The sequence below is a fragment of the Nicotiana sylvestris genome, chromosome 7, assembly GCF_000393655.2.
Source record: "Nicotiana sylvestris chromosome 7, ASM39365v2, whole genome shotgun sequence".
NCBI classification, from domain to species: domain Eukaryota; kingdom Viridiplantae; phylum Streptophyta; class Magnoliopsida; order Solanales; family Solanaceae; genus Nicotiana; species Nicotiana sylvestris.
In genome coordinates, this window is record NC_091063.1 from 161588497 (window position 1) to 161732675 (window position 144179).

Sequence of the window (144179 nt, forward strand, 5' to 3'; positions counted from 1 at the left end):
ACTGTGCCAGTGATATCTCGGTAAAGCACATGACTAAGCATCTCTGAGTTTTCAATGCCAAACATATTTGCCAATTTCCTGCATAACTCCTCATAAGATCCTATCGATGAAAGATCCAGAGTGCGACCTACATCTTCTGATTCCATAAAAACCTTGCAGTGTCCAATCTCAGTATTTGGTTCGGACTGAAATGTGTCACGTGGTGAGCTTTCCGTTAGACCACGTTGATTAAGTGCAGAGCCTGAGCCATCAGAAACATTACCTATTTTATCTGCATTCCCGTCCGAGGAACTATTCCCTGTACGAACAGTAGAAACAGTATCTCCCGAGCAGCTAAGTGAGATCTGCTGCTCAGTAAGTATAGGTTGACCGAAAAGCACGAGTTGTGGTGCTTTCCCAATATCAGATTTCTTCGTAGTGTCCTGAGTAGAATTTCCCATGGTTAGCAAGCAAGAAATATTCTCACTGTTGCATGGCTTGCGTATCATTGGACTATTCGGGGGTCTAGGGTGTGCTGCAGCCTGATCAAGTGGCGGAAAACCAACATGAAACAAACTAGAATGCAACTTATTGAGGTGGATATCTGATAATGATAAACCATATTGAGCATGCCTGGCTCCCTGCATGCCAGCAGGGGTGTTGTCAGGAAGACAACCAAAGGGGCTATTAGGCCCTAGGAGGTGGTTGCCGGAGAAAGCCGGCATAGGAAGGTGGTGGCCATCAAGAGGAAAATCTGGATGTTGAGGTAATCTTAGTTTCTTTCGTGGGGGTGAGAAGGGAGAAAGATGAATGGTAGGCATGTTTGAGACTAACTCCACAAGCCATGGGCTGACACGTTTCACATTTTGAAGCAGATCAGGTTCGTCCCACGTCACCTGCAGCAATTTATCTCAACTTAAGAGAAGAACATATTAAATTATAAGTAACAGTAGATTAATTGTTGGCTTCCATCCCCTTCTTTGGCAAGTAATAACTCAACCCCCTGTTTGGGAAATATAAGCTACCATTTTTTAAGTAAAAAAGCTACCATTTTTACCCCGCCGAAAAAGAGGTAGCAGAAAAATTGTGCATTACAAAGTTTATACAGATAGATCACGGCAAATATTGTTCGTCAAAATGCGGGACATATCTCCAACTTCACAAGATCACGGGATTCATCAGAAATCTTGTTCTAGAACATAAAAATTCCCTGATAACCAACACAAGGAGCATATTTCTCTTTTTCTATAAAAGAAATTTGAAGTAAAAGACAAAATCAAATATGATATACTCTAGAAAGAATGTTTGCAGCACCATTTAAGTGTATCTTTTCTTTGAACAGATTCGAGTCCTATTACTATATTGAAATACCCATGCGAATCACATCCTATGAGAATCTGTCAATCGAACAATGGGCAGAAAATGCTGGGAGACAAGACTAAATATACGTGCTTACAGCAGTACACAAAGATCATATACCTGAAGAAGCCTCCACGGTGAATCTGGCCATCGCATAGGATCGGCAACCTGGACTGAAGATATAGTTCCCATGAACCAGCTTATCCTTGAAGAATCTTCAGTTTCGAAAGGCATCTTGAACCTCATCCCCGAGCACCAACGGATCTGCAACGCAGACTTCACAAGCGAGGCCTTAATGCAGAATTCTGGAGTGTTCGCACGAGGATAGTAGATCACCTCAAATGGCTGTCCACTGGCTGCAAAACTTGCAGCTTCAATGACTGATTCTGCCTTCACCTTTCCCCTGTTCATCAAATTCCCACTACTGTTTCCATTCCCCCCATTTCTCATTAATTTATTCTCGTCTTCCCTGAGAAAACTGGAAAACCCTCCATATGGTACCATACAATTCCCACCAGCCGGATTCCAGCCAGAAGAAGTCTCAGGTCCACCTCCAATTCCCCTCTTTGCCCGCCTAATGCCTACACAAAGGTCCCCGTTTTCGGCTCTCAAGAACACAATGGAATCGCCAGCAACAAGCTTTTTATGGTTCACAAAAGTACTCCATCCTGTTGTTAAAAGATGGCGCCTTGGCGTACCCCTGTAAATATGTCTGAATTTCCACGTCTCCCCGTGAACATCCTTAGCAAGGATGGTCTGAACAGGAGGATCCGCAGAGTAGTCCAAACGAGGAAAGATCGTCTCTGCACAATACCTCGGAACAGAAAAACCACCACCATTATTTGCATCAGATTGTGTCAATGTCTTTGCAAATGAAGCAGGTTTATCTTGGTTATCCGAACCGTTCATCCCAACAACCCCATCATCATCAAGTTCAACTTCATTCCTACCAACAGGAATCAACCTAATCTTGGCGAAAACCTCATCAGTCTCAGGATCTGCCATATATTTAATAGCCGAGACTTTACACGGAATATAAGATGGAATCCTAATGTTGGAGCTCCTAAAATCGACATTTCCACAGGCGTGCTCCGAGTGTCCTTGAGGAAAGTAAAACACTTTTGAACTAATTGGGGGCATTTGTACCATACTACCAGCACAAGCATGCCATAGTTGAGAATCTAAGCACTTATCTATTTCCTTCACTTTGTCCTTTGGATCCATAAAAGTAATCATCTTGATTTCAACAGAATTTTACAGATATGACAATCAATTCAAAACCAACTCTTTAGCTCATAAATACTACTTATTTCCCCATTAGGATGACTTGTTTTCACACTTGCAATGAAAAATATGCTGCCATCAAATAAAAGATACAAATATTCTTTAGGCATATTAATTGCACTATACCAATTAGCAAAACAACAATAGAAATGAAACAAAGTAAAATCACAATATAAATTCAACTCAAATAGTATCAAAGTCCATACCTTTCTATATCTGTTCAACAAAGAAATCTATCTCAAGAGATACCAATTATAAGTACATAGTACTCTCTCAGCAAAAGCATCTCAAAATTCAAGTCCCAAAAAAGTCAAATTTTCTTGAAAGTTTCAGGCCTCTAAAACTCAAGAAAGGGTATTGAATTACCACATAATTTAAAACAACTTGACTAAATTGAACCCAAAACTCCTCATTTTCTTCAATTTGACCACTTCAAAACAGGAAATTCCCTCCTAATCATCCATTAAACACAAAAAAATACCCCGCTTCACCAAAATTATTAAGGTTACCAGTAATCTTGACTCACTTTGAGTTCAAAATCAACCCAAAAATCCAAACTTTTCTTCCCAAAATCAAGAAACTCGGTAATTTTGCTCCAAAAAATCAAAAGATTCCACCTTTACACTGTTTCTCCAACACCAAGAACAAAATAACAGCACCCCACTTCACAATTCACCAGACAGAAACACAACAAGGAAAAAAAAGAAAGAAAAAGAAAAACAAGAAAACCCTAACAATCAATCAAAAGTGATGGAAAGTGAAAAACTGGTTTACAGTGTGGCTTTCACTACAAAACTCTTTGTCATCTTTTTGTCTCAAAAAGCAAACAAATATATTCACACAAAGAGAGAGAGCTCTCTGTTTTTTGTATAGATGTATGCATGTATGTGCTACTATGTATACTAATGTCCACACATGTATGTGTTTGTGTGTGTCATGTAAAACTTGTCTCTTTCTCTCTCTTGGACTGCTTTTAACTTTCACCGTTTACCTTTTCTTTCTTTTTCTGTTGAAATTATTTAGGGAAACCCACATTATCTAGCGCGAAGTTAAGAATTTTTATTAAAGGTGTTTAAAATTTAATATATATATATATATAATTTTTCGATGAATGTATTCATTGACCATTTTTTAGTATGTGGCCATGCCATTGTCGCTACCCTTAGGATGCACATGGAGTAATTTGCTCACTTTGCAATATTCACAAATAACACATGACATGTAAACTGCACTAGGCAAACTCGACGCGACGAGTTTTGATTTAGGAGGTTGTTGGTGATAAATCTATTTTTATGGTTTTTTTTAAGCATATTTTTACGGGGTTTGGTTGGTTGAATAAAATTTTATTTTTCTGACCTTTTTCTTCGGATCTGAAGAAACTCTGCTGTATCTTCAGAAGCCAGCAAAACAACAAAGATCTTTAAAAGCCAGCTATTCATTTCCTTTATGTTATCTTGAATTGTAGTATTAGTAAAAAATAGTATGTTAGGAAGTGTCATTTTCATATTTGTTTAATTGATTAAAAAATTAATTTATTTATTCTCTTGGATTTACTTGATCGTTTTGATAAGAGAAGTTGGATTAATTAATGTAATAATAGTTTGATAATATAGATGCTGGTAGTGAGTCCGTGGAAGATGGGAAGTCAATACTACTCTAAAAGCAAGGCAAACGCTGTGATTTATTAATTAGCCAAAGAATATTAAAATATAGGGTTAGTTTGACTAACCATGGTAGGACACAGATTTAATTTTGACTGAGGTTAACTAACTGTAATTTGACATAACCACCTATTGTTTGGTTTATTATTAAATTAGTTGCACCTACTATATAATAATACTGCTAATTGTTTGTGTTCCTCCATTTATGTGAGATCCTAAAGGGCTCGTGTGGTCTCCTCCATAAAAAGGTATTTACCGCGGCTGATAGCACAGAGTTAGTCGGTATTTATTTCCCAGATATCATCATTGCTTATTCTTTGGAAAAACAAAGTTCACGACCCGATGGTCTTCCACCTCCACACAACATTGCTCCATCAAATTGTCGCCCATTGCGAAAAATTCTCCAATGCTGCCTCCCGTAGGAGTCTTGTATTTAAATTGACAAAAGTGCCTTAATAATACACATCCTTTTTAGAACTAAATAAAATTTTATTTAACAAAATTAAAAGGGAGAAAATCATTTCTCCCTCTAACTTTATGTTAAAAACACAAACATCCCATCTAACTTTGAATTTAGAAGTCCTTTCCCTTGTATAATAATTCACTGGTGATTTTATAAATACAATGTATATTTCACCATTTAAATTATAACCCTCTGCCTTTTGTAAGTATTACGATCCAAAAACCACTAGTCGTAATGGCACCCAACTTGATCCGCTAGGTAAGCCACCTATCAGAAAATACAATCCAAAAGAGATTATAGGAAAATAGTAAAGAATTAGCTGAACATTTACAAATTGACCCAAAAACTTGTAGTACGACTCATGAGCTTCTAAAACTTGAAATTTATGAAGCTGGTACAAATAACTACACGATCAATTTGAAATTTACATAAACAGATTACCAAAATCTAAGCTACCAAGGACAAGTGACAGCTATATCTGTAATATACGAGCATCTTCAGAGTCAGCACCCGACATCACCAGCAGCTCCACTCCAAAAATATGTATGCAATGTACAGAAGTGTAGTATCAATACAACCGACCACATGTACTGGTAAGTATTTTGTCTAACCTCGTCGAAGTAGTGACGAGCCTTTTTTTTTTGTTAAAAGATACTTTCTGATAAAACATGCACTGTAAATCAGCAATATAACTATACTACGATATAATAGAGATGAATACATGAAACGGATACGCAAAACAATAATCGAATGTTAACAGAGATCACAATCTGATATCTTCAAATACCTCGACCAATCCTTTCCTTAGAATGAAGCCAATAAACCACAACTGTCAATTCTTAACTTTCCTAGCACGAGGCATGTACTCAGATATCAAGTCAATTGCACAGCAACACCCTTCGTTCTTTTATCTCATCCTCACCCAATTTACGTATAACAGAACCAACCAGATGACAGAAATACCGATAATAGGAATTAAAAAGTAGGAAAATACATAAATAGCTATAATAAATGAGAATATATATATGGGCAACAGTAAAAGAATAGGCGGAAAGTATGTGAGTGATGACAGCAATTAGAAACAAGGAATATCAACTACAACTAATTAGCATGATGGATGCCTAAGTACATATATAACAAATAAGAAGGAAGCACATAATCTTTATAAGTTAACAAGTAAAGGCATGAATGACTAGCATGGTGGAAGGCTTGTACCAAGTGCAACAGAAATAGATATGACATGAGTGTAATTTTAAACGCAGAAAAATAGGCATAATATTTGCAAGTTAAACAAGCAGAAGATATGAGCGACACAACAATAATTGATATAAAGATAAATGACAGAACAATAGCAACAAGTCACATCAGATCTGAGATTGCGACAATAACAGCTCAAGGTAAAGACATAAACATATACACGGGAAAACAGATATCACAACATAATGCATGTCCCTCATCCTCGCCTGCATGGAAACACCAATCGTGTCATGACCTCACGATGATATAAAAGCATAACAATATAGATAAAATGGCACACCATCACCCTTCGTGCTTTACACTCTCATAATATGGCACGACATCACCCTTCGTGCTTTACACTCACATAACATGGCACAGCATCACCCTTCGTGTTTTACACTCTCTCTTTCACATGATAATGTACAAATAATGGCACGGCATCACCTTCGTAGTTTACACTCTTCCTTACCAAGCATATGTCAATGACAAACAAGGCAGGAAGCATAAATAACATCAAGGGGAGTGTTTTAACGGATATTCCAAACAAATCTCAATCACAACTTTCCAAGCCAACAATGGTTAAATAAACCCTCAAGAACTATATTATTCAAATACTTCCACAAATCTCACAAATGATCCACAACACAAGTATAGAATCTAGTATCTCAAGAAGATCGGCTGTAGCAATGTATTAATGATTAAGCATAGGGATGACCGAATTAGACACATCAATGTATTCTCAGAATCCCATCAAATTTGATCAAGTTATAATAGGCTAAGTCTTGATTTCTAACATTTAATACTATGTTCTTAATATCTAGAAGTCAAGTGAGGCATGAATCAAGAAGGTCACTTGGTTCTACAAGACATAATTATATCATAATCTACCTCCGAGCATGATTAACCCTGGCACATACATATACGCTCGTCACCTCATATATGTATCACCCCCGCATGTAGCAAACAATGTCAAATAAGAGGAAAAATTCCCTCAACAAAGTTAGGCAAGACACTTACCTCGAACAAGCCAATTACAATACCAAGCAAGCCACGTGATGCTCCAAAAATGCCTTCACGAGCGTAGTGACCTTCGAACGACTCAAAACTAGCCAAAAGCAACTCAAATATATCAAATAGAGCCCAAGGAAATAATTTCAAATAATAAAGATCGAATCCTAAATCAAATCCCAAATCCGGCCAAAAATAACACTGGGGCCCATGCCGCAGAACTCAACAAAACTCACAAAATCCGATAACCCATTCAATTACGAGTCCAACCATACTAGTTTCACTCAATTCCGACTCCAAACCGATGTTCAAAACTCAAAAATTCATATTAGGAAACTTTAGGCAAAACCCCCCGATTTCCTCTTTAAAATTCATCAACCAAAAGCTAAAATCGAAGATAGATTCATGGAATATAACCAAAATCGAGTACAGAATACTTATCCCAATTCATATGGTGAAAATCGCCTAAAGAATTGTCCAATTCCGAGCTCTCCAACTCAAAATATATTAAATGAACAAAACCCTCATTTTAACATTGTTCTGCCTTGTTTCTTGTATCAAATGATCTCGAACTCGCTTTTGATGCCTCAAATAGATTTTTTGTGAAATTCTAGTCAAGTTAGGCTCTTGAATCACTCCATTTGACCTTATATTGAAGGAGATATGTTGGTTTCAATATTTAGAAATAGTGCAGATTTTTAAATACGAATTCAGTGGCAATTTCATAATTAATCTGAAAAATCTAGCAATCCAATTCTTAGTAAAATGGCCATAAACTCTCATATGATGTCCAAATTTGACGATTCTTTTTGCTATGGCTCCGTAATTACGACACGGATCTAATGCTTCAATAAAAACAGAAATTGGAGCTCATTTGCTTAATGTAGTACCATTTATGCTTGAAGAAACAACGTTGAAACATAAAAAACGAGCACAACACAACCCAAACCTATCCGAAACTCACCCGAGCCCCTGGGGACCACGTCCAAACATACCAACAAGTTCCATAACATAACACGGACTTACTCCAGGCCTCAAAACACACATAATAACATCGAAATGGCGAATCATACCTCAATCCAAAAATCAATGAACTTGAAACTTCAAACTTGCACCCGATGCCGAAACCCAACAAATCACGTCCGATTGACCTCAAATTTTGCACACAAGTCACATTTGACGTTACAGGCCTACTCCAACTTCCGAAATTAAAATTCGACCCTGATATCAAAAAGTCCACTCTCGGTCAAACTTTCCAAAAAAATCGAGCTTTCGCCATTTCGAGCCAAATTCAACTACGAACCTCCAAATTACAATCCGGACACGCTCCTAAGTCCAAAATCACCAAACGGAGCTAACAGAACCATCAAAATTCCAATCCGAGGTCAAATACTAAAAAGTCAAACTCGGTCAACTCTTTCAAATTTAAAGCTCCCTAGTTGAGAATCATTCTTCCAAATTAGTTTCGAGTAACCTGAAAACCAAAACCCACGATTCATATAAGTCAAAATACATTATACGGAGCTACTCACGCCCGTAAACTACCGAGCGAAGTGCAAATGCTCAAAATGACCAATCGGGTCGTTACAGTACGGTTTTAAAATCTTTTTAGTATATGTTATTTTACTTGTCTACTAATTAACAAATCAAATTAAACCTATAGAGTAAAAATGAACTGGTGACTAAATATGATAATAATCGCTTTAAAAAGGAAAGATTTTCTAATAACAAAAGAAAATTGTACATATGGTATTATTATGGTTCATATCAGTAATTTTCAAAATTCAACGGATAACTTTTTATTTTATTATGTGAAGGAAATAGTAATGAAGGGGATCGTAACTGGTAAAATTGTTGCTACATGATCAGGAGGTTATGGGTTCAAACAGTGAAAACAACCTCTCGTAGAAATGCAGGATAATGTTGCGTACTATAGACTCTTGTAGTCCGGCTCCACTTCAAAGAAAAAGGGAGGAAGCTCACCAAATAAGTCAATCGTCAACCTCTGACAATCTTATTTTATAATCCTAACAAATATTCATCCGTCTATAATATAATTGATTCAAGGAATCAGAAGTTAAAAGAACATCAGATTAAAGTCAATTATATAAGAAACGTACTGGTTAGCTAATATTACTGCCAGTTCAAGGAAAATAATCACACTCACAATGTATACTTCAAACCGTATTAACTTATTATGCTTAAATAATAAGCTGAGATAAGAATAGATATTTATTAACCAACTGAAATGATAAATTGTACCTAAAAGACAAATATCTTGTACTTATAGTAACTACTTGCATGCACGGGCTGCAAACACGTATTTTCTGTTACATCTATGTTTGAGTTTCTGTCCACACATATTTGATGTTTCTGTTGGTAATGTTGCGGAAGCTAAATGTATATATTGTGAATAAGTCACAATTATTATACCAAAAATTATGACAGCCACCAAATAATAAATAAGACAATAAAGCAACAATAAAGGGAACACCAGAATTTACGAGGTTCGGCTAATTTTGCCTACTCCTCGGACACAACCAATATTTTATTCCACTCCAAAAATACAAGTGAAATAATACTAAAGAGAGAAGATACAAATGCCTTAAACAGATGAGAAGGCAAATGAGAGGTGTGTTTCAATCCTAAACATTAGGCCTTCTTTTATAGGGGAAAAATCCCCCCCAAACTTAACTCCCAACCAATGTGGGACTTTGGCATTTTGCCAAACTTCAACAAATCTCCACCTTGGCAAAATTCCACATTTTCAATTCTCTCTCAATAACAAATTTTGGTTGTGTCTTCATCTTCAATCTTCAGTGTTCAACAATGTTGATCAAATCCAAACAATGTTGAAACTTGATCGCAGTCACCACCTTTGTCAGCATATCAGCAGGATTCTCCGTAGTATGAATTTTCTTCACCGTGACTCCTCCTTCTTCTATGATTTCTCGTACGAAATGATACCGAACATCAATATGCTTCGTCCTTGCATGATAAACTTGGTTCTTCGCTAATTGAATAGCACTTTGACTATCACAAAAAATTGTGATACCTTTTTGTTCAACACCAAGCTCCTTTAGCAATCCTTGAAGCCAAATTGCCTCATTCACAGCCTCTGTAATAGCCATGTACTCTGCCTCTGTTGTAGACAAAGCAACTGTTGACTGCAAAGTAGACTTCCAACTAACTGGTGCCTTTGCAAAAGTAAACACATAACCAGTAGTTGATCTTCGTTTGTCCAGATCACCCGCAAAATCTGAGTCACAATATCCAACTACAGACTGATTGTCTTCCTGCTCAAAAACTAACCCGACATCTACAGTATTATGAATATACCGTAGAATCCACTTCACAGCTTGCCAATGCTCCTTCCCTGGATTGTGCATATATCTGCTAATAACTCCAACAGCTTGTGAAATGTCAGGCCTTGTGCAAACCATTGCATACATCAAGCTACCAACAACATTTGCGTATGGTACCTTTGACATATACTCTCGTTCAGCTTCATCCATTGGCGACATAGTAGTACTTAGCTTAAAATGGGGAGCAAGTGGAGTACTAACTGGCTTAGTCTTGTCATCTATGCCAAAACGTTGTAGTACTCTCTTCAAATATTCTTTCTGAGATAAACAGAGTTTCTTTGAACGTCTATCTCTAATTATCTCCATGCCAAGAATTTTCTTTGCCTCACCCAGATCCTTCATCTCGAACTCCTTCTTCAGTTGAATCTTCAACTTATCAATTTCTTCCGAATTCTTGGAAGCTATCAACATATCATCAACATATAGGAGAAGATATACAAAGGAACCATCTTTAAGCTTGTGCAAATACACACAATGATCGTATTTGCTTCTCTTGTACCCTTGCCGCAACATAAACTCGTCAAATCGCTTGTACCATTGTCTAGAAGATTGTTTCAATCCGTACAACGATTTTTCAAGTTTGCACACCATATTTTCTTTTCCAGCAACTTTGAATCCTTCTGGCTGAGTCATGTAGATTTCCTCCTCCAAGTTTCCATGTAAAAATGCAGTTTTTACATCCATCTGAACTAGTTCCAAATCCAATTGTGCTACCAAAGCCAACATAATTCTAATGGAGGAATGTTTTACAACTGGAGAAAACACTTCATTGTAATCAATTCCCTCCTTTTGAGCATATCCTTTGGCCACCAATCTTGCTTTGTAGCGAACATCTACTTGGTTAGGAAATCCTTCTTTCTTTGCAAATACCCATTTGCACCCAATTGCTTTCTTTCCCTTCGGGAGATTGGCCAATCTCCATGTATGATTCTGATGAAGGGACTGTATTTCATCATTCATGGCAATCCTCCACTTATCTTCTTCTGAACTTTGGACAGCGTCTTTATAAGTGGTAGGAACATCATCAGCTACAATTGAGGTTGCACAAGCAACCGTCTCTATGAGACGAACAGGTTTCGTTATTGTTCTTTTTGGCCTGCTGGTTGCTATTGATTCAAGTTGTTGTTGAGGTTCCTGAGTTGGAATCTCCTCTACTGGCTCTCCTTCCAGAGGGTAATCTTCATTTGTTTCCTCCTCTGCTTCTTGTGTAGGAAAAATAAATTTTCCCTCAAACTCCACCTGCTTAGAAGCACCTTCATTTTGTTTGGTATCTTCTGTTACCTTATTTACCATAGCAGATTCATCAAAGGTAACATCCCTGCTGAATATTACTTTCTTTGTCATAGGACACCATAAGCGATATCCTTTGACTCCAGAAGTAATTCCCATAAAAATAGCCTTCTTTGCCCTTGGATCCAATTTTGACTCTGTCACATGATAATATGCAGTTGAGCCAAACACGTGCAAAGAGTCATAATCTACAACATGCTTTCCATACCATTTTTCAAACGGTGTCTTGCCATCAATAGCAGCAGATGGTAAGCGATTAATGAGGTGGCATGCATATGTAACTGCCTCAGCCCAAAATTCTTTGCCCAAGCCAGCATTGGACAACATACACCGTACCTTCTCCAGCAAGGTCCGGTTCATACGTTCTGCCACTCCATTCTGTTGTGGTGTATGTCTGACAGTGAAGTATCAGACGATGCCATCATTTTCACAGACCTTATTGAAATGATCATTTTTGTATTCACCTCCATTGTCTGTGCGAATACACTTGATCCTCTTGCCTGTTTGATTCTCCACCATCGTCTTCCATTTGAGAAAAATTCCCAACACTTCATCTTTGCTCTTCATTGTATACACCCATACTCTTCGGGAAAAATCATCAACAAAGGTTACAAAATAGTGCTTCCCACCCAATGAAGGTGTTTTGGAAGGACCCCAAACATCAGAGTGTACATAATCCAAAATGCCTTTAGTATTATGGATCGCTGTACCAAATTTAACCCTTGTCTGTTTCCCTTTAACACAATGCTCACAAAACTCCAAGTTGCAAGCCTTGACTCCTTTTAACAATCCTTGATCTGATAGAGTTTTCAAGGATTTTCCTCCAGCATGTCCCAAGCGCATGTGCCATAGCTTGGTTGCTTCTGCCTCTTTGTCGTCACTGGATGTCACTGTCGCTGTCCCAATAACTGTACTGCCACGATAGCGGTACATATTATTATTCTTCCGATTAGCCTTCATTACCACTAGTGCACCGGAGCATACTCTCATCACTCCATTTTCTGCAATGATTTTGAACCCTTTTGATTCTAGGGCTCCTACAGAGATGAGATTCTTCTTCAAATCCGGTACAAATCGAACATCTGTTAATGTTCTGATCATTCCATCATGGTTCCTTAATCGTATTGAACCAATGCCATATGAGGTAAGAGGGCTGTTATCCGCTGTGTGGATGACTCCATATTCTCCTTCTTGAAATTCCACAAACCAGTCCCTGTTGGGACACATATGATAGCTACAAGCCGAGTCCATCAACCATATGTCTGATGATGTTGATGACTCTGTTGTAACTAATGAGAAGTCTGAATCATCACAATCAGCTACATTTGAATCCATAATGGCCTTTCCATTGTTATGTTTGGCCTTATTCTTCAACTTCGGACAGTCTTTCTTCCAGTGCCCTTTTTCTCGACAAAAGGCACATTCATCTTTGCTGGGTCTGGATCTTGACTTGGATCTTCCCTTCTTTGTCCTCGTTTGATTTTGAGGACGACCCCTCACAAATAGTGCTTCTCCTTCTCCGCCCTTCTGTTTTTCTCGCTTTCTTTGTTCATAGCTGTACAAAGCCGAACAAACTTCTCTGAGAGAAACTTCGTCATTTCCATGGAGTAGAGTAGTTTCAAGGTGCTCGTACTCATCAGGAAGTGACGCCAACAACATCAAGGCCAAGTCACCATCATCATAAGTTGTATCCATATTTTGCAAATCTGTGACCAACTTATTGAAACTGGTGATATGTTCATTCATCGTGGTACCAGGAACATAGGTGAAGTGAAACAGTCTCTTCTTCATGTACAATTTATTTTGACTATTTTTCTTCAAAAATTTATCCTCCAGTGCTTTCCATAATTTACTTGCAGAAGTTTCCTTTGTGTATGGATATTTCTGCTCTCTAGCAAGGTAGGATCGAATGGTACCGCAAGCAACACGGTTGATAATTCTCCAATCTTCTTCTCCAATAACATCTGGTTTCTTTTCTTCAATGGCCAGATCTAGCCCTTGTTGAAAAAGGACATCTAGAACCTCGCCTTGCCACATCCCAAAATGTCCGGACCCGTCAAATATTTCTACCGCAAATTTCGCATTTGACACAATTCTTGTCATAAGCGAAGATGCCAATGATGACGTATTGTTGACACTTGATGTAGATTCTTCTTGTTTATTGTCTCCCATATTTGACACAAATATTATTTAATAGCTGACGACACAAATCAAGATTATTTCCTTTCTGATGTAGAAGATCAGACTAAGCTGCAACCACAGAGCATACTCAGACAGAACCTTGACTCAGTTACCAAGATAAATCTTTTCTGATGTGGAAGATCAGACTATGCTGCAACCACAGAGCATACTTAGACAGTACCTTGGCTCTGATACCAATTGTTGCGGAAGCCAAATGTATATAGTGTGAATAAGTCACAACTACTATACCAAAAATTATGACAGCCACCAAATAATAAATAAGACAATAAAGCAACAATAAAGGGAACACCAGAATTTACGAGGTTCGGCTAATTTTGCCTACTCCTCGGACACAACCAATATTTTATTCCACTCCAAAAATACAAGTGAAATAATACTAAAGAGAGAAGATACAAATGCCTTAAACAGATGAGAAGGCAAATGAGAGGTGTGTTTCAATCCTAAACATTAGGCCTTCTTTTATAGGGGAAAAATCCCCCCCAAACTTAACTCCCAACCAATGTGGGACTTTGGCATTTTGCCAAACTTCAACAAATCTCCACCTTGGCAAAATTCCACATTTTCAATTCTCTCTCAATAACAAATTTTGGTTGTGTCTTCATCTTCAATCTTCAGTGTTCAACAATGTTGATCAAATCCAAACAATGTTGAAACTTGACCGCAGTCACCACCTTTGTCAGCATATCAGCAGGATTCTCTGTAGTATGAATTTTCTTCACCGTGACTCCACCTTCTTCTATGATTTCTCGTACGAAATGATACCGAACATCAATGTGCTTCGTCCTTGCATGATAAACTTGGTTCTTCGCTAATTGAATAGCACTTTGACTATCACAAAAAATTGTGATACCTTTTTGTTCAACACCAAGCTCCTTTAGCAATCCTTGAAGCCAAATTGCCTCTTTCACAGCATCTGTAATAGCCATGTACTCTGCCTCTGTTGTAGACAAAGCAACTGTTGACTGCAAAGTAGACTTCCAACTAACTGGTGCCTTTGCAAAAGTAAACACATAACCAGTAGTTGATCTTCGTTTGTCCATATCACCCGCAAAATCTGAGTCACAATATCCAACTACAGACTGATTGTCTTCCTGCTCAAAAACTAACCCGACATCTACAGTATTATGAATATACCGTAGAATCCACTTCACAGCTTGCCAATGCTCCTTCCCTGGATTGTGCATATATCTGCTAATAACTCCAACAGCTTGTGAAATGTCAGGCCTTGTGCAAACCATTGCATACATCAAGCTACCAACAACATTTGCGTATGGTACCTTTGACATATACTCTCGTTCAGCTTCATCCATTGGCGACATAGTAGTACTTAGCTTAAAATGGGAAGCAAGTGGAGTACTAACTGGCTTAGTCTTGTCATCTATGCCAAAACGTTGAAGTACTCTCTTCAAATATTCCTTTTGAGATAAACAGAGTTTCTTTGAACGTCTATCTCTAATTATCTCCATGCCAAGAATTTTCTTTGCCTCACCCAAATCCTTCATCTCGAACTCCTTCTTCAGTTGAATCTTCAACTTATCAATTTCTTCCAAATTCTTGGAAGCTATCAACATATCATCAACATATAGGAGAAGATATACAACTTCTTACGAGTTATGACCACATAATTCGACAAAGATAGTAAAGAGAGCTTCCATAAGTACTTTGAAAAACTTTTCAATGTGTCCTCGTGATAATGTCCACGTCAAGGAATTAAATAAACGCTAACATTTTAATCCTTTTAAATTATTGAGTTCTAAATTAATAAGTTACACAAAATCAATGAAATTCTTAAGAGAAATAATGGCAGAGGGGAAGTCAGGATCTGAAACTTATGGGTTAGAGATTCTAAATCTTTTAAGTTACTAGATACTAAATAATTTATACATGTTTAATGAATTTTTTATGACAAATATATGGTTTGGACAAAGCTTGGTTCGGCTGAACCTGTAGGTTCTACTTTCCCTCTGCCTCTGAATACAAGGTTTGATCAAAGCTGCTGAGTTTGAACGAACTAGTAAACGATACGCTAGCTCGGCTCCTTCTTATGCTGTTGTAGTTTTCCTTTTAAAATTTCTTTATCTGTTCACAAAAACCATTTGACAGCAGGAAGAGTCAATTAGTTTTTTTTTCTTTCAGAAAGTATCCTTAAATATAAAAATTGCAATGTATATAGTAATCTTTATGTAATATTTAAATATTATTTTTAAAAAAAAAATAATAAGAATTCGTGTCCATATTCACTTCAAAATTTAAATGTATTGACCTTCCTTCCTACTCTGGCTGTCGCGGTTTCTTTCTAGAGACACGGAGAGAGTAATTCTTTTAAAGGGGTGGAGGAGGCCATTATTATTTTCACAAATTTCTTGAAATCCAAAAATGATTTAAAGTGACGGAATATATGAAGAGAAAATACCAAAAAGTTACATCTAATAAATAACGACAAATAATTGAACGAATTCTAACAAAAATCTGTGCAAATATATTACCTTTCCATGTCACGTTTGTGCTACTTTACATAGAGTGGACTAACCTTTTTTTAAGTACGTGTTTAGAGAAGCTAATGAAGTTGTCGAGCTTATGCGAAGAATGGGAGTGGCCTAAATACTTTTGGGAGCCTACTGACATTTCTTGCTTCACCTTCTTTTATTATTTCTGCTTTAATTTGGAAAAAGACCACATAACAACTAGGTCTTGGCTTGTAATGACGCTTAGTACTTTTTAATAAATATCCGTATTACCAAAGAAAAAAAGTAGAAGAATTAATCCAAAATAGCCGTTTACCTAATCGCTTAAATTAAAAATAGCCGATGAAGGTATAATATATGCATAATTTATGTATTATATATGTATAATTGTGTATAATTCATATATAAACTATGTATATGACTAGAATAAGTAAACAATGAATATGACTGACTATTTGTGTAAAGATCCCACAAAAGAAGTCGCAGAATGGTAAAAATAGCACGGTATGGCCAATTTTCGGACTGGTCATTCAAAAATAGCTAGCGTTTACCAAGTCAATGAAAAATAGCCACTATTTTGCTGCAACAGAGACTGGTCCAACATAATATACTGGAGTTCGGTGCACCTGTGTATGTACTCCAGCATATTATGCTGGACCGGTATACTTTGCTGGCTCCAGTATAATATACTGGAGACTGGAGCATCGTGTCACGACCCAAACTGAAGGGCCATGACTAGCACCCGACCACACTTGCCGAGCACCAACGTACATTTCATCTAACCTTCATTATTATCTTTTAAGGCTAAAGAGATCAATATAAATGGTAGACCTAGATCATGGACAACCAGCAATAAAATATGATGGCATGAATATACATAGCAGGGGATGACCAGACAATCAAGAAACTACATATAAGGTATGAGCTACCACGCTACTATGAAAGACTATACAACAAAAACTAGCCTACAAGGCATACCAAACTATACATGAGCCGACACCTGTCTATGAGCCTCTAAAAGAACATAAGTGTTGCAACATAGCCGGAACAGGGCCCCGACATACCCATAATGTCTATAACAAAAATTGCATACCAAGACCAAGGCAAGTCCGGAGAAGGGATCTCGCCAATCACCGCTGAACTGGACAGTCTACTGTGGTGGGGGAGCTGCACCTGCCTGTCTATCAGGACCTGCAGCACGACATGCAGCGTCCACAAATAAAAGGACGTCAGTACGAATAAAGTACTGAGTATGTAAGGCAAGGAACCATAAATACGATCAGTAATGTAAGCAAGGATAAAGAATATACCACCTGTAACATCTTAGTACCTCTGAGGGCTACTTACATGAAATGCATGATACATATGTATAAATACATAAACCTTTAAAGCATTCGCCTCTGTGGGCATCATCATCATCATATCGTACCCGGCCATAATAGGCTCGGTAGAATCGTACCCGGCCACGTGGAGCTCGGTAAAACCCAACTGATCAGTGGTTGCACAATAGGTGCCGTACCCGGCCAACTATAGCGTGGCTCGGTAGAGTAAAATAGATACATATATATAATGCATGCTCGACTCATGGAATCACATTCTAAACCTTTCGGAGTGACGTAAGGTCGGTATCCTCTGTACACGTTATTAGGACTAAGTCTTCACTATGAACCTTATAAGATTCAGGAAGTATGAACAACATTGATAACATAAGAATAAGAGAAGCAACATTAACATCAATCGTTCCATAAGAGGGAAAACAATGTAAGTACTGCTAGCTTCTAAGAGTAGAGTATCTTTGGAAGCTCGTTCATTACATTATGTACAATCGGAGTCGTGCAAAAGAAGGAAAGGGATAGCCTCACATACCTTGTATATACTTCCCCAATCTCAAGCTATGCAATTGTCAAAACTCCTTAGTCTACAATAAGAGAAACGATACTATCGTTATCATTTAAGCGTCATAACTATTATGTATCGACCACAACCTATTTTACGATGAAACGGACAGCACCTCCCCTATATATATGACCTCACACCATTCAAAATAGTCACCAAACAGCCCAAACAACATCAATAATAAACATATTGAGCCTCCCAATATAGTCCACACACAGCCTAATCACTCCATACATACGACGACCACCGTAGTCGTGTCAAACAATCTGGAAATGTTACGAATAACTATCAGCCCATAACCCTACATATATATGGTGTTTCCCCACACCCTTCCTCCTCCAAAACTCCACAAGATAGTAGTAAAATACGCAGCCCAACAACAACGCAAAACAGTCCACAAAACAATAACATTACTACCAAACCTTTCGATATATATCTCACAAGTTCTAGCTTCAATGGCTTAGCCGCAACTTGGATAATCTTAAATACATATAGAGTAAGAGGTTCCTTACCTTTATACAGAAATAACAACTCCAATTTGACCTTAAATTTCCAAGAAATATCCCTCCAATGCTGCCACAACAACAAAAAAATGAAACTAGCGATCAATTAGTGTTTTTCGGCACTAGAATCACTTTAGAAGGCTTGAAATCACCTAGGATTAATATTAAGAACATTAGGGAGTATTTACAGAACATATACCCTTTAAAACAACCTCCCACACGAGTTGGAACGACACAAAAATGAGCAACAACAAGAAGAACAAGAGACTTACTAGCGCCACGGAATTCCCGACACTTGATTTGTGTTGTTTGCCCTTTTTTTGGGTCTTGAATCTTGAGAGAACCTTGAGAGGATGTTCCTAGGGTTCTAAGTTCTGAAAATAGTGAAAAGAAATGACTAAAAACGGGTTGTGGTCATCCTATATAAGTCCAAATATCTTAAACCGACTTAGTGGGCCCCATAGAGAGGTGCTTGGCGCAGTCTCGCGAAAACGCGAATATCTCTCTACTCCGAGATCGTATCGATGAACGGTTTAATGCGTTGGAAACTAGACTCATAGATCTTTAATTTGGTGGGTATATCACCCCGTAATTCCTTGTAAATTATGAGAAAAGATTAGAAACATTTGACCTAATGTTTAAGTAAAATTATGAACCTAAGTTGCGACAACTTTTGTCGACTTTTGTTTCATAACTCGTTTGACTTCAAGACTTATGATACGGATATTATATGATTAAAATACCTTCATAAATGACCTCTTGAGTGTATTAAGCACCGCTAGATTACCTGAAAATTCGAGTTACAACATCCTTGATTCGTTTAACTTCTAATACTGGTTAATCACCCTTATACACTCTTGTATCACTTAAGACCAATAGGATTGACTTCTTATCATCTCAAAGATAATTCCTTCTTGGATTTATGTTAACTAATATATGGCATGAACTAACACATGTGGATATGGGTTGTAACACATCGGTGCTCCAAACTCCAGTATATTATGTTAGGACCGATGTATACTTGCTGGAACTCCAGTATATTATGCTGGAGTTCCAGCATACTTATCCTGGAATTTCAGTATAATATGTTGGAGTTCAAGTATACTTATGTTGGAACTCCAGCATAATATACTAGCGTATTTTCCGTGTTTTGAACAGTGTTTTCGCTCAGATTTATCTTTACATAAAAAGTGGCTAAATTTCGATTACTTTTGAAACTGGGCTATTTTTGAACGACCAGTTATAAATCTGTCTATTTTTGAATTTCTCCGACAGTCAAATATGTATATGGGTCGGGTTTTGTGGTTTAATTTAAATGTCTTATATCCGGCTCGAATTATATATACTTAAGTAAAAAAATAAAAAATAAACTTTCAAGCCATCAATTTAGATCCTAAATTCTTCTAATGATAGTATTAGCAGAGGCGGACCTATGTATAATAGTGATGCTCCATTGCGTTAACCAGGGTCACACTAGAAAATGGTCCATACTAAAGACAAGAGGTTACGACAAAAAGACACACAATAATGCAAAGGTACAGAGCAAAGATAATTGAAAGACTTGTATCTAAACTATAAGATGTGGCTAAAGTTTCGTTACGCAAGAGCTCGTGTGCTATGTCCCAACATATACTGTTTATTTTTGACAACTTTGTCCAATTAATGAGGAAAGAAAAATAGAGAAAATGAATAAAAGATCTGATTGAAAAATCAATAGTTAAAAAAATATTCACTGACTAACTCATAGCACCAAAAATTTTAAAAAGAAAAGAATAAATAGAAAAGACGGAAGGTAGTTTTGGGACCAAAGTATTTAATCATAGTAATTAAAGCTGTCTTAGCTAACAACTATAATTAAAAGCTTAATTATTAGTTGGTCTAAACTTTAACACATTATCACAAACCATAATTAACTCTCAAAACATACATATAACTACCCTACGTTACAATGTTTACTACCCAAACACTAACCCTTTTTCCAACTTGATTAACTTTCAAAATACCCATTTTGCACAGTTCACTCGTATCAAAAACATAATGCACAACTAAACATGTACTAGTTTTAGTAGGGGATAATCAAGATTAAGAAATCTCCCTACTTGTCTGAGTCAAAACCTTACAAATAACCAAAGTGTTCTAGGGTAGGCTTAACATTAAACCTTGATTTGATAAAATAGAAAATCAACTAAATGACCTACTAAAACTAGTTGAAATACATTGATAGTAAAAAATTATTTAGATCAGTAAATATAAGTTAAGTCTAGTGATTAGTGCCACCTTCCCTATCTATTGTCCGAGCTGAGTGATTGTGCAGCCAAAAATAAAATTTGGTGTACAAAGTATCCCGTGTTCACGTAGGGTCCAGGGAAAGGCTGCACTTTAAGGGACGTGATGTAGGCAGTCTATCGTGATACAAGTATTAGTAGCTAATTCTACGGTTCGAACCGGTCATGACTTATAGGCCACTTCCTTATTGCAACTTGCATGTTGCACATAATAAAAGAAGGGCTCTATATTGGGACCAAAATTTTTGTAATTGGTTAACTTACAATTAATACAAGTTTTTATAGAACATAATGTTGTGTGACTAGTTACTTTCAAACCAAAAGCAAGATATTCATGTGATTACATATGGACCATGTCCAAAAATATACACTCTATCACTATGCATACAAGTCGGCAACACACACATACACACACACACAATATATATATATATATATATATATATATATATATATATATATATATATATATATATATATATATATATATATATATATATATTATACACACACTCTAAGTCATATTATATAGGACGAGAAACAAAGAAGCAGACTATAATATTCTAAGTCATGATTAAGACCAGACTAGAGGAGAGCCAAAAGACCATGCACGCCCATGGTCTGATTTCAAGATATTATATTATGCCAAGAAACTATGCATGTCCACCTTCTTTCTGAGTATTATTAGTATTGCAGCTAAGGAGCACCCAGAATGAGACACTTGAACCATATCCATATATTTCTCTGGCCGTAGGACCCATGATTTTAACGCAATAAGGACAGTAATAACCGGTGTCACCTAAAGGCTTTAAGTGTTTAAGGTGCATGTCAAATAATTTAAATTAATCATTTTTATGGTATACATATGTATATATATATATATCAAGATTTATGCCAAAATTTATGGGTCCAATGACCCCCAAGGTTACACATAAGTTCGCGTCTGCCTACAACCATCTGGTGGAAAAAAATTCTCACAAAAGAATTCCAAAAAAGAAAAAGTAAGAATGTCACAACAATTTTTAATCTAAAGCAAATTTTTGAGCAACCTTTAGCACTGTACTCCACAAACTTTCGGTATATCAAGGAAATTTCGACAATTTTATATATATATATATATATATATATATATATATATATATATATATATATATCCTATTTTCATATTATAATTTTACTATATCGAGGATTCACCAAGGGAAAGAGTTAATTTTGAGTTAATCAGAATCTAATAGCTTTGGTTGGACGATGTAAACGTGTTAAAAATTCATTAAATAAATATGAATTAAATTAATTTCTAACCAAGCAAAACAAAAATAAGTTTTGATTGAAGTACGAACTCAAACCCATAAAGTTTAAATCCTAAAATCAAACTCTGAAATTCCAGTGAAAGTACTCCTATATACAAGTAGCTAGCGCTGCCCCTGCCTACAACCCATACCATATATCATCCAATGAAAAATGCATGTAGTTAATTAAAGTTAGAAAACCAAAAAGATGAATGAGACATGCTCTTCCCCAACCTCTTTACAACTCAAGGCCTACTTCCCATTGTATTGTGTTGTAAGTAATTAATTATGTTTCTGAGTTAATGCAAAATATAAAATAAAAAAAAATGGTCCATTTCAAAATGTTGGTGGGTTTTGTCCTTCAAATGCTTGATACAACCCACGACTAAGTTGCCTACAGACAGCTAACCAACTCCACATGTACCCAAAAGACAATTCAAGTGTTAGATGCCCACAAAGTTTTAAGACACAACATGATGGTTTCTATTGCTAGCCTTTACTAACTTTTAATTGCTTGCCACTTAAAAAAAAACAGTCAGGTGCATATAGGGCTCGGAAAAGGGCCGTACCTCAAGGGGTGTGATGGAGATAGCCTACCCTAATGCAAGCAGTAATGGTTACTTCCATGGCTCGAACTCGTGACATTATCATTGCATACATCTTGATAGTTCAGATATTGTTATTCATGATATTGATCCGATTCAAGATCATCGAGAAGTAATAATTATCATCGAATTTACCAGCTAAAGATTTATCATCTCTATGGGGATTAAATCCCGGGTTATTGTGAAGTAAAAAAAACGATGAGATTATGAAAGTAAATATTCTTGCATTTATTAGTACTGCATGCACTATTTATTCTAGTTCCTGTCTCTTTTCTACTTACCATTTACATAAAAATTATCGTCAAAACGATTCATTATTAACTAATTTGAATGAACGTGACTTCTGCTTTCTTAGCTAAAATTGACGAAATAAAATGATTTTCTTTTTGATGTCTCAAAATGATCAAATGAGTGAACTACAATCGGCAGAATTCTGATAGATACATGGTATGATAGAAAGAAATGAATTCATTGTGTTTCCATTTGTTTTAAAATTAAGTGCAGTCCCTCGGGAAAATATTTCTTGTATGGAGAACAGAAACCTCAATTAGGGTTTCTGATCCAAACTATAGGATTTTTTCCGGCAAGGCCGTTAAATTGTGACCTAAAATCGTAGTGATATCATTATCAACATAGTTGAACTCAAGATCTAGAATTATTGGGTTTCAGAAAGAAATTGATCTTATTTATATGTATGCATTTAAACATTAATCATACATGTATGTATAGTTCGAGCGAAAAAATAATGGATCTAGTCACGAAGTACAACCTGTCACACCTCCTTTTTCCGCCCCGCGAGGGGTGAAGGAGTTTTTTCCAATTAAAGGACAATCAAAATGGGATTTGTTTATTTATTTCAGAGTCGCCACTTGGGAGATTTAGGGTGTCCCAAGTCACCAATTTAATCCCGAATCGAGGAAAAGAATGACTCTGTATTACGGTCCGCGAACCAGAAATCCGGATAAGGAATTCTGTTAACTCGGGAGAAGGTGTTAGGCATTCCCGAGTTCCGTGGTTCTAGCACGGTCGCTCAACTGTCATATTCGGTTTGTTTATCTGATTTTATACAATTATGCGCTCATGTGCAAGTTTTAACTCTTAACCGTTTTTATCATTATATTTTTAAAAGAATGTGAACATCGTTTAAAAACATGTCTTTGGATTGCGTCACATGAAATGCACCCGCAATCCGGAACACATTTTTATTCAATGTTTTGGGATTTGAATTTGGGTCGCATGAAATGCACACCCGAGTTTAAGAAGGTAAGATTATTAAAATGCGCGCCTAAAGCGATTAGCGTATTTATTATTTTGGGTAAGACCGTGGAGTTCGCTAAGCGGCCGATCCCGAGTTCTAAATAATTAAAGCATACATTTTGTGAGGGCCCCGCAATCTGTGCGTTTTATTTGGCGAGGCTCGTCTCATTTTATTTAAAAGGATAAACTTATAGTGACTACATTTTTTTCTATTAAGTTCGTTTTCTAAAATAAATGAAGAAAAAGTCCTATTTTATTTACATACTTTCGAGTTATTATAGTTAAGTTTCGAAAGTGAGTTGTTTAAAGAGTTTACATAGCAACGCATAGAACATTCTACATACAGACAGTAAAAGAAAGAAAAGACTACATTAAATTACAACTTCAAATCTTTCTCATTTTTGCATTCATGCTTCGAGTGGCTTACAAGATGAACTAGTGTATCAGTTTGTGTACCTGGTATTTGAAAAGCAAGGAAAGAAGATGAAGATCAGTAGAAGCAGCAGTAGTGTAAATACACAGCAACAGCAGCAACCCAACGGCAACCAATTCGAACCAGATTCAAGGCCCAAAAAGCTTTGAAGAAAAATCGAACAACTCAATAGAACAAACCCAAAAGTTTGTAAACAAACTAAACAACAACAACTCACGCGTGTATTAAACTTGAAAACTAAACACGTTTCTCACTTTGTTTTTGTTTTCTCTTTTTAAACTCTCCAACACTCTCTTAGGATTTTCAGAATGTCTTCCTCTCTTTCTAAGTAAGTCTTTTTAGTTCAAGTCTTTTCTCTCAAGTCTTCAAGCCCTTCCTTAAATGTGTCAAAATGACTCTATTTATAACCAGACTCTTGTCTTGAATCCCCAACCCGAAATATTCCCCCAATTGCATGCTTTGTCCCCACTACTTAATATTTTCTTTATTTTTAATCCTTGTCCCTCATGCTTAACATAAATAATTACATTATTCCTCCCCCCCACTACATTATGTCTTGTCCCCCATTATATTAAACAATTATATCAACTCCACCCCATTACATCTTGTCCCCCATGCTTAACATAAAGAATTACATTATTCCCCCACTAATTTATGTCTTGTCCCCCATTATATTAAATAATTGTTCAAATGTTCAATTCCAAAAATACCTCTCTGACCTTATTGCAATTACCATTTTACCCCTGAACGTACTGCATATTACCAAACTACCCCCATCAGCTATAACCAATCACCTAATCAATCTCAACCAAAATACAGCAAATATGACCAATTTCTAAACAAATTTTAACAACAAATCTCATGAACACATTGAATCATACAGCTTCAAATTAATGGGAATAAGTTAACCATATTGGGAACCAATCCTGGTTAACTTAGACCAAAAATGAACGAGCAAAGAGACAACAATATCAATAACAAAATACATGATTCAAACTAAATCAACAAGTCAAAAACCAAAACCCAAACTCACATTAAATCACTGGGGTTACAAACGAACTTCAAACAAAGATGAACAACAACAACAACAACAACAACACCAACAACAACCCAGTGTAATCCCACAAGTGGGGTCTGGGGAGGGTAATATGTACGGAGACCTTACCTCTACCCCGAGGGGCAGAGAGGCTGTTTCCAGGAGACCCTCGGCTCAAAGAGGCAACAAGAGACACTATATTAGTACTATCAATAGACTCATAATAAAACAACATAAAGTACCATAAAATCCATAACATAACATAAATACCATAAAAAACAAAGTAACAGCAATATAAGAGATATAGGAAATACGAGAAAGATGTAAGGTATTAATACACAGGAGATAAAGCCCATCATCAGTAGTTGATCAATAGCATCCTAAGACTACTTCCTAACTGGCTAGTCTCACTCTAGTGCGCTGTAACAAAGACATCACAATTTCCCTAACCTACCACCTTAATGCTCGATCTCCACAATTCCCTGTTTAGGGCCATGTCCTCAGTAACCCTAAGTCGCGTCATATCCTGCCTGATCACCTCTCCCCAATACTTCTTAGGTCTCCCCCTACCTCTCCTCGTACCCACCACCGCCAGTCGTTCACACCTTCTCACCGGTGCATCAGTGTTCCTCCTCTGAATGTGCCCGAACCATCTGAGTCTTGCTTCCCGCATCTTGTCCTCCATGGGGGCCACACCCACCTTCTCTCGAATATCTTCATTTCTAATCTTATCCTTCCTTGTATGCCCGCACATCCACCTCAACATCCTCATCTCTGCAACTTTCATCCTCTGGATGTGTGAGATCTTCACCGGCCAACACTCGGTCCCATACAACATAGCAGGCCTAACCACTGCCCTATAAAATTTACCTTTCAGTAACAGTGGCACTTTCTTGTCACACAGGACTCCCGTCGCTAACCTCCATTTCATCCACCCCACCCCTATACGGTGTGTGACATCCTCGTCGATCTCCCCGGACCCCTGAATAAACGACCCCAGGTACTTGAAACTACCCCTCTTAGGGATGACTTGAGAATCAAGCCTCACTTCCACTCCCGCTTCCCTCGGCTCTGCCCCAAATTTGCACTCAAGGTATTCCGTCTTCGTCCTGCTCAACCTGAAACCTTTGGACTCAAGGGTGTGTCTTCAAACCTCTAACCTCTCGCTGACGTCGCGTCGTGTCTCGTCGATTAGGACTATGTCATCAGCAAATAGCATGCACCATGGCACCTCCCCCTGAATATGATACGTTATAGCATCCATCACCAGGGCAAATAGGAAAGGGCTGAACGCAGACCCTTGATGCAATCCCGTAATAACCGGAAAATAATTTGAATCGCCTCCTGCTGTCCTAACCCGAGTCTTAGCTCCATCATACATGTCCTTAATCGCCCTAATGTAGGCAACCGGGACCCCTTTAGCCTCTAAGCATCTCCATAAGACCTCCCTAGGAACCCTGTCGTACGCTTTCTCTAGATCGATAAACACCATGTGGAGATCCTTCTTCTTATCCCTGTATTGTTCCACCGTCCTCCTAATAAGGTGGATAGCTTCTGTGGTAGATCGCCCCGGCATGAACCCGAACTGGTTGTCTGAAATAGACACCGTCCTTCGCACTCTCATTTCTACCACTCTCTCCCAGACTTTCATGGTATGACTTAGTAATTTAATACCCCTATAGTTGTTACAGATCTGGATATCGCCTTTGTTCTTATACAACGGGACCATTGTACTCCACCTCCACTCTTCGGGCATCCTATTAGTCTTGGATATAACATTAAGCAACTTAGTAAGTCATTCCACGCCTGCTCTACCCACACACCTCCAAAGCTCAACCGGAATTTCATCTGGTCCGGTAGCTCTGCCCTTCTCATCTTACGCATTGCCTCCATGACCTCATCGACCTCAATGTCCCGACAATCACTTAGTTCATGGGGGCTGTCGGCGTTCCTCAATCCACCTAGTACAATATCCTGATCCCCTTCCTCATTTAGAAGTTTATGAAAGTAGGTCTGTCATCTCCTCTTTATCTGGTCATCCCTCAAAGATGAACATGAATTAAAACTATTTTAAATAACAAACATGACGGATTCAAATGATTTAACCAAGATTAACAATTTCTGGAAAAAAAATACATAACAACACATGAAACAAACTGAAGAAATAATTAATTAAACTTCAATTTGAATCTAACGACATTAAACTAACAATTTCGCATGAATAAACTAAAAAATTAACAAAACAATGAACACGAACAAAACAAAAATCAAACATTTACCGATTTTAGATTCAAGAATATCAAAAACAAAATACGGACAAAAGTGAAACTCAAAACCCACTAACCGGATCGAAACAACGAAGAACTTGAATGAGAACAAATCTGTCCGGAAACGATTATCGCACCAAGACTGTCAACGACCTAATGGATCTTGAATTCAACGACAAACTCACCTTCCTTTTAACCTTGACGACCTCAAAACAACAAACGACGACCTCGATGGAAGCTCGAATAAATGAAATGGTGGCAGCAAAACAGCTGCTCATCGTGGCAGTAACACCGCAGCAGAAGGGAGGCGCTAGGGGCATCGACCAACAACCATGGGATTTGTTTGGACGTGATGGAGCTGCTGGGAAACGACTGAAGAATATGAAGCACAGTAATGCCATTTTTCTATTGAACAACGAAGATGCAGATCTTCGTGAAAACCCTGACGGGTAAGACCATCACCCTTGAGGTCAAATCCTCCGACACAATCGACAACGTGAAGGTAAGGAAGCTACAGGAGGGAGCTAACGTGACGACGATGAAGCAGCAGTCTTGAAGCAGCCATAGATGTCGAGCTCAAGCTCGACGACGAAGAAGACGAAGTAGTGGCAGTGTGTGTTTGGACGTAGTAGGAGATGCAGCAAGCAGAAGCAAAAGCCGATGTTTGGATGACACACAATCGAGCTTGGAGCTTACGTCGTTCATGGCGGACGAAGCAGTGGCAGTGGTCATTTGTGGCTGGTCGTTGTTCGTCGAAAAAGTAGCAGAATGGGTTCCTTTTGGACGTAGCAGAAGACACAGCAACACAGCAGCCATGGGAGCTTGACGAAGACGAAGAAGACGAAGCAGCAGTGACAGGGTCTGTTTGGACTCAAGAGGAAATGGGGTCGCTGGTTAGTATGGATCTGGAGGGAGGTCGACGGGGAGCTGCTGGTGTTTCAGTAGAAGAAGTAGGAGTGAAGCAGGTGGTCATGGGTTGTTGTGAAGGGGCAGCCATGGATGGGTTTTTGGGAGTTTTTTGGAGAAGAAGAAAAGAAGAGAGAGGGGGGCGAATCATTTAGTTTTAGGTTTAGGAAATGAAGATTAGGAGGAGTGTTGGGTATTTGGGTTATGGACTGGGTCGACCCGGTTTGAAATGGACCGGGTCGTAGGGAAGGTTGGGTATTTTTGGGCTTGTGGCTTGAATTTGAAGAAGAGCCCAATTCCGATTTTCTTTATATTTTTGCTCTCTTTTCTTCTTTTATTTTTCTAAAACTAAATTCTAAAAATCCTTAAATTATTATTAAGTTATAAAAGCGCAAATTAACTCCCAATAACAATTAACGCACAATTAAGTAATAATTAAGCATAAAATTGTACATTTGGACATTAAATGCTAAAAATGCAAAAGATGCCTATTTTTGTAATTTTCAATTTTTGTAAAACAAACTTAATTACTAACAATTGTAGAATTAAATCCTACATGCAAAATGCGACATATTTTTGTATTTTTTATTAATTTAACAAATAAACATGCACAGACAAATACAAATAATTATCCAAAAATGTCACAAAAATTTTCAAAATTGCACACCAAGGAAAATCATTTTATTTTGAATTTTTTGGGAGTAATTCTTTCATAGGGCAAAATCACGTGCTTACAGCTGCCCCTCTTTGCCCGAAGACACGAAGGGTTTTCGTGCAAAGATAAAGTGAGCAATTTTTACCCATCCGAGTACTCCGTGTGAAGCATATTTTTGAAAAATATTTAACCGAACCTTTGCTTCAAAGATTTCCTACATATCCCTGGCTAAAGGGGAATCAGGTTAATGTAGTTCGGGAAGTTTTGGTAGCTGGGACTACCATGTGACTGCAATGTTACTGCTGTTGCATACTATTACCACTGCTTACCGATCTCCTTGTTACATCGTGCTTAAAAGAAAACAAGAAGCTAGGCTAGACTACGGATCATAAGATCTCATCTATCTTCAACTTGTTCTTGTTGCCTTGCTTTCTTGTCGGCTTGTGTTTCTTCCGGTGCTTTTCTTCCGAGACTTTGGGGATGACACTGGCCTTTTGCTTTTTTGAATACCAGTTTTCATCATTTTGTTCGGTCCGCTGGGGACATGGCTTTCTTCATTAAGCTTTTCGGCGGTTTCTCTAGGGATACGGCTCTCTTCATCAGATTTGTTATGCTGGGAATAATTTAATGTTCACAAGCCGCTTCTTTCAAGACGAGTCTTTTCTTCCTTTTGACTCATGCGCTTGAATTTGTGCTGGGACCTCTTGTTGCAACCCTCCGCTTTCCGGTGTTGGGGATTTTTATTGTTTCCTGCTGGGGATTCCTATTGTAACCTTCTGCCTTCCGGTGGGTTACTGATTTCAAGATCTGAAGTATAAGACTGAAAAGTATTCCTCTCGTTATACAGGTGGGCGCCTGAGACATGAAATGTAAAGACTGAAAAGTATTCCTCTCATTATGTAGGTGGGCGCCTGACATGAAATGTAAAGACTGAAAAGTATTCCTCTCGTTATGTAGGTGGGCGCCTGAGACATGAAATCTAAAGACTGAAAAGTATTCCTCTCGTTATACAGGTGGGCGCCTGACACATGAAATGTAAAGACTGAAAAGTATTCCTCTCGTTATACAGGTGGGCGTCTGACTTCAACAACAACTTTGAAAAATAAAACGCCATTCCTTTCTTTAGGCTGGCGAGATTTCAACAACTTTTAAAAATAAAACGTCTTTCCTCTCTTCAGGCGGGCTCCTGACTTCAACAACTTTGAAAATAAAATGTCATTCCTTTCTTTAGGCTGGCGAGATTTCAACAACTTTTAAAAATAAAACGCTGTTCATCTCTTCAGGCGGGCTCCTGACTTCAACAACTTTGAAAATAAAATGCCATTCCTTTCTTTAGGCTGGCGAGATTTCAACAACTTTTAAAAATGAAACCCTTTTCCTCTCTTCAGGCGGGCTCCTGACTTCAACAGTTTTGAAAAATAAAACGCCTTTCCTCTCTTCAGGTGGGCTCCTGACTTCAATAACTTTGAAAATAAAATGCCATTCCTTTCTTTAGGCTGGCGAGATTTCAACAACTTTAAAAAATAAAACACCTTTCCTCTCTTCAGGCGGGCTCCTGACTTCAACAACTTTGAAAATAAAATGTCATTCCTTTCTTTAGGCTGGCGAGATTTCAACAACTTTTAAAAATAAAACGTCTTTCATCTTTTCAGGCGGGCTCCTGACTTCAACAACTTTGAAAAATAAAACACCTTTCCTCTCTTCAGGCGGGCTCCTGATTTCAACAACCCAAAATATCCTATTTTGAGGGTGGATGAACCCAAAATATCCTATTCGAGGGCGGATGAACCCAAAATATCCTATTCGAGGGCGGATGAACCCAAAATATCTTATTCGAGGGCGAATGAACCTAAAATATCCTATTCGAGGGCGGATGAACCCAAAATATCCTATTCGAGGGTGGATGAACCCAAAATATCCTATTTTGAGGACGGATGAACCCAACATATCCTATTTTGAGAAATATCCTATTCGAGGGCGGATGAACCCAAAATATCCTATTCTAGGGCGGATGAACCCAAAATATCCTGTTCGAGGGAGGATGAACCCAAAATATCCTATTCGAGGGCAGATGAACCCAAATAGGAAGTGCGTCTCCTACGAGTAAAACTTGTGTGAACCAAAATCAGGAAGTGTGTCTCCTAGTGGTAAACTCTCATTTTTAGGAAGTGCGTCTCCTAAAGCAAAATATAACCTGAAAGACCCAGCCTAGGAAGTGTGTGTCCTAGGGGTGAAACTTAAATGATTCAAACTAGGAAGTGTGTCTCTTATGAATGAACTTAAATGAACCAAACTAGGAAGTGTGTCTCCTAGGGGTGAAACTTAAATGATTCAAACTAGGAAGTGTGTCTCCTACAACTGAACTTAAATGAACTAGACTAGGAAGTGCGTCTCCTATGAATGAACTTAAATGAACCAAACTAGGAAGTGCGTCTCCTAGGGGTGAAACTTAAATGATTCAAACTAGGAAGTGCGTCTCCTATGCATGAACTTAAATGAACCAGACTAGGAAGTGCGTCTCCTAGGGGTGAAACTTAAATGATTCAAACTAGGAAGTGCATCTCCTATGCATGAAATCTTAATTTAGGAAGTGCGTCTCCTATGGGGTAAAAATAAACTTAGGAAGTGCGTCTCCTATGGAGTAAAAATAAACTTAGGAAGTGCGTCTCCTATGGGTGAAACTAAACTTAGGAAGTGCATCTCCTATGAATGAAATCTTAATTTAGGAAGTGCGTCTCCTATGCGTGAACCTTAATTTAGGAAGTGCGTCTCCTATGAAATTAAACTTAGGAAGTGCGTCTCCTAGGGGTGAAAAATAACTTAGGAAGTGCGTCTCCTATGGGGTAGGATTAAACTTAGGATGTGCGTCTCCTATGGGTGAAACTAAACTTAGGAAGTGCGTCTCCTATGAATGAAATCTTAATACTTGTGTTGTCTTCCCTCGAAACTACTGGGGATAACACTGCTGGGGAATTATTTACTTACTTGTTGGGGGATAAAATGTTATCAGCTGGGGATAACGCTGTCGAGGATAACACTGCTGGGGGATTTTGATTCCTTCAAAACTAGTGCTTCACTCTTCGGAAAGCTGCTGGGAATGACACTACCCTTTTGCTTTTTCCGAGCACAAGTTTCATCCTTTTGTTCTGTCCGCTGTGGAACAACTTCCTCCATTTAAACTTATTATGTTGGGGGAAACACTGGTTCAAAGACCACTTCCCTTGAGACTGGTGTTATCTTTATTCTTCCCCGAATGGGTACCTGGCTTCCAGAAAATTTTCTAAATTGAAGGAAAATTTTCTGCCCCAGTTTGATAATCTTTCTTGTGGCATGAATTTCCGTCATCAATGCCATTTCCTTTACCTGTTTCAAATCAAACAAAATTTGGTAGTTTAAAACGCGGTGGTTAGTTGTGATACTCCTACTGGGATGGCTTTTCCCTTTCTCCTTCCCTGCTCTTCGTTCCAAAACTTGTTGGGGGTGATATTATTTGCTGGGGATAATCCCTTTCTGCTGGGGATATCCCTCTTCTTTTGTGGCATAGCTCGGAAACTTGCATTTCCCCGACCTTTTAGTCTCGTATGAATTTCTCAAATCATGCTCATTGCTCTCCTTGCTTTGTCCACTGGCCTTGGCCTTGAGTTTTAAGAACCTTTGATTTCGGCTGGGATATCCTTCTTGGCACTCGCCCATCCTTTTGTCCATTTCCTTTTGCGGGGGATATTTTTCTTGACACTGGCCTCGCGCTTGTTCGCCCATCCTTTTGTCCATCTCCTTTTGCAGGGGATATATTTCTTGACACTGGCCTCGCGCTTGTTCCTTCCTGACTTAGACCATTTGGATGTTCTAATCGGATCTGGTCTTGCATAATTGGAAAGCTGATGACAGATTTTGAAGTCATTTCTCACTTGTTCTGACCAAACAGACTCTACTGGGGAATGTTTCTATGAAAGGAAAAATATAAAAGGGAACCGAATAAAAGGACAAAGGAAAAATATGACTCTTTAACAAAAAAAATTATAAATAAAAGCCTATCAAACGCAGATACCGACTCTAATAATCATGACATGCACATGTGGCCTATCCTCTGCCGTCAATCGTCTTTCAAGATCTTCACTTGGCGATTCCCCATCTGATTCTCAATCTTATTCGACTTGTAGTTCCCGAAGGGTTTTCACTATCAAGCCTCTCTCATTTTGGTTTTTCTCTCAGCTTTCATCGCCTTATGGTGCCCGCGAAGGTTTTCACTGATAAGACTCTCTCATTTGTATTACTTTCCAGCTGAGGATTTGGAGTGTTGCCGATATGACTCTTTCTGCTAGGGATTAGAGTCCTTTCTGTTGTGGAACAGAGTATTATGTTCACCGGTAAGACTCTCATTTGTTTGACTTGGCATCTTTTGAAGACTGATCAGAAGGTCTTTCTTTGGACCGTAATGTGGGTTTTGGATAGGCTAGAAAGAAAGGGTATTAAAGGCTCAAAACAAAATAAACTTGGAGTTCAAAATTACAACCTTCGGAACCATATTTGCTTATAACAAGCGCAACTCTTGCCCCAGTTTCTTGCTTGGGGATTTTTATTTTCGTTATACTATGTTACACTATGCACACTATGCACATTATGCACCCTATGACTGAGCCGTGAGGCGCCTACGTATCCTCTTTGAGGAATCAGGTCAAACGTAGTTCCCAATTCCTCTGTTTTCTTCTGACTTTCTTTTGTTTTCGTTATCATTTTTCTTTTTCTCTTTTTTTTCTCATTTCTCCTTTCTCTTTTGTCGTTTTGTTGTTTTATTTTCTTTTTTTTTCTTCTTTTTTTTCTTTTGTTTACCTGCCATGCTTGTGTTTTCTAGTCGTTGCTACTGATTCCGAACGAGGGGTACGAAAGAAAAATAAATAAGGCTCAAAAGGGGTAACGAAAGATAAAGTGTTTAGGTAGCAGAACAAAATGCCTTCGTCATTCCAGTCTTCAAAACATGCCAAGCGCAAACAACACAATTAAACAAAGATTTGTAGCCTCTTCTGATGGTGCTGGACTTGACAATTATACATATTTGCTTTTTCATTTGTCATCTCTAAAGCACCGTTGGGCAACACTCTCACTCTTGACCCTTATGTCAATTTGGCGAATCCTGCTTTTAACGATTTTCTTTGTGTTTTACTTGCCCTAGTTCCACATGACTTGAGCTTCGAATAATCTCAAACCGTCCTTATTTCCTTTAAATGTTCTGATCACCTTTCCGGGGTTTTATGATTAACTTTTAAGATTAGGCCCAAACTGTGTGCGCATGTCATGTCACTAGAATCGGCGCTGAACAAAAATGATAAAAGGACTAAACAAAGAGATGACTGGAAATAATAAAAGGCCGGATTTTGCATTAGACTACCGGTGAAATGGTTTGAATAACAAAACAAACAAAAACAAACCAAAATAAAATCCTAAAACAACCTGGACAAACTTAAACAAACCGCTATGACAAAATGAAAAGATAAGAAAGTTTGACTCAAGACAATATCCGAATTACAACCCTAATAATCCGGAGAACAGAAATGACAACAAAATAAGCCACCAAAAGCTTCTCTCTTGCTAACCAAGGAACGAAGCATCCTTCCACTTTGTCAAAACTGACATCTTAGCCACTGAGCCTCGCATCAGTATTGCCCAAACCATTGCCAACTTCAATGTCATCAATCTTAGTCAACTTCAATGTCATCAACCAGTGCTTCTGTCATCAGGCCTGATCCCCGCAAAGTGTGCTTCTGGATTTTGTATTTCCGGTTTACCACAAACCAACCACCTTAACTTTCTTTGTGATTCAAAACAAAACAGGTTAGAATGGACTCAGTCAGTCCTCATTATTAACAACATCTTTTTTTTCATTTTTTTTTCATTTTTTTTTCTTTTTCTTTTTTTTTCCATTCTTTTTTTTCTTTTTTGTTGTGGTCGAATCTTATGGAGATTGCCTACGTATCATGACCCCGCATGAATCAGACCTTACGTAGTTCGGACAAAATGAAAGGTAACAACAATGAAACATTTTTTTCTTTATCAATTTTCATAATAAAACAAACTGGGTTTCAAGGGTTTAAAGATGACCTACAAACTCGAAAGTCAAACAAACCACAGATTCTAATCAAAAGATTTACAAACTCAAAAACAAAAGGCCAGCTCCCTTTCTCCGTTTAACAAATGCAACCAAAGGGTTATTTTTGCAAATGTGGCCCCTTTCACATGAATTTTGAGGCCGGGAAGGATTATTTTATGACACTTTACAAACTTGTCCGTTCTTTTACGAAAATAGCCTTTCGACAACTGAAAGATACTCTAAGGCTATTTCGGCAAGAACGGTTTAAGACGCGGCCGAAGCTGGTTCGGCTTATTTTTGATTAAAAATCCAAATAGTATTCACCTTACCGCTGACTCTTTGTTTTTTTTTTCAAATTACAATAAAAACCTAGTGTTGTAAACACGGCCCTTTAGCACCTCGGGGGCGAAGATTTTTAAGGTTGTGTGGGTCGACTGGACCAAAATCCTAAAAAAATGACCCAAAGTGGTTGTTTATACAAAGTCAGCCCTCCGGCGTCCCTTTCGGGAACATTTGGCTATTTTTGACAAAAACAGCATCACCCGACTTATTCATGACTCTTTTTATCGTTTTTCAAAATAGAGAACTCAATATTGCAAACACGGCCTTTCAACGCCTCGGGGACGAAGATTTTTAAGGCTATGTGGGTCAACTGGACCAAATCTTAAACATGACCCAAAAGATGGCTGTTTATGCAAGGTCAGCCTTCCGGCGTCCCTTTTGGGAACATTCGGCTATGTCTTGACAAAATAGCGTCACCCAACTTCTTTATGATGAAATTAAAATTTGACATATATATATTTCTTTTTTGCTATTATTTGCAAAAGGGGAGGTTGAACATCACCCGACTTATTTATGACAAAATTAAAATTTTGACATGTTTTTTTTTTTGCTACTTTAGCAAAATGGGAGGTTGGACCCGATGAGGGTTTCCTACGTATCTCACATCCGGTGAGAATCAAACCCGCGTAGTTCGGGAGATCATGAATAAAGTAAATAAACTAACTTTTTTTATATATATATATTTTTGTGAAGGAAAGACTTATAAAGAAGAAAGGGAGCATTTTTGCAAAGAAGGATTTCTAAAGAAAAAGATTTTAAAATTTTTTGAATTTCGAAAGAAAAACATCTAAAGAAAGAAAGAAAATATTTTTCGAATTTTACTTCCAATGAAAGAAACGCTTCTAAAACATATTTTTGAATTTTGAATTCTCTTTTCAATTTTGAAAGAAGAATGAAAATATTTTCGGATTTTTTTTTTTGTAAAAATAAATAATTAAAAAGACTTTCTAAAGAAATCAATAATGGAAAATATTTTTGGATTTTTTTTTGAAAATTGGGGGTCTAAAAAACTTTTCTAGAAAGGAAATAAAGAAAAAAACTTTTTGGATTTATATATATATATATATATATATATATATTGCAACAAATAATAAAACCACGTTCAACGCAAGACTCTTTTTATTTTTATTTTTGGCATTTTCATAAACAAATAAATAAATAAAAAACATTTTAAAAACAAGACTCTTTTTTCATTTTCATTTTTCAGGGCAAGACAAACTATTTTTCTTTTTCTTCTTTTTTCTTTATTTTGAAAACAAGACAAAGTGAAGATTTTTTTTCTTTTCGTTTCAACAAAATGACCAACCTATTCTTCAACCTAAAAATAAGAGACTCTTTCCTATTTTTTCTTTTGCTTTTTTGAGTGAAACAAACTATATAAGAATTTTTTTTTTTTTTTTCATTTTTCCCAAAATTTCGGCAGAATTTCGCCAGTGTTTGGGGCATTGGGTTTTTTTTTCTTCTAAAATAGGCAATTAACTCTCTACACAGTTACTTCCCTCTTTTTCGCAATTTTCCAATATTCCCGATTTTTCGAAGCCGATCAGCATGCAAGTCCGAAACAAGTAAATGCATAAAGCACACAGTATGCAGCAGGATGGTCTTTTCACTTCAGGTTGCTAGTCCTAGACGGACCCAACCCCTGTGTTGAGTCCCCTAAGTCAAATGCGCATGATGCAAATAAGCGTTCCTACTAGGGATCCGACATGTGGCTTTGTTATACTAGGTTCATAACCTGGGTGTTTATTCTAGACCTGGCTTACCCGAGCGGACAGCTCGAGCCAGGGGGGGGGGCAGCGTACCGGGAATACAGAAGCTTCACTGGCTTAGCTACTTGTCTGAACCTCGTTCTAAATTGGGATTTGACACTATACAGAAAAGAAGTCGTACGAAGTACACCCTTCTTCATGATTCAGAAGACTCAGAGAGGAGATGAGTTTCGGCACAGTTTATATACAGTTCACGTAATATCAAAGCGGTAAAAGGCAACCAATTAGCACATTGAGCCAAAACATGTAACAAAATCAGATAAAACCAAATATAACAATTTATATAATCTCGAATTTCTAACCCTGAACTAGTGGTTCTGGGTTATCCTCCCCAGCAGAGTCGCCACAGCTATCACACCTCCTTTTTCCGCCCCGCGAGGGGTGAAGGAGTTTTTTTCAATTAAAGGACAATCGAAACAGGATTTGTTTATTTATTTCAGAGTCGCCACTTGGGAGATTTAGGGTGTCCCAAGTCACCAATTTAATCCCGAATCGAGGAAAAGAATGACTCTGTATTACAGTCCGCGAACCAAAAATCCGGATAAGGAATTCTGTTAACTCGGGAGAAGGTGTTAGGCATTCCCGAGTTCCGTGGTTCTAGCACGGTCGCTCAACTGTCATATTCGGCTTGTTTATCTGATTTTATACAATTATGCACTCATGTGCAATTTTTAACTCTTTACCGCTTTTATCATTATATTTTTAAAAGAATGTGAACATCATTTAAAAACATGTCTTTGGATTGTGTCACATGAAATTCACCCGCAATCCGGAACACATTTTTATTCAATATTTTGGGATTTGGATTTGGGTCGCATGAAATGCACACCCGAGTTTAAGAAGGTAAGATTATTAAAATGCGCGCCTAAAGCGATTAGCGTATTTATTATTTTGGGTAAGACCGTGGAGTTTGCTAAGCGGCCGATCCCGAGTTCTAAATAATTAAAGCATACATTTTGTGAGGGCCCCGCAATCTGTACGTTTTATTTGGCGAGACTCGTCTCATTTTATTTAAAAGGATAAACCTATAGTGACTACATTTTTTCTATTAAGTTTGTTTTCTAAAATAAATGAAGAAAAGGTCCTATTTTATTTACATACTTTCGAGTTATTATAGTTAAGTTTCGAAAGAGAGTTATTTAAAGAGTTTACATGGCAACGCATAGAACATTCTACATACAGACAGTAAAAGAAAGAAAAGACTACATTAAATTACAACTTCAAATCTTTCTCATTTTTGCATTCATGCTTCGAGTGGCTTACAAGATGAACCAGTGTATCAGTTTGTGTACCTGGTATTTGGAAAGCAAGGAAAGAAGATGAAGATCAGTAGAAGCAGCAGTAGTGTAAATACACAGCAATAGCAGCAACCCAACAACAACAAATTCGAACCAGATTCAAGGCCCAGAAAGCTTTAAAGAAAAACCGAACAACTCAATAGAACAAACCCAAAAGTTTGTAAACAAACTAAACAGCAACAACTCACGCGTGTATTAAACTTGAAAACTAAACACGTTTCTCACTTTGTTTTTGTTTTCTCTTTTTAAACTCTCCAACACTCTCTTAGGATTTTCAGAATACTTCCTCTCTTTCTAAGTAAGTCTTTTTAGTTCAAGTCTTTTCTCTCAAGTCTTCAAGCCCTTCCTTAAATGTGTCAAAATGACTCTATTTATAACCAGACTCTTGTCTTGATTCCCCAACCCGAAATATTCCCCCAATTGCATGCTTTGTCTCCACTACTTAATGTTTTCTTTATTTTTAATATTTATCCCCCATGCTTAACATAAATAATTATATTATTCCCCCCCTCCCACTACATTATGTCTTGTCCCCCATTATATTAAACAATTATATCAACCCCACCCCATTACATCTTGTCCCTCATGCTTAACATAAAGAATTACATTATTCCCCCACTAATTTATGTCTTGTCCCCATTATATTAAATAATTGTTCAAATGTTCAATTCCAAAAATACCCCTCCGACCTTACTACAATTACCATTTTACCCCTGAACGTACTGCAAATTACCAAACTACCCCCATCAGCTATAACCAATCACCTAATCAATCTCAACCAAAATACAGCAAATATGACCAATTTCTAAACAAATTTTAACAACAAATCTCATGAACACATTGAATCATACAGCTTCAAATTAATGGGAATACGTTAACCATATTGGGAACCAATCCTGGTTAACTTAGACCAAAAATGAATAAGCAAAGAGACAACAATATGAACAATAAAATACATGATTCAAACTAAATCAACAAGTCAAAAACCAAAACCCAAACTCACATTAAATCACTGGGGTTACAAACGAACTTCAAACAAAGATGAAGATGAATTAAAACTATTTTAAACAACAAACATGACGGATTCAAATGATTTAACCAACATTAACAATTTCTGGAAAAAAAAATACATAACAACACATGAAACAAACTGAAAAAATAATTAATTAAACTTCAATTTGAATCTAACGACATTAAACTAACAATTTTGCTTGAACAAACTAAAAAATTAACAAAACAATGAACACGAACAAAACAAAAATCAAACATTTACCGATTTTAGATTCGAGAATATCAAAAACAAAATACGGACAAAAGTGAAACTCAAAACCCACTAACCGGATCGAAACAACGAACAACTTGAATGAGAACAAATCTGTCCGAAAACAATTATCGCACCAAGACTGTCAACGACCTAACGGATCTTGAATTCAACGACAAACTCACCTTCCTTTTAACCTTGACGACCTCAAAACAACAAACGACGACCTCGACGGAAGCTCGAATAAATGAAATGGTGGCAGCAAAACAGCTGAAGCGAAACAGCTGCTCGTCGTGGCAGCAACACCGCAGCAGAAGGGAGGCACTAGGGGCATCGACCAACAGCCATGGGATTTGTTTGGACGTGATGGAGCTGCTGGTAAACGACTGAAGAAGATGAAGCACAGTAATGCCATTTTGCTATTGAACAACGAATATGCAGATCTTCGTGAAAACCCTGACGGGTAAGACCATCACCCTTGAGGTCGAATCCTCCGACACAATCGACAACGTGAAGGCAAGGAAGCTACAGGAGGGAGCTAACGTGATGACGACGAAGCAGCAGTCTTGAAGTAGCCATAGATGTCGAGCTCAAGCTCGACGATGGAGAAGACGAAGTAGTGGCAGCGTGTGTTTGGACGTAGCAGGAGACGCAGCAAGCAGAAGCCGATGTTTGGACGACACACAATCGAGCTTGGAGCTTACGTCGTTCATGGCGGACGAAGCAGTGGCAGTGGTCGTTTGTGGCTGGTCGTTGTTCGTCGAAGAAGTAGCAAAATGGGTTCTGTTTGGACGTAGCAGAAGACATAGCAACGCAGCAGCCATGGGAGCTTGACGGAGACGAAGAAAACGAAGTAGCAATGACAGGGTCTGTTTGGACTCAAGAGTAAATGGGGTCGCTGGTTAGTATGGATCTGGAGGGAGGTCGACAGGGAGCTGCTGGTGTTTCAGCAGAAGAAGTAGGAGTGAAGCAGGTGGTCATGGGGCTGTTGTGAATGGGCAGCCATGGATGGGTTTTTGGGAGTTTTTGGGGGGCGGATCATTTAGGTTTAGGTTTAGGAAATGAAGATTAGTAGGAGTGTTGGGTATTTGGGTTATGGACTGGGTCGACCCGGTTTGAAATGGACCGGGTCGTAGGAAGGTTGGGTATTTTTTGGGCTTGTGGCTTGAATTTGAAGAAGAGCCCAATTCCGATTTTCTTTATATTTTTGCTTTCTTTTCTTCTTTTATTTTTCTAAAACTAAATTCTAAAAATCCTTAAATTATTATTAAGTTATAAAAGCGCAAATTAACTCCCAATAACAATTAACGCACAATTAAGTAATAATTAAACATAAAATTATACATTTGGACATTAAATGCTAAAAATGCAAAAGATGCCTATTTTTGTAATTTTCAATTTTTGTAAAACAAACTTAATTACTAACAATTGTTGAATTAAATCCTACATGCAAAATGCGACATATTTTTGTATTTTTTATTAATTTAACAAATAAACATGCACAGACAAAATACAAATAATTAACCAAAAATGTCACAAAAATTCTCAAAATTGCACACCAAGGAAAATCATTTTATTTTAAATTTTTTGGGAGTAATTCTTTCATAGGACAAAAATTACGTCCTTACACAACCCGCTTTTGTTTGCCTCTAGGCATATGTGAGCAGTGGCAGAGCCAGAATTTTCGTTAAGGGGTGTCAAAATATATAAAAGTAAACATACCAGGAAATTAAGGGGAGTCAATACATAGTATATATACATATAATTTATTTTCACCTACCTACACAGTGTATTTTTTCTACGAAGCTTTCGCTATACGCGGGGTACTAAGCTTTCGCTATACGCGGGGTTTGGTGCAGGGCCAAATCACAAGAGTCTATTATACGCAGCCTTATCATGTATTTCTGCAATAGACTATTTTCATGGATCGAACCCGTGGCCTTTTGGTCATACGGCTCTCACTATGTGCGGGGCCCGGGGCAGGGCCAGACCATAAGGGTCTATTATACGCAATCTTACCTTGTATTTCTGCAAGAGATTTTTTGCACGACTCGAACCCGTGACCTCCTGGTCACTGTTTAACCAAAAAGTGGAATTTCTGTCAAAGCTTTATTTTAGAAGAATTCGGGTTACTGATAATCAATATATAAAATGAATAAAAGAAATTGGCTTCGATAATAATAAGATGAACAGAAGCAAACAAAGTAATTCAGTATTTTTCAGTGATTTTTTTGTGTATTTACAAATGATCAGTCTTCTCCTTTTTATAGTTATTTCTAAGGTATACGTTTTGCCTTTGTCATAATAACAATTAAAGGCATTTAATGCTACGTTACAATGGTAATCATTGTAATTCAATACAGATTCTCTAACGTTTCCAGTATTTAATTCTTATTAAATACTGTATTTGTACTCTCTTGTGTTGTCAGATTTATTCTCCTTAATTTTTGGATTTAAATAGGTACGGGCGTCGAGTCTTTTGAATATCTGCTCGTGCCTCTGCTCGTATCTGTTGCAACTCGTGCCTCTTTACTAATCATCATTTTTTGACCAGTCTTTGTGTCATGACACATCATCTTTCAATCACTTCAATATATATAAACTCAATTTTTTCCAATACAGATAGTCCCCCCACTTGCCATTTATTCATCAATTGAATATTTGGGAAGTGAATTTTATTAAAGTGGGAATATTTGCCGCCATTAATGCTATTATGGAATCGACGCTTCAATTGTCACTTCCATTTAATGCTTATTATATGTGGCATCATTTTATTGGTTCTACGACTTTGCAACACTTTTTAAGGCTCTTTTACAGTTTCACCAATTACGAAGCGACAGTTCTCATTATGACCTTTCCATCATTGCACCTTTTCCTTTGACGGTTGCTTCTTAGTATAAATATAGTTTTCACCTTTGTCTTTCTCACATAAAGTTCTCTGAATATTCAATTCTTGTTTGCTCCTCCTCGTACTATATGTCTTCATCAAACCCTAACCCTAAACGAGTCCCCATAGTTGATAACTTTCCTCTTGCCCCTAATAGGAGCAAAAGAGGAGGTAGACTTCGTAATTTAAGGTCTTCATCCATATGTGGTTCTTCTCTTCATTCATCTAGTTCCAGTCCTTCTTCTAGAACCAGAGGTTCTTTTTCTCAAAGATCTTCTTCTAGAGGTAAGGAACCCTCTAAACCTCTTCGTGAACCTTCGGTAGAGGAAATAGTTCCTGCGGAACTATCTTTCTACAATGACAGAGAATCCCTTAAAAACCAAGTGTCCTCTTTGGTCCGTGCTGATATCTATCCAACTCAGATCACTAAAGGTTTGTTTTCCTTAGTTTGTAAAGACTGCCATTGGAGTCATGACTTCCCTATTATAATTCCTAATGCGAATCAAAGGATCACCTCCTATTTAATTGGGTTTTCTTTTGTTTATACATACCCCTTCACATTAGGTTTCAAACCTGCTATTGACCCTGTTATCCTTGAATTCTGTCATTTTTATGATGTCTGTTTAGGTCAAATTGGTCCCATAGTGTGGAGGGCTGTTGCCTGTTTGAGGCATTTGACTAACATGGCCGGTGTGTCTTTCACTTTTGCCCATTTAATTCACCTTTACTCTCCCAAACTCTTTTGCCAAGGTATTTTTACCTTAGTAGCAAGGAACAAAAGAGTTCTGGTCAGTCCAGAAGATGACAGAGACCGTGGCTGGTACGCCAGGTTTGTTGCTGCCCCTACTGTTGGTTTAGTGGGTGATGAAAATATTCCCTTCCCTGATAAGTGGAATTTTGCACGTGCGTTTTCTTTTTAATAACTTTCTCGTACCTTTTTTCTTCAATTTTGATGATCATTATCCTAATTTTCATTTTCTTTTCCAGCAACCATGGGAATTGTTGATAAAATTCTCAATTTCTGTGGTTGGGTAGGAAAATTGTTGAATACAGCCCCATTGGAGGGTAGATCTTGGAAAGCTCTCTCCCAACGGTTTGGTTGGAAAGTGAAAACTCATGGTAATAGTTTTTTTTATTTAATGCTTCCTCCAGAACTTATTTTAATCCTTATTTTTATCAGGATTTGCCGTTCGAGGTATTAGTGCTGAGGCGGTCGTAGCTTCTCGAATTTCTTTGGAAAGTGACCAAGAGATAATTTTGGGCTCTTCATCGAAAAGAAAAGCTGTTGTTGACCAAGATTCTGAAGAAGAAGAAGAAGAAGAAGATGGGGGTTCTTTGGTAAAAAGGACATGAGCTCATAGACGAATCATTTCTGATGATAAAGCCGCTTCCCCTCGTTCTATTCCTCTTACCGAGTCTGTTGAAGCCCCGGTGATGATTACTGATGATGTTGTTCCCGCTACTGCTCGTGATTCAGTTGAGCAACTTTTTAGCTGCGGGTTTGGAAGTGAAAATTTAGATCTGATTTCTGATGAAGCACCCCTTGCTTATTTTTCTACTCTTGTTTCTGTGATACCTCCTTTGCCAGTCGTGGCTATTACTGTTCCTCCCCAAGCTGTTTTGACTACTTCTACAGTTCCTCCTTCGACTACTCCTCCTTCAATTGTTCATTATACTGAGGTTGGTTCCTCAAGTAGAAGTGAAGCCATGAGGCAAGTTACCATTGAAGTTCCTGCTAAGGGAAACCTTTTGATAAAATCAGGTCGAGCCGACGTGTGTTTGAAGCCATTGATTGGTCCAGTTGAAAGAGCTAAACTTGATGGCCACAGTTCCTTGACTTTGATGAACGACATAATGCATGCTTCTTTCGATGTTCTCATCTCCCCCCCCCCTTTTATTTTTTAGGTCAATCTAATTGGCACAGAGATGATGAAGAGGGTTTCCCTCTCAGAGCAATTAGCGCGTGGCTACCAAGTGGAGGCGGATAATTGGAAGGAATAGTTTGAAAGTTTTCAAATCGACATGGAAATATTAGAAGAAGGTAAATGTACCTTAGAGAAGCAAGTAAGGGCTTTGACTTCAGAGTTGGCAGTTGAAAAGGCTTCATCAAATCAAGTAGGTAAATAAAAGAATCGTCTCAAAACCTCTTTTTCTGAGCAACTCTCCAAGGCAAGTGAAGAGATCAGAGAGTTGAAGGCTCTCTTAGATAAGAATGAAGCATATGCTGGTGAGCTCGTGCAGACTCTGACTCAAACTCAAGAAGACCTCCGGGTATCTTTTGATAAAGTTTGCTCCTTAGAAAATTCCCACGCTTCTCTTCAAACTTCTTATGTATCTGCCTTGGCTGAAAATGAGAAGCTAAGAAATGAAATTACTGACTGGGAAAGATATTACGATATTCTTGAAGATAAAACTGCCATTGAAGTGAGTTGGGCATTTTTAAATTCTCGCCATGATACCCTTGTTGAAGTTATCCAAGAGAATTTCAACTTAGAATCTGAGTTATCCAAGATCAAAGAGACTATTGAGAAGACTCAGCAGAATCAAGATTTGTCTTCTCCCGTGGCTGAAGCTTCTGGAAATGTTGAAGATGATACGGGTATCCACTCCTTCAAGTCAAGTTGAGCCTGTTGCTGCTGATGACCCTGCTTCAGTTCCTTCAACTTCTCAGTAAAAAGTTTATGATGTTTGACTTCCTTTGTTTTTTTCTTTTTGGTGGTATGTGGTTGTAACCCTTGGTCTTTTTTAAGGGTTTGTTGAAAATGTTAAGTCCCCAGACCTTTCATGGGGTGCTTTGTATAAAAAACTTTTGGTTTATGACTAAATTCATACTTAGTCTATACTTTTTAATATTAAGAAATTTCCGTTGTTGCTCGAACTTCTATTTTGTTTATTCTTGCCTTTATTTTTAAGGACTTACTGAATAACTTGCATTTTATTTTTCAAAAATACTTCTTTTTCTTTAACTTCATGAATACTTGAATTAATCATGAATTTTATAAAAGAGGGCCCTTTTATATTCGACACTTAATGAAGAAGTCGTCTCAACTTCATAATGGTGTTAATGTACGATAAAAGAAATAGGAATACACATATTTTTTGGAATAACTTCGACAAGTTTTTATTTGAACTTTGTCAAGTTTTAAATAACACTTTACATGTATTTAAATTACTTTTATAACTTTCTCGTAACTATTTTCCTTATAATAGATTTCAAAAAAGAAAATGAACACGAGGTTTTTTTTACTTATAACCCGTTTCAGTACATTGCCTTTACCCTAACTATGATAAGGTTTTTCTTTGGCCTTAGCTTGTGACTTTGCTCTGCACTTGACTCATTCAATGAGTAAACTTTTCAGGCTTGAACTTTGATTATTTTCCAATCTTCTTTGCCTTCTTTATACACATGTCTATGTATATTATATAGTCCTCCAAGTGTTTGAGCTTTGAAGTATGAAGTCTCGAGCACTTGATTGTTCCTCTCATTTGGTCCTTTCCTTGAAAAGGAAAAACACACGGGACTCGGAGGTGCGATTATAGATGAAGACTGCTAAACCCGTCTGAATTTCTATTAAAATAGTTGTAACCCTAGACCGGAAATTTTAATTTATTCCACGTGTCTTGCAGGTCGTGATTCATCATTTAGTACGGGATAGCTTTTTGCCTATCATCTACAATCATTAGTAAAATTTTAACAATTCAAAAATAAAATTTTAAAATATGGTTACCTGACCGTGGGAATTCCTTAGAAATAGTATCTCTTCAGGTGAATGACATTCCAATGTGAAGGTAGTATCTTGCGATCCATCGTTTCCAGCTCGTATGCTCCTTTCCCTGCGATACCATGAATCCTGTAGGGTCCTTCCCATGTTGGATTTAATTTTCCCACATTGGCCGCCTTCGTAGATTGAAAAACTTTTTTGAGCACGAAGTCCCCAATCTTGAAGTATCTTAGGCGCGCTTTTCGATTGTAGTATTGTTCCATGACCTGCTTTTATGTTGCTATTCTTATTAATGCAACTTCCCTTCTTCCTTCAAGTAGATTAAGGTTTATGCGCATTTCTTCATCATTGGATTCTTCTGACGCTTGTGTAAACCTCGTGCTTGGCTCTCCTATCTCAACTGGAATTAAGATTTCAGCTCCATACACCAATGAGAATGGTGTTTCTCTCGTACTTGTTTTTGTTGTCATGCGGTATGCCCATAAAACACCAAGTAGAAATTCTGGTCAATTACCTTTGGATTCCTCCAAACACTTCTTTAAATTGTTGATAATGACTTTGTTTGTCGACTCAGCTTGTCCGTTACCTACCGGATGATAAGGTGTGGATGTAACCCTTTTGTTCTTCCAACTTTGAAAAAACTCTGTGATTTGTGCGCCTATAAATTGCAGCCATTATCACACACGATTTTCTTTGGCACACCAAATCGACATATGATATTTCGCCAAATGAAATCTCTGCCTTCTTTTTCTCGTACATGTTTAAATGCTTCGGCTTCTACCCATTTAGTAAATTAGTCAGTGAGAACGAGCAAGAAGTTTACTTGTCCTTTTGCTTGTGGTAGCGTACCCACGTTATCCATCCCCCATTTCATAAAAGTCCATGGTGCAATGATCGGATGTAGCAACTTCGCAGGTCTATGCATGTTATTACCGTACCTTTGGCATTTATCACATTTAGCCACGAAATTTCCGCTTCTTCTTCCATTTTAGGCTAATAATAACCTGCCCTAATCATGGTTCTTACCAGTGATCTTCCTCCGGCGTGATTCCCACAATGCCCCTCGTGTATTTCTCTCATTACATATTCCGTCTGAGAGGGCTTGAGGCATCTTGCTAAGGGACCACCGAATATTTTTCGATAAAGATTGTCTTACTTTAAACAATATCGAGCAACCTTTTTTCGAAGCGCATGAGCTTTTTTCTTGTCTTCAGGGACGGTACCATACTGCAAAAAAGCAACAATCTCGTTCCTCTAATCCTAGGTTAAGTTATTAAAATTTACCTCATTTTTGTCTGGATCGCGGACTGAATGAAACATTGCTTGCCACGTCTGCCGCAAATGCGAGATTGGCTAGGGCATCTGCCTCAACATTTTCATCTCTTGGTATCTGCGTGACCTTCCAGGTTTGAAATTTCCTAATCAAATCCTGTACCTTCTCTAAATACTGTTGCATTTGTGCTTCCTTGGCAGTATAAGTCCCCAGCATTTGGTTAACTACAAGCTGCGAATTGCTTTTGATTACAATCTGATTAATGCCGAGTTCCCGTGCCAGTTCTAAACCTGCAATTATAGCTTTATACTCTGCCTAATTGTTAGTTATAGAATGACTTTTAATGGCTTGTCGAATGGTTTCACCCGTAGGTGGTACCAAAATAATTCCTAAGCCTGCTCACTTCACATTAGATGAACCATCAGTAAATAAGGTCCAAATTCCTGGATTAGATCCGTTGAACACTTGTAATTCTTTTTCTGCTTCTAATTGCATTCATTGGCTAAAAGTATCCACAAAATCTGCTAATACCTGAGATTTTATCGCGTTTTTAGGCTGGTATGTGATGTCATATTCACTTAATTCTATAGCCCATTTGGCTAACCTACCTGACAACTCATGCTTATGTAATATATTACGTAACGGATAAGCAGTTACTACAGCAATAGGGTGACATTGAAAATAAGGCCTTAGATTTCTAGATGCCATGATTAATGCAAGCTTTTCTAATTGATGATACCGAGTCTCCGCATCTAATAATGATTTGCTGACATAATAAATTGGAGATTGTTTACCTTGGTCTTCACAAACTAACACAGCACTTACCGCTACTTCGAAGACAGCAAGATAGATGAGCAATCTCTCCCTAACCTTGGGTTTTCCGAGCAACAACGGATTTGATAGGTATGTCTTCAAATTTTTGAGTGCCTGTTGACATTCCTCAGTCCATTCAAACTGATCTTGCTTTTTAAGAGCTGGAAAAAAAAATTTAAAGCATTTTTCTAATGATTTGGAAATAAATCTCCCCAAGGCTGCAATTCCTCCTGTCAACCTATGCACTTCTTTTTTACTTGTAATCATGTCAGGGATTTCTTCAATGGCTTTAATCTGTGCGGGATTTACTTCAATATCACGGTTAGAAACAAGAAAACCCAAAAACTTACCTGATGCAACACCGAGTGCACATTTCTCAAGATTTAATTTCATATTGAATTTTCGCAAGATCTGAAACATATCAGACAAGTATAATATATGATCCCTTGAATGTTGAGTTTTAACGAGCATATCTATTCTTGAAACATTTTGGTCACTAGTCTTTGATATGTTGCACCAACATTTTTGAGACCAAAAGGCATTACTTTATAACAGTAAGTCCCCCTGTCGGTTATAAATGAAGTTTTTTCTTCATCTATAAGATCCATTTTGATCTGGTTGTATCTTGAATACGCATCTAAAAAGCTTAACAACTCATGACCTACAGTAGCATCAATTAGTTTATCTATATGTGGTAATGGAAAAGAATCTTTAGGACAAGCTTTGTTAAGGTCTGTGTAATCTACACAAAATCGCCATTTACCATTCTTTTTCGGTACCACAACAGTATTGGCTAACCAATTAGGATACTTTACCTCGTGGATAGACCCAATTTTTAGTAATTTTTGGACCTCATCTTGAATCACCTAATTTTTGAAAGTTCATTGCTTTCTCTTCTTTTGTTTGACATGTGGATATGATGGGTCTTCATTTAATTTGTGAGTCATTACCTCCGGTGGTATTCCTGTCATATCAGAATGGGACCAAGCAAAACAATCCACGTTAGTTTTCAAAAGTTCAATCAACTTACCTTTCATGTCTTGGCTTAGATTGGCCCCTACATAGACTTTCCTTTCAGGACATTGTGTAAATAACTCTACAGCCTCCAGTTCTTCAATCGTTGTTTTGATATTTTCATTTTCCTCTGGTTCCTGAATGGAATCGGGTCTTGAGTCCACATCTGTTCGCCCTTGTTTAGTTGAGGCTTGTGTTGTGGTATCCTCAACTGGATTCTGTAAGTGCTATTTTTCTTCATTTCTCGCACTTGAATCTGCTACGGAGTTGATGCTCCTGGATGTCTGTTGATCCCCACAAATTTGACATATTCTCCATGGTGATGGAAATTTAATAACTTGATGTAAGGTAGACAGAACATCATCCATCTCGTGGATCCATGGTCTCCCAAGAATCATATTGTAAGCCATCTCCATCTCTACCACCTGAAACTTTGTATCTTTGACAACTCCTTCTGCGAATGTAGTAAGTATTACCTCCCCTTTCGTCACAACACTGGAATTGTCGAATCCAGACAAAGTATGCGCCTTTGGTACTAATTTATCTTCAGCTTCCATCTCGTGCAGTACTCTTAGCAGAATAATGTTCAGGAACTACCTGGATCAATAAAAACTCGTTTCACATTAGTATCATGTACAAGTAGAGATATTATCAGTGCATCGTTATGTGGAGTTAATACGCCATCCGCATCGGCATCATCAAATGTAATACTTTCTTCCTCTAAGACATGTCAAACCTGTTTTCCATAGGTAATTGTGACCTTTGAAACTTTATTGGCTATTGTGTACGTCTCACCATTGATTTCTTCACCTCCGCTTATAACATTAACGGTTCTTTTGAGAGAAGGTGGTTTAGGGGGCTCCTGCCTATTCTTCATGTATGCTTGCTTACCTTTCTTACTGAATAATTCGGTGAGATACCCTTGCTTTAATAGATGATCAACTTCACCTTGTAGCAACCTACAGTCTGCCATTTTATGACCATGATCGTTGTGAAATTCGCACCAGTGATAAGGATTGCGCCTATTTGGATTCGATCTCAATTCTTTTGGCCACCGTACCTTATCACCCATGCTTCTTAAAACAGCTACGAGCTCGGAAGTGCTTACATTAAAATTATAACTGCCAAATCTTGCCTTCAAGTTTCTATCATCAACCCGTGACTCTCGCGTGTTTCGATCATTCCCAAATCTTAATGATGAGCACAACTCTCTATTCCTCGATCTATGATCGTACCTTGAATTGTCCTGTTTTGATCGTGAATCTTTTCCTGCTAGGCCCATATATGGTTCGTATCTATTTTTACCGGACCTTTTTTCGGTTTCCGCACGTCTCGAACTCACCTTTCCTCTTTTGAGACCATGAGATAATATCTTATTCTATCCTTAGCTTTGTGCTATACCTATTGTAAACATCATTCCACGTTGTTGCTGGGAATTCACGAAGACTTTCCTTGAGTCACCTCGTGGCTTCTGAGCTTTTTTCATTCAAATTACTAGTGAAGGCTATAGCTGCCCAATTGTCTAGTACACGTGGTAACGTCATTCTTTCACGCTGGAACCTATCCACGAACTCTCTAAGCAACTCTGAGTCCCCTTGCTTGATTTTGAAAATATCTTCCATTCTTTTTTCGACTTTTTGAGCTCCCGAATGTGCTTTGATAAATGAATCTGCAATCTCAGCAAAAGAATTTATGGAAGTGTTTCACCAAATTTTTTTACCAATACTGATTCAATTTCTTATTTGGTCAAGTCGTTGCCTTTTACGCTTGTTGTAAATGCAGTCACGTGGTCTCGTGAATCAGTTATTCCATCGTATTTTGGAATATCGGGCATTTTGAATTTCTTTGGAATTGGGAGGGGAGCAGCACCTGGCTTCCAAGGTTGTTGTGAATATTTATCCATATCTATCCCTTTGATTATGGGCGGTACTCCAGGTATTTGCTCTATGTGGTCACTTTGCTCCTTGAGCTGTTTCTGCAATGTTAACACTAAATTTTATAAATCAGAATTGACTAAGTTACCCAGTTCTCCATCTTGTGACTCGCTAGGGATTCCACCACTGCCTGAATTAGCAAGCCCAGAACGAGGGTTCTCCAAAGTGTTGTTATTTGGAGTTGGTGTTGGTGGTGCAACAGGTAACTGGCTGACAAAGGCCTCAAGAGCTTTATTGACCTGTTGAGCTATTAGCTTTTGCAAAGCTTCATTGATAGCTTCATCGTTTTCAAATTGAGCATTTGCATTTGAATGAGAGCCATCAGGAGTCCCTTCTCGAGGTCGCCGAGGGGAGCTTTGTGGAGAAGGGATCGGGGTGCGATCATCTTGTGGATTCCCCTGGAGTTGATGGTTTCCCTGGTTTCCTTGGGTATTGTCATTAATGTTTGACATGGTTGATACAACAAAAAAGGTAAGGCTAAGAAAGAATAGATTATCAGATTCCCGATAACGGAACCAATTTGTTTAACCAAAAAGTGGAATTTCGGTCAAAACTTTATTTTAGAAGAACTCGGGTTACTGATAATCAATATATAAAATGAATAAAAGAAATTGGCTTTGATAATAATAAGATGAACATAAGCAAACAAAGTAATTCAGTATTTTTCAGTGATTTTTTTGTGTATTTACAAATGATCAGTCTTCTCCTTTTTATAGTTATTTCTAAGGTATACATTTTGTCTTTGTCATAATAACAATTAAAAGCATTTAATGCTACGTTACAATGGTAATCATTGTAATTCAATACAGATTCTCTAACGTTTCTAGTATTTAATGCTTATTAAATACTGTATCTGTACTCTCTTGTGCTATCAGATTCATTCTCCTTAATTTTTGGATTTAAATAGGTACGAGCGCCGAGTTTTTTGAATATCTGCTCGTGTCTCTACTCGTATCTGTTGCGACTCGTGCCTCTTTGCTAATCATCATTCTTTGACCAGCCTTCGTGTCATGACATGTTCTCTTTTAATCACTTCAATATTTATAAACTCAATTTTTCCCAATACAGTCACATGACAACAACTTTACTAGTTATATCAATTAAATTGGCTAGTGTTTGCTCTTAAATACTATGCAGTAGCTACCTAGCACTATGTCCCTAATTGTATAGGTAATTAATTGAGCTCGCCCATAACTCCCAACTCCATGATTGAAAAACATACCTCTCTATAAATGGGGATGTTTGGCGTTCAGAATTGAGTGGAGTGGTTTTATAGCAAAACTTTTCTATTGAATGAACTTACTTAATTACTTCTGAAAGACTTTACCTAGTTGGCTTTGGCTGGCAAAGCCAAACATTAATTGCCATAACTTTAAATAATGGGCTAATAAGTTTCCTTTAGTTTTTAATTACCCACACACACGCAAAAAAAAAAAAAAAAAACAGAGAGAGAAGAAGTTTCCTTAGTTTTATTGAGGAGTTGTAGTTTTAAGATAGCTACTTGCATAGGTCTTTTTTTTTTTTTGACATATTGTAATATGACGAAGGGAAGATTTGGAGCAACGGTAAAGTTGTCTCCGTGTGATTTATAGGAGTTGTGCGGAAATAATCACTAATGCTTATATTAGATACGATGTCTACATCATATTCCTTAGGGTACGACCCTTTCCCGAATCCTACGTGAATACACAATGCTTTGTGTATCGAGCTTCCCTTCTTTCTTTTTTTTTGAAATATGATGAACAGAATTTGCGATCAAAATATAGGTATTATGTAATATTATTTTAAAGTGCAGATAATTATTACTCCTTTTTTTGTTTACCAATCCAAGCATAAAAAAACACCAAATTAAATTATATGATCATTGTATTGAAAGACCAAACACACTGTTTTTATTTCATTTTTATGCGTACGAATTTAAGCTGCGATCATCAATTCTAGGTGAATTTTCATGAGGGACATAAAGCTACAAAAGAAGAAGAAAAATTCAAGAAAAACAGAATCATTTGGAAGATGAAATTATGGACATATATTACCTACGGCTATTCCTTAAAAGTAAAGAAAAAGCAACTAAATGGACAAGATTTGCGTCAAAAATGCTCTTTTGCTTTTTCTAAAGTTTGAAACAATTGAATGTCAATTTGAAAAAGAACATAAACGTGAAGATAGTGAATACTTTATTTGAAACATTGTAAAAGTACACTATGCCTATTAAAATTCCATGGAATTAAAGAGTGAAAATAGTGGGACCAGTTATATCTTCATGTAAAAAGAAAAGGGAAACTCTACAAATAAAATTCCTCTAAATTTTCCTATCAAAGAAATTAAAGTCCTTTGAGAAGAAAATAGAGAAAAGCTTTTATAAGCTAGATACTTGGGTATGTAATATTAATCGCATAAAATTTTAAGAAAACCTAATAAATTCGTGTTGGGCATTAAGAAAATCTAGCAAAATTTCTTCAAATTTTATATTACACTAACCATTTGAACATAATATTCTTATATTACATGTCATCATGGGCGAAACTAGGGATGCAAGGGTTCATCCGAACCGTTTTTCCGAAAAATTATACTTATTTATATAAGGCTAAAATTATTTTTTATGTATGTATAATAGACGATGAATCCTCTTAACAAAATATAATAGTAAATTTTTTGTACGTTTACTTTATTATATTAATCAAAAAGATATATCAGGCGTGAATGATAGAGTCTTGTCACTAAGTGAATGGAGATGGGGACATTAATTGGCCCATCTTTCTTAGTAGTATTTGACAAAAGTATGAAACAGTTGTCGTGAAATGTTGGGTAGATGGTGTATTTGATGCAACCTCTTTGGCCACTTTGTTAATCCAACGACTGCAACTCCTTTCAGAATCTCTGTCGTTTTTGTACCCACCCCATTTCCAATTAGAAAGAGCCTCTTTACAAGATACTTCAATTTTTTTATTTTTTATTTTATTCCGTATCTGGTGACTGTTATACGTATTGAGCTCAATTAATTTAGATTTCGCTGCGTAAGGCCTAGTAAAAGGGGTTACTTTTTCTTTCAAGATTTTTTTCATTTACGGAGTTTGCATCCGATAGAGGCGTATGTAGAATTTCAAGAGCATAAGTGCACCATATGAGCGCCAGAGATCCGAGTTTCCGAGACGGTGCCTAAGAGATATATTTTTGGTTTAAGAATTTTAAAAGTCAAAACAAAGACTAAAAAAAGAAGGATAAAAAAATAAATAAAAACGTATAACCAATTAAAAAAAAAAAAGAAACAAAAAGTGTGTTTAATTAGAAAAGGCGGTAGGGGCATGGGGATTTAACCCTATTTATTAATTAAAATATAATTTAAAAGAAGAAAGAGTAAGGGGATTAATACCTGACTAAAAGACAGAAGGTACACCTCCTTACCAATGTACTAAAATGCTCACTTGAGCTTGGGTTCACCGGAGTTAATTTAATATTGAAGCTGAAATTCACTAGTGTTATACATAATTTAGAGAGAGGAGGATGAATTCACGTAAACCCACCCCCTCTCATTTACATCCGCCCCTAGCATCCGATACCTCTGATTATGAGCAGATCGATCTTAATCATCAAAGGAAAGTGTCATAAAACTTGTATCGGTGTTCTGTTTAGAATAACAAAAGAAAAATGCTAGGAAGAAGAATAATTTTGGATAAATAATTTAGTTTTATGTCACGGCATTGATAGTTGACGATTGATACTAAAAGAGATTTGTGGTAATAGTCATGTTTGTCTAATTCCATTTCGTACGGAAAAATAATTCCCCAGTTTGTTGAATATATAAGAAATTAGTATAAACAAAACAAAAAGAAACACAATAAAAAAGAAGAGGGGAAGAATGCAATTACACGCATAGAAATACGTGGATTGGACCCATGTTTGGCAAAATTAATTAATTTTGGTTATTTGTAGTTGCCCTAAAGGATGTTGTCATCAGAATTTAGTGACGTCATTGCCCTGGCTTCTTCAACTAGTGTATGATTGACCACATACTTTATCCTTAACCATAAGTCTCGGTCTTGAGCTCCGGTATAGAGTCACATTTATTAAGAAGCGCTTTATTTACTACCCAATATGAGATTTTCCTACACAAATATTGATTTAGTCGAACCCCAATACAAATACAGAACTCTGAGTGGAAAGCCAAAAAAAATATTACGGCATGATTTCCATGTAACTTCCATCATATCAAAATAGTAATATATTAGATTTTTAAGTTCGAAAATTTGATATGGAACATAAAGAGAAAACAACAAGTATAAAAAATTATATATATCAGCAGTTGAAGATTTGATCCCATTTTGATAGTGGAATAGGTCCATTATTGAGCTCAAGCGTTATATAGCCAAATCTTTGGAGATCAAGTCCACATTCCTTAAAGACTAATAAAAATGTAATTTTTAAAAATACCTATGGGATTTAAGTTATTTACACTAACAATCTAAATATATGATAGCATATTATTTATATTTAATCAGGTTATTGATTAAAACTTATCATAAGAGTTTACTTGTAATCACTATCATGTAAATATATTTTATATAGGCAGTATATATAACTTAAATATTTGCTTAAGTATTATACTATATATCAAGAAAAATCATTATAATTATTAATTTGAGTGAAATTTGAGGGTGTAAGCACACTGGTTATAATGCATATTTCAACTTGCTAATAATTGGAAAAAAAAGTATGTAGAACTACTTATTCCTGATCATGGAATTGGAAACCAAAGATGGGGCTTGATTCAAGAGAATGTATATTTTTTGCCGCTTTAAAAAATAACAGCCTATAAAATATATATTGTTTTGTATATATACGTATTATATACATATTTTATATATTTTTTGGCTAGAGAATGTAATTAGTTTCGACTAACCAACTAAGTAGTAAAGAAAAAATGGCATTCTAGAATAACACATAACAGAAATTGGTAATTTTTTAGCTTTATTAGGTTTGGCAAAGATAGCCCCAAACAATTGGCGTTATATAGCTAAATCTTAAAAAAATTACCCTCTTTTATATTCTCTCTAAAAAAAAAACTACATACTTATTTTGGCTTCTCTCCCCCTTTCTCTCCTTGTATTTCTTCTTCTATCTCTTCTCTTTTGCTCTCATAGTTTAGCAAAAATTATTGCAAATTATGCAAAAAAAATCAGTGGAATGAAAATGTAAGGTTGATCTCACACCAGAAAAAATCGGAATCAAAAACTAAGAGAGAAAAAATATATTTCAGCTTTATTTTTCTTCTCTCTTCTTTTTTTGGTTGGATTGAATGAGTGGGCGTGATTGAAATTGTTTGAAAATATCTAAATAAGGTTATATATAAAATTTGAGCAAGATTAACAAAAACTAAGAGAGAACTTTATTTTTCTTCTCTCTTCCTTTTTTTGGTTGGATTGAATGAGTGGTGTGATTGAAATTGATTGAAAATACCTAAACGAGGCTATATACAAAATTTAATCAAGATTCGAAGTTATGTAGACTGGTTTCAGGTAAAAAAATCAAACCTAAAAATCCAACTGCAACATCTGTATATCATGTTGTATATCGTGTACTTCAGTGTATATCACACACAGGTTTTTAAGGATGTCTATGTATATCGCTTTGTATATCGTGTATACAACACAATTGTTTTATGGACGCCCATGTATATCACATTGTATATCGTATATATAACACAAATTTTTATAGATATACACAAATACATGTAATATACATGAGATATCACTAATGTACATAGAGATATATACGAGTTACAATAGGGGATACACATGTGGAGTCGTCTTGAACTTGAGTTTTTAATCTGAAATGTGTTATACAAAGAAGGAAAATAAAATTTTATTAAATATTTTTGATATACACATTATTATTATTAGTATGTTATATATTGTGATATACAAATAATATAATTATTAATTATTGATCAAAAAAGGAAAATAATTTTTTGATATAGCATGTTTAAGCAAGTTCTAAAATATAAAAATAATAAATATAATAGTGGGAGTAAATAATATTTTGGTATATAAAGAAAATTAATTTTTGATATACACAAAGAAGAAAAATAAATTTATGATATCTATTTTGGTATATACATGTTTGATGTGCTATACACTGTGATATACAAATAATATAATATTTTTATTGTGATATACATTGATATAAAGGCAGCAATAATTATATATATAATTTTATGTTATTGATATACAAAGAATAATATTATTTATATACAAAGAATGAAAATAAAATTTTAATGTACATGTTGATATAGACAAAGAAGAAAAAAAGTTATGATATATATAATATTATTATGATATATATTTATTGACTATTTGATGTCAATATCTATAACGAGGGCTATTTTCTGTCAATTATATGGGTATGTTGTTATACCATGCCAAAACTCCAATTTTATATGTTGTCCATACACAGAAAAAACAGGCCTCGTACTAATTATAAGCAGCTGAGGGGCTGGTTCAATTGTTTGAAGCCCAAATAACACTTCCCTTAAAATTGGGGAGAAATTTAAAAATAGCCAGATTTACAAGTAGTAACTGAAAAATAGTCATAGTTTTAAAAGTAATCGAAATTTAGCCACATTTCATGTAAAGATAAATCTGAACGAAAACATTATTCAAATTTCGAAAATATTCCTGTATAATATAGTGGAGTTCGAATTTTTTACATGTGAACTTCCAGCATAATGTACTGGAGTTCTAGCATAATATGCTGGAATTTCATACACAACTGCTTCAATCTCCAGTATATTATGCTGGAACTTTTCGTGTGCTGGAGTTCCAGTATAATATGCTGGAAGTTCATACACAGGTGTAGGAGTGGCAAACGGGCGGGTCAGGTCGGGTCGGATATGGTTCGGGTCGGAAACGGATAATGAAAAAATGAATAAATTATCCGATCCGACCCATATTTAATACGGATAAAAAAATGGGTTAACCGGTGGATAATATGGGTAACCATATTATCCATGACTTCTTGCATATACTTTTGGGAGAATACTTAGTCTCTCTAACTTGAGGAACCCTCAATTTGAGGCTTTACAAATATAAAAGTTAGACCCATTGGTTATCAATTGGTTACTCATTTCCTAAATGAATAATATGGTTCTTATCCATATTTGACCTGTTTTCAAAAAGTTCATTATCCAACCTATTTTTAGTGGATAATATAGGGGCGAACGGCACAAATAGCCACTAAAAGTTGTGGCTTTTATTTTAAAGCCACTGTTTTCAATGTATTTAGACTTTAGCCACTCCTTTTAAAAAACTTATACCTGACAAGACAAAAATACCCTTCTGGTATAACTTATACCTACGCTATCAACACAAGCAGCAGTTACACAAAGAGAAGAAGCGAGCAACAGCAACAGCGGCGATCAACTGAGGACGAACCACCATTTCTCTTCCCGATTTAAAAAATTCAGCAATCTAATCCAAAAAAAACAACATAGATAAACAGTAAGTTGTAATTTCATGTGTTTCTGTCAATTTTTATTTCGCTATAGTTATACTTTTTTAGATCTGTATTGATTTGATTATATATTAGATAAGAATTTGATTTTTTTGAATTTCTGGATTGATAAATTTATAGACACCGCCTCCTATGATAATTCTGTATTGAATTTCTGGATTGTTAAGGACTAGCAGTCCTTAACTTCTAATTCCATGTTTAAATGTCAAAGGACAGACAGTCGTTAGCTTTTAATTTCTGGTTCAAAAGTTAAGGACTGGCAATCCTTAAGTTTTAATTCCATGTTTAAATGTTAAGGACTGACAGTCCTTAACTTTTAATTCCATGTTTAAATATTAAAGGACAGACAGTCCTTAGCTTTTAATTTCTGGTTCAAAAGTTAAGGACTAGAAATCCTTAAGTTTTAATTCCATGTTTAAATGTTAAGGATTGACAGTCCTTAACTTTTAATTCCATGATTAAATGTTAAAGTACAGACAATCCTTAGCTTTTAATTTTTGGTTCTAAAGTTAAGGACTAGCAATCCTTAAGTTTAAATTCCATGTTTAAATGTTAAGGACTGACAGTCCTTAACTTTTAATTCCATGTTTAAATGTTAAAGTACACACAGTCCTTAGCTTTTAATTTCTGGTTCAAAAGTTAAGGACTAGCAATCCTTAAGTTTTAATTCCATGTTTAAATGTTAAGGACTGACAGTCCTTAACTTTTAATTCCATGTTTAAATGTTAAAGTTCAGACAGTCCTTAGCTTTTAATTTCTGGTTCCAAAGTTAAGGACTAGCAATCCTTAAGTTTTAATTCCATGTTTAAATGTTAAGAACAGACAGTCCTTAACTTTTAATTCCATGTTTAAATGTTAAGGACTTGTAGTCCTTAGATTTTCATTTCTTGTTCAAAAGTTAAGGACTGACAGTCCTTAACTTTTAATTCCATGTTTAAATGTTAAAGGACAGACAGTCCTTAGCTTTTAATTTCTGGTTCAAAAGTTAAGGACTGACAGTCCTTAACTTTTAATTCCATCTTTAAAAGTTAAGGACTGGCAGTCCTTAACTTTTAATTCAATGTTTAAATGTTAAGGACTTGTAGTCCTTAGCTTTTCATTTCTTGTTCAAAAGTTAAGGACTGCCAGTCCTTAACTTTTAATTCCATGTTTAAATGTTAAGGACTGCCAGTTCTTAACTTTAATTACATGTTTAAATGTTAAGGACTGACAGTCCTTAACTTTTAATTCCATGTTTAAATGTTAAAGTACAGACAATCCTTAGCTTTTAATTTCTGGTTCAAAAGTTAAGGACTAGCAATCCTTAAGTTTTAATTCCATGTTTAAATGTTAAGGACAGACAGTCCTTAACTTGTAGTCCTTAGATTTTTATTTCTTCTTCAAAAGTTAAGGACTGACAGTCCTTAACTTTTAATTCCATGTTTAAATGTTAAAGGACAGACAGTCCTTAGCATTTAATTTCTGGTTCAAAAGTTAAGGACTGACAGTCCTTAACTTTTAATTCCATCTTTAAAAGTTAAGGACTGACAGTCCTTAACTTTTAATTCCATGTTTAAATGTTAAGGACTTGTAGTCCTTAGCTTTTCATTTCTTGTTCAAAAGTTAAGGACTGTCAGTCCTTAATTTTTAATTCCATGTTTAAATGTTAAGGACTGCCAGTTCTTAACTTTAATTACATGTTTAAATGTTAAGGACTGACAGTCCTTAACTTTTAATTCCATGTTTAAATGTTAAAGTACAGACAGTCCTTAGCTTTTAATTTCTGGTTCAAAAGTTAAGGACTAGCAATCCTTAAGTTTTAATTCCATGTTTAAATGTTAAGGACATACAGTCCTTAACTTTTAATTCCATGTTTAAATGTTAAGGACTTGTAGTCGTTAGCTTTTCATTTCTTGTTCAAAAGTTAAGGACTGACAGTCCTTAACTTTTAATTCCTTGTTTAAATGTTAAAGGACAGACAATCCTTAGCTTTTAATTTCTGGTTCAAAAGTTAAGGACTGGCAGTCCTTAACTTTTAAATCCATCTTTAAATGTTAAGGACTTGTAGTCCTTAGCTTTTCATTTCTTGTTCAAAAGTTAAGGACTGCTAGTCCTTAACTTTTAATTCCATGCTTAAATGTTAAGGACTGTCAGTTCTTAACTTTAATTACATGTTTAATTATAGTACACTTGTTCTTAATTCTACAAGGATTGCTTTATAACGTATGTCCTTTGTTTCCCATTCTCTTGACTTGTAGGATGGAAACAATATGCATAATAGTTGCTTTTAATGGTAGATGGACTGAAGACTATAAATATCTTGATCATCAAACAAAGCTTTTCCTAGCACCTGAGTCAATTCAGTTTGAAGATTTCGTTAAACAGATTTTTGAGCTTATTGAATTGGATAGAGAAAAGTTTGAAATAGTGATATGGTTTGATATCAACCTTGGAACAAGCAAAGGAATGCTTGTATCCAAAGATTTAGATCTTCACACATGTATAGAGTTGCTAAAAACTCATTCACTCTTCAAGAGCTGTCGTTTCATAGTTGATATTTCGGAAAGAGTTTTTGCATCAACAAGCAATGAACATGCCAACACAAAAACTCAACATGACAATCAAGAGCGATGCCAACAGATAGTTGAAGTAGATATGGTTGAAGCTCAACCATTAAATGAAGAGGTGCATCAAACATTTGATTCTATTCAAGTAGAAGGACAAAGCATTATAGAGATTGACAACGAACAAGCTTTGGGTATTCAAGTCTTAGAGAGTGCACCGGTAATCGAAGTAGTTGCTGACAAAACCTGCACTCAAATAACTAAACGAAGATCAAATTTGAAACAAAAAGAATCCCCAACTACGATATTAAGAGAAAATGCTTCTTTGGATCAAATAAAAGTCGGATCAGTATTTGACAATAAGAAGAGCATAATTAATTGTTTTTCTAATGTAGCAATCAAAGGACATTTTGAATTCAAAGTTGTTAGATCAAGCTCAAACAAGATATTCGTTGACATGCAATGATGATAGGTGTCGTTGGTATGTGCGTGCTTTCAGAATTAAAGACTCAACATTATTCAAGATAGTAAAGCTTGAGAAAAAGCATGACTGCTCTGTTAACACTAGGAAAGAAGATCAAAGGCATGCTACTTCAAAGTTGATTAGTGGTTACATTATCGATAATCTTCGGGACCCAAGATTTGAAGTTACACCAGCTTTGTCATGGTAGAGATGCAAAAATTGCATGGACTAGACATTGGATATCACAAGGCGTGGCGTGCTATTCAACATGCTTCCGCTTTAATAAGAGGAAGTCCCGAAGAAAATTATGAATTATTGTGTTCATACTTGTATATGATGACAAGTAAAAACCCGGGAACTTATACTAACATAAAGATAGACGACAACAACAGGTAAACAATTTAGGACATGCTGTCTTTAGCCTTGTTAACTTTTGAGTTATAACCAGAAGTTGAGGACTGCCTATCCTTAAGTTTTGAACTTGTAATTAAAAGTTAAGGACTTCCAGTCCTTAAGTTTTGAACTTTGAAATAAAAGTTAAGGACAACATGTCCTTAACTTTATAACTTGTAAATGTAAGTTAAGGACTGACTGTCCTAAACTTCGGGTATTTTAACCTTGTTTTATATTGTATTTTCAGGTTTCTTTATATGTTTTACGCATATGGATCATCGATAGCTGGTTGGAATCATTGTAGACCAGTGATTGCTGTTGATGCGACTTTTTTGAAGCCAAAATATCGTGATGTTTTAATGATTTCAGTTTCAAAAAATAAAAATAACCAAATTTTCCCATTAGCCTTTGGAATAGCAGAATCTGAAAACAACAATTCCTATGAGTGGTACTTTAGTCAGCTTCGCAATGCAATTGGGAGCCGTGAGAATTTGATTTTTTTATCAGACAGGCATCAAGCTATTGCAAATGGCATTGTAAAGGTATATCCTGAAAGCCATCATGGGATTTGCATCTATCATTTGGAGCAGAACCTAAAGCGAAGAAAGGTGAAAAGTGAGGTCATAAAACTTTTCCAAAGTGCTGCAAGAGTATACAAGCGTAAAGAATTTGACATATACATGTCAGATATTGCAAATGTAGATAAGAAAACTTATGACTACTTGATGGAAGAACCACCAGAAAGATGGGCACGTTCTTGTAGTCCACAATGAAGATATGACATGCTCACAACAAATATAGTTGAGTCGATGAATTCAGTGCTATTAGAAGCAAGGGAGCTGCCTATACTAAGAATGATGGATTTCATTCAAGTGAAGCTACAACATTGGTTTTATGAAAGAAGAAATAAAGCAGAAGGAACATTTTATGATGTTTCTTGTTGGGTAGAGGAGGAATTGAAGAACAGAATAGATTTAGCATTTACTTTGAACGTAAGTATTATGTTTTATGTTTATATTATGATTTTGACATTTTTTAACATAATGTACTCACTTATAATTTTTCAACATTGAAGGTCTTCCCTGTTGATTCATGGCGTTCTAGAGTTGAAGAAGAAGGAATAACTTTCTTGGTGGACTTAAACAAAAGAACATGTGATTGTTTTCAATTTCAACTTGATGAATTACCATGCATACATGCAATTGCAGCTATCGAGAAGAGAAACATCAAGAAGTCTGACTTTTGTTCGCACTGGTACTTAAAGGAATCTTGGCTGAAAACATATGAAAGACAAATACATCCTGTAGGACATACTGATTCATGGATTGTACCAGAGAGTGTTAAGTCACAAATTGTTAAACCTCCAGATTTCAAAGTGCCACCAGGTAGAAGGCAAAAGAAAAGGCATATTCCTGCTACCGAGCCATCAAAAATAACATTCAAATGTGGTCGTTGCAGAAGAATTGGTCATAATAGAACAGCTTGTATATATTCTCCGGCACTCCATCCATTTTCAAGAAAGCATAGAGAAGAGTAGAAATATACACTTATGTTTATCGACTCTTTTAAGTTTTTGCTATAGATTGTATTCATTATTATTCTAATTTGAGCGGATGCCTAGATTTTCAATATTTATATCTTGTTACGTTCTTTTAATTTCTTTTGAGTTCAACAATTAAAAGTTATTAACAGGAGTCAGTAAGTTCAACTTGCAATTTTGAAAACGTAATGACTGTCTGTCCTTAACTTTGAATTTCAAGTTCAAAAGTTAAGGACATGAGGTCCTTAAGTTATAGTCTCATGTTAAAAACTTAAGGACTGTCTGTCCGTAACTTTGAATTTTAAGTTCAAACGTTAAGGACATGAGGTCCTTAAGTTATAGTCCCATATTAAAAACGTAATGACTGTCTGTCCTTAACTTTGAATTTCAAGTTCAAAAGTTAAGGACATGAGGTCCTTAAGTTATAGTCTCATGTTAAAAACTTAAGGACTGTTTGTCCTTAACTTTGAATTTTAAGTTCAAACGTTAAGGACATGAGGTCCTTAAGTTATAGTCCCATATTAAAAACGTAATGACTGTCTGTCCTTAACTTTGAATTTCAAGTTCAAAAGTTAAGGACATGAGGTCCTTAAGTTATAGTCCCATGTTAAAAACTTAAGAACTGTCTATCCTTAACTTTGAATTTTAAGTTCAAACGTTAAGGACATGAGGTCCTTAAGTTATAGTCCCATGTTAAAAACTAGAGGACTGTCTGTCCTTAACTTTGAATTTTAAGTTCAAAAGTTAAGGACATGAGGTCCTTAAGTTATAGTCCCATGTTAAAAACTTAAGGACTGTCTATCCTTAACTTTGAATTTTAAATTCAAACGTTAAGGACATGAGGTCCTTAAGTTATAGTCCCATGTTAAAAACTTGAGGACTGTCTGTCCTTAACTTTGAATTTTAAGTTCAAACGTTAAGGATATAGGTCCTTAAGTTATAGTCCCATATTAAAAACTTGAGGACTGTTTGTCATTAACTTGAGGTCCTTAAGTTATAGTCCCATGTTTAAAACTTAAGGACTGTCGGTCCTTAACTTTGAATTTCAAGTTCAAAAGTTAAGGACATTTGGTCATTAACTTTGAATTTGAAGTTCACTTACACTTAGTCATGAACAAATACTAACAAACTCAATGGACAAATCAACAGTTGAGAGAAACAACGAAATAAATAACAAAATGCCTTGACATAACTTTTGAAATTGTAATTTTGCATAGCTGTTACAAAAAATTACGCTATGCCAACAAAACAAAATATAAGTGCCTTTTCACAAATTTACAGAATATTTCAGAACTATCCTAAACTGGCATAATTCAGATGTCACCTTTACAGCAATTTTATACAAAAATAACACCACAATTTCTTTACAACTCCTTTGGACAGAATGTTTCATTTTCACTCTCATAATCATCACCAACATTTTTTGGTGGAGTATCATAACCAGAATTTCTTTTCCGTTCACCATGTGCCCAAAGATTTGCAGCAAGTTCTTTTCGAAAGTCTTTTTTGTCTTCGGGTTGGAATTGCTGCACGTCCTTTCCAATCATCAGCAACTCAGCAAATTTGATCAGGAATGCACCACAATCAGTCCTAAGAGAAATGTAAGATATGCAGTGAATTAAACAATAAATCTTAAGTACATATAAATAATATAACAAATAATAACACGTACGATCCAGTTTGGTGTGGTGATCTTTGCCACTGTATATCAAATTTGTTGAAGACATTCCCAAAAGACTTGTGATTTTTGTCAAACTGTGAGAACTTTAGCAAATGGGGGATCATGCGTGCATACATTTGCATGTAGTTCATTCCTGCTTCATATGGCTCACTGTATATGGAATCATATACATCAATCTTTTTTTTATTCAAGTCCAATACTCCTAACAAAAAGTGTGTCACAGCTTCATCATCTTCTGAAGGAAGCCGACATGGAAAAAAGATTTTGTCAACCTCAGTCCATGCAATTCCACATCTACGGCTGTCCCCCACACATATGGTGTCAGAAATAACTGATAATCACCAGCACACCAAAACTCATCACTAGCATCTTCACTGAAATCTTTATACACAAGTGGCATATATTATCAAAAAGAACATCAGTAGTTGTGCATCGAAAATGATGATCGCGAGGGTGGTAGCATTCCTTCTTTCTCAGATAATAGAGAGCAATGTCAATATGCTTCATAAAAAGGCAAAAAATAAAACAAATCAATAACAAATCAGTCATAAAATAATGAAAAAATGAATAAATTAATAATAGAAAAAATAAATGCCTTGTGAATTATCTAACCTTATCATCAAGAACAAATTTGCTATCTGAAAGCTCAAGGAAAAACATTTTGCTACTGATTTTTTGATGATACAATTTGTATGGTTTTTTCCTCAAACTATTATCATCAGCATATAAATCAATTTGTCCCCTGAAAATTTTGAAAATGTCAAGTTAGAATTTTGAAAACTTTAATCTATAACTTAAGGACCAAGTGTCCTTAGCTTTTGAATTTGATACTCAAACTTAAGGACTGCATGTCCTTAGCTTATGAATTTTGAATTCAAACTTAAGGACAAGAAGTCCTTAAGTTTTAAACTTGCATCTATAAGTTAAGGACAGTTAGTCCTAAAATTAGTCTTACAATCACAGATGTTAAGGATGTAGTGAAACACATTAAGAGACTTACTCTTTTTTGCGACCTCTCCTTTTCTCCTTGCCCAACCACACAATGAATTTCTTCACTAATTTTTCATCTTCTTTGGCATAATGAAAAATACACCTACGAGTATAGGTTGATTTTATCCAACCTGAACTCTTCAGAGTATTTTGATTGTCTGCCTTGGAACTTACTGCTTTTCCTTCCTTATCAAAAGGAGATTTCAACTGCCAGCTTAACTTCTTGTTCCTTTTACCTCGACCAAGTTCTTCTTCAACAATTTCCTTCACCCTCCATAGTCAAAGTCGCATCAATGTCCATTTGTATACTTCGAGGAGTAGGAGTAAGAAGAGAAAATGACGGACCATCATAACCAATACTATCTCTCTTTCTTTTCCTTGTATATTGGTAAAGATTGTCATCATTGGTGTCCTCTTTGTTTCCTCTGCTGGCGACACTATATATATATATATATATATATATATATATATATATATATATATATATATATATATATATATATATATATATATATATATATATATATACATATTCATATTAGTTTTCTGCAACAGGTCAAATGAAGAGACAAAATTTCAATTGTACATATAATAATTAGGGCACAATCAGTACTTGTCTTCTCCACAGTACCTTCTTGTGTTTTTTCAAGAGACAACTCAGCTAAAATATTGCGTGCAACATTTTCTTTTTCTTGCAATTCCACATTTTCTTTATCTTGCAGTTGTTCACCATGATCTTTAGATGCTTGTTGACAAGATTCTGCAAAAATATTTACAACAACTAACATGTTAATAATCTTTAATTAAAACAAACATATATAAAATTAAAAAAGCACTGCCTAACCATTTGCAATATGCAAGATCATTCCAGCTACATCATCATCATCACATATTGCATCTATAGATTTGGAACCAATCTCACTTCTGCCTATGTCTTGAGATTGTAGTCCAGTTTTCTCTTGATACTGCACTCCAGCTTCTTTGCTTGCTGCTTCAAAAAATACAATATATAATGAAATAAAGATACAATATATAATGAAAATTTTATCTAACCTTGACTGGCACAAGTTTGAACTCCAAATTTTTCTTTGTATGACAGCGGTGTAGAGAGATCATACGTTCCTTCTAAGCATTTGCATACAATCTCGCTGACACTTGTCCCCAATGGACTTGTTAAATCCTCCTGTGATTGCAATCCACAAACTCTACAAATTTTCTCCGGCACTCCACAAACTTCTGCATGCACATGCATAGTTTATATGTATTAATCTATTGAATATACATTTCAACGAAAATAAAAATAAAAATCTATAACTAACCTTTCCCAATATCAGTAACATTTTCAGTTTCATCATCTAGATGTGCATCTCTAAATTCTCTTTCATACTGACCCTCTGCATGCACATCCATATAATCACGTTCAACACCACCTGCATCTTGGTTGAATATGCCAGTACGCTCAGTAGCTCGACAATGATCATCAACTCCATATTTTCTAATCGGAACACTAGATTCTCTATCTGTATTCATCTTATCAACTTTCCCAAACATGTTCATCAAAGTATCAAGCTTTAATCCTAGAGTTTTCTTTAAATCTTGAGAAAGCAACTAAGTTACAAAGAGAAGGACATGTTTAAAACTTAAGGACAGGCAGTCCTTAAGTTTGAACTTAAAGTTCAAAACTTAAGGAAATGCAATCCTTAAGTTTGAACTCCAAGTTCAAAAGTTAAGGACAAGAAGTCCTTAACTTTGAATTCCAAGTTCAAAACTTAAGGACATGATGTCCTTAAGTTTCATTTCAAAGTTCAAAAGTTAAGGACAAGAAGTCCTTATCTTTCAATTCCAAGTTCAAAATTTAAGGACACAAAATCCTAAAGTTGGACTAACTGAAATTACCTTGATTTCATTCTCAATCTTTTTTCTGATACAACAATTTTCTGATTAACTCTGGTAACTTCTGCTTGCAAATCCTTCTTAAAACTCTCTGATAATCTCTGAATCAAAAAACATAATATAAAAAAAAGGTGTTCGTAAGCAAGAAATAATCAAATAAAAAACTAATACTATTCAAAGGCAGAAACACATACTCTAACAATTTCCTTAAGTACGCCTTCGTCAAATTGTGTGGAAGAAGACCTTGAGCCTTGATCTTGTGAAACTGGCTGCTCCACACAAAGAGGCTGTGTATCTTCTTCTTCCACGGGAATAAAGGGTGACACCTCAATCAACTTAAACACCTATTATATAAGAAAAACTAAACATAAGTATACATAACTAAAACAAATAAACAAAAAAAGAGATAGTAATTACATTAACTTACTTTTTTATTATGGAAATATTTTCTACAAAGAGCATCAAATTGTGGAGACTTCATTTCAGAATAACATAACATTCGAGGATAACCAACTTCTTTGAAGTTCACAAATTGTTTCTCTTGGAAAATAGGAAGTACTTCCATAATCCAGACACAAAACGCAAAAGGAAAGCCAACTAAAGTGTAGCTATCAATATCTTTTTCTTTCTCTTTCTCCTTCTGAACATCATTCTCATTTGATTTCAAGCAACTCTTCAATGATTTTAATAGCGTTTCATAAGCAAGAGAGACCCAGTTGAAGGAAGCGCAAAGTACATCATCGTCCACAATTTTCATTATTTGCTCCGACACATTCCTATTTTTCCTCTTGCCCATCAAAACCGACTCAACAAAATAGAGTGTTGCCAACTTCAAAGCATCATCATCACTGCCAGCAAATGATGAAGTTGTACCATGTGGGCGACTAGAAATAAAACTATACAAATCAGCCAACTCAATTTTGTCCTTTCCAGGGAAATAGACTCTTAAAAGCCTATTCTCTTTCTCATTTAAACCTTTCATGTCAAGCGATGAATAAGACTTCAAACCAGTAATAATATGGAATGCATCACGAGTAAACTTAATATCGCGGTCAAATACCTTAAAGGTCATCGAATCAGGTTCATTACTAACAATTTCTAAAAGCAATACACAGTGCATAAGTTTACCCGAGAACTTCACACTTTGTAATCTGAAGAAGTTGCCAAAAATATTTTCCCTCAATTTCTTCCATTGGCCATTCGACAGAAAACTTTTAATTGTTTCCTTATATTGAAAATCTCCTTTCCAATATACCAAAAAATTACGCCAATCGTCAAAATCAAAAAAATGATTGCCTTCCATTATAACACTAGAAAAGAAGGAAAAACAAACAAAGATTAAGACTTAACTTAAAGTTTCAAGTTTAAAAGTTAAACAAATACAATCCTTAACTTTAAATTTTAAGTGCAAACGTTAAAGAAATACAGTCCTTAACTTATACTTTCAACTTCCAAAGTTAAGGACACTTAGTCCTTAACTTCAAGTTTCATGTGCAAAAGTTAAGGACAATAAGTCCTTAACTTTAAATTGTAAATGCAAAGGTTAAGGAAATACAGTCCTTAACTTATACTTTCAACATCCAAAGTTAAGGACACTTAGTCCTTAACTTCAAGTTTCATGTGCAAAAGTTAAGGACAATCAGTCCTTAACTTTAAATTATAAGTGCATAGGTTAAGGAAATACAGTCCTTAACATATACTTTCAACATCCAAAGTTAAGGACACTTTGTCCTTAACTTCAAGTTTCATGTGCAAAAGTTAAGGACAATCAGTCCTTAACTTTAAATTGTAAATGCAAAGGTTAAGGAAATACAATCCTTAACTTATACTTTCAACATCCAAAGTTAAGGACACTTAGTCCTTAACTTCAAGTTTCATGTGCAAAAGTTAAGGACAATCAGTCCTTAACTTTGAATTCCAAGTGCATAGGTTAAGGAAATACAGTCCTTAACATATACTTTCAACATCCAAAGTTAAGGACACTTTGTCCTTAACTTCAAGTTTCATGTGCAAAAGTTAAGGACAATCAGTCCTTAACTTTGAATTCCAACTACAAAATTTAATGTCGTTTCTTCTTTACATTTAATGAACACAGTTAACTGAAAATTCATAATCAGTAAGCTTATGAATTTCTACGACTATTTTTATGAAATATACCTACATAATCAAATATATTGAATCAACCACAAACACATTTCAAATTTCACACACTAAAAATTTATCAAAAACAGAATCACACAAAATATACTACACTGAATCAACAACAGAAGATGACGGAGAAGATGAAGATGAAGATGACGGAGAAGATGAAGATGAAGATGACGGAAGATGACGGAGAAGATGAAGGAATGAAATAAGGGTTTTCGTCGATTTTGGGATTATACAAGAAATAAAGAAAGGGTAATTGTGTCTTTTCCCCCTTAGTAGTGGCTATTTTTGATAAGCATTTTAAATAGTGGATAAAAATTAAATACACCCTTATTTAGTGGCTACTACACGCCATTTTCACATAATATAGGCGGTTAACGATTTTATTTTAACCATTTTGCCACCCTTATACAGGTGCATCAATCTCCAGTATATTATGTTGGAACTTTTTGTGTTGCAACAAAATAATGACTATTTTTCAATGACTTTGCAAACGCTGACTATTTTTTAATTATCAGTCCGAAAACTGGCTAGCTCGTGCTATTTTCACTTAAAACTGTGGACGGACATACTTCAACCTATTAGCTTTTGGTCCATTTTGCTTTAGATGTGGCAAATTTTTTTCTTAATTTAGAAAATGTGACAAGTTTTAATACTTTATCCTACTAGATAAATCGTGTAAAAGGAACCCTTGTCAAAACAACTTAAATTCCAATTAGGCAAGTATTACCTAATGTTGGGAAGATTATAACTTGATACAACCAGTCAAAACAAATACACCTACAAGTACAAGGATGAAAGTAATTACAACTATATGAAATCTAAGTTTTATATATTGATCAAAATCCAAAATCAAGTATTTTGACACCTCTGATTTTCACTTTATTAAAACTTGATGATCCTTTTTATAAACGGGTCGATTAGGTCAGTTACAATCATTTTTAGCACTATATTGTCAAATGAATATGAAGGGAGTTAAGCAGTTAATTTTTTTCTCGGGGTGGGGTGGGTTTGGGGGGGCTGGGGGGGGGGGACGACAATTCAGTAAATATTCTTTATCTTTTTATTTCTATATAAGAGTGTAAAATAGAGGTTGCAAATGTACGAGTTGGATAAAATTTAACGAATATAAATCATGAAAAATAAGGAGTCGATAGCAATCCATCTCGCCGTACATAACCCAATCTCCCTTCCTTATTTTTCTGAAAAAAAATAAAGTGAAAGTAAATATAATACTTCATAAATTATTAGCTTAAGTGCTTACAAAATTACGGAATTCCCAACCTCTAAATTAATTTATATACATATGATTTAGACTTTAGATTGCGTTTTGATTGGTTGAGTTACACTTCTTAACTTATTTCCGGGATCTTTTACACAAATAGCTGGTCATATTCGTTGTTTAATTTTTCTAGCTATATACATAGATTATACATTCATTATACATAATTATGTTCACATATAATACATAAATTATACATATATTATATCTTCACCGGCTATTTTTAGTTTAAACGGTTAGGTGATCGCCTATTTAGGTTAATTCTTCTATTTTGTCCCCTTGATTTGATGAATTATTTTGGGCTCAACCAATTGTTGGGTCAAGTCAACAAATGAATCATAATCTAATTTGCTTAAAGTTGAGTAGGTTAAAGAAAGAAGAATTATCCTAAATAATTGTCCACCAAATCACTTAAACTAAATATAACCGGTGAATGTATAATATGTGTATATTTTGTGTATAATCTATATATACACAAAATATAATCGTGTATAATTAGTATATAATCTTTATATACTACCGTCAGACATCTCTATAACTGCATCGCTATATAATAGTCACTAACTATAAACACCAAGTTTCTTATGGAACCAATTTTCATGCTATATGATAATATATGTTTTCTATAACAACCAAAAAAATCCAAAACAAATGAGGTATTGTTTATAAAAACGTTTGGTTGTAGCTAGAAAAAGTAAATAATGAATCCGATCAACTATTTGGATAAAGATTCCTTAAAGAAATTACTAAAAATGAATTGATTTTGGCACCTAAAGTATAGCACGTAGACTAAATCAACACCTAGTGAGAAGTAGGAGGAGAGTGAGGACATTTTCAACAACTGCTATAATTCAGTAACCGATTCTCTCTCTTTTATTACCTAAGACTCGGGACTCATTCACTCACAAACTTTACTTCTACTTACAACAACTACACCAAAATTCTTATTTCCTTCTTATTTCTAAAAATAGTTTTTACTGTATTTGTCTTAGTTTCATGCAACCAAAATGGCACTACTGAAACTTGGTTCTAAATCCGAAGCCTTCTGCTGTGAAGGCCAGACTTGGTAATATTTTGCTGTAATTTATTATGGGAAGTTTTTTTTGCATTCTTGGTTATATCTAACATGTTTCGACTACTACCTGTTGCGTTCGTCGTCTCCATACCAGTAATATTAGTACGTATTCTCATATTTTTCTATTCTTAGGTTTCGACTACTACATGTTGTTTCATTCGTTTTGATCATCTTATTATTTTGTTGTTGTTACTGCTTTTTTGTGGCTTCTACGCTATCAATTTTTCCTTTTCATTACCATTGTACTTATACGTTCCTCGAGCTGAGGGTCTATTGGAAACAGTCTCTCTACTTCCACACTGTAATAGTAAGGTCTGCGTACACATTACCCTCTCCAACCCCACTGTGTTGGATTACACTGGGTATGTTGTTGTTGGTTATATCTGACATAATATTTCTTTACGTGAGAGTCAGAGCACTTAATTTTTTATGTCAACATTTCCAGTATAGTATTCATGTTTCTTTTTTCTGTACATAATATTCTTATTTTTTGTTACTTGTAGTAGAGTTTAAATAATTGATTTAGTACTCCCAAGTGTGTTATCTAGAATCTGAGTTATAGTATAAGATTTGAGCTTACTTTTGTATTAGCTGATTAGTGGTCAAAGATATACCATTAGATGTTTGATTTAACTTTCATATATTGTAGTTGAAGAATGAAAAGAATGAAAATTTAGGGGCATTTTGGTTTTGATTATGTAACCTAATGTTGATTTATGGATATCTAATTAGTATCCAATAATTTGTCGAACGCCTTTTTTCAGTTGATTTAGCTAACATCAACCAGTGAATTTATGAAGCTTATGCATAAACTCTGTTCAGGCGTTGTAAATCAGGACTTCCAAGTGATATTACAATTGAAATTGGAGAAATGTCCTTTTATCTACACAAGGTACACTCTTTGATTGCTAATTCTCTTTAAATTCAACTTTTTTGGGACTGTGGCGTAGTTGTTATTGTTGTTAGCATTTCTCACGTAGTATCTTCTTTGCTAATGCACTTAACGCCATTCCGGGAATCTACATATACTTGTCCCAATTCTTCTTTTTGTAATCTATGGTTAATTCAAGATGATATTCACAAACAAAATCTATTGTTTGTATTCTATGGTTAATCTTAGCCTTCGATCTCTATTACTACCCGAGCTTCTCTTGTGTCGGTTTTCTAATTGCATTGTTATTTTGTTGTTGTTACTGTTCTTGCTTTCATTATTTTAAACATGGCTTCTTCATTGTTGTTTTTCTTTTCAAACCTGTTGTGAATTACTTTTTTGAGTCGAGGGTCTATCGGAAACAACTTCTCTATCTCCACAAAGTAGGGGTAAGTTCCGCGCACAAATTACCTTCCCCAGGCCCCAGATTGTAGGAATATACAAGGTATGTCGTTGTCGTTGTTGTTGGTGGTGTATTCACAAACATAATCTAAAACAGGCACTTAATTGTACTGGTGCAGTTCCCTTTGCTCTCAAGAAGTGGACTTCTAGAAAAGCTTATGAGTGAATCGACGAAAGAGGATGGATCGGTATGCGTCCTGCAGCTTACTGATATACCTGGTGGAGCTAAAGCATTTGAGTTAGTAGCCAAATTTTGTTATGGTGTTAGATTTGAACTTACACCTCTAAACGTAGTGAGTCTTAAATGTGCATCTGAGTATTTACAAATGACCAACGAATACGGGGAAGGAAATCTAGTTACACAAACTGAGGCTTTTCTGAATGATGTATTTGGAAATTGGACAGACACAATAAAAGCACTAGAGACCTGTGAAGAAGTTTTACCACATGCTGAAGAGCTTCATATTGTGTCGAGATGCATAAACTCGTTGGCGATGAAAGCTTGTAGCGATTCAAAGTTACTTAATTGGCCTGTATTGGAGAATGGTAATGATAATAACACAGGTTCTGATGTATGGAACGGTATAAGTACTGGAACGAAGCCACAACCGATGACTGATGATTGGTGGTACGAAGATGTATCGTTCCTCAGCTTACCTCTGTACAAACGTTTGATTCAGGCCGTTGAAGCTGGAGGAATGAGGCCTGAGAATATATCAGGCGCCCTCGTGTTTTATGCAAAGAAATACATTCCTTTAATGAATAGGCAAGCGAGTTTCAAGGACGCTAGTCATGCTAAATCAGCATCCACGCCATCAGAGGCAGATCAGAGGGCGCTTCTAGAAGAGATCGTGGAGTTATTACCAAAACAGAAAGGAGTAACGGAAACTAAGTTTCTTCTGAGGCTGCTCCGTACTGCTATGATGTTACAGGTTAGTCCGTCGTGCAGAGAAAATCTGGAGGGAAGAGTCGGGTTGCAATTAGATCAAGCTACACTTGATGATTTGCTAATACCAAATATTGGTTACTCAGTCGAGACTTTATATGATATCGACTGTTTTCAGCGTATTCTGGACCATTTCTTGTTATTAGACCAGGCTTCTGCTGCTGCATCTCCGTGTATAATGGAAGAAAATCAATTGGTGGAAGGTAATCAGTCTTTGGCTTCAATAACAAGGGTGGCAAATCTGGTGGATTCATATCTTTCTGAGGTGGCTCCTGATGTTAATTTCAAGTTCCCGAAATTTCAGTCTCTTGCTGCTGCAATCCCAGATTATGCTAGGCCACTTGCCGATGGTATCTATCGTGCAATCGATATATATTTGAAGGTAACAAAGTAGTTCTTTTAGTTTATGATGATACAATCAAACCTCTCTATAACAGTCTCGTTTGTTCCAGATCTTTTTTGTTGTTATAGCGAAGTGTTGTTATGCAGAATATATACAATCAGATCTTTCTATAACAACATCGCTATATCACAATCATTCTCTATGTTATAATAGAGTCAAATATGGAGCAAACGAGGCTGTTATAGAGAATGATTGTTATATAGTGATATTGTTATAGAGAGGTCTGACTGTAGTATTTGTTTAGTTAACGATCTAAACATAAGCCAGAAACTTAAAAAAATTACTATGTGAATGAAGTGCTGACCTACAATATTTTCAACTTCAGGCACATCCTTGGCTTACAGATATTGAAAGAGAGCAAATCTGCAGACTAATGAATTGCCAAAAGCTTTCATTAGAGGCGAGCACACACGCTGCTCAAAACGAGAGGCTACCTCTAAGGGTAATCGTTCAAGTCTTATTTTTTGAACAGCTTCGACTACGTACATCCATTTCAGGATGGTTTTTTGTGTCTGATAATCTTGACAACTCACAAAATCTAAGTGGAGCGATCGGACAACATGGTGACAACAATGCACAGGGAAGGGGATCAAGCATTGAGGACATGAGGGGACGTGTTTCGGAGCTTGAAAAGGAGTGTAACAACATGAAGGAGGAGTTCCAAAAGCTGGTGAAAACAAAGAGAAGGTGGAATATATTTTGCCGAAGAAAATCTCAGTGTAACTCGAAATCAGGAAAGCCAAGTGAAGCTGCAACATGTCCAACTCTTCCAAAATTTCACTAAGTTCAAAGACTAGTAAGTGTATTGGAGTTGTTTCGTTACAATTTTGGCAATTCAAAATGGTTTTGAATGAGTTTTAGAGTCGTCACCTAACACAGGAAACATGTCGTTTCGACATTTGCCAAGATTTCGATTGTATAGTTTCCGGTGGGGTTGGGGTGAGGGGAGGGAAGTTAAGGTTTCTTATGTTTTCTTGAATATCAGAACTTATGAGAATTTGTTGCAGAAATTATACAGTTTAACATATGAAACACATTGCTATAAAGGGCAGCCCAGTGCATTAAGCTCTCACTATGCGTGGGGTTCGGGGAAATGCCGGACTACAACGGTCTACCGTACGCAGCCTTATCATGCATTTCTGCAAGAGGCTGTTTCCACGGCTCAAACCCGTGACCTTCTAATCACATGACAACAACTTTACTGGTTACGCCATTGTTATATAACACTAAAATTGCGCATCAGAAATGTTGAATGATCCAAGTACAATAGCTTGAAATGTGTACACATAATTTGGTTCACTCTCCACTAAATGAGCCTTCACTGCCCAAGCCTGGTTGCCTCTATCTTTAATCTTAAGTGAGGTGAAGAGCCTAACCTTTTCTAGATCTAAGGATTGACAATTGATGTGTTACTATTGGAAAACACTTGTATTTACATTTTCCAGGAATTAGTTGTTGTGAGTTATTACTCAATGGATTGTTAAAATAACACGGTCTAGCCAGTTTTCAGACTGGTCATTTAAAAATAGTCAGCGTTTATCAAGTCAATGAAAAATAGCCACTATTTTGCTGCAACAGAGACCGGTCCATCATAATATACTGGATTTCGGTGCAGTGTATGAACTTTCAGCATATTATGCTGGACCGATATACTTTGATGGCTGGAGACTGGAGCACCGGTACTCCAAACTCCAGTATATTATGCTGGAGTATTTTTTCGGATTTTGAATACTGTTTTCGTTCAGATTTATCTTTACATGAAAAGTGGCTAAATTTCGATTACTTTTGAAACTGCGGCTATTTTTGAATGACCGATTGTAAATCTGGCTATTTTTTAATTTCTCCCCAATAGATTTATAAGATATTTAAGTGTAAAAATGACGTGTAGTAGCCACTAATAAGGGTGTATTTAATTTTTATCCACTATTTAAAATGCTTATAAAAAATAGCCACTACTAAGGGGGAAAAGACACAATTACCCTTTCTCTATTTCTTGTATAATCCCAAAATCGACGAAAACCCTTATTTCATTCGTTCAGAGTTCTGCGCTTCTTCATCTTCCTCGTATGCAAACTGCAATCTCAGTTAAACTTCTGCTCCTTCATCTTCTCCGTCATCTTCTGTCAATCGCGACTGGTAATATATTTTTTTATGCATTTTCGTTTTTCTTTATTTGTAAGTTGGTTCAATGTCGTGTGAAGTATGTGTGAAATTTCAAAAATTAGCATTATATGTTGATTCAGTGTAGTATATTTTGTGTGATTCTATTTTTGGTAAATTTTTAGTGTGTGAAATTTGAAATGTGTTTGTGGTTGATTCAATATATTTAATTATGTAGGTATATTTCATAAAAATAGTCGTAAAAATTCATAAGCTTACTGATTATGAATTTTCAGTTAACTGTGTTCATTAAATGTAAAGAAGAAACGACATTAAATTTTGTAGTTGGAATTCAAAGTTAAGGACTGATTGTCCTTAACTTTTGCACATGAAACTTGAAGTTAAGGACAAAGTGTCCTTAACTTTGGATGTTGAAAGTATATGTTAAGGACTGTATTTCCTTAACCTATGCACTTACAATTTAAAGTTAAGGACTGATTGTCCTTAACTTTTGCACATGAAACTTGAAGTTAAGGACTAAGTGTCCTTAACTTTGGATGTTGAAAGTATAAGTTAAGGACTGTATTTCCTTAACCTTTGCATTTACAATTTAAAGTTAAGGACTTATTGTCCTTAACTTTTGCACATGAAACTTGAAGTTAAGGACTAAGTGTCCTTAACTTTGGAAGTTGAAAGTATAAGTTAAGGACTGTATTTCTTTAACGTTTGCACTTAAAATTTAAAGTTAAGGATTGTATTTGCTTAACTTTTAAACTTGAAATTTTAAGTTAAGTCCTAATCTTTGTTTGTTTTTCCTTCTTTTCTAGTGTTATAATGGAAGGCGATCATTTTTTTGATTTTGACGATTGGCGTAATTTTCTGGTATATTGGAAAGGAGATTTTCAATATAAGGAAACAATTAAAAGTTTTCTGTCGAATAGCCAATGGAAGAAATTGAGGGAAAGTATTTTTGGCAACTTCTTCAGATTACAAAGTGTGAAGTTCTCGGGTAAACTTATGCACTGTGTATTGCTTTCTGAAATTGTTAGTAATGAACCTGATTCGATGACCTTCAAGGTATTTGACCGCGATATTAAGTTTACTCGTGATGCATTCCATATTATTACTGGTTTGAAGTCTTATTCGTCGCTTGACATGAAAGGTTTAAATGAGAAAGAGAATAGGCTTTTAAGAGTCTATTTCCCTGGAAAGGACAAAATTGAGTTGGCTGATTTGTATAGTTTTATTTCTAGTCGCCCACATGGTACAACTTCATCATTTGCTGGCAGTGATGATGATGCTTTGAAGTTGGCAACACTCTATTTTGTTGAGTCAGTTTTGATGGTGTCACACCTCCTTTTTCTGCCCCCGAGGGGGCGCAAAGGAGTTTTTCCAATTAAAGGACAATCGAAACGGGATTTGTTTATTTATTTCAGAGTCGCCACTTGGGAGATTTAGGGTGTCCCAAGTCACCAATTTTAATCCCGAATCGAGGAAAAGAATGACTCCATATTACAGTCTGCGCACCAGAAATCCGGATAAGGAATTCTGTTAACCCGGGAGAAGGTGTTAGGCATTCCCGAGTTCCGTGGTTCTAGCACGGTCGCTCAACTGTTATATTCGGCTTGATTATCTGATTTTATACAAGTGTGAACTTATGTGCAAAATTTAACTTTTAACCGCTTTTATCATTTACTGTTTTTATCAAGAATTGCAACGTTGTGAAAATGTATCTCGAACCGCGTTACAATCAATGTACCCGTGGTCGTCGACACACTTTGACTCCGTTGAGATTTGGATTTGGGTCACATCAATGTGCACCCGAGTTTAAGGAAATTAAATTATTAAAGGCGCGCCTAAAGCGACTAGCGTATTTATTTTGGGTAGGACCGTGGAATTTTACTAAACGGTCCATCCCGAAGCCTAAACAATTTTTAAAGCAATATTTATTGAGGGCCCCGCAATTTGTATTTTTATTTGGCGAGGCTCACCTCGTTCTTTATTTCTAATGAATTTGCAACGTCATGGACATGCATCTCGAACCACGTCACAGTCAATGTACCCGTGATTAGAGAGGCATTTCGAATCCGTCGAGATTTGGATTTGGGTCACATAAATGTGCACCCGAGTTTAAGAAGGTAAAGTTTATTAAAGCGTATCCTAAAGAGACTAACGTGTTGTCATTTTAGGAAGGTTGTGAGATTTGCTAAACAACCCGTCCGGGAAACTAAATGCTTCAATGATTTACATTTAACAAGGGCCCCGCATCTGCGTGTTTTGTTTATTTTCATCGAGGCTCATCTCGTTCTTATTTTAAAAGGATATCCTATAGCAACTACGTTTCTTGTCGTGTTCGTCTCTATCAATTGAAAACGGTAGACAGTCCTAATTAATTACATGATTGCGAGTTTACTTATAACAGGATTTAAAATGCTTTTACAGAATAATAAAATGTGACTGCGATTATGGATAACTAGCCGAAAATTATGGGCCCAAACCTAGCTCATGCGAGATGGCCAGACTTAGGCCCCCTTTTTCGATATGGGCCTAACTGATTTGTTTCGATTTGGGCTCGGCCTTCATGAGATTGAGGCCTAGGACTGATTCTTTGTTCTGTGAAATGAGTTTATCAATTTATATGGGACAATCTGGCAAAAGGAGAAAGAATTTTAACTAAAGTGGATAGTTTTCCTATTTGGCTTACATTAGAGAATATATTACACCCTCAGACTAAGTCTAAAGGTACAACTTATTACACTGGGAATGTTTTTTCACCTAACAGCACACATACATGACTAGCATGCATTAACCTGCATTGATACACTAAGCATGTAGGCTACTTCTATTATCCAAACAAAAATGTAACTACTATATACTACATGACATTTAACACAACAGTCCACGTGTATATAAACAATCTGCAATCTGCAGGTCCTCTCTTTTGCATTCATGCTCAAACTTTCAGTTACATTGGTGGTATTAATTGTGTACCTGGTAAGGAAAGGAAAGGAAGAAGGAGAGTGATCAGTTGAGTAGTATGTAAACAACAGCAAGAGCAGATTCACAGCAACAACACAGCAACAACCACCGGCCAACAAGGATGAAGCTCAGCAAGGTGTCGAGCAACAAATGAACAATCCCAGAAAAAAAACAGAGTAGGAAACAACAGCCCAGAATGTTGAATGTAACAACAACAGAAATCCAATGACCACAAGAAAGCTTGGCAAACGACAGGAAAAGCAAAACCACAAAGAAAACCTGATCAAACTGGACTCTTGCACAGTTTCTTCTAGACAATACTCATTCACAATGTTCTGAAATTTATTTCTGTTTTTCCTTTTCAGTTTTCTTACTCACAAGATCTCCCCAGACTCCAAAAAAATGAACCCCTTTTCTAATGGAAGGTCCCCCTCTTTTATATCCTAACCTTAACATTTTATAGTCTGTTTTACAACTCAAAATTCCCCCCCCCTGTTGCTTTTTCCACTCACTTCTTTTAAATAAACAAAACTCCCATCAAATCCCTGACAGCCCCTCTCTCTTTTGTTGTTAAAATGTACTAATCACTTGTTTATTTAACCAAAGTATGGGCAGTAGGAATATAATCTGACAGCACATGCTGTCCAATTATTTTAATTCCTTAAAGCTAACCATACACATGCTGCCCACGGTCTAAACCAAATGGCATCGTGTTTTAAAATCAAAGTCTGAATCTGCCATTATAACCTTTCCCCTAGATGTTCTTTAATTCGATTTGAACAAAATCAATAGGCAATACAATTCAGTTCCTAATGGGACTCAAATACGATCACAGCAGAAATAAGCAATACGAATCAAGTTGTTACCATTAACGATTGAAACTAATTGACGACATATATCGACTCGACTATATTAATCGTAACACATAACAATCAATCGTTCATATAAACAACACGTATAGAGTCCCGAATGACTTCAGACAAATTTGTTCAAACACTGGGAACTTATATGAATTAAACTCGTTTGACGACTAATCTAATTGATGAGCATGTATATCACAGGGTATATTCAGAACACAAACAGAAGACAATTGACCAAATAAAAAGGCCTTTAACAGAGACGGAAGAAATTAAGAAAACATCACACAATAACAAACAATCACAACAAAGTATGCTAACAACTCAATCAAAACTAAAACAAAGAGAAGGGAAAACTTACTGAAAAAGTTTAGACCAAACTGTCCCAAATCCGACTTAGCTTTGACCATTTGAGGCCGAACAAATTTTAACCAGGGTGTTCTCACATGAGAACACCTTGGTTAAGATCCATTAAACCTCAAACCCCTTTCAAGACCGGCCGGATTCCCCAGGTGTATGTGTTCTAGGTTTTGGATCTTTAGATCTGATTTTTTAGGAGTTGTGGGTAGATTCGGACCAAACCAAGCTTGGTTTGGTCACGAGGAGGGTCAGGGGAGTGTCTGGTATGAATATGGGGTAATTTGGTATAGGTCCGGGTTCGACTCAAATCTTCAAATGAAGATTCGAGACGAAGGGAAGTGATTCGAGGCAAATGGATAGCAGATCCATGTTCAGGAGAGTGAGGGGGTCTTAGGGTGTTCAGGAGGTGATCACCAGCGTTCGTGCCGCCGGCTTTAATGGCGAGGGAGACTAGGGCGGCGTTAGGGTTTGGGGGTTTTCGAGCTTGGGGAAGGAGATGCCTGAAGGGGGGTTCGGATAGGGGGCGTGGGGTGAAGGGTTGAGTTTATATATGGTCTAGAGGTTTAGATCCTGGCCGTCGGATCAAATGAGATCTATGGCCAGGATCTATCCACTTAGGGAAGATGGTGTCGTTTGGGTTTTGGTAGTGGGTGATGCCGGGTATGGCTGGATCGGGTCAAAACTGGACGGGTTTAGGGGAATGGCCTAGGTCCGTTGGATCAAGGGGTTGGACGGCTCAGATCACCTTCCTAAGACGACGTCGTTTGGGGTCGAATGAGTGGCCTGATCGGGACCGTTCGTTTGAGTCAGATCAACGGTTCTAATCAGGGGTACTGATGCGACGTCGTTTGGGGTCCTGTTGGGGCAGCCTGATTTGGATTGGGTTTTGGGCCTTCAAAATTTGAAATGTCATAGGCACAATCCGATTTCTTGGGGTTTATTTTGTTTTCTAATTTTTGAAATACAAAAAAAAAATGAATTTGAAATACCCAAATCAATATTTAACACAATTGTTCACACACATATATAAAACTTTTTGAATGGTTAAATTACAACCTAGAAATGCATACCCTTTTTTTTTGTATTTTTCTTGATAATGATTAGATAAAAAAATGGACAGACCCACAAATGATTAACAACACATGTCACGGAAAACTCGAAAAATTGTACAGCGAAATCATTTGTCACTATTTTTATTTTCTTTTGGAGCGATTGTCCGTAAAGCAAAAATCACGTGCTTACAGCTGCCCCTCTTTGCCCGAAGACACGGAGGGTTTTCGCGCAAAGATAAAGCGGGCGATTTTTGCTCGTCCGAGTACTCCGTGTGAAGCATTTTTTGAAAAAGATTTGACCGAACATTTGCTTCAAAGGTTTCCTACATATCCTGGGCTGAACAGGAATCAGGTCAATGTAGTTCGGGAAATTTTAGTAGCTGGGACTACCGTGTGACTGTAGTGTTTGCTGTTGTTGTGCGCTGTTGCATGCTGCTGTAGTATGCTACCGCTCACTGATCTCCTTGTTACATTGATCTTGAAAGGAAAAACAAGAAGCTAAGCTAGAGTAGGAGATCTCATCTATCTCTGACTTTTTCTTGTTGTCTTGCTTTCTTGTTGGCTAATGCTTTCCTCTGACGCCTTTATTTTGTGAACTTGGCAGATTATGCTGGTCTTTCGCCTTTTCTGAATGCCAGTTTTCATCACTTCGCTTGATCTGCTGGGAACATGCCCTCTTCTTCAAGCCTTTCAATTGTTTCTTCGGTGGTATGGCTTTTTCATCAAAATTGTTATGTTGGGCATGCTATAACGTTTCCAAACTGCTTCTTCTGAGATGCGTTCCTTCTTCCTTTTGAATGCGCGCTTGCTTTGGCAGCCTTCTGCTTCTTGGCGCTGGGGATTTTATTGTTTCCTGCTTGGGGATCTCTGTTGTAACCTTCCGTCTTCAGGCGGGGCTACTGATTCCAAAATCTAGAGCTAAATGTATTCCCGCATTATACTGGTGGGCGACCTAGAACTTAAATGTATTCCCACATTATACTGGTGGGCGACCTAGAACTTAAATGTATTCCCGCATTATACTGGTAGGCGACCTAGAACTTAAATGTATTCCCGCATTATACTGGTGGGCGACCTAGAACTTAAATGTATTCCCGCATTATACTGGTGGGCGACCTAAAACTTAAATGTATTCCCGCATTATACTGGTGGGCGGCCTAGAACTTAAAAGTATTCCCGCATTATACTGGTGGGCGGCCTAGAACTTAAAAGTATTCCCGCATTATACTGGTGGGCGACCTAGAACTTAAATATATTCCCGCATTATACTGGTGGGCGACCTAGAACTTAAAAGTATTCCCGCATTATACTGGTGGGCGACCTAGAACTTAAAAGTATTCCCGCATTATACTGGTGGGCGACCTAGAACTTAAAAGTATTCCCACATTATACTGGTGGGCGACCTAGAACTTAAAAGTATTCCTGCATTATACTGGTGGGCGACCTAGAACTTAAAAGTATTCCCGCATTATACTGGTGGGCGACCTAGAACTTAAAAGTATTCCCGCATTATACTGGTGGGCGACCTAGAACTTAAATGTATTCCCGCATTATACTGGTGGGCGACCTAGAACTTAAAAGTATTCCCGCATTATACTAGTGGGCGACCTAGAACTTAAAAGTATTCCCGCATTATACTGGTGGGCGACCTAGAACTTAAAAGTATTCCCGCATTATACTGGTGGGCGACCTAGAACTTAAATGTATTCCCGCATTATACTGGTGGGCGACCTAGAACTTAAATGTATTCCCGCATTATACTGGTGGGCGACCTAGAACTTAAATGTATTCCCGCATTATACTGGTGGGCGACCTAGAACTTAAATGTACTCCCGCATTATACTGGTGGGCGACCTAGAACTTAAATGTATTCCCGCATTATACTGGTGGGCGACCTAGAACTTAAATGTATTCCCGCATTATACTGGTGGGCGACCTAGAACTTAAATGTATTCCCGCATTATACTGGTGGGCGACCTAGAACTTAAAAGTATTCCCGCATTATACTGGTGGGCGACCTAGAACTTAAAAGTATTCCCGCATTATACTGGTGGGCGACCTAGAACTTAAATGTATTTGAAATTGTTCCCCCGTTCTTCCGAGAAAATTTTGACAATTGGCAGAAAATTTTCTGCCCCGGTTTTGGTGACTTCCCTGGCGTTGCATCTCGCTGCCATCATCAATCCTTTGTTTTCCTGCTGCAGACAAAGGGATTTAATTAGTTTTTATCGTGGTGGTAGAGGGTGCCTTTCTGGCGGATGATTTTTCCTTTCTTCTCTTTTCTTGCTCTATGTCCCATAATTGATTAGTGGGCAGAGTTGCCTGCTGGGGGTCTCTAGCCTGCTGGGGATTGGCTCTCAATTAATCCCCTTTTCTGCTTTCTCTTTAAGCACATGCTGTGGGAGTCTGCTTTTAACTCCCGAAACCACTTCCTTTTAGGAGCTTATTTCCTCCAAAATTGTCGGGCACGATCATTGCGTTGCCTGGGGTTGGCCTTTAAAACTGTTTGTGTTATCCTGTATTGGATGAATTCCCCTTCGGTCTCTGGCAGTAAGCTTTGAAAAATCCTTTTCAAGACAAATTTTAGGAAGAGAAATAGAAGCTAGAAAAGGAGAAAATCTTTCTGAACCCATATTTTGGTGGGAGAAGAAACTCAAAAGAACTTATCTGGAGGACATGACTGGTCCCCGTGATCATGACGTGCACCATAGATTCCCGACCCAGTCTATTTGTATCAATCGATTTGCCCGATGGTCTGACTTGTTGGGGATGATAAATGACTGTCCATTTTGTTGCAAATGTGGTAGCTTTTGCTGATTTGTCTTGTCGCCTCATAGTGCCCTTCGAGGGGTTTTCACTAATGAGACTCTCTCTTTCTCTCATCTCCCGGCGCCTTATGGTGCCTGTGAAGGTTTTCACCAATAAGACTCTCTCATTTCATATCCCTCATCTTACATCGCCTCTCGGTGCCTGTGAAGGTTTTCACCGATAAGATCTCTCATTTTATTTCTTTCGGGGAATCGGGGTGTTGTAGATATGGCCCTCTCTTCTGGAGATTCCTTTGACCATCAATTCATTCCCATTCTTACGATCCTCTTCTTTGCTGGGGATCGGTGTGTTATTCTCGGCCTCATTGCTTGACTCGACATCTCTTGAACATTGATCGGGAGGTCTTTTGGACATTGATGTTGGTTTTGGTGTGGAGTTAAAGAAAGGCTATGAAAATGAAAATAATTTGATGGGTGATATGCTACAACTTTTGGAATCAAACCTTTGTTGGAATTTAAAACATAACCTCTGCCCCAGTTTTCTTACTTGGGGAATTTATTTTTTACACTTATGTTGCGCTATGTGCGTTACGCACGCTGTGCCTATTATGCACCCTATGTACATTATGCATCCTATATTCACTATGATGCATACTATGACCGAGCCGTGAGGCGCCTACGTATCCTCTTCGAGGAATCAGGTCAAACGTAGTTCCCACGATTTTGTATTTTTTATGATTTTATCTTCTTCTTCTTTTTCTTCTTTTTTTTTCTTTTCCTTCTTTTCATTTTCTTTCTCTTTTCTTTTTCTCTTTTTTTTTCATTTCTTTTCCATTAGTGATTCCAAAAGAGGGGCATGAAAGAATTACTTAAGGCTCAAAGGGGGAAGCAAGGGTTAAAAGTGTTTGGATAGAAGAAAGAATTACCTCTGTTATCTCATTATCCAATAAATGCCAAATACAAACAAATAAACCAAAAATTGCCATAATCAAAGAAATTACGCATAATATCTTTTGACTGCATCAGAATTGATAGCCATGTCGACACATCTCCCTTCGACATCTGTCAAACACAAAGCACCGTTGGACAATACTCTGGTCATGATATAAGGCCCTTGCCAATTTGGGGCGAATTTGCCTTTCGCCTCGACCTGATGTGGGAGGATATTCTTCAATACCTGCTGCCCTACTTCAAACTTCTTGGGGCGCACCTTCTTATTATATGTTCTTGCCATTCTCTTCTGGTACAGCTGACCATGGCACACTGCTGCCAATCTTTTCTCATCTATCAGGCTCAACTGTTCCAATCGAGCTTTGACCCATTCATCATCATTAATCCCGGCTTCAGCGACAATTCGGAGGGACGGAATTTCGACCTCCGCTGGTATTACGGCCTCAGTTCCATACACCAACAAATAAGGAGTTGTGCCTATGGAAGTTCGGACGGTAGTGCGGTAGCCCAACAAAGCAAAGGGTAATCTCTCGTGCCATTGTCTGGACCCTTCCACCATTTTTCGCAGTATCTTCTTGATATTCTTATTGGCTGCTTCGACTGCTCCATTCGCCTTAGGACGATATGGGGTGGAATTGCGGTGTGTAATCTTGAATTGTTGGCATACCTCTCTCATCAAGCTGCTATTAAGATTCGCACCGTTATCCGTGATGATCACTTTTGGGATCCCAAATCTACAGATGATATGGGAGTGAACAAAGTCCACCACTGCCTTCTTGGTTACTGATTTGAAGGTTTTAGCCTCAACCCATTTGGTGAAGTAATCAATGGTCACTAGGATGAACCTATGACCGTTGGATGCTGCCGGCTCGATGGGCCCAATGACATCCATGCCCCATGCCACAAACGACCATGGTGCTGACATCGTATGTAACTCTGTTGGCGGAGAATGAATCAAATCTCCATGTATCTGGCACTGATGGCATTTTCTCACGAAAGTGATACAGTCGTGTTCCATGGTGAGTCAATAACACCATGTTCGAAGGATCTTTCTTGCCAACACGTATCCGCTCATGTGTGGTCCGCAAACTCCCGCATGTACCTCTTCCATAACCGTCATTGCTTGACTGGCATCTATGCATCTCAACAATCCCAAATCCGGGGTTCTTTTGTACAATACTCCTCCACTGAGGAAGAAACCATTCGACAAACGCCGAAGGGCTCTTTTTTGGTCTCTAGAGGCATGTTCTGGATATATCCCCATTCTGAGGTATTCCTTGATATCATGAAACCAGGGTTCGCCATCTGCTTCTTCTTCTATGGCATTGCAGTAGGCGTGCTGATCACGGACCTGGATGTGTAGAGGATCAACATACATTTTGTCAGGGTGGTGCAGCATTGATGCTAAGGTGGCCAAGGCATCCGCAACCTCATTGTGAACTCTCGGGATGTGTTTGAACTTCACCGATCGAAATTGCTTGCTCAGATCATGCAAGCATTGTCGGTATGGTATGAGCTTTAGATCTCGTGTTTCCCATTCACCCTGAATTTGATGTACCAAGAGGTCCGAGTCTCCCAAGACCAAGACGTCTTGGACATCCATGTCAGCAGCCAAGCGCAGACCCAGAATGCAAGCCTCATACTCGGCCATATTGTTGGTGCAATAGAAGCGTAGTTGAGCCGTAACAGGATAATGCCGTCCTGTTTCAGAAATGAGTACTGCTCCTATTCCAACCCCTTTCGCGTTTGCAGCTCCATCGAAGAAAAGCTTCCAACCCGGTTCCTCAGGCAATTCCAACTCATTTGTATGCATTACCTCTTCGTCAGGAAAATACGTTCTTAAGGGCTCGTATTTTTCATCAACGGGATTTTCTGCCAAATGGTCTGCCAGCGCCTGGGTTTTCATGGCCGTCCTCATTACATAGACGATATCAAACTCTGTGAGCAGAATTTGCCATTTTTCCAACCTTCCCGTGGGCATAGGTTTTTGAAAGATATATTTCAATGGGTCCAAACGGGATATGAGATAAGTAGTATATGAAGATAGGTAGTGCTTCAACTTCTGAGCTACCCAAGTTAGGGCGCAGCATATTTTCTCGAGTTGAGTGTACTTGACCTCATGCACTGTGAACTTCTTGCTAAGATAGTAGATGGCCTGCTCTTTCCTTCCTGTGTCATCATGTTGCCCCAGTACACAACCAAATGAATTTTCCAAGACTGTCAGGTAAAGGATTAGGGGTTTCCCGGGCTTAGGCGGGACCAACACGGGTGGATTAGACAGATACCCTTTGATTTGGTCGAAAGCCTCTTGACACTCTGTCGTCCAACCTTCTGCAGCATCCTTTCTCAGTAGCCGAAATATGGGCTCACAAGTTGCTGTGAGTTGAGCGATGAACCTGCTGATGTAATTGAGTCTACCCAGCAAACTCATTACCTCTGTTTTGTTCCTTGGCGGTGGCAAATCTCGGATGGATTCAATTTTGGATGGGTCTAACTCAATCCCCCGTCGACTGACGATGAATCCTAGCAACTTTCCTGATGGAACCCCGAATGCGCATTTGGCCGGGTTAAGCTTGATATCATACCTCCGGAGTCTTTGGAAAAATCTCCTTAGGTCTGCCACATGGTCCTCCTGACGCCAAGATTTGATGATCACATCATCGACGTACACCTCTATTTCTTTGTGTATCATGTCATGAAACACAGCAGTCATTGCTCGCATGTACGTTGCCCCGGCGTTCTTTAACCCGAACGGCATTACCCGATAGCAGTAGGTTCCCCATGGCGTAATAAACGCTGTCTTCTCAGCATCCTCTTCGTCCATTAGGATCTGATGATAACCCGCATAGCAATCCACAAAGGATCCGATCTCGCGCCCAGCGCAATTATCGATCAGGATATGAATGTTGGGTAACGGAAAATTGTCCTTGGGACTTGCTTTGTTGAGGTTGCGGTAGTCGACGCACACCCTGATTTTTCCATCCTTCTTTGGGACTGGTACCACATTGGCCAACCACTCGGGATATCGAGTGACCCAAATGACCTTTGCTTGTAATTGCTTAATCACTTCTTCTTTGATCTTTACACTCATTTCTATTTTAAATTTCCTTAGTTTTTGCTTGACCGGAGGGTATGCCGGGTCAGTGGGCAATTTGTGAACCACTAAATTGGTGCTTAATCCAGGCATATCGTCGTATGACCATGCAAAAACATCTTTGAATTCCATGAGGGTTTTGATTAATTCTTCTCTGACAATCGGCTCAATGTGGATGCTAATTTTGGTCTCTTGGACATTATCAGCGTCTCCTAGATTCACAGCCTCAGTGTCATTCAGGTTAGGTTTGGGTTTCTCTTCAAATTGGCACAGTTCTCGGTTTATCTCTTCAAAGGCTTCCCCTTCGTCACATTCAGATTCATCATCACAAACGACCTCTTGCATTATTGAGTCAGATTCAGACTGATTTATTAGACTAGGTTGAAGATCCGCTGTGCATGCCATGTCATTAGAACCAGTAAAAAGAGAACTGTTCAGAAAGAAAAAGAACAAAACAAAATTAAAATGGGATAAAAGAAAGGAACTTTATTAAACTTGCGGGATAAAAGGGTTCACACTTTTACAAAAACGAAAGTAAAATTTGGATTACACCCTTGAATAATTCGGACAAAACAAAACACACAAAACATAAATCAAAGCCTACTACCAAGACTCCCCTCGGACAGGAAGATGAGTAACCGTCCAATTGTGGTCTTGGCCTCAGGCCCCACAAATTGTATCTCTGCTCTGCTTGAACCTTCTCCAGCTTCCACCATACTGACATCCGCGAGTAGTCTCTCAAAACTCTGATTCAGGTCTTCATTTATACCGATCAAAGGTCCTCGAATCTTTGGGACCGGCGACCCCTTGGCACTTGCTTTGACAAAAGACTTTGAGAGGCGTGGCACTGGTTTAGGCAGAAACCAGACCCTCTTCTTCATTTTTCGCGCTTGTTTCCTGTCTGCTGTGGTTGGTTTGAACCCCAATCTGAAAGTTTCCAGATTTTTAGGAAGGGATACAGGTTGGACAATCCCTTGAAGCTCGACTCCCAGGCCTTTTCCTGGCACAAATCCATTACCCAGCATTTCCGAGACCATCATGGCTGTCGCGGCAGCTATCCTAGGGTGCAGGATGATTTCTCCTTCAGAAATTTTATTGGCTGACCCTGTATCGAAAATCTGGTAGACCCAAGGCCCTTTGTCATCAGCCGTCTCTATGAAAGGTACAATTGCTCCACCCGTGGTGCACGTTGTGTCCTCGCAGTGTAACACGACCTCTTGTCTTTCCCACTCGAAATTCACCATCTGATGTAGGGTGGAAGGCACCGCTTTGGCTGCATGAATCCATGGTCGTCCTAACAGCAGGTTATAAGAAACTGTGGCATCTAACACCTGGAATTCCATGGTAAACAAGACTGGACCAATGGTCAGTTCAAGTACAACATCCCCTACAGTGGCTGTTCCGTTTCCGTCAAAACCTCGGAGACAGATACTGTTCTTGTGGATCCTTCTGTGGTCGATCTTTAACTGGTTCAAAGTAGATAGTGGGCAAATATTGGCGCTTGAGCCATTATCCACCAATACTCGAGTTACCACCGAGTCTTTACATTTGACAGCTAGGTATAGAGCCTTATTATGCTCCGTACCCTCCACTGGCAGGTCATTATCTGAGAATGTTACCCTGTTCACCTCGAAAATCTTGCTGGCAATGGTTTCCAGGTTGTTTACAGAAATCTCACTGGGTACATGGGCTTCGTTCAATATCTTCATCAGGGTCCAACGATGCTCCTCAGAATGGATCAGTAATGACAACAGTGAGATCTGGGCCGGTGTTTTTCTCAGTTGTTCGACCACAGAATAGTCCTGTACTTTCATCTTCCTCAGGAACTCTTCAGCCTCTTCTTCGGACACAGGTTTCTTGGTTGCAACTGGGTTGGTTCTTCTTAGCTCCACCGGAGCAAAACATCGACCTGATCGAGTCAGCCCTTGCGCTTCACAACTGACTTCTTCCACCTGTTTTCCTTTGTACATCACCACCGCCTTTTCATATTTCCAAGGCACAGCCCTGCTGTCAATCATCGGCAGCTGGACCACAGGCTTTATGGTCACCCGTTCTCTACATACCCCTTTCAACACGACCGCCGGTGTGGGCGGGATCCCTGGTATTACCAACTTGCTTGGCTCGGGTTTGCTTGTTATGGCGGACGGGCTCTTTCCCAATATCACTACCGGCTTGACGCCTTCTCCCTGCGACTGTACACTCGTTCCTCCACTGGTTGAGACTTCTTTCGGGGCGGCTTGGATCATCATCACTGTTTGTGAGGGTTTTCTCAATTCTCCTCCCTCACACACCAACTCAATCATGTGAGTTTCGTGGTGCGCTGGCAGTGGGTTTTGGTTGATGTTAGGAGCCTCCGGTGTCTGGACCTCGATCTTATTGGTGTCAATAAGATCCTGTATGGCATGCCTTAACTTCCAGCACTTCTCGGTATCGTGCCCGAGCATCCCTGAACAGTATTCACAACTGATTGATCGATCCAAATTCTGAGGTGGGGGATTTGGTTCTCGAGTCTGGAAAGGACTAACCAAACCCAATTGCCGCAGCTTGTGGAACAAAGCGGTGTAGGTTTCTCCCAGCTCCGTGAAGGTTCTCTGTTTCCACAACCTGTCATTCCTAGCATCTGGATTTCCCCGGAAGCCTGCCCCTGAAGGGTTTCTATATGCCCTTGGTGGAGGGTAGGTGTTTTGTGGTGGTGCATATATGTTCTGGGGAGCCGGTGCGCGCCATTGTGGGCGAACCGGAGGCTGAGTGTATACCTGGGCTTGGTGTACGGAACAATGTGGTTCTCGAGGTGGATAGAAATTTTGTGGTGGGTTGTATGGGTAGTTTGACCTGTGAGGCCTGGGTTGGTTGTAGTGTGGCCTGCCAGCCCTGGACCAACTGCCTGCCTCGATCGTGGCAACCTCTTCTTTCTTTCTTCTTAACGCACCTCCCGTGCCGCTTTGAATAGCCTGGGTTGTGGCCTTAAGTGCCGAATAGTTTAAGATCTTGTCAGAACTCAAACCCTCTTCTATCATGACCCCTATCTTGACCACCTCGTTGAACGATTTTCCAACTGTTGTCACCAAGTGACCAAAGTAGGTTGGATCTAGTGTCTGCAAGAAATAGTCCACCATCTCTCCCTCTCTCATGGGAGGATCGACTCTAGCTGCTTGTTCTCTCCAGCGGAACCCGAACTCGCGAAAACTTTCCCCGGGTTTCTTCCCAGTTCTCAATAATGTGAGACGGTCAGGGACTATCTCGAGATTGTACTGGAAATGACCTGCAAAAGCCTGCGCCAGATCATCCCACGTGTACCACCTGCTGGAATCCTGCCTGGTATACCATTCTAGTGCAGATCCGCTCAGACTTTGGCCGAAATAAGCTATCAACAGCTCATCCTTGCCGCCTGCCCCTCTCATTTTGCTACAGAATCCCCGCAAATGTGCCATGGGATCACCGTGCCCTTCATATAAATCAAACTTAGGCATCTTGAACCCAGCCGGGAGTTGGACGTCTGGGAAAGGGCACAGATCTTTGTATGCTACGCTGACTTGATTGCCCAGCCCGTGCAAGTTCCTGAAGGACTGCTCCAGGCTTTTGAACTTTCTCAATACTTCATCCTGTTCAGGGGCCTTAGCCGGCTTCTCAATCTCTGCCGGCACTTCCAAATGTGGATTGTAAGCCTGTGGTTCGGGGGCATGAAACGTAGGCTCGGGGGGGTAGTATTGTGTATCGTGAGCCTGAAACAATGGCTCACTGGTCGTTCTTTGCAAAGGGGCTGATGTTGGTCCCACAAAAATGGGAATATTGGGTGTTGGGAGAGGTTGATGGGGTGGTGGAGCTTGGGAATCATGAGGGCTTCTTTCTTGATGATAAAGGGGATTTGGACGGCTTGTGGAAGGGCCAGAGTGAGGGTATTCCGGCATGTGTCCCAGTGTTTCAGGGCTCTTTTGTGTTTTGGCTAGGGCTAGTTGCATTGCATTCATCTCTAGTCCCATCCTTTCAATCTTTTCCATTGCTTCTTTTAACAACTGGCTCATCGGCCTTTCTTCCTCATTGCTATTCTCCGAAGTAGTCATGCTTGTTGCTACCGGTCCTTTGGATCTGGTTTGGTATGAGTGTGTTGCCAGAATTCTTTAACAACTAACTGTCTTGGTATAGACAACAACAAACTTTGTTAGCGTTAGATTTTAACAGATTTGATCATAACACATAGAGGATGCAATGCACCTAGGCAGTTAATCGTTTCTACATGCTTTGCCTCAAACAACATGCGTCATCCCGGTTTGCTCATTCGTCCCTTTTTTAAAGTACTTTGGGAAACTCAGTGTTTTATTTTATTTTGTATTTTCTCTTTTTTTGAAAAAAAAGCGGTCGAATCTTATGGGGATTGCCTACGTATCACGTCCCCGCGTGAATCAGACCAGGCGTAGTTCTGCCTCAAAGTAAAGACGCATAGAAATTCTTCCGGAGTCACTTAATTTCATTATCAAAATTTGCTATTACACATTGCTTCAAACAAAATAGCAACAGTACAGACTCCACGGTTCTTTGACCTTATTTGATTGAAGGAAAAATAGAAAACAACATATGGGAAAACATCAAAGCTCAACTAAAACAAGACTCGACCAGAGGTTAATTTTCCAACTTAGGGACCCGCGAGGCATCATTCGGCCTTTTCGCGGTTCTAGGTGCGAGATCCCTTTCGAGCTGCTCCAACTCGTGCATGGTCTGTTTGACATAACCCATCACTGCTGGGAGAACGGTAGCGCAGGTCATGTTTTCGCACCGCCGACACCGTCTGATGATGGCATGGGCAATGACCCTGATCTTATCTCTGGTTTGTTTCTTCTCTATGAGTAGGTGTCTTATCTGATCACTACACGTCTTGAATACCTGTGAGTCTTGTATATGCTGATTCTTCAGCTGCCGTACCTCTGCCTTCATTTGGGCCAACAGGTCGTAACAACATCTACTCTCCAATTGGAAATCCCTGGCCCGCTTAACTGCTTTAAACTCAAGTGTAGCCATCTCTCTCTTTATTTTGGCAACAGTCTTTTCGTGGTCATGTTTCAATTGGTTCAAGCATCGGCGATGCTTATCTACTCTTGTATCCCACTGTGCCCTGAGCTCTGCTATGACGTTTTCGGATTTCTCCAAACCATCTTGCCATTCCCTATTTTCACTTTTTAGCCTTTTTATCAGCTGCTCGTATGATCGACGCCTTGGATGTTCATCCGCATCCATCCTTATATGTTTGATCTGGGCTTTGAGCATTTCGTTTTCCTGAATTAACCTGTCCCGCTCTCCCAGATTGGCAGCAACCTGCACATTGTGCTCATATTTCAAGCTCTCCACTTGTTGTTTCAACCGGTTGATTTCGGCGCAATAGCCTTTTTCTTTTGCTAGCCAATCCCATTGTTTTTGCGATGTTTCAGCGAAATTCAGGATGTGGGGTCTCTTAGCCGGCCTTTCATGTTCAAGTTCCCTTCTATACCACGCGAGGTAACCTGGTGTCGTCTCACCTTTGGCTCGATCCCGTACGCAAGTACCTGATTTCAAATATTGACACTCACTCCAGACTTGGCGAATTTTCGCTTCTGGAAACTGTCCGTCAGGACTTATCTCAACTGCTTGAGTGCTAAGATCTTCCTCATGAGGTACTGTCTGGCATCTTCCGAACTATCTCAAAACTCGGCGGGGTGCGTAAGGTTGAATGCTCTTAAGCCCCATCAGTAAGAAATGAGTTTTAGCTGCCGACATATATAGGATCTCATCAACAGGCAGCCATCCTAGTGTCCATTGTATTTGGCCGGTAGTAAGAGCTTGAAAGAACGAGGTCCATGCCAGGACTCCTTTGGGCAAACTGATCTCTTTGGTTCTTGTGTAAGATTCTTCTATGCGAGTTTTTTTCGGAGAATCATGGCTCAAAATCTCGGAATGACGGCAAAGGTGCTCAGTCATCCATATCTGTAGGAGCAAGTTACAACCTTCGAAGAAATGTCCCCCAGCTTTACAAGTCGTAAGAGCTCGAAAGATGTCAGATACCACCATTGGCGCGAGAGTACTGTCACTTTGCGTGAGTAAAGTGCTGACAACCCCGAATATCTTCAAATCAATGTTTCCGTCTTTCCTTGGAAATATCAGAAGGCCCAAGAACATCATCATGAAAGCTACCCGTCTGTGCTTGTCCCACTTCTGACGAACACCTTTGTTGCACAGTTTGTTGATGGGATTATTGAATCCCCCCTCATGACCGTACCTATCATATATGAAGCTTGGAGTGCAAAAAGCCGGCTGCCAGATCTGGGTTGTGGACCGTTCTGGGTATCTTCAATGAATCTAGGAATCGATGTACCGTGACAACTCTTGGGGCGACCAGGTATTTTTGCCTCAACGAAAGTTCCGCATTCCCGATGTACCCGGCCATTTCTTCCAAAGTCGGGGTGAGTTCAAAATCAGAGAAATGGAAAACATTGTGCGTCGGGTCCCAGTAGGTAACCAAAGCTCTTATGATATCTCCCCGAGGCTGGATTTCCAACAAACCCACAAGACCTTTCAAATATTTCTTGACCTCATTCTGTCCTTCAACACCTAGATCATTCCACCATAGCCGTAATTTGATAGGGATTTTGGTCATTATTGAAAAATGTTCATTTTGCATCGTGCTCATCCTGCACATTTATTAGGGTGATTTTAACAAAAAAATGACTTGACTCCAAAATATTTTACAAAGGGGATCAAGTTTTGAACACGGCCTTTAAACACTTTGGGGACGAAGATTTTAAGGCTGTGTGGGTCAATTGGACCAAATCTTAAAATGACCCAAAGGTGGCTGTTTATGCAAAGTCAGCCTTCCGGCGTCCCTTTCGGGAACATTCGGCTATGTCTTGATAAAACAGCGTCACCCGATTTCTTTATGACAAAAACTAAAATTTGACATGTATTTTTTTGTTATTATTATTATTTATTTATTTTAGAAAAAATTCCGGTGAGGTTTTGACACTACTTGGACATTGGTTTTATCTTTCCAGCATAAGTAATTATCTCCCCTACGCTGCTATTTTTTCCTTTTTAGGAACCGGTCGACATGCGGAACCGAAGCAAATAAATGCACAACACAGATAGGAATGCAGCATGATGGTCCTTTCATTTCAAGTTGCCTGTCCTAGACGGACCCAACCCCTGTGTTGAGTCCCCTAAGTCAAATGCAACATGATGCAAATAAGCGTTCCTACTAGGGATCCGGCATGAAGTCAAGTTATTCTAGGTTCGTAACCTGGGTATTTGTTCTAGACTGTGTACCCGAGCGGACAACTCGAGTCGAGGAGGGGGCTACGTACCGGGGACCCGCGAGATCGTCCGGCTTTGTAACTTGTCCGGCCTCTTTCTTATTTCAGGTATTGACACTAACAGAATAGGGAGTCTCGACCAGCGAGCTTCTCCCCGGAGGTAAGAAGAGAAGGGTTTCGGCACAGTTTATATACAGTTCAAATAATATCAAAGCGGTAAAAGCAGCATTTAGCACATTAGGCTCAAAACACGTAATAAAATCAGATAATAAATAAAGCCAAATAATAACAATTATTCTAAGCTCGAATTCTTGACCCTGATCCAGTGGTTCTGGGTCGGTCCCCAGCAGAGTCGCCAGAGCTGTCACACCTCCTTTTTTCGCCCCCGAGAGGGTACAAGGGAGTTTTTTCCAATTAAAGGACAATCGAAACGGGATTTGTTTATTTATTTCAGAGTCGCCACTTGGGAGATTTAGGGTGTCCCAAGTCACCAATTTTAATCCCGAATCGAGGAAAAGAATGACTCCATATTACAGTCTGCGCACCAGAAATCCGGATAAGGAATTCTGTTAACCCGGGAGAAGGTGTTAGGCATTCCCGAGTTCCGTGGTTCTAGCACGGTCGCTCAACTGTTATATTCGGCTTGATTATCTGATTTTATACAAGTGTGAACTTATGTGCAAAATTTAACTTTTAACCGCTTTTATCATTTACTGTTTTTATCAAGAATTGCAACGTTGTGAAAATGTATCTCGAACCACGTTACAATCAATGTACCCGTGGTCGTCGACACACTTTGACTCCGTTGAGATTTGGATTTGGGTCACATCAATGTGCACCCGAGTTTAAGGAAATTAAATTATTAAAGGCGCGCCTAAAGCGACTAGCGTATTTATTTTGGGTAGGACCGTGGAATTTTACTAAACGGTCCATCCCGAAGCCTAAACAATTTTTAAAGCAATATTTATTGAGGGCCCCGCAATTTGTATTTTTATTTGGCGAGGCTCACCTCGTTCTTTATTTCTAATGAATTTGCAACGTCATGGACATGCATCTCGAACCACGTCACAGTCAATGTACCCGTGATTAGAGAGGCATTTCGAATCCGTCGAGATTTGGATTTGGGTCACATAAATGTGCACCCGAGTTTAAGAAGGTAAAGTTTATTAAAGCGTATCCTAAAGAGACTAACGTGTTGTCATTTTAGGAAGGTTGTGAGATTTGCTAAACAACCCGTCCGGGAAACTAAATGCTTCAATGATTTACATTTAACAAGGGCCCCGCATCTGCGTGTTTTGTTTATTTTCATCGAGGCTCATCTCGTTCTTATTTTAAAAGGATATCCTATAGCAACTACGTTTCTTGTCGTGTTCGTCTCTATCAATTGAAAACGGTAGACAGTCCTAATTAATTACATGATTGCGAGTTTACTTATAACAGGATTTAAAATGCTTTTACAGAATAATAAAATGTGACTGCGATTATGGATAACTAGCCGAAAATTATGGGCCCAAACCTAGCTCATGCGAGATGGCCAGACTTAGGCCCCCTTTTTCGATATGGGCCTAACTGATTTGTTTCGATTTGGGCTCGGCCTTCATGAGATTGAGGCCTAGGACTGATTCTTTGTTCTGTGAAATGAGTTTATCAATTTATATGGGACAATCTGGCAAAAGGAGAAAGAATTTTAACTAAAGTGGATAGTTTTCCTATTTGGCTTACATTAGAGAATATATTACACCCTCAGACTAAGTCTAAAGGTACAACTTATTACACTGGGAATGTTTTTTCACCTAACAGCACACATACATGACTAGCATGCATTAACCTGCATTGATACACTAAGCATGTAGGCTACTTCTATTATCCAAACAAAAATGTAACTACTATATACTACATGACATTTAACACAACAGTCCACGTGTATATAAACAATCTGCAGGTCCTCTCTTTTGCATTTATGTTCAAACTCTCAGTTACATTAGTGGTATCGATTGTGTACCTGGTAAGGAGGACAAAGAAGAAAGGAATGATCAGCTAAGCAATATGCAGTGAATAGCAAGAGCAGATTCACAGCAACAACCACCGGCCAACAAGGATGAAGCTCAGCAAGGAGTCGAGCAACAAATGAACAATCCCAGAAAAAAAATAGAGTAGGAAACAACAGCCCAGAATGTTGAATGTAACAGCAACAGAAATCCAATGACCACAAGAAAGCTTGGCAAACGACAGGAAAAGCAAAACCACAAAGAAAACCTGATCAAACTGGACTCTTGCACAGTTTCTTCTAGACAATACTCATTCACAATGTTCTGAAATTTATTTCTGTTTTTCCTTTTCAGTTTTCTTACTCACAAGATCTCTCCAGACTCCAAAAAAAATGAACCCCTTTTCTAATGGAAGGTCCCCCTCTTTTATATCCTAACCTTAACACTTTATAGTCTGTTTTACAACTCAAAATTGCCCCCCCCCCCCCCCCCGTTGCTTTTTCCACTCACTTCTTTTAAATAAACAAAACTCCCATCAAATCCCTGACAGCCCCTCTCTCTTTTGTTGTTAAAATGTCCTAATCACTTGTTTGTTTAACCAAAGTATGGGCAGTAGGAATATAATCTGACAGCACATGCTGTCCAATTATTTTAATTCCTTAAAGCTAACCATACACATGCTGCCCACGGTCTAAACCAAATGGCATCGTGTTTTAAAATCAAAGTCTGAATCTGCCATTATAACCTTTCCCCTAGATGTTCTTTTAATTTAATTTGAACAAAATCAATAGGCAATACAATTCAGTTCCTAATGGGACTCAAATACGATCACAGCAGAAATAAGCAATACGAATCAAGTTGTTACCATTAACGATTGAAACTAATTGACGACATATATCGACTCGACTATATTAATCGTAACACATAACAATCAATCGTTCATATAAACAACACGTATAGAGTCCCGAATGACTTCAGACAAATTTGTTCAAACACTGGGAACTTATATGAATTAAACTCGTTTGACGACTAATCTAATTGATGAGCATGTATATCACAGGGTATATTCAGAACACAAACAGAAGACAATTGACCAAATAAAAAGGCCTTTAACAGAGATGGAAGAAATCCGAATGAAAAATAACAAAATAACAAACAAACACAACGAAACATGCTGACAACTTAATTAGAACTAAAACAAAAGAAAGGAAAACTTACTGAAAAAGTTTAGACCAAACTGTCCCAAATCCGACTTAGCTTTGAGCATTTGAGGCCGAACAAATTTTAACCAGGGTGTTCTCACATGAGAACACCTTGGTTAAGATCCATTAAACCTCAAACCCCTTTCAAGACCGGCCGGATTCCCCAGGTGCATGTGTTCTAAGGTCTGGATTTTCAGATCTGATTTTTTAGGAGTTGTGGGTAGATTCGGACCAAACCAAGCTTGGTTTGGTCACGAGGAGGGTCAGGGGAGTGTCTGGTATGAAGATGGGGTAATTTGGTATAGGTCCGGGTTCGACTCAAATCTTCAAATGAAGATTCGAGACGAAGGGAAGTGATTCGAGGCAAATGGATAGCAGATCCATGTTCAGGAGAGTGAGGGGGTCTTAGGGTGTTCAGGAGGTGATCACCGGCGTTCGTGCCGCCGGCTTTAATGGCGAGGGGGACTAGGGCGGCGTTAGGGTTTGGGGGTTTCCGAGCTTGGGGAAGGAGATGCCTGAAAGGGGGGTTCGGATAGGGGGCATGGGGTGAAGGGTTGAGTTTATATATGGTCTAGAGGTTTAGATCCTGGCCGTCGGATCAAATAAGATCTATGGCCAGGATCTATCCACTTAGGGAAGACGGTGTCGTTTGGGTTTTGGTAGTGGGTGATGCCGGGTATGGCTGGATCGGGTCAAAACTGGACGGGTTTAGGGGAATGGCCTAGGTCCGTTGGATAAAGGGGTTGGACGGCTCAGATCACCTTCCTAAGACGACGTCGTTTGGGGTCGAATGAGTGGCCTGATCGGGACCGTTCGTTTGAGTCAGATCAACGGTTCTAATCAGGGGTACTGATGCGACGTTGTTTGGGGTCCTGTTGGGGCAGCCTGATTTGGACTGGGTTTTGGGCCTTCAAAATTTGAAATGTCATAGGCCCAATCCGATTTCTTGGGGTTTATTTTGTTTTCTAATTTTTGAAATACAAAAAAAAAATGAATTTGAAATACCCAAATCAATATTTAACACAATTGTTCACACACATATATAAAACTTTTTGAATGGTTAAATTACAACCTAGAAATGCATACCCTTTTTTTTTTTTGTATTTTGCTTGATAATGATTAGATAAAAAATGGACAGACCCACAAATGATTAACAACACATGTCACGGAAAACTCGAAAAATTGTACAGCGAAATCATTTGTCACTATTTTTATTTTCTTTTGGAGCGATTGTCCGTAAAGCAAAAATCACGTGCTTACAGATGGGCAAGAGGAAAAATAGGAATGTGTCGGAGCAAATAATGAAAATTGTTGACGATGATGCACTTTGCGCTTCCTTCAACTGGGGCTCTCTTGCTTATGAGACGCTATTAAAATCATTGAAGAGTTGCTTGAAATCAAATGAGAATGATGTTCAGAAGGAGAAAGAGAAAGAAAAAGATATTGATAGCTACACTTTAGTTGGCTTTCCTTTTGCGTTTTGTGTCTGGATTATGGAAGTACTTCCTATTTTCCAAGAGAAACAATTTGTGAACTTCAAAGAAGTTGGTTATCCTCGAATGTTATGTTATTCTGAAATGAAGTCTCCACAATTTGATGCTCTTTGTAGAAAATATTTCCATAATGAAAAAGTAAGTTAATGTAATAACTATCTCTTTTTTTGTTTATTTGTTTTAGTTATGTATACTTATGTTTAGTTTTTCTTATATAATAGGTGTTTAAGTTGATTGAGGTGTCACCCTTTATTCCCGGGGAAGAAGAAGATACAGAGCCTCTTTGTGTGGAGGAGCCAATTTCACAAGATCGAGGCTCAAGGTCTTCTTCCACACAATTTGACGAAGGCGTACTTAAGGAAATTGTTAGAGTATGTGTTTCTGCCTTTGAATAGTATTAGTTTTTTATTTGATTATTTCTTGCTTACGAACACCTTTTTTTATATTATGTTTTTTGATTCAGAGATTATCAGAGAGTTTTAAGAAGGATTTGCAAGCAGAAGTTACCAGAGTTAATCAGAAAATTGTTGTATCAGAAAAAAGATTGAGAACGAAATCAAGGTAATTTCAGTTAGTCCAACTTTAGGATTTTGTGTCCTTAAATTTTGAACTTGGAATTGAAAGATAAGGACTTCTTGTCCTTAACTTTTGAACTTTGAAATGAAACTTAAGGACATCATGTCCTTAAGTTTTGAACTTGGAATTCAAAGTTAAGGACTTCTTGTCCTTAACTTTTGAACTTGGAGTTCAAACTTAAGGATTGCATTTCCTTAAGTTTTGAACTTTAAGTTCAAACTTAAGGACTGCCTGTCCTTAAGTTTTAAACATGTCCTTCTCTTTGTAACTTAGTTGCTTTCTCAGGATTTAAAGAAAACTCTAGGATCAAAGCTTGATACTTTGATGAACATGTTTGGGAAAGCTGATCAGATGAACACAGATAGAGAATCTAGTGTTCCAATTAGAAAATATGGAGTTGATGATCATTGTCGTGCTACTGAGCGTACTGGCATATTCAACCAAGATGCAGGTGGTGTTGAACGTGATGATATGTATGTGCATGCAGAGGGTCAGTATGAAAGAGAATTTAGAGATGCACATCTAAATGATGAAACTGAAAATGTTACTGATATTGGGAAAGGTTAGTTATAGATTTTGATTTTTATTTTCGTTGAAATGTATATTCAATAGATTAATACATATAAACTATGCATGTGCATGCAGAAGTTTGTGGAGTGCCGGAGAAAATTTTTAGAGTTTTTGGATTGCAATCACAGGAGGATTTAACAAGTCCATTAGGGACAAGTGTCAGCGAGATTGTATGCAAATGCTTAGAAGGAACGTATGATCTCTCTACACCGCTGTCATACAAAGAAAAATTTGGAGTTCAAACTTGTGCCAGTCAAGTATTTCATTATATATTGTATCTTTTGAAGTAGCAAGCGAAGATGGAGTGCAGTATCAAGAGAAAACTGGACTACAATCTCAAGACATAGGCAGAAGTGAGATTGGTTCCAAATCTATAGATGCAACATGTGATGATGATGATGTAGCTGGAATGATCTTGGATATTGCAAATGGTTAGGCAGCGCTTTTTTTAATTTTATATATGTTTGTTTTAATTAAAGATTATTAACATGTTAGCTGTTGTAAATATTTTTGCAGAATCTTGTCAACAAGCATCTAAAGATCATGGTGAACAACTGCAAGATAAAGAAAATGTGGAATTGCAAGAAAAAGAAAATGATGCACGCAATATTTTAGCTGAGTTGTCTCTTGAAAAACACAAGAAGGTACTGCGGAGAAGACAAATACTGATTGTGCCCTAATTATTATATGTACAATTGAAATTTTGTCTCTTCATTTGACCTGTTGCAGAAAACTAATATGAATATGTATGTATATATATATATATAATATATATATATATATATAGTGTCGCCAGTAGAGGAAAACAAAGAGGACACCAATGATGACAATCTTAACCAATATACAAGGAAAAGAAAGAGAGACAGTATTGGTTATGATGGTCCGTCATTTTCTCTTCTTACTCCTACTCCTCCAAGTATACAAATGGACATTGATGCGACTTTGACTATGGAGGGTGAAGGAAATGTTGAAGAAGAACTTGGTCGAGGTAAAAGGAACAAGAAGTTAAGCTGGCAGTTGAAATCTCCTTTTGATAAGGAAGGAAAAGCAGTAAGTTCCAAGGCAGACAATCAAAATACTCTGAAGAGTTCAGGTTGGATAAAATCAACCTATACTCGTAGGTGTATTTTTCATTATGCCAAAGAAGATGAAAAATTAGTGAAGAAATTCATTGTGTGGTTGGGCAAGGAGAAAAGGAGAGGTCGCAAAAAAGAGTAAGTCTCTTAATGTGTTCCACTATATCCTTAACTTCTGTGATTGTAAGACTAATTTTAGGACTAACTGTCCTTAACTTATAGATTCAAGTTTAAAACTTAAGGACTTCTTGTCCTTAAGTTTGAATTCAAAATTCATAAGTTAAGGACATGCGGTCCTTAAGTTTGAGTAACAAATTCAAAAGCTAAGAACACTTGGTCCTTAACTTATAGATTAAAGTTTTTAAAATTCTAACTTGACATTTTCAAAATTTTCAGGGGACAAATTGATTTATATGCTGATGATAATAGTGTGAGGAAAAAACCATACAAATTGTATCATCAAAAAATCAGTAGCAAAATATTTTTCCTTGAGCTTTCAGATAGCAAATTTGTTCTTGATGATAAGGTTAGATAATTCACAAGGCATTTATTTTTTCTATTATTAATTTATCATTTTTTTCATTATTTTATGACTGATTTGTTATTGATTTGTTTTATTTTTTGCCTTTTTATGAAGCATATTGACATTGCTCTCTATTATCTGAGAAAGAAGGAATGCTACCACCCTCGCGATCATCCTTTTCGATGCACAACTACTGATGTTCTTTTTGACAATTATATGGCACTTGTGTATAAAGATTTCAGTTAAGATGCTAGTGATGAGTTTTGGTGTGCTGGTGATAATCAGTTATTTCTGACACCATATGTGTGGGGGGACAACCGTAGATGTGGAATTGCATGGACTGAGGTTGACAAAATCTTTTTTCCATGTCGGCTTCCTTCAGAAGATGATGAAGCTGTGACACACTTTTTGTTGGGAGTATTGGACTTGAATCAAAAAAAGATTGATGTATATGATTCCATATACAGTGAGCCATATGAAGCAGGAATGAACTACATGCAAATGTATGCACGCATGATCCCCCATTTGCTAAAGTTCTCACAGTTTGACAAAAATCACAAGTCTTTTGGGAATGTCTTCAACAAATTTGATATACAGTGGCAAAGATCACCACACCAAACTGGATCGTACGTGTTATTATTTGTTATATTATTTATATGTACATAAGATTTATTGTTTAATTCACTGCATATCTTACATTTCTCTTAGAACTGATTGTGGTGCATTCCTGATCAAATTTGCCGAGTTGTTGATGATTGGAAAGGACGTGCAGCAATTCCAACCCGAAGACATAAAAGACTTTCGAAAAGAACTTGCTGCAACTCTTTGGGCACATGGTGAATGGAAAAGAAATTCTGGTTATGATACTCCACCAGAAAATGTTGGTGATGATTATGAGAGTGAAAATGAAACATTCTGTCCAAAGGAGTTGTAAAGAAATTGTGGTGTTATTTTTGTATAAAATTGCTGTAAAGGTGACATCTGAATTATGCCAGTTTAGGATAGTTCTGAAATATTCTGTAAATTTGTGAAAAGGCACTTATATTTTGTTTTGTTGGCATAGCGTAATTTTTTGTAACAGCTATGCAAAATTACAATTTCAAAAGTTATGTCAAGGCATTTTGTTATTTATTTCGTTGTTTCTCTCAACTGTTGATTTGTCCATTGAGTTTGTTAGTATTTGTTCATGACTAAGTGTAAGTGAACTTCAAATTCAAAGTTAAGGACCAAATGTCCTTAATTTTGAACTTGTAATTCAAAGTTAAGGACCGACAGTCCTTAAGTTTTGAACATGGGACTATAACTTAAGGAATTCATGTCCTATGTCCTTAACGTTTGAACTTAAAATTCAAAGTTAAGGACAGACAGTCCTCAAGTTTTTAACATGGGACTATAACTTAAGGACCTCATGTCCTTAACGTTTGAACTTAAAATTCAAAGTTAAGGACAGACAGTCCTCAAGTTTTTAACATGGGACTATAACTTAAGGACCTCATGTCCTTAACGTTTGAACTTAAAATTTAAAGTTAAGGACAGACAGTCCTTAAGTTTTTAACTTGTATTTCAAACTTAAGGACTCCTGTAGTTAATGACAAACAGTCCTCAAGTTTTTAACATGGGACTATAACTTAAGGACCTCATATCCTTAACTTTTGAACTTGAAATTCAAAGTTAAGGATAGACAGTCCTTAAGTTTTTAACATGGGACTATAACTTAAGGACCTCATGTCCTTAACTTTTGAACTTGAAATTCAAAGTTAAGGACAGACAGTCATTACGTTTTTAATATGGGACTATAACTTAAGGACCTCATGTCCTTAACGTTTGAACTTAAAATTCAAAGTTAAGGACAGACAGTCCTTAAGTTTTTAACATGAGACTATAACTTAAGGACCTCATGTCCTTAACTTTTGAACTTGAAATTCAAAGTTAAGGACAGACAGTCATTACGTTTTTAATATGGGACTATAACTTAAGGACCTCATGTCCTTAACGTTTGAACTTAAAATTCAAAGTTAAGGACAGACAGTCCTTAAGTTTTTAACATGAGACTATAACTTAAGGACCTCATGTCCTTAACTTTTGAACTTGAAATTCAAAGTTAAGGACAGACAATCATTACGTTTTCAAAATTGCAAGTTGAACTTAATGACTCCTGTTAATAACTTTTAATTGTTGAACTCAAAAGAAATTAAAAGAACGTAACAAGATATAAATATTGAAAATCTAGGCATCCGCTCAAATTAGAATAATAATGAATACAATCTATAGCAAAAACTTAAAAGAGTCGATAAACATAAGTGTATATTTCTACTCTTCTCTATGCTTTCTTGAAAATGGATGGAGTGCCGGAGAATATATACAAGTTGTTCTATTATGACCAATTCTTCTGCAACGACCACATTTGAATGTTATTTTTGATGGCTCGGTAGCAGGAATATGCCTTTTCTTTTGCCTTCTACCTGGTGGCACTTTGAAATCTGGAGGTTTAACAATTTGTGACTTAACACTCTCTGGTACAATCCATGAATCAGTATGTCCTACAGGATGTATTTGTCTTTCATATGTTTTCAGCCAAGATTCCTTTAAGTACCAGTGCGAACAAAAGTCAGACTTCTTGATGTTTCTCTTCTCGATAGCTGCAATTGCATGTATGCATGGTAATTCATCAAGTTGAAATTGAAAACAATCACATGTTCTTTTGTTTAAGTCCACCAAGAAAGTTATTCCTTCTTCTTCAACTCTAGAACGCCATGAATCAACAGGGAAGACCTTCAATGTTGAAAAATTATAAGTGAGTACATTATGTTAAAAAATGTCAAAATCATAATATAAACATAAAACATAATACTTACGTTCAAAGTAAATGCTAAATCTATTCTGTTCTTCAATTCCTCCTCTACCCAACAAGAAACATCATAAAATGTTCCTTCTGCTTTATTTCTTCTTTCATAAAACCAATGTTGTAGCTTCACTTGAATGAAATCCATCATTCTTAGTATAGGCAGCTCCCTTGCTTCTAATAGCACTGAATTCATCGACTCAACTATGTTTGTTGTGAGCATGTCATATCTTCGTTGTGGACTACAAGAACGTGCCCATCTTTCCGGTGGTTCTTCCATCAAGTAGTCATAAGTTTTCTTATCTACATTTGCAATATCTGACATGTATATGTCAAATTCTTTACGCTTGTATACTCTTGCAGCACTTTGGAAAAGTTTTATGACCTCACTTTTCACCTTTCTTCGCTTTAGGTTCTGCTCCAAATGATAGATGCAAATCCCATGATGGCTTTCAGGATATACCTTTACAATGCCATTTGCAATAGCTTGATGCCTGTCTGATAAAAAAATCAAATTCTCACGGCTCCCAATTGCATTGCGAAGCTGACTAAAGTACCACTCATAGGAATTGTTGTTTTCAGATTCTGCTATTCCAAAGGCTAATGGGAAAATTTGGTTATTTGCATCTTTTGAAACTGAAATCATTAAAACACCACGATATTTTGACTTCAAAAAAGTCGCATCAATAGCAATCACTGGTCTACAATAATTCCAACCAACTATCGATGATCCATATGCGTAAAACATATAAAGAAACCTGAAAATACAATATAAAACAAGGTTAAAATACCCGAAGTTTAGGACAGCCGGTCCTTAACTTACATTTACAAGTTATAAAGTTAAGGACATGTTGTCCTTAACTTTTATTTCAAAGTTCAAAACTTAAGGACTGGAAGTCCTTAATTTTTAATTACAAGTTCAAAACTTAAGGATAGGCAGTCCTCAACTTCTGGTTATAACTCAAAAGTTAACAAGGCTAAAGACAGCATGTCCTAAATTGTTTACCTGTTGTTGTCGTCTATCTTTATGTTAGTATAAGTTCCCGGGTTTTTACTTGTCATCATATACAAGTATGAACACAATAATTCATAATTTTCTTCGGGACTTCCTCTTATTAAAGCGGAAGCATGTTGAATAGCACGCCACGCCTTGTGATATCCAATGTCTAGTCCATGCAATTTTTGCATCTCTGCCATGACAAAAGCTGGTGTAACTTCAAATCTTGGGTCCCGAAGATTATCGATAATGTAACCACTAATCAACTTTGAAGTAGCATGCCTTTGATCTGCTTTCCTAGTGTTAACAGAGCAGTCATGCTTTTTCTCAAGCTTTACTATCTTGAATAATGTTGAGTCTTTAATTCTGAAAGCACGCACATACCAATGACGCCTATCATCATTGCATGTCAACGAATATCTTGTTGAGCTTGATCTAACAACTTTGAATTCAAAATGTCCTTTGATTGCTACATTAGAAAAACAATTAATTATGCTCTTCTTCTTGTCAAATACTGATCCGACTTTTATTTGATCCAAAGAAGCATTTTCTCTTAATATCGTAGTTGGGGATTCTTTTTGTTTCAAATTTGATCTTCGTTTAGTTATTTGAGTGCAGGTTTTGTCAGCAACTACTTCGATTACCGGTGCACTCTCTAAGACTTGAATACCCAAAGCTTGTTCGTTGTCAATCTCTATAATGCTTTGTCCTTCTACTTGAATAGAATCAAATGTTTGATGCACCTCTTCATTTAATGGTTGAGCTTCAACCATATCTACTTCAACTATCTGTTGGCATCGCTCTTGATTGTCATGTTGAGTTTTTGTGTTGGCATGTTCATTGCTTGTTGATGCAAAAACTCTTTCCGAAATATCAACTATGAAACGACAGCTCTTGAAGAGTGAATGAGTTTTTAGCAACTCTATACATGTGTGAAGATCTAAATCTTTGGATACAAGCATTCCTTTGCTTGTTCCAAGGTTGATATCAAACCATATCACTATTTCAAACTTTTCTCTATCCAATTCAATAAGCTCAAAAATCTGTTTAACGAAATCTTCAAACTGAATTGACTCAGGTGCTAGGAAAAGCTTTGTTTGATGATCAAGATATTTATAGTCTTCAGTCCATCTACCATTAAAAGCAACTATTATGCATATTGTTTTCATCCTACAAGTCAAGAGAATGGGAGACAAAGGACATACGTTATAAAGCAATCCTTGTAGAATTAAGAACATGTGTACTGTAAGTGCAAGACCAAGATAAGGACTGTCTGTCCTTAACATTTAAACATGTAATTAAAGTTAAGGACTGCCAGTCCTTAACATTTAAACATGTAATTAAAGTTAAGAACTGTCAGTCCTTTAACATTTAAACATGTAATTAAAGTTAAGAATTGTCAGTCCTTAACATTTAAACATGGAATTAAATGTTAAGGACTGCCAGTCCTTAAGTTTTAAACATGGAATTAAAAGTTAAGGACTGTCAGTCCTTAACTTTTGAACAAGAAATTAAAAGGTAAGGACTGCCAGTCCTTAACATTTAAACATGGAATTAAAAGTTAAGGATTGCCATTAAAACTTAAGGATTGCTAGTCCTTAACTTTTGAACCAGAAATTAAAAGCTAAGGATTGTTTGTCCTTTAACATTTAAACATGAAATTAAAATTAAAAGTTAAGGACTGTCAGTCCTTAACTTTTGAACCAGAAATTAAAATCTAAGGACTGCATGTCCTTTAACATTTTAACATGGAATTAAAAGTTAAGGACTGCTAGTCCTTAACATTTAAACATGTATTTAAGAGTTAAGGACTGTCAGTCCTTAACATTTGAGCCAGAAATTAAAACATACAATTTGAAACTCAAGCTACAGTACTTTGTATACAGAAGAACAACAACAAAGTGAAGGACATTTTGTCCTTAAGTTTTTTTATTCAATTTGCAAAATGAGGCCAGAAGAATCAAAGTTAAGGACATAGTGTTCTTATTTTTTTGAATTCAATTTCCAAAATGAAGACACTATGTCCGGAATACAGAATTATCATAGGAGGCAGTGTCTATAAATTTATCAATCCAGAAATTCAAAAAAATCAAATTCTTATCTAATATATAATCAAATCAATACAGATCTAAAAAAGTATAACTATAGCGAAATAAAAATTGATAGAAACACATGAAATTACAACTTACTGTTTATCTATGTCGTTTTTTTGGATTAGATTGCTGAATTTTTGAAATCGGGAAGAGAAATGGTGGTTCGTCCTCAGTTGATCGCTGTTGTGGTAATTGCTGCTGTTGCTCGCTTCTTCTCTTTGTGTAACTGCTGCTTGTGTTGATAGCGTAGGTATAAGTTATACCAGAAGGGTATTTTCGTCCAGTCAGGTATAAGTTTTTTAAAAGGAATGGCTAAAGTCTAAATACATTGAAAACAGTGGCTTTAAAATAAAAGCCACAGCTTTTAGTGGCTATTTGTGCCGTTCGCCCTATTTAAGTAGAATTAATGCCCGCTGGATACTTTTCGGCCCAGTAATTGAAATATAGTCATGGTCGTGCAGTTTCAAATTTCACATGGAACTCCATGAGAATGTAGTTTCACATGAAATTAAAATTTCATGACATTGGCTATTTTCTGATTATAGAGGTTGAAAAGTGGTTATTTGTTTACTTAATATTTAAGGTAGCCTCCATTAGGATGATTGACAGGAATGGCCCCATAAAGGGCTGGTCTTAGCTGAATGTTCATTGACGGTAATGGTCTCGGATCGGCGCACACAATTATTTCTCTTCAGGGATTCTTTATCGGATCTGTAGAGTTTATGCACTATATTTACTCTATCTTTCTTTTAAAATTGTTTATCAAAGTCTGCCTGATTGGCATGATTATGATTTTGTGCTTGTTCAATTGTTCACAAAACTCTATCAGATTGACATGACTTTGTGTTATCTACATTTTACCTATTTGTTAAATTATTCACAACCTACCCATTTAGTATGATTTTGCACTTGTTCAATTGTTCATCAAGCGCTACTAGATCGGCATGACTTTGTGTTATTATCTGTAGTCGGTCTATCTATTAAATTGTTCATCAAAATCTACTTTATAGTCATAATTTATGTGTTGTTCTACCAAATATTTTTCGAAAATTCAATTTGGTACGAACACTATGACAAAACGGTAGAACTTTTAGCTATAAATATTATATTACTATATAGCATTTGGTATAGGATCTTACTATGTCAGTAGATCTTAGTTGATGCCTACATAAAGTAAAGCACGCGGGTGGCTATTTATTAAATACCGTCAATTACAAGCACAATCCGCTAAAATCAGCCCAATTGCAGGGCCACGCGGTGCAAGTTTTTGCATTTAGCGTGTCTCTAACGAAGGGGCCAATTTCTTAGCGATCTCACTTTTAGGCCTTGTTGAATTGGGCTCTAGGATCCTGGCTCTAGAAATTGGGCCCCTTTGTTGAGTCGGGGTCTTTCGAAAACAGCTTTTCTATTCCCTCGAGGTAGGAAAAGTCTACATACATACTACCCTTCCAATACCTCATTAATGTGGTTTTACTGGGTCGTTGTTGTTGTTGTTGTTGATCCTTGCCACATTACTTCAACCAGGCTTCACTATTTCTCCATTCCTCTCTGTAAGGGAAACTCTCGAGAAATAACCTGATTTACAACTAATAATTAAAAATTACTCACACTTTTAAAAGTACTCGAAATTTAGTCATTTTTTATGTAAAAATAAAATCTGCATCTAAACACCCTCAAAAATCTAGAAATATTTCAAGCATAATATGCTGTAGCTCGAATATTTTACATACGAAATTTCAGCATAATGTGTCGGAATTTCATAATGTGTCGTAGTTCCAATAAAATATGCTGTAAGTCTATATGTAGGAGCTTCATAATACTGCATATTATGCTGGACCTTTCTATGCTTCAGCTACGGTATTTTTGTCCAGATTTTATGGCCGCATAAAATAATGTTATTTTTTAATGACTTTGCAAACGCTGCTATATTTCTATTATCAGTTCGAAAACTGGCTAGCCCATGTTATTTTCACTCTATACAACTCATTTGTTTTAATTTTTTTCTCAAATTTGTTTTAAGAATGAATGAATTATCTGATACGAGACCCAAAATCAACCAACTTACCCATCACAAAAAGTATGACTTTTTTCTTCTTCTTTTACTTTTTCCGAAGAGGAGTAATAAATTTAGTCTCCATTATACTTAGATTCCCTTTTTTTTTTAAAAAAATAAAAAAATTTGAAGCACTACATCTAGTAAGTACTAGAGGAATACTGCTTCAAATTCATTTCCTTTCAAATCCTTTTAAATGAATGAATCCCAAAAGATTTCAAAAAAACATTATAGGCATTTTGATTATTTCAAAATCAAAAAAGAAAAAAGGTACAAAGCTAAATGGGGAACAGAAGTAATATGCCAGCTATAAAACTGTTCTCCCTTGAGAAATTATTATCATTGCTATGGCTGGCAAATATTATCCTTTTTTTTTTAATTTTCTTTAATTTTTTATAAAATCTATGAGCTGACATTTTTTTCCCACTAACAAAACAATCACCTACTCAAACGTCTCATCTCTGGCTTTCTACTATCCCTTTTACACAAATGAATACAAGATTTAATTTTGATGTGTTCAACTATTAAGATTTTAAGCGCTAAATTTATTGCATTTTTGAAAGAATAAATTCAAAATATAATTATTTGTTGAAATTTTAATATTTTTTCACGTAAATATCTGTATATTTTGCGTCAGAATTAATAATATAGGTCACGAGTTCGAGCTGTGAAATCAAGACGCGCTGAAATTCATTGCAAATAGGCTCCATCTGCCTTTGAATAAAGTTGTGCTGCACCAAAAATAGCTGTTCAAACTCACCAACTTATCCAAAGTATAATTACAAATGATTGTGTTGCTCTGAAGAATTTTATGTTTGCCTACAAAAAAATGAGAGTAGCATTTTTTCTGCTGTTTACACTAATAATGTGCTTAGCACCAAATAGGCTGTCTATTTCAGTTGTTAATGTGTATATAATGTCTTGTCCTATTTTAACAAGTTGGCAAATTTGTATACTTATCCTTATAAATGAAAGTAACATCCACTTGTGGTTAGAGGGCATGTTTGTCAACTGTTTAGTACCATATAATGCAGGGTTATGCTTAATAATGTTGAAGTTTTTGAGACAAATTCAATGGTTCAAATTAATAGGACACGTGTCACACACTCAATTAAAGGACAAAAATCCTCCCATTTCCCAATAGTTTACGCAAGATTTGCGTAAACGATATCAGTCTATTATCACAATTAGACTTGTACGAATTTATATTTGGGGTTGTGAAATTTTGTTACTTTATATTTTGTAGAGTGATTGCATGTAATTAAATCTATGTTCATGTAACTTTACATTTTTTATCATGAAAATTTATGGCACCAAAAAGGCCAAGAAATAACACTTTCCATTAATATTGGAAAGTTTGGTCAAGTAGGTACTTTTTTTATTTTTCAACGTTTCCTATGCTTCAACATCATTTCAGAGTACATTTCGCGTGGGCAGTTCGATGCATTAAGATTTCGCTATATATGAGGTCCGGGAAAGTCTCGGACTACATAAGTTTATTGTACGCAACCTTATCATGTATTTTTGTAAGAGGCTGTTTTCACGGCTCGAACCCGTAACATCCTGATCACATGACAGTTATTTTACCCATTACGCCAAGGCTACCCTTTAGAGTACATTCTTTAGGAATTTTCAAAATTAAAGCCCAAGCAAGAAACCCATAGAAATTGACTCTTTAACTGCCTTTTGGCACCTTCTACATATTCTCCAACTAAAGCCAGTTAAGCATTCCCTAGTTGTGGTTCACTAGTACATGATCAAGTGACGTTGGGGACCAACATTAGGCTATCATTTTGTCTAGGATAATCAAATAGCCCACATGCCCCTCTCCTTGCTTTGCAGCTAGTTATACATAGCTTTCACTCATTGGGACACTAAAGGCGGATCTAGAGCGGGTTCTGTGGGTCTGAATCACTCTTGAAAATCGAATTATAAACAGACGCGGACCTATGTTTGGAGTAGAGGGGTCACCAGACCCCTGTAACTTAGGCAAAATTCTAGATATATATGTGTATATATTGAAAACGGTCATATATTTTATTCTGAACTCTTAAGATCAAAAGTTCGATAGAGCTACTGGTTGAGCAGTCCACTCATGTGCCCTCGTCATCTTCAAATCATGGGTCCGTCTCTGATTGTATATAACAACAATAGCAATAACAATAAAAAAAATCAGTATAATTCTACAAGTGGGGTCTGGGAAGGTTAGTGCGTACGCAGACCTTACCCCTACCTTTAAGAAGGTAAAAAGGCTGTTTCCGGTAGAATACGCAGACCTTACCCCTACCTTTAAGAAGGCATAGAGGTTGTTTCCGGTAGACCCTCGGCTTAGGAAAGATAAAAAGAAGGGGCAACAACAAGCAAACCAATCGAAAAACTAAGCAAATTTACAAGGCTAACACTAAGTAATGCAATCAGAAAACTGAAGTGAAAGCAACAAGTAATAACAGAAATCTAAGAATACGGAAATACAAGACTAACACTAAGTGATTATACATAACAAAAAAAATGAATATTGTACATTCTGAACCTGCTTGCTTTAAATTCTGGATTTGCTTCTGGGCGACACATGTCAATCTCTCATTCGTTAGCGAGGGGACCAACCACAACTTATTGTTACCCTGAATAAGAAGCAGAGGGCCCTTCCTTCTCCCTCTTATCAGCTCCGGCCGGCCTCATTTCTGGTACTTGTCATTGGTGGTGGATCATAGTTTTGTTATGGTTGTCCCATAGTAGAAACCTTAACAGCAAACATCAATAGGATATCAGTTGAAACATGTGCTTCTGTTAGAGGACATGGTCCCTCTTCTCCACTTATGCTTAATCAAAAGCTTTTGTTACTTTCTTTTATAGACAGTTTAATTATCTTGTATTTAGTACTATTAGTTGGTCCTCAGCTAGAGGAGCATCATTGGCAAATGTGTCTCATTGTCAATGCAGTATAGATACTAGATGAAGAAAAGAGAAAAGGACATAAAAATGCCTTGATTTGATAGTAACAACCTAGTTATTATTAACAAGTTGGTATTTCTATTGTTGACTTTGAATATGAATGTGGTGAAAGGAATAAGGGAATTCACATAGTCAAAGAAGAAAGTACAGAGATGACATTTTACCAATTGATCAACATGATGTTTGCCACCAAGAATGCAAGGACAAAGTTGTTTACAATTTTTTAAGTTTGCCTCAAGTACTTGAGGATAGTCTTGGAGCAATGATAAAGTTGTTTCCATGTGACCTATAGCTCACGGGTTCGAGCCGTGAAATTGATGCTTGCATTAGGGTAGGCTGCCAACATCACACCCCCTTTAGGGTGCGACTGTTCCCCATACCCTCAGATAGGTTGCCATACCCTCAGAAGGTTGCCTACGTTACAACCCTTTAGGGTGCCGCCGTTCTCCAGACCCTGCGTGAGCGCAGGATACTTCGCGCACCGAGCTACCTTGAAGTAATTTTCGAAGACTCAATCAGGGTAAATAATGGACCCTTTTTCAACAGTTGGATGATCAATTTTCAGGTTGTTGGTGTTCTTTAAAAATCAAGTTGGAAGACAATCCAAATGAAAAAATGAGGAAAACTTACATAAAGAACAAGAAACAGAGGAGGAAAAAGAAAAGCTTGGTAAGTTGACATTAAAAGGGAAGTCCATATGCATCTTAGTAGTTACAGCTTACAGTAAAATAAGGACATTTCCATGTGAAGGGAGAATAGGACATATGATGCTGTCTGTCATTTCTAGATTGATTTACAAAAAAAAGTATCCCCCCACACAACAAAAATTAAGAATTTCATTCAAGTTAGCTTCTTCCAGTTTGATATTTTCAATTCCTAATGCACACTTCTATGCTGCAATTCCATTCTTTTTTCACCGCGCCATTTCTTGTGCTTGCGGATAGCCAAGCTGCTCCATCTCCCAGCTCAACTTGGAAGCAACTCGTTCGTGGCAAGGAACATATTCCTGCAATTGCAAGATATATGCAGTTTATTAAGTACGGACTGTCATATCGACCAATGCTAGTACATAATACGAACGGCATCATATCAACATATTTCTCTGTTTTAACCAGAAGAGATCAACGTTTCTTGGCTGTTAATGAAGCTTAGAGAAACATAACAAGTCATTTTCTTAAGGTAATTCGTGTAACGACATGCATAAGATATTACCTCCAGTTTCTTGACCAGCTCCTTTGCTGTTGGTGCAGATACAATGATCTCGCGAGCATTGGGACTAATGAACCCTTCCTCCACAGCTTTGTCAATAAATGACAATAATGAATTGTAATATCCATCCACATTCAGCAATCCTACCTGCAAAACGTACATTGCATATGGTGCTTTTAATTCTGAATTTGTCGAGCTAGACTGTATAGGTACAAAGTAGCGGTAATGATAAAAGAAATTGCATGTATCAATATATACCGGCTTATCGTGGATGCCAAGTTGTGCCCATGTAATCACTTCAAGTAGCTCCTCAAGTGTGCCATAACCACCTGGATGCAATGGAGTATTTCGTTATCGTTTTATTCATTAGTCAAAACTAAAAAATTCTTCTTTGGTTGATGAAATAAGTCAAGTGAAAAATTAACTAAGAAACCTTTCGAAAACATTTGCAGAAGAATGAGAAAATATTTAGCCGGGTGCACGAAGCATCCCGCGTTTACGACGGGGAAGGCCCACCAGGGTGTGATGCAGACAATCTACCCTAATGTAAGCAAAGGTTTATTACAAGGAAGAATGATACAAGGAATGAATAAAGGGGTTTTAGAAAAAAGGGTTAAGAGCTATAATGTTAGCTCACATGAGCATTTATTACACCATGGCAAAAGAATTGACTTATTGTGCTTTGTATACAACTATGCTCTTTTATGTCTCATACTGCAGTAAATAATGACTTCCTACAACTTTCTCAAACTGACTTTGTTGTCTGAATTTTGGCATTTATTGACCTCACCCTTCAGCAAATAGGATGCATGCTCCTCTGCTAAGATCTTAGGCTATAATGTCTCTGAAAAAAAATATTTTTTATTTGGTTTTGAAGCTTTCTGAAATGCAGCCACAATAAGTGTATGACTAGTTAAATTTTTTGGAGAAGAAGAATTCCTTGAATAGAGTGAGCATGATGCCTTGTTAGATACAGCAGCTAGTTGTCATTTACAATTTTGTGAAAGTTTGACAGTTCTCTTTTTTATTTTCCTCAGTAAGATAAGGGAAGATTTTTGCAGGAGGAAAACTCAGAGGCTATATGCACATTTAAGGAAAAGAATAAATCACAGTAAAACAGCTCTTAATTTTCAGTGCAAGATGTTGATAGGTCAACACACTAGGGTTTGAACTGTAGGTTTCTAATCATGAGTTTTGGGGTTTGTGAGACTACAAAGAACCAAACTGATTATTTTCAAGATTTCACATTTTTTCTGTAATAGGTGTCAACTTGGTCTACTACTTAACTAGGACTATCTTTATTCAGCTTGTCCTCTGCCTTTTTGGATAGAACATCCCTCATTTGCCAAGAAGAGACAATTCCCCACACATATAAGGTGTGGGGTCCGGGAAAGGATCAAACCACATGCGTTTATAAACACATATAAACAGGTTTATACAATAGAACGAACAAAGAGCAAGTAACTTGTTTTGGTACTTTTATACAAGAGGAAAGTATATCAAGTCCATATGAAATCTTGAAAAAAATTCTAAATGCTACTCCCTCAGTTATGAAACTTTTCGCTTTTCGAGATCCAAACTGTGTAAACTTTGACCACATTTTGAAACCTATTTTTTCATCATATTGACATAAGAAAAATTGCAAACTTATAGTACTTTTCGTATAGTTTTTTAATATCTAAATTTTAAAAAGTTATTGGAACAAAGAGAGTTATTACTGATGCACATGGTAGATGTTACTTCTCTTAAAAGTTATTGAGGAAAGATAAAGGAGTACTAAGCTTAGAATATGACAATCTGAACTCTGAAAAGAATAAAACAGAGAAGAGAGATGTTGAATCTATGCCCAAATTAGCAAAATCAAAGCACCTGATATTCTTTTTTTATTGGCAAAATTTAGTACAAAGAGTGAAAATTGGAGTTGCAGTGCTTATACCAACCTGGTAAGGCAATAAAAGCATCAGAATGCCTAGCCATTTCTGCTTTCCTTTGATGCATATCTGCAACTGCCTTCACTTCTCCTACTGTTTCACCAGTTAACTGTTGAAAGGATAATAAAATATTAATTTATTTTTGAAATTTGTGCTTCTTGGGAGAAATGAAGGGAAAAAGGGTGTGTTGTGTGGTGGGGGTTAAAGGGTCAGAGAAAAACAAGTTTCTTGTTGTAGTGTAGTGCATTAATGCAGTGAAAGCAATGATGAGTTTTTCAGAAAATGGAGTTAAATCCCAAAAATCTTGAATTTGAAGATGAAAATCATCACCAACATATACACCACAAAGACACCCACATGCCCAGTAAATTCTCGGGAGGGTAAGATGTACGCGGCGTTGCCAACAGAAGGGCAGAGAAACTTTTTCCGGTAGACCCTCGCTTAAAGAAAGGAAACATATACACCACTAAATAAACATATATACATGTACATGTATCAATACCACAAACAGCCAAGAGGGAAAACTACAAGAACTCTAACAGCAGGAAACAGACTAACAGGGTAAATAAAGCATGCTATGCTACTCAGAAAAAGGAAAAATCAGAGAAAACATTAGCAACCTAAGAATGCATAAAACTAGTGAAAAGCCAGCTGCCAAAGTACTATGGGATATGGATAAGGTCAATAAGGACCAAGAAAGAAGCAGTGTTCTTTATAACCCCAGAAAAATTACAAAGAAAAGGAAAGCACAGACAATGAAATATTTATCAATACAATTTCTTTTGTACATTAAAACTGACAGAAACCATTGTTAATATTTTAAAGAGTAAAGTACTCCTAACTCCTAAATAACTCAAAGTCTCAACTCATAAAACCATGGAATATACTATTGAGTTTTTCTTTATTTTTTTAATAATATAATAATCAAGAAAGGCCTAAGACTTTTCAAGATTACATCAGACATACCTCTCTAGGCATGAGTGTCTTGGGAATAACTCTGCAGGGCAGACAATAACATGACAAGAAATTAGTAGTTTAAATGGAGAAGAAATCAAGAACACTAAACATAGTAGTAATAATTAAGAAGCTTTACTTAATTGCCCATGTTAATGAAATACTATAAAAAAAAGACACTAGGTGCAAAAGATCCCACATTTACTACGCAGGAAGCTCCGCATCTCAAAGGGTCCCACAAAGATAACTTTACAAAATAATAAAATACTACTAATAAGTTAAATTTATATTTAATCTCATTCTCACCCAATAACATGCCTACCACCATCATGAACTGCCTGTGAAACCAAACCCATTAGGCCTATGCTGCCTCCTCCATAGACCAAATCAATGTTTCTTGAGACCTTCAATTACAAGAAAACTCAGATCAGTCCAAGTACTTATTAACCAAAAAAAACAAAGATAAAGGTGGAATTTGGATCTACAACATCTAAACAGACTTAAAAACTAAGCACATTCACATTTTGTAAAGATGAAAATGGATAATACCGAGCCAAAAACGAAATGTCTTGTTAGCAATATTTAGTTTTCATATATGAAGAAGATGATGAGGCATAAGTTGAAGATAATCTACAATGAGAGAATAGAAAGGAAAGTAAGCAGAGAACATTGTTTATTTCAAAAGGGAAAGTAACTTCAAGAAAAGAGAACCTAGACATGGACAGTATGGGTAAACACCTAAATGACCAGAAAAAAACACACACACACAGAGAGGTTGTTGTTTGACAGGGATATAGAAACATTGCATGCAAGCTTTTCACCCTCAAAGAAACATCACATTTGCATGAAAAAATTTTACCCAAAAAGAGAGGAATCAACCTAAAATTCCAATCGACATGTTTATACATTCTATAAAACTTGCAGTAACTTCAAAAAAGACCCCATTTTTCCTATCAAGAATGTAGATACAGGGACCCCTCCCTCCACCACCCCCCCCCCTAAACCAAAAAAAAAGACCCCATTTTTGCAAAAACACCCAAATGAGGAAAAGGTCAGAAAACAACACATTCTCAGTCCAAGAAGACAAAACACCAAAAGGGATAATACAAAAACACAAAAAAAGATGAAGAAAACAAAAGGGTGGAGTAAGTGCCATTATTGACAGTACCAATTCATTGCCAAGCTCAATAGCAGCATCTTGATAACTACTCTTTTTCCCTTGACTACTCCCACAAAACACACAAATCCTCTTGAATTTTGATACTACCATCACATCACTGATCATCTCCCTCTCCATTTCTTTAAAGTTTTCTCCTTTCTATTAACTCTGTTTTCCTACAAAAAGACCCCCTTTTTGTTTTTTGCCTAAGCAAAATTCAAAGAAACAAACTTTTAGCTGTGTTACTAGTACTACACCCTTTGGCAAATGAACTCTCAATATATAGGCAGTTATACGTGTGTGCCAAAAAAGAATAATACCTATAGACCCTTTTAACTTGACCACTACAATAGTGTCCAATTGCTTCACTACCATTTACATATGGGGCTATGGCACGTGACTATCACTTAGCACGCTTATTGTTTGTGCTCTCTCTAGCTCGTGTGGACCACCTTATTTCTTTTTACATTTTTTTTCATTAATTAGTTGGTCATCTAATTATAAAATAAGCTCTTCAGAAAGAAAAAAATGTGTTAAGGTATGCCTCCTCCAAGTTTTATGGAAAATGGGACTATATTAGGTATATTTCTTTTGGAAAACTCCTAGGAAAATCTGCGGTCGTTATCCTTCCGTTGCTCATTGAGTAACTTATTTACTGTGCAATAACGCGCAAATCATACACAAGATGTAAATCGCATTAGGCAAGTCAGTGTAATAAGCTCTGACTGAGAAGACTGCTGGTGATGTATATTAATCGAGGTGCTCTCTCTAGCACATGTGGACCTCCTTATTTTTTTAAAAAGTTTTTTTTCATTAATTAGTGGGTCATCTAATTATAAAATAAGCTCTTCAAAAAGTAGAAAAATTAGGTTCTTTTTTCTCCCAATTTTATCGAAACTGCGACTATGATAGCTATATCAATCTATTTTTAAGTTATATATTATCATCAACGATTTAAGCCTTTACATATTTCATTATTTCATCCTTTTATATTAGGTATATCTATCATGGCTAAAGTTAAATTTCTAATAATATTCAAATGTAAGCGAAGCTTTTATTGAGCCAAGGGTCTGTCAAAAATAGTCTCTTTATCTTCACAAAGTAGGACTAAGATCCGCATACATATTAACTTCCACGGACCCCACGTGTGAGTATACACTGAATATGTTGTTGTAGTAGTATTCAAATGTAAGCGAATTAGGAATGGATATAAATATTACTATAGTTTCGAAAGGGAGTTTTGCGCCGCGGTAAGACTTGCTATCGTGTGAACAGCTTCAAGTTGTGAAAATATTTTTTAAGAAAAAATATAAGGTAAAACTGCATATCATAAATTCAATGTAGTCTAATTTTTTCTTTGACTCATGAACAACAAGAGTTTAGTATATCGAATTGCCCTTTGTTATTAGAGTATATAAGTCAAATGTCAAGTTTTTCTTGGGTATAAACTTTTTGTAGTAGAAAAACCATTACAATTAGCAAGCTAGAAAAGGTAACATTTGCATCTTACTCTATTTAACAATTTTAAAAAAGAAAAAGTTAAATTAGAACCAAAAAAGGAACAGCAAGATGAAACAACCTAATATGTCAAGGCAGAGTCAATAGAAAAAGAAAAGAAACTAATATACCAAGTAGTAGTAATTTGTAGAATTATTGGTAAGAAAGCAACTGTTTGGTACTTGGTGTTTTCTTACTTCCCTTTTAGTTAGGGCCAAAGGGTCCATACCCTTCTTTCCTCACCCATGACGTTCAATCTACATCAACTTTTTTCAAAAGCTTTTTTTATTTCATTTTTACAGTGTCCGAGGTCTTCTAGAAATAATTTTTTTACCTTCACAAGATAAGAATAAGATATATGTATTCATTATCCCAAAGATGGACACATGATTTGAAAGTGGCGTGGCACATGAACGGACTACTTAACCAGTGCGTTGTCGGTCTTTTGATTGTGAAGATTACATACAAATATATAACCATTTTCAACATATGTATATAGATATTCGAAACTTTTGTCGAGGTTAACAGGATCCGGTGACCGCTCTAATATATACATAGGTCCGCTTCTACACTACTCTCCACCGACCTCATATTGTAGGAATACATTGGGTATGTTGTTTATTATTGTCTTTTGAAGGTGCTTGATTGAAGTTTTTTTTACTATTATATGACACATTCGGAGGATGTTTTTACAAATAAGTTTTGGGTAGTTTACTTAGAAAATGCAGTAAAAAGAAGAAGAAAGTGGAAAAGTAGGGAAATTGATGGGATTATTCTTTCCAAAAATCTGATGATTTTCTTTATACTGAACATTTGGGGAGGGAGAGAATAGAAAATATGTAATCACTCGTTGTTTTACACTAATTTAATAAATATATAGAATATGTCTTTAGATTTTACATGTATTATTTATCACTTTTCTATAATTAATTTTACTCCAACTATTATTTGAACTCGTGACGTTGTAGGCTCAAGACAATATCCTTTTATTAATTTAATTTTCTCTTTTTCCACTCATTTTCCTATATTCTTGGAGATTCCATCCTGAAAAAATAGAAAGAAAAAGAACCTAAATTTAAAGTCAAAAAATCTAGTAACATAATCATGCCAAGGTCCCAATTTCCCTCCTTTTCTTTTTTCAATTTCCAGTCTCCAACTTCATTTCAAAAAGAGTTAAAAAGACCCTAAGAATATTCCATATGAAGTCAAACATTGTCTATAATATCTTAGAGAATACTCAAGTAACACATCATAAGGAATTATAAGGATTAGAGTTTTATATTTCATCTCGTAGCAACGGTAAAGTTATCGTTGTGTAACATATAGGTCATGAGTTCGAGCCGTAAATATAGCCATTAATACTTGGATATAGTAGGTTGTCTACATCACATGACTTCTTGGGGTGGAGCCCTTCCTCGTACCTTACGTGAATACGAGATACCTTGTGCACTGGACTGCACCTTCTTTTAGAATTGTAGTTTAGCGATTGCAACTCGTCTTGCATTATTTAAACGTAAAGTTTTAATTTTACAAGAGCCCTTTTATCTTCCTCTTAATTACACGTTATTAGTTAACGTATAATCCCACTATGTCAAAAAAAAAAAAAATTAAGAACTTGTCATCTAATTATAATTAAAGAAGGATTCTGCAGCATAAAATAACAATAACAACAATAACAAATTCAGTAAAATCCTACAAGTAGGGTTTGAGGAGAATAGTATGTGGGTACAGGGGCGGATCTAGGGCATAATATATGAGTTCCCAGAAACCAAGTAACTTTTGCAGAAAATCATTTAGAAAATAAACAACAGGAACCCCATAAGCTATAGCAATACAGATAGAATATTCTACCTTTCTGTATAGACAGTACTATATGTAAACTTTTCTTAATCTGGTTTTCTTTGCCTTTTCTCCCTGCAAACATTGAAAAGATTACTACCTTTTCAACTGCAAAAAGGTTATAAATGGACATTGCAAAACAAATATTTTCTCTTTTTTTTTTCTCTACTAAAAACAATAGTATTAATAAACTAGTAGCATGCTTACTACAATTTACGAGTAATTACAATAAATAAATTAACAACACTACATTTTATGGGCAAATACATGGGAAAAATTCAGAAGTTCAGATGGAGTACTTATGGAGCACTGTGCAAATTAATTAAAATAATTGAATAAATAAAAACAGGTGGGTATTGGGTGTATCAGGCTTGTACCCTCATTCACCCACTTTGACCAGACACAATTGCTCTATTCATAGGAAACATTTCATTCTTATTTCATAACTCCATTCCCTTCTCCCATGTCATTTGGCTTACCATCTTGTCCCCAACCCATTCCCTAACTTACTTCATTGCCTTCGACAGAATCGCGAATTTAGAGTTATTGGTTCATATTGAGTGTACATATTAAACTTTTGTTTGCATATGTATACCTTGTTAATTCGAGCAAAAATAAAGGAGTACAATTGATCAACCCTATAGACGAATCGAGAATCTAGAGTTATTGGTTCAGAATGAGTGTATATATTAAACCTTTTTTCCCATATGTATACATTGTTCGAGCGAACAGAAAGGAGTTCAGTTGATCATCCTTATAGACGAATCTAGAATCTAGAGTTATTGGTTCAGAATGAGTGTATATATTAAACTTTGCGTATGTATATATTATTCGAGGGAAAAGAAATGAGTTCAGTTGATCATTCCTATAGACGAATTCAGATCTAGAGGGTGTTTGGATTGGCTTTTAAGCTGGTCAAATCAGGTTTTAAGCTCTTCTTAGCTTTTTTCAGTGTGTGGCAAAGTTAAAAAGTATTTAAAATAAGTTAAAAACTGCTTAAAACAAGACAAAAGTAATAAGATGTACAACCCCAACTTTACTGTTTTTTGGCGTAAAAGCTATTTCTACTGAAAAGCCACTCTTTCTATGTCAATCCAAAACTGGCTCCTAGAGTCATTGGTTTAGAATGAGTAGTGTTGTTGTATACGTATTAAACTTATTTTTTGCATATATATATATATTTTTCGAGCGAAAAGAATTGAGCTCAGTGTGAAATAAGAATGAACCACTACTTTTTTGTGCATGGTACTATACTCCCCCCCCCCCTCCTTTCAATAGCTGAATTATTTAATCCTAGGGAACATGTTTCAATTTCTTAATTTGTTATGGGCTATATAGCACACTAATGGGAAGGAAAAAAATACAAATTTTAGTTAGTTCTGTTGGTTCCAGGATTGCAGTAACAGAGAGTAACTTAGACCATGCCTGTTAAATAAAGATACTTAGTGTGTTAGTAAAAAACATCCTCAATCCCTAGGTTGGCCTATGTGGTTTTGTTTTTCTTTCTCATCTCTGTTTTCTCTGTCTGATTACTTACAGCCCACTCTTTTGAAACTGCAAAAGTATAGAGATTATCAAATTATAATTACTGCTGTATTTAGTGGGGGAGTTTTTTTTGTGGATATACACACATAAAATATGAGTGCATGCTTGCACGCGGGGTATATAATTAGCATGTTTTTGTGTGTTGTTTTACACTCAAGTATGTGTATTATGGTAGGCTGTGTTTGTATTGTAATTGGTGAAGAATACATATATTTGAGCCTTCATAGACAGATGGGATACAGCCTATAGTGAACGGTAGGTTTGTTTTCGAAAAAGAAAAAAAAATTATTTGCGTCTACTATTTGCACTAGATCAGTACTAATTTATCATAGTTAAGTAATGAATTAAAATAAATACTCCCTTCGGTCCATAATAAGTGATCAATTTATATTTTTATTTTGGTCCAAAATAAGTGTTCATTTATATATTCAAGAAAAAAAATCAATTTATTTTTCCAAAATTATCCTTACGTATGTCTAAAAAGTCTTTTACTTCTCACATTTGAGAAGAGAAGTAAGTACTACTATAACTATGCTACAATATTTAACTATGGGTAGTTTAGTCACACTAACTATTTTTGTTTATAATTTAGTATTTTTTTTAATAAATGTGCTCAAGGTAAATTGATCACTTATTATAGACATGGAGGAATATATTAATTAATCATAATTACGAGAGAGCAGGAGCGCAGCTGGGGGTTATTCTTAACCACCTTGCCCGAAAATTATACTCATCCCATATTACTTGTCCACTTTTCCTTTTACATGCCCCTTAAAAATCATAAATAAGAAGGATGATTTGACTAATTTACTCTTTTAACTCTTTTTAATACACTCAGGGGTCATTTGGTTGCCGATTAGAATTATGCAGGTATTATACATTATAAATTATACATGAATTAGTTACGCATGAATTATTATTTTTTGAATATTTGGTTTATTGTATTAGAAATTGATATACATTATATTAATTTATAGTAAAATACTTATTTACTGATTTTGTCTCTAATAGATTGAAAAGAGGAAGAGCCTAGCAGTGACGCATCAGTATCTCCATGCTTACTCTCCAAAGGGTTTGATACAGATCGATCAATCTATCGAAGGAAGCCTTTATGTGTAAAGTGATAGGGGTAAATTTGTCATTTTAATATTTTATCCATGTATTACTAATACATACATTAGTTATTCTATCTTCTCACTCGCATAAAATAATATACAGATTGACTTATAACTTATACATATATTATTTACGTAGAATTGTAAAATGACAACCAAACATAATATTAATTATGTTGAATTTTGTACAAAATAACTAATGGCTACTAAACGTTGTATAAGTTATGTTGTCCCAATACATGAATAACTTTTTTCCTAACCAACTACAAACGACCTCTCAATTTATGTGGCCTCAAACTAATCAAGTTAATAAAGTGTATCCAGATCATTTATCCAAAAAATTCTCGTTAATGGAATAGCATAGAGCATATGAACATACACCATCAAAACTTATTTAATTTTAAGGGCAAAATGAAAAAATTTGATTAAATCTATCTTGGTTTTGTAAATTGACAAGTAATTAAGAACAAATATTTTTAGTAATGTGGATAAATAATATGTGACGGAAGGAGTATTTACAAGGTCAAAATTATCTTTATGTATAGGTGGTAGGTGATAAATTTTCTTGATTTTTTATACTTTATTTCTTTATATTTCCCTTTCATAAAAATATGACTCCGCCATACGAGAAAAATTATATATGAAAAACACATGTATTACATTTTTCATTTTGAAGATTCTTGAGGAGAAAGGGATAGCAAGGCAATAGCAACATGGATAAGAAGACAAAAATTGTAATAATACCAACTGTCAATTGATGGAGTAGAAAATGACCTTAATTGATGGGGGTAATTTTATATAAATTGGCACTGTCACAATTTGCAAATTTGTGGCGTAAAATATTTAGATTAAAAAATTCCCCAAAATATTCACATCATTAGCTCCCTTTCAAAGTTCCAAAGGAAAGCAAAAAAACAAAACAAAAAAACAAAGAAAGAGTCGGTATGGTTTCATTATGACCAATAGTTCAAAGATTAACTTAGGGGTCGTTTGGTTGGAATATGATTATACCGGTATAAGTTATGCTGATATAAGTTATATTGGGATAAGTTATGCTGAAATTAGTTATATTGGGATTGTTGTTTATTCATTGTTTGATACGTTGTATTAAGAATGACAATTGCATAATTTCTAAGAAGAAGATATAAGTTATACCGGTGCTAATTACCTCACCTTCTATAAGGTATAAGTTATCCCAGTATTAAAATTAACACCGAAATAATTTATACCTGGTTTGCTAACCAAACAGAGTATTAAAGCGGTATTAAATTTTTATACCATCCTTATACCTTCTTTTGCACGTTATTACAAGAGTTTTTAAGAATAAAACGAGGTAATTAGCTTTTTATTAATTTCAATTATATGGTAGGAAAAAGGGAAAAGGACTGCAGTTGGAAATCGATTGCAATACTTCGTGCACTAAAGTATAGGACCCATTTGTCCATAAAATATTTTTTTTTTTCAAAAAAATATTTGTCCATGAAATTCTGTAAGTTTTTTTTAAAAAAGTCGAAAATGAGTTTTTCAAAAACTAACTTGTTGTATTTTTTTATTTTTTTTAAAAAATTCTCTTACAAAACTACAATATTTTTTCAAGTGAAATGCATGTCCAAACATAATTTCAAATTCCAAATATTATTTTTCAATTAACTTCAAATACTACTTTTTTTCAAAAATTATAAGTAATTTTTATGTCCAAATGCCTCCTAAGTTTCTTGCTGACATTTTATCCACTGTATGTGCAAGTAAAAAATAATGGAATTTTACATTCTTATTCCATATAGGAAACTATATTACCCTCAATGTTTAAGGTTTGATTTAATTACATTTAGTATACCTAGTTACCAATTTTATACCATAATGTAATTTAACTGTACAAATAATGTACCGTATATGACTCCTTAATTAACGCTACCGTATATTCCTCCAAATCTCCACCCCCCACGTTTCTCTCTCCCAAACCCACACCCTCACCCACGTATCTCCCCACACCCACGTTTCAAACTCGTTATTCTCTCTGCTAAAACTAGAGAAACATATGTAACACCCTTCCATTAACATCCAATTTCAAGCTTTTTTCTTCTAAAACCAGTCAAGATTGAAGTTAAATCTTCAAAGTTCATACACACATTTACCGTCAGCTTCAAATTTTCTCAACGAAGAAGAACAAACCTTCAAAGAGACAAGAGAGCAACAATTCCACCATTGACAGCCATTAAAAAGCTTTGAAGCTTTGAATTCAAATTTGGGTTTTCAAAAATCATTATTTGTTTTGATTAGGTGTTGTTGTAAATAATTGAGAATATGTTTTGGAGTTTATATCTCAATTTTGAGGAGTTTTGGTAAAGATTTAGACTTGGTTTTGACTGAATTTCAGATTGAAACTCGTCGAAGAAGAAGAAGAAGAAGAAGAAGACATGACATATATTATATTGCAGTAATTGTAGAAAAATTATAGACTATTTTTTGCAGAAGATTTGTAGAAGTTTTAGTCGCTTTTGATTTGTGAAAACAGAAAACAAAGCATCTATAATCAGAATACAAATAATCTACAATTTATCTACAAAATATCTACAAACTGGGTACATTGAATTTTAATATCCCAATTCTCATTCAATTGTAGCTTAATTGATATTTTCGACATAATTGCGTTTTTTGCAGAAGATTTTGTAGAAGTTTTAGTTGTTTTGGATTTGTGAAAACAGAAAACAATACATCTACAATCAGAATACAAATAATCTACAATTCATCTACAAAATATCTACAAACTGGGTATATTGAATTTTAATATCCCAATTCCCATACAATTGTAGCTTAATTGGGATTTTCGACATAATTGGGTTTTTTCGGAAGATTTGTAGAAATTTTAGCCGTTTTTATTTGTGAAAACAGAAAATAAAGCATCTACAATTAGAATACAAATAATCTACAATTTATCTACAAAATATCTACAAACTGGGTACATATTTGGAATCGACATGCTTCCCCTGAAATGTATGTTTCACATTTTTTATACATAGTTTTGTCCAAAATAGTACTAAATCATCCACTTTAATACAATTTTTATACAATGTTGTTCAACTTTCAGACAATAGGTAAATGAATAAAAGATAAATAAATAAATAAACAATAGTCTACAATTTATCTACAATTTTTTCAATATGTCTTCTTCTTCTTCTTCTTCTTCTTCTTCTTCTTCTTCTTCTTCTTCTTCTTCTTCTTCTTCTTCTTCTTCTTCTTCTTCTTCTTCTTCTTCTTCTTCTTCTTCGAGTTTCAATCTGAAATTCAGTCAAAACCAAGTCTAATCTTCACCAAAATCCCTCAAAATTGAGATATAAACTCTAAACCATATTCCCGATTATTTTCAACAACACCCAATCCAAATAGAGAGAGATGTAGAGAGAATTTTTGCTCTCTTTCCATTTGCTTTGTATTACTGAAATTTGCGATTGAGAAATAGAGAGAGATGTAGAGAGAATTTCTGGAAACAGAGTGTATCGCAAAAACAGAGTATGGAAAATCTTATTCTGCGTTGTGGAAGATCAGAGTGAAGCCGCCGATAATTATGGAATATACGTGATTTGCGTTGGGGAAGATCTGGAAAATATTTAATTCCCCCTTTTTAGCGCGCAAAATAAGGAATCATAAAGCTATAATGATTTCTTATTTAATGCATTGTATATATTAGGTAGAAATACTATTAGCATGAAGGGTAATAAGCAAACTATAAACATATTTGGTAATATAGTTTCATATATGGTATATATACAAAAAAGCCTCAAAAATAATACTCCCTCCGGTCCAAAATAAGTGATTTTTTGGCCTTTATTTTGTGGTCCAAAATAAGTGATTTTTTCAAATTTCAAGAATGAATTAATTATTTGTTTCCTACATTGCCCTTGGAGTAAATAGTATTGGAGTATGTGTTAAGAGTGATTATGTGAAGAGATAGTAAAGGTTAATATGGTCCATTTCATTATTAATTAATGTTAAAATGCGAATTTCATAATTTGTGTGAAAATAATTAAAAAATCATTTATTTTGGACCGGAGGGAGTATGAACTACTAACAAGTTCTTGAAAATCGGCTCGATTTACCATACGTACATTGTGCACAAATAAATATGAAAAATTACGGCAAACGGATATATCAAGTAATATGTTTTTTAAGGGAATTATCAATCTTAAAAATATTATTTCAAATATATTCTAATTAGATAGTCTTAATTAATTTAGAGAAGTATTTTAAGAGACGAAAAACTAACAAGGAATTTTTATATTTCGTTGTTCGAAAGCATAAATGGAGAGCTACGTCCTCTCACTCTAATAACGGTTTAGCCAAGCTTTTTTGTGGTCAAAAGTTTTTTTCTTTTTTTTTGTCAAACGTATTTTTTTTCAAAGTTTAGTTGTTTTGATAAACTAATTTTAGAAGTTTGCTCAAAAGGCTAATAGAGATTTCATGCAATGAATCTTCAAACGCCCAAATGAAATGAACTCGAGATAAGGTTATTTTCTTTTCCCTCTCTTTCTCTTTAAATCGTGAAAGTTTTAAAAAAAAGAAGAAAAAAATTCAGAGCTATTAAAATGTGACTAAAAGAGGTAGTTGGATTTATGCAGAAAGAAAACGTTAAATTTGGGAGAATTGGAGTAAATGCATGATAGAGGCCATTTTGGTGCAAAGTAAATGAACCAAACACAGGCAAAATATTATCATTTCATATAGATAAACTTATGCTTCAGACTGCTGTCTCTGGAAAAAAAAATATAGAGCTGAAAATAAAAATTAAATTATGTGTCTGGATCTAAATCTACTATTATCTTTTTCCTTCAACCACGGACCAACCCATGACCTATTCATTTATTACCGTTATTATTTCCCAATGAAAATATCTTGCCTTTCATAATTTAATTCAATGCTTATTTATTTTCTTGGACCTTGATTCATTCATTACAAAAGAAAATAGGAGGAAATATAGTGAATAAAAACAAACTTAATAGCAGCTCAAGTTCGATTGTGCTACGCGTTCTCACTGGACTTGACACATGTTAGCTATAGGAAGTATGATTCCGAAAGCAATTTCGATCTGCCGATTTAGGCTCAACTCTTCGCTTTATGTTAGTGGACCCATAGGTCGGATCGGGGCTCTGTGCTCTTTCTTTTTGTGTGGGACGATACTGGAGAGAGAAGGAAATGTGTCGAGCGACGAACAAGACAACTATATTTTGGTTTTTCCCTTTATGAGACGAGCACAATGCATCAAACTAATGGATAAGAGAACTGAACTGGCCAAAAAGCGCTTGGGCGCTCTATATTCTGTTTAACCCAAAAAATAGTTTTCAAGGTCAAAGCAATAATTTTATATGACGGGCCACAAACAACCGATTCAATCAGAAAGATATAAAACTTCGTTAATACAACGTGATAGAGAAGTGGGAAATAAATTCAATGACAGATAATATAATAAAAATAAAGCAGAGAATAAAGAATTCTTATTGAATGATCCTTGATAGGATAATGAGCCGAACAGAGCTTGAAGGGCCGAACTATAGCTAACTTGAGAGCAATATGCTATAAATTATAATGTATAGAATTGTAGAGAAGAAAATTAGATTCCCCTGATGGTGGTAAAAATATATCTATTTATAGGGTTACATCTAAGTAACTAGTCTCCTTGAATTATGGGTCCATTATGAGCATTTACTCAATCCATTCATTACTTTTGGAAGACTTGTAACAGTTGTGTAAATGCTGGAATTCCGTAACTGATGAGTTAATTCCGTAATTGATGAGTTAATTCCATAACTGATGAGTTAATTCCGTAACTGATGTGTCAATCCGTGCCTGTTGAGTCAATCTCGTGCCTGTTAAGTCAATCTCGTGCCTGTTGAGTCAATTTTGTAATTGATTGCCTTGTTCTGACCGTTACAATCATTTATTGCATTTGTTAATAATTGATTTGTAACTGATGGTGTAATGATGGTAAATCCCATATAATCCGGAATTAATTGATTCCTTCCTCATTTGTAATTATGAGATATTCTCCCGCACCTGATCCGGGCTATTTCATGATGATCAGTTCCGACGCTAACAGGTACGGTACGAGTATGGTCGGTCCCGGGGGTATTTCACATATCATCTTTACATGTCATTCTTCACTTTTCTTCAGACTTTGCTGACACGTGTCGCCATTTAATAGACCCACATGACGAGTCTAATTTTTACTAATACATGTACTATGTACTATTAACATGTATGTACTCCATTGGGTAAGGGCCGCAATTATCCTAGTGCAATAAAGGTATCAAAGGAATTATGAAAAATAGAAGGTTGCTACCTTTTTCCCTCTTTCCCTCTTTTCAAATAAAATCAGACATGGCTTAGCTTCATTTTAATTAAATTTTTCCTAAAGTGAAGGCAATTCCGATTTACCCTCCTTTCTGACGGAGTTTCCTCTACAAAAGTCTACGTAACAATTCTAATGCTATAACTTAAAACACTCGATAATCACTCCTACAAAATGATTATGACCCAAAAATCAAGTGAATAATGAGTGTGTATACTTCATTGAGGAAGTTCTCTTAGATGAATGTTTGATATCGAGTGTAAATGCTCGACTAATTATTCCCGCTACTTGAATATTCTCAATCTTAAACTAATTTTGAATTTCTTATTTAGGACGAATCAGTTTTTCTAGACTTATATATACCAACAATTGCAAATATTGACTGACTAATTGTTAAAAATTAAGAGACTGTATAGAGAATTAGATTCTCTATCAGTTCCCACTGTAAGCAACAGACTGTTCATCCAACCAGTATAGGAAATCAGGTTCTCTAATTGTTCCCGCAGTAGCTTGGCAGTAAGTAAAGAACACAGAGGATTTTTACGTGGAAAAATCCCAACTCAAGGGGACAAAAACCACGACCTACACTTGTAGGCGTTCAACTTAACTAACTTGTAAACACCTATTACAAGTCACTTTGCAATAACTCTATTACAAAGGATTCAACTCAACAAACTTGTGGTACTCTCACCACAAGCCACTTTGTCACTCTTTAGTTATAAAGACTTTAACTAACTTGTGATACTCTCACTACAAGCCACTTTGTCACTCTCTAGTTCCAAAGACTTTAATCACTCTAACTTGTAATAACACTATTACAAGTCACTTTGTAATAACTCTATTACAAAGGCTTCACAACTCGACTAACTCTAGCCAAGACACAAACTTAGAGGGTTTGTGATTTTGGGTTTCCTAAAACACAACTTCTAAGAAAGCAAGATAGGAGTTACAAATGAAGAACAAATAACAAAGACTCAACAAACCTAAGGACTTAAGATATCTTCAATCTTGGATTTGGTCTTTGAGGTTGCAACAGCTTTGTTCTTGAGAGAGGTTGTAGCAAGCACTTGAGAGAATATCTTCTTTTTAATTTTGCAAGTGTTGAAGAGAATGTCTTGTGCCTTGCACCAGGTTTATACTACAAAAGACATCACCATGGTGATGTCAATTCTTGGTTAGTACATGTCTCTTTCTAATGGGAAGTGACTGTTGCACTGTCGTGTGTACTGTTGCAGGTAGTCACTTTCTACAGTTGCTTTTCAGTTGTATAGTTGACTTATACTTCTGTCAGCGGAACACCAAGGGATCAGGTCCTTAATCTGGTTCTTGTGAATCTAAAGGCACACTGCCCATATTATCTTGAGTCGATTAACTTGAATGATTGTACCAGGCATGCTTCATGTCCTTTATCCGGTTCTCTCATGAAGTAAGTTATTTTACCTTCCTTGATTGTATTTATACGTGTGTGACATCACTTACAATGATGTAAGCAAGGTAGGTAAAAAGCCTTCCACAGAAAGTTAACTGCTGCACTGTTCCTGTGCAGTAGCGTGTACAGGCAGCAGCTTTCCTACTGGAGAGTTGACTTCATACAGTCTTCTCGGGAACTGGTAGGGACCTGTTCCCTCAGCTGTTCCTTCCACTCTGAAGAGTTGAGTTATATCCCACATTGGATCCCAACCTGGAACTTTGTGATCTCAAGGTCTTGTAAATGTATAACGGGTTCCTTATCTGGTTCTGGATGGTAAGTTTGTTAGATCATCAAAACATAAAGTAAAGCACTTATGCCCAAGGTACTTGTACCTATCAATTTACCCCTTTTTGATGATGACAAACTTAGAATTGATATCCCCCCTGAGAACTAGATCTCCACATTGTTCCCCCTACGAATCAGCCATATTCCCTACGAGAACCAAACCTAAGGAGCTGATCACAACTGGTTTCTCAAGACTGTTTGGCAAATCATCAAAACTCAAAGTACCATAACTTATAAATTATTTCCCCCTTTTTGATGAATGACAAACCCAGAATTATTCCCCCTAAGAATCAGATTCCTTACATGCACTGATCACATCTGATCCGTACCCAATTCGTTGAGAACGTTTGTCATCATCAAAACATGACATAGTGTAACTTAGAGCAATTTTTCCATTTTTGATGATGATAAACCCAAAATTAATATTCCTCTTGAGAACCAGATTCCTCACATGTTTTCCTGCGGATCAGACCTATAATCAACATACTATCAACAACGTTCCCCCTGCGAAGCAGAGCTATCTTTCATGCATAACACAACATATCAATTCGATTTGGCTCCTCCCCCATGTTGACACCTATATAACTTTCACGCACAACTATCTTTCACCAAGTAGAGCTAACTTTTATACCCATGTTGACACCTATATAACACACCTATATAACTTTTCCCTTTTGGCATCACCGAAAAGAATAACAGAAGAAGCACAACCAAAAAGAAGTTCAGCAACATTAACTTATGCCACTTGGGAAACACATCATAAACAATAACAAGAACAACAAGTGAATGGCATTGCACAAAATAGAGTGATTGCCTATAGTGGAGTAATTATAATAAATTCACAGTAGTTTCAACAATACATAATATGACAATTTAAACAACTAAAGTACCAATGTCATCAAATATAGGGATCAAAAAAAAAAAAGAATTCAAGGGAATTTGGAAGGAGTGAAAGACATAGATCACTGGGTAGGAGGAAAAGTATTGGTCTAAGGCCTTGATGAGCTTATTCATTCGTTCATTCACTCTCCGTTAATCAATGATCATCTGCTCTCTCAGTTCCTTCACCTGTTTCTTCAGTCTTTCATTCTCACTCTTCAACTTAGCATTCTATTCTGCCAAGGGTCCACGAGGACCTGGTTCCCAACCTATCTGAGTAGGTTGAACCATCAATCAGGTCACCAAGAATCTCCCCAAGCTTGTTCTTATCAAGAACAAACTCAGTCTCATGCACATATAATATCATAGTATCACATAAAACATAGAAGTTTTTTTTACTTCTTCTTCAGAAACATTGGGACTTGGATGAACAAAGAGGTGATTCTATTTTTTGAAACTCCACAATGTCAAGAAGTTCCTCCATTTTTTAGCAATATTAGAGTCAACACTCTGCCTTATAGCACTTTTTGAGACTTCAAAGTCTTCTACCTCTCCAAATCCTAATGGCTCAACCTTTTGCATCTGTAAGGAATCAGGTTCCTTGCTTACACTACCCTTTCTATCCCTAAGCAGCCATGTCTCCCGCTTCTTCTTCTCAATCTGTTTACCCTTATCATCTGCTGCATCTTTCTTTGCCAACTTTCTTTTCTCCGATTTTTTTTAAAATTCTTTCTCACAGGCAAAGATTTCATTTCATTCTCTCTTCCACAATCACATCAGCAGGTCACACCACTTCATCATCAATCAACCTACTTTTCATTCGTTTAAACATACAACTCAAAGAGGAAAAGATCATCATTAAAATTAACTTCATGAGAAGGACTTGATGAATGAGGTCCCTCATTCAGTTCTCACATTTACCAATTTCTCCATCCTTAAAGGCTTCGACAAATCCAGCAACAACTTCAACCCTCTCTCTCTAAAATATTAGATCTACCCTGTTCCCTTTCAGTTAAACTTCCATCAAAATCTACCAAAGAATTCTTGGGGTTTTGATTATGATGGAGTTAGTTTTTTTGAAAGTGAGAGAGTTGGGTTCACTTCTGACAAATTTGGAAAGAAGAATTATTTTGAGACAAGGTTGATTTTGATTTTGAAGAAAAGAATCGGTTTTATTTGGATGTAAGATAGAGAAGTGCCTTTTTGGGGCACGGGTTAGTTCAGAAAAGGTTTAACATTTTGGACTTCAAAAGTTAGGAGGAGAGACAGGAGAAAGGCAGAAACAAGTTAATGACATGTCACTTCAGCAGCTTAAAAAGGCATATAAGTATTGAAGAGACTACTAACCTGAGTCACAAGAACCAGGTTCCTTGACAGTTTTTGAAAGTTTTAAGCAAAGACTCCGAGAAGTGCAATGTCACTCTTACTTGTTTTTGTCCTGAAACTACCATATGTGTATACCTGTAACAGTATAGATTTGAGTTAGATGTCGTCGAAAAACACTTTTTAGCATTGTACCTTTCCTTCTTAACATAGCCAATCATCGAGGGACCAGGTCCTTAGTTGAGCTTGATCAACCCCAACTCCAAATGATTTCTTTCAAAATGTCCCCTGCTCAGCGCCTTGGTGAAGATGTCTGCTACCTGGTCCTCCGTCTTCCAAAACTTCATACAAATCAGAACTTTTTCAACATTATCCCTTAAAGAGTGATGTCGCATATTAATATGCTCTGTCCTTTTGTGTTGTACCGGGTTCAAGCTGTAAATACACCAAGGTCTTCAAGATGTTGCTTAATTTATATTATTTGAGCCCAACAAGAAGCAGCAACCACGTATTCACCTTCAGCAGTAGGAAGAGCCACACAGTTTTTTTCTTTGTACCCCATGAGATCAAGCATGACCCTAGAAAATGTGTCGTTCCAGATGTGCTATTTCTATCCACTAGATATTCAACATAATCAGTATTAGCATATCCAACCCATTCAATGTTATCTCCCGAGGGATCGTAGAGAACCAGGTCATGTATCCCTCTAAGATATCTTAGGATTCTCTTGGCAACTTTCAGAAGAGATTCCTTTGGATTGGATTGAAACCCGGCATACAGACCCACACTAAAAGCAATATCTGGTATGCTACAGAAGTGACCCTATAATACCTCCATACATGGTCTCATTTATAGGGGAACCAGGTTCATCCATTCTAGATAAGTAGCTATGGCGATGGGAGTGTCAATGATTTTTGACGTCTCCATGTCAAATCTCTTCAGCAGCTTCTTGATGTACTTCTGTTGTCTTATCATTGTCCCTTTGGGAGGTTGCTGCACTTGTAAATCTAAGATGAAATTCAGTTCCCCCATTTTACTCATTTCTAACTCACTTCTCATAAGATTTGAACTTCTTCACATTGAGAGTCAATTGTTGCTCCAAAGATGATGTCATCAACATAGATCTGCACAATGAGTAGGTTCCTTCCTGATTTCAAGCACTGGGAGTCTGGCTCCTGTAACAGTTCTGTCAGCAGGTCGTGGAACCAGGTTCCACACACTGTTCATCTCCAGTTGATGGAGCTCTTTTTGCATAGCTGTAATCCAGTCAGCATCTTTCAATGCTTCCTTGATATTCTTATGCTCTATTTGAGAGAGAAAGGTTGAGAAGATAAGTGAGTTTCTTGTCTTTCATCTGATTTGAATTTCTCAGCAGCTGGAGTTTCATGTACAGATGTACAGCATCAACAACTCTGTTTTCTACTTTAGATATTGTGATTGAGGGACCAGGTTCCTTTATGTCGGCTGGAGTCTCATCTTCAGTTCTGAGGAACACGGTTCATGTAAATATGGAGTAATCATCCATAATGACGAAAATATGTACCTCTTTACTCCTTTACTTGGCATCCTCATAGGTCCACATAGATCCACATGGAGGAGATCAAGTGGCCTTGAGATGCTAACTTCCTTTCTAGGCTTGAAAGAGGATCTGACTTGCTTTCCTTTTACATATGCATCACACACCCTCTGATCCTTGAAGCTTGACTTGAGCAAACCACGAACTAGGTCCTTCTTGACTAATTTGTTCAGCAGTGTGAAACTTGCATGACCCAGCCTTCTGTGCCATAGCTCAACATTATGATTAACAACACTCAGACAGCTAAGATCTCCTTGTCAGAGATTTGGAAAATACCCAGCAAGCTATACTTCAACCCATTCACGAAGTACACATTTTTAATAGAGTGGGGAAGAGACTTCCCGATCCTTCTAGCTCCTAGAATGTATCCCTTCTTGCCATTTTCACAGGATACACTCCTTCCTTGCAGGGCCTTGAGTGAGAGGACATCATTCATTTTTCTAATTTTATGCTTAGAGTAGCCACTATCCATGTACCATTTTTGCTTTTGACTGCTACCTCTCACTTCAGCCTGCACACTAAATCAATGATTAGACTCAGGAACCCAAGCCAGCTTAGGTCCCTTGTAATGATATAACGGGCGGATCAAACTTCTTTTTGCCTATGCAGGCAACACATATTTTCTCTTCTAGGAACCACGTTCCTCATCAGTACGCCTCTTTTCAACAAAAACTTTATTTTTCTGCAAAGACTGATTTTAACTTTACAAGAGTCATTGTAATGGCTAGTTTGACCAAAGAGAGTGCACAACCTATTATCAACCATAGTTACATATTTGCTATGGGAATTATAGGAGGTTTTAGCCTTTTGGAACCCGATGCCTTGCCTGTTTCCACCATTCTCATGTACATAGACGTTATTACATCAAAGGACCGGGTCCATTTAAGTGACTTATCAAGATCATTTTTAACCCTTTTTAAATTCTCTTGAAGTTGTCTATTCTTTTCAAGCTCAACAACAAGATTTGTTTTAACTTTCTTAACCTCACTCTTAAGCTCAAGTTGAGCATCACTAGCCACTTCCTCTCCCTCAGTGTTGTCCATCCATTTTTTTGTTTATTTTTTCAAAAAGTTATTTTCTCTAGTTACTTCTTCCACTTTTCCCTTAAATCTACAATAGAAACTACCATATCATCCCTTTCTTCCTCAGTAGTTGCAGTTTTCTCTACTAGAGTATTCTTTTCTTTGCTAAGGTTCTCTATGGTTTCCTTCAAGTCTACAACCACTACCACTAAATCATCTCTAGATTGTTCAGCATCACCTAGCTCTATGATTAGGGTATCTTTATCATTAACAAAACTATAATATGTATCAATTAGAACATTTGCTAATGCCATCAATTTCTTCGAAGAGTAGGACTTCAAATTTCTCCGAACATCCCTGAAATTTACCTCATCATTGTCATCCTCTTCATCCTCATCGGACTGAGCCATCAATGCAAACCATGAATCATATTCACTTGCTTCATTTTCTACTGCTATCATGGAGCTGCTTCCTGCATCTGGTTCCTCTTCTGATTTACTGGAGGAATCTCCCCATGCAGCAAGAGCTTGCTTCACAACATTGTCAGCTGCACTTTTTTGGCTGGATCGTTTGTCAGGAACTGGGTTCCTTGTTGCTATTTTGTCAGAGTTGTGGTTGTTATACTCTTGTTTCAGAAATGGGCAGAGAGCCTAGGGCCTAAGATATGTACGTCACGAGGTGGCTTGTTGATATGAGGCCGAGAGCCTATAGATGATGCCACGAGATATCTTGATATTGCGCTTGGGCAGTAAGGGGCCCCTCCAGGAGTCTGCACACCCCTAGTGAGCACGAGTACCCATTGTGATGTGAGATATAGTCCGAGGGGCTGGTATTGTTAACATTGTGCTCGAGGGGCAATCCTTTATGTGCTTATCTATCTTATTTGTCTGTCATTTACCTGCTTAATTGTTAAAAAGGCATTTCATGGAGTTTGAACTGAATTAAAAATGACTTTACACATTATCACCGCTTCACTGCTTCATTATAGCCTGTAATGTGCCTTATGTGTTTTTATATCTCTCAGTCATTTATTTATGACTATTACTCACTGAGTTGGAGTACTCACTTTACTCCTTGCACCCTGTGTGCAGATTCAGGCGTTTTTGATACTGCTCGCGCGAGTTGAGAGCTCCTGGCGGACTTTAGAGTCCACGAGGTAGTTGCTTGGCGTCCGTTGTCCCATGTTTCTCCCCCTTTATCTCATTTCTATCTCTTTATCAGTTATTCTGTAATAGTTTAGTAAGCATTTCAGACTTGTAGCATATTGATAGATGCTCATGACTAGTGACACCCCGGTATCGGGTTATGTTGGGTTGTATTCCGCAAATTGTTTGTATGGTCACTGCTTACTTTTGGATTTATATCATGTTTAAGACTAAACGCTTATTGTTTAATTGCTTAAAAAGGAATTGAAAATGTGTCGGTTGGCCTTGTCTTCACGAGAGACGCCATCACGACAGGGTCCGGATTTAGGGTCGTGATAAGTCTAAACCAAAGCAAGATTTCTTCTCTAGTCACATCCCAAAACAAGTAATTAACGTAGATTTTGTCATTTTGGTCCTTTTCTTAGTTTTGATTTGTGTATTAGGTTCATTAAACAGTAAATAACCACACGAACCGAATAGCTTTAACCAACTTCTACCGTTATTTGTATATTTCAGTACTTCAAATGTATATTTTCTTGAATTTATGAAGTGAAACACCCCATTTTATCTCTATATGAATTCGTTCTAAACTTAAAAATTACTTTTTGTAGTAAAAAATATTATCAAATTAAAAAATTGAAAGAAATTTGACATGAACTTAACGTGATCATAAAAGATGAAAGTATGCATCATAATTACCAAATCTAGTATACATAGGGTCTAGGAAATGGATATTATTAATTGGAAGAGCCCAACAATGGAGCATGTAACTAATGGTGATAGATCAAGAAATTAAAGTACCTTTAAACAGAGGCGGAACCAAAATATTAATTTTATGAGTTTTGAATTTTAAAACAACGACTTTAAATACTATGGGTTCTAAATTAATATTTATACATATTTAACTCGACAGTTACGTCTACTTTAGGGTGGGGGGACGGGGTGGCCGGTGGGGGTAAAGAAAGTAACCAAATTTCCCGTGATATGTTTTGCTCAGTTTTTCAAACCAAATTTATCATTTTTTGGACTCTTTTTATGCCTTTTTTGTGTTCTCTATCTCTCTATTTTTGTGTGTGGATAATTTCATAAATCTCTCCTCATATTTCGTTTCGTTACATTAATTTCTCTTATGATTTACTACATTACGTTTACTTTTTTTTTATTTTTTTATTTGTGATAATTCTTTTCATCAATATTTATCGCTCTTTTGAGAGTCAAATAAATAATCAAACAGTTTTTTTTTTACTTTTCGACTTCATATCTTACTTAGCCGTTGCTTATTTTAAATATAAATTATTGATATTATTCAAAATATTAACTTAGCTCTTGTTTAATCATACTAAAAAAGTTGGTCTTAAGTGATTCCCAAAGAAATAGGAATAGGAGTATTTATTTTGGTCAAATGGTATTTTTGGTGACAAAAAAGAAATAAAATTTCTGATAGCTAATATTTAAAGCATTTCTAGAAAGCTTTTGAGTATTAAAAGGTCACGTTTTGTCCCCTATTCATAGGTTCAGCTATAGGTTGTTTTGTCTTCAGCGCAAAAATTAAAAAAGAAGGAAGCTAGGTTGTTTTATTTTTCAACTTTAGCCTACCTCTTGATTCACTTTCACATCCTCCTCCTAACTATTTTAATAAGAAATTATCGGAAAGTCAAGGTTATATATATTTAACTACAATATAAAATTTATAACATACTAATTTCTATTAAGATTTGACAACTGCAATTACGCAATATTAAGATTTGACAACTGTTAGGAAGTTTGACCCATCCAAAAAGAAGGTAATAAGTAGCACCTATTCTATGAATGATTTGATTTTTGAAAACTCTAGGATATGGAATCCATCCTATGACCTATATTTGTTAGGACAATCAAATATACTAAGAAAATTCGGATAAACATCTCACTATATTCACTGTTTACTCTAAAAAGCGGATAACAATTAAATTTGTATGTGGTTTTAAGGATACGCGGATTAATTCAATACAAACGATAAATTGCGTTAGATTAAACATATAAAGGACGTAATAAATTGTCAAACCGCTTAAGGGGGCGATTCCGGACTCAATAACAGCCTTTAAGAAATGTCTGCCCTCGACCTCGGACTCAGAGTAACGAAGCGCTGATGAACAAGAGTGAGAACATTGAATAATAGAGTAAATAATAGTATATTGTCTTGATATGCGTGTTACAACGTGGTTAATGAATATTCAGATCCTCCTTTATATAGTAGGGGAGTTCTATTCTAAGTACAATTCCATAAAAGGTAAAAATCCTCCGTTTAACCAATCACCAGATTCCTGTCAATACGTGTCGAGATCCACGCCATCATATCCGGTTGGTCTCGGATATCACGACCTTTTGTTGGTCGTGCTCGATTTCCTAATAGTGCTCCTTGATGCCTTTTGAGGTTTGAACCGAACCCGGGGTCACGACCCCGATATTCCCGAGGGCAGACATTTTCCCCCGGACCCCGGATCGAGGGGCTCCTTACCTCGATTCTGATTCCTTGTCGTCACGTCTCTTACTCTGTTTACTTCATCGGAAATCGAGGCATCTCAAGGGTCCAGTTTTACCCGTAGACAAATAGTCCCCTCGTTTCTCGGAGAGTAAGTTCACGACGAGAAACAACATGAGCATTCTGATCCCTTCTTAAATATGTCGTAACATAAATGACAAAAAATCCGAAACATCCCGCCAGTCGCGTCATAATGACTTCAACTGTGTATCAATAATCGGCAGGCCATCCTTGGACGAAAACTATGCGAAGCCCCCATAAATACTCCCTTCCTTCGTTCATTTTTTATTTTGGACCAAGTTTCTACCTTCGAATAGATATTATTTCTTTTCTTCATCTCCCAGCATTTTTACCTTCGTTCTTCAAGACTTCTCAGCAAATTACAAGTCTTTATTTATCTTCTACCCAAACACGCTTAAGTTCCTCACCAAGCTTTTATCATTCGTCTCCCAAACTTCCTTCATACTTTTCTAAACCTTTTTCAGATAACAATGGCGAAAATTTCCAAATCTGTTCCCCAA

At 36.6% G+C, this 144179-nt stretch overlaps 6 protein-coding genes and 3 long non-coding RNA genes across 11 annotated transcripts in view; 4 read left to right on the plus strand and 5 right to left on the minus strand.

Moving 5' to 3' along the window:
• The window catches only part of LOC104234859 (auxin response factor 18-like), a 3573-nt gene extending 655 nt beyond the window's left edge, over positions 1 to 2918 (minus strand). Inside the window, exons 1-4 of one of the 2 annotated variants that reach the window (XR_011400926.1) lie at positions 2829 to 2918; positions 1459 to 2694; positions 263 to 875; positions 1 to 185 (exon numbers count right to left, since the gene is read on the minus strand). The exon at positions 1 to 185 is cut by the window's left edge and continues 27 nt beyond it. Coding sequence is in view for 1 of the 2 variants with exons in the window: in XM_009788496.2 (XP_009786798.1) it covers positions 1 to 875; positions 1459 to 2574 (1991 nt within the window). In the remaining variant the exon portion in view is untranslated. Of the gene's footprint in view, positions 876 to 1458; positions 2695 to 2828 lie in introns of both variants that reach the window. The other variant, XM_009788496.2, reaches the window with a different exon arrangement.
• A 42193-nt stretch (positions 2919 to 45111) lies between these two features.
• LOC138874054 (kinesin-like protein KIN-UC) lies at positions 45112 to 45714 on the plus strand. The gene is made up of 2 exons (XM_070152557.1): positions 45112 to 45204; positions 45259 to 45714. The coding sequence occupies exons 1-2, from the start codon at positions 45112 to 45114 to the stop codon at positions 45712 to 45714; spliced, it is 549 nt and encodes a 182-aa protein (XP_070008658.1).
• Positions 45715 to 63569: 17855 nt separating this feature from the next.
• LOC138872429 (uncharacterized) lies at positions 63570 to 64382 on the plus strand. The gene is made up of 2 exons (XR_011400789.1): positions 63570 to 63745; positions 63829 to 64382. It is a non-coding gene; the product is annotated as an uncharacterized lncRNA (long non-coding RNA).
• A 2591-nt stretch (positions 64383 to 66973) lies between these two features.
• Positions 66974 to 68515, minus strand: LOC138874055 (uncharacterized). The gene is made up of 5 exons (XM_070152558.1): positions 68284 to 68515; positions 68018 to 68200; positions 67809 to 67955; positions 67596 to 67724; positions 66974 to 67401 (listed from the first exon to the last, which is right to left on the minus strand). The coding sequence occupies exons 1-5, from the start codon at positions 68513 to 68515 to the stop codon at positions 67244 to 67246; spliced, it is 849 nt and encodes a 282-aa protein (XP_070008659.1). The 3' UTR covers positions 66974 to 67243.
• Positions 68516 to 68553: 38 nt separating this feature from the next.
• Positions 68554 to 70160, minus strand: LOC138874056 (uncharacterized). Its single transcript, XM_070152559.1, has 4 exons — positions 69285 to 70160; positions 69052 to 69201; positions 68861 to 68958; positions 68554 to 68572 (listed from the first exon to the last, which is right to left on the minus strand). The coding sequence occupies exons 1-4, from the start codon at positions 70158 to 70160 to the stop codon at positions 68554 to 68556; spliced, it is 1143 nt and encodes a 380-aa protein (XP_070008660.1).
• A 3047-nt stretch (positions 70161 to 73207) lies between these two features.
• Positions 73208 to 77010, plus strand: LOC104230632 (BTB/POZ domain-containing protein At5g03250-like). The gene is made up of 4 exons (XM_009783491.2): positions 73208 to 73353; positions 74185 to 74254; positions 74815 to 76023; positions 76370 to 77010. Exons 1-4 carry the CDS (start codon positions 73295 to 73297, stop codon positions 76826 to 76828), a joined length of 1797 nt encoding a protein of 598 aa, XP_009781793.1. The 5' UTR covers positions 73208 to 73294; the 3' UTR covers positions 76829 to 77010.
• A 25448-nt stretch (positions 77011 to 102458) lies between these two features.
• Positions 102459 to 103128, plus strand: LOC138872461 (uncharacterized). Its single transcript, XR_011400843.1, has 3 exons — positions 102459 to 102533; positions 102626 to 102723; positions 103024 to 103128. It is a non-coding gene; the product is annotated as an uncharacterized lncRNA (long non-coding RNA).
• A 3997-nt stretch (positions 103129 to 107125) lies between these two features.
• Positions 107126 to 110995, minus strand: LOC138872433 (uncharacterized). 2 transcript variants are annotated; one of them, XR_011400802.1, is made up of 2 exons: positions 110936 to 110995; positions 107126 to 107679 (listed from the first exon to the last, which is right to left on the minus strand). It is a non-coding gene; the product is annotated as an uncharacterized lncRNA (long non-coding RNA). The 2 variants fall into 2 exon arrangements; XR_011400803.1 differs by lacking the exon at positions 110936 to 110995 and adding an exon at positions 107763 to 107938.
• Positions 110996 to 116497: 5502 nt separating this feature from the next.
• On the minus strand, positions 116498 to 121382 carry LOC104230631 (cytokinin riboside 5'-monophosphate phosphoribohydrolase LOG3). The gene is made up of 7 exons (XM_009783489.2): positions 121107 to 121382; positions 120245 to 120342; positions 119951 to 119981; positions 118994 to 119093; positions 117312 to 117382; positions 117057 to 117200; positions 116498 to 116850 (listed from the first exon to the last, which is right to left on the minus strand). Exons 1-7 carry the CDS (start codon positions 121233 to 121235, stop codon positions 116758 to 116760), a joined length of 666 nt encoding a protein of 221 aa, XP_009781791.1. The 5' UTR covers positions 121236 to 121382; the 3' UTR covers positions 116498 to 116757.
• Positions 121383 to 144179: the final 22797 nt, after the last annotated feature.

What these genes read in the sequence shown, in the direction of transcription:
- LOC104230631 (XM_009783489.2), bottom strand. Translation starts at nt 121,235, where the DNA reads ATGGAGAGGGAGATGATCAGTGATGTGATGGTAGTATCAAAATTCAAG. An exon ending in TGCTTTTATTGCCTTACCAG is followed by an intron (nt 117,383 to 118,993) that starts GTTGGTATAAGC and finishes CATTGCATCCAG; the next exon opens with GTGGTTATGGCACACTTGAG. An exon ending in TTGGCATCCACGATAAGCCG is followed by an intron (nt 117,201 to 117,311) that starts GTATATATTGAT and finishes TACGTTTTGCAG; the next exon opens with GTAGGATTGCTGAATGTGGA.
- LOC138874055 (XM_070152558.1), bottom strand. Translation starts at nt 68,515, where the DNA reads ATGTTTGGGAAAGTTGATAAGATGAATACAGATAGAGAATCTAGTGTT. An exon ending in TGTTACTGATATTGGGAAAG is followed by an intron (nt 68,201 to 68,283) that starts GTTAGTTATAGA and finishes ATGTGCATGCAG; the next exon opens with AAGTTTGTGGAGTGCCGGAG. An exon ending in TCAAACTTGTGCCAGTCAAG is followed by an intron (nt 67,956 to 68,017) that starts GTTAGATAAAAT and finishes TATTTTTTGAAG; the next exon opens with CAGCAAGCAAAGAAGCTGGA.
- LOC138874054 (XM_070152557.1), top strand. Translation starts at nt 45,112, where the DNA reads ATGGAAATATTAGAAGAAGGTAAATGTACCTTAGAGAAGCAAGTAAGG. An exon ending in AAAAGGCTTCATCAAATCAA is followed by an intron (nt 45,205 to 45,258) that starts GTAGGTAAATAA and finishes CAACTCTCCAAG; the next exon opens with GCAAGTGAAGAGATCAGAGA.
- LOC138874056 (XM_070152559.1), bottom strand. Translation starts at nt 70,160, where the DNA reads ATGGAAGGCAATCATTTTTTTGATTTTGACGATTGGCGTAATTTTTTG. An exon ending in AATATTTCCATAATAAAAAA is followed by an intron (nt 69,202 to 69,284) that starts GTAAGTTAATGT and finishes CTTATATAATAG; the next exon opens with GTGTTTAAGTTGATTGAGGT. An exon ending in TACTTAAGGAAATTGTTAGA is followed by an intron (nt 68,959 to 69,051) that starts GTATGTGTTTCT and finishes TTTTTGATTCAG; the next exon opens with AGATTATCAGAGAGTTTTAA.
- LOC104230632 (XM_009783491.2), top strand. Translation starts at nt 73,295, where the DNA reads ATGGCACTACTGAAACTTGGTTCTAAATCCGAAGCCTTCTGCTGTGAA. An exon ending in TGTCCTTTTATCTACACAAG is followed by an intron (nt 74,255 to 74,814) that starts GTACACTCTTTG and finishes GTACTGGTGCAG; the next exon opens with TTCCCTTTGCTCTCAAGAAG. An exon ending in CAATCGATATATATTTGAAG is followed by an intron (nt 76,024 to 76,369) that starts GTAACAAAGTAG and finishes TTTCAACTTCAG; the next exon opens with GCACATCCTTGGCTTACAGA.